Source organism: Neomonachus schauinslandi, chromosome 6 (genome assembly GCF_002201575.2).
Source record: "Neomonachus schauinslandi chromosome 6, ASM220157v2, whole genome shotgun sequence".
Lineage (NCBI taxonomy): Eukaryota > Metazoa > Chordata > Mammalia > Carnivora > Phocidae > Neomonachus > Neomonachus schauinslandi.
In genome coordinates this window covers 56193623-56336494 of record NC_058408.1, presented here as the reverse complement: position 1 = coordinate 56336494, position 142872 = coordinate 56193623, and the positions used below count along the sequence as shown (strand labels likewise).

Genomic DNA, 142872 nt, shown 5'->3' with positions numbered 1-142872 from the left:
ACATGCGCAGGTCTTTTATCAAAAGGCTTTCTGCATCTCTGGTCATACTGACAATCCTGTTGGCATATTGACAGTTCATATTGACAATCCACCCTTGTAGAGGTTCTTTGCACTTACTGTTCTGTCAAGTGGTGGCTTTGGTGCCTGCGTTGGAATCCTGTTTGTGTCACTGCTGCTTCTGTCTCGTGCCACTTAGCAGTTTTGATGTGAAGTCAGCCAAGAACAGCAGAGCGCTGCTCCTGCCGGAGCCCCTTTATAGGGACGCTCGCTTCCTGTGAGTAATTTCCAAACCCAGTAAAGAGGAATTCCCCAGCAGCATCCAAAATTTTCCCGGGAATATCCATAACACCAAAAAATTACAGTGATGTCAGAAACTCAAGTCCTCCAAGCCTTTTTATTTTACATGAATGCTATTAATATGGCACAAATGTGGGGTCTTAAATAACATAAAATTGATGTCTTTAAAAAATTTGAAAACTTTGCTCTTTAGCAGCATCTCTCCTGTAATTGTGGTAGTAACCAGAATTTCATGAACACAAGCAAATTCAGCCTTAGTTTTATTATCTGTGGGCTACCATTCTTAATTTTCTTATCTGTAGCTGTCAACAGTGGACCACCAATCTTTTGTTTTTTCTCTCTCTCGCCTACCAGTACAACCCATTTTAAGGTACACTGTCTCACAGAGGAATGAATCACAAGGTATATATTAATCCTTAAATTCTGTGGATAGTTATAGCTAAATTACTAGAAATAATATCTCCCAGGTAAATGTTTGAAATAAGGCTTTGTTTCTTAAAAATAACAAAAATGGGAAACAGACTTAGTTGTCCATGTCTGGAAAATGCTTATTCATGATTTGTTAAGTGAGAAAAAATAAAGATGAAAACTATATGTACTCATAGTTACTTGACTCCAATTTTATTTAACAGTTTTAAAATATGTATGTGTAAAGAATAACAAAACTATACCAAAATGTTAACAGTGGCTATCTCTCATGGCAAGACTTGGGGTAAGTTTTACATTCTTCATGATTATTTTCAGCATTTTCCAACTTTGGCAATGGCCCTCCATTACTTTTATAGTAAAAATAACACAGCATAAAGAATCCTGTGTCCAAATGCAACTGAAGGAGATATATATAATATCACTTATTCTGCTCTTCATTGTGACATTTCTTTGGGGTGATATCTCCAAATCTGCATCTTGTCTAATTTAAACAGTAGACACAGTAAATGGGGATCATTTTAATTTCCACAGGAAAAGTTGTTGACCCCTACAAGCACCTTCCAGAAGATGCTAATTCCAAAGCAAATTCTCTCTCTGGCTAAATTTACATTGAGAGAACTTCGGGGAGAGAACCCAATACCAGAAGGAGGTATAAGAGAAAGAAGACATGGGAGAAATTTGAGAGTAAAGATAACTTATTATTAGAGGTATGGGGGGGGATATTCCAAACCCACTCACCCTTAAAGTTATCCTGCATTCTCCTAGAATATGCCCCTGAGGTTGAGTCAGCAAATTAGGCACCTGGGGACTGGGGGCTGAGGGGCTTTCCTCAGTCTGCCTCTCATGGAGAGACGTCAGCACAGTGAGGGGTAGGAGGGGGCAACAGCGACTGTCAGGATCTGATGAGGGCACCCACTTGCTAGAGATGGAGGATGAGTTGAAGAAATTGGGTGAGAGCTGAATAGTTGGGGATGTTGAGTGTTATCTCCCCCTCCCCCAAATAAACCTATGTTCCCTGAGTAACAGGCTGACTAGAGGTGCTTCAAGGCCCCACTGAATCTCCCAGGCTCTGAAGATGTAGCTGGGTTTCAACTCCGGCTTCATATGGACTCCTTTACAGCATCCACACTGGGAGGGCTAAGGGAAGAGGAAAGACAGTGCAAACATGGGCTCACCCCAGGCGCCACTACCAGAGCTGTTTCATCTGTGAGGCGCCACACTTCCTGGCTTCTTCATCTTTTTTCCTGGAAGTCATTTGTCTTCTCCTCTCCAGCCTTTAATGGGCATTAAGGACTTTACCAACTTTCCCTTGTGTGCCCAGATCCATTCCTACCTTTATGGTGAAGAGGCATCCCCGAGGGAGTGAGAGATGGCCAGGAAAAGGATTTGGGGGTTGCCAAGACAAATGTTCCATTTTTATCCAAAGCTGTACACTACCAATAGCTAGGGACAAATAAAAGCTACAGACAGGAGACTATTGGGTTTAATGGGAGGTAGCACCAGCCATAACCACATGGGGCAAGACCAACAGTCAAGGTGTGAATTTGGCTTTGGTTCCTCACTGCTGAAGGGAACTGCAATGCATGGGCACTGACCTTCCCAAGGCTCTCAGTTGGTTCCTTTATGTCTGAGCAGTTTTGTTGGGCACTTTTTTTTTTTAAAGCCTTGATAGCTTCCCCCCACATTCTACTCTGCCAAACACCTAATGTGCTTCTGCAGAGTCTAATGTGGGGAGAAGAAATCCCAATATGATATAATTCTATTTACAGAATAAAAATCTGATATTTCTCGCACACCCAACATTGTGAAATAAAATTAACAATATCATGGTATAAAAATGGCATTTCTTGTTTCGTCAGAGCATAAGACTATTTGATGGAAAACTGGTCTGGTTCCCTCTGAATTTATTCCCCAGGAAGGCATGTTCACTCATCTGGGATTTGTAGCTATCTTAGAACACCTGGGTCAGGCAGGAGCCCTGGGCTTTGTCTGAGCTCCCACAACCAGGGAGCTTGTTTAAAATGCATGCCTTCAGGTCCAACACTTCAGAGACTCTGATTCAGTGGGCCTGGGTGGGCCCAGGAATGTACACTATCAATGAACATCTCAGGTGATTCTGAGACAGATGCCCAAACCCCACCACAGTTTGAGATAGAACAGCCCAGGGCCACCTAAGTTAGGAGAGACTATCAAGAAGACCCTATGGCTGGTGCTCAATTACAGGTACCAGAATTTCGACCAAAATGTCACTGTAGCTAATCCTGACACCTTCTCTGCTGAAAAGCTAGAGGCCCTGCTTGTAACAGTGCTGGTCCCAAACAAGGAATATTTGGGATGAGTGGATGCTCTGAGTTCTTATACATGAAAAGTAAGTGGTTTTTAACCAAAGAAAGAGAATAGCTGCTGAAGAAATGATGTGAGTATGGAGATATTCAGTTAATTTCCTACCCTCCTTCAAAAGGACCCTGTATTTCCACTAATTCCCCATTATGAACTTCCTAAACAATTCTGAGACTTACAAATTTGATGTGTTTCCTTGCTTCCTATCTGGCAGTACCTTATCTTGAAGTTTCCGGTTTCTGTTTTGGGATCTAAGAACTAACTAATGGGAATATCTTCAAAATGAGCCAACTGCGGTGAATTCCCAAAGCAGAAGAAACAAGTGCGGGCAGCCTGGTGGATTGACAGAGCTTTTCCTGAGTGTAGCCAGACTGTTTGCCGACACTGGGTAACTGGCTGCAGAAAAAATCCCTGGTTTTCAGATAAATCCCCTTGCTTGTTTTCCTTGGCCAGCGCTGCTTGTTTTGTAACACAGAGGTTTCCTAAAGGACTATTCTTAGCTTTGCTCTCAGTGCTTCGTATCAGAAAAGTTGGGGTCTGGTCACTGAATACCAAGAGATTGCTGTTTCATACTAGTTAGCTCCGTTGCGGTGTGGAGCAAGATTTTTTGTCTCTTCAAGCCCTAGATTTCCCATCCGAGAACCAAAGGTGTTTGATTAAGTCCTTGCTGCTATAATATATTATAACATACTGTGTAATAATAGGAAGACGAACCATGAGAGACTATGGACTCTGAGGAACAAACTGAGGGTTCCAGAGGGGAGGGGGGTGGGAGGATGGGTTAGCCTGGTGATGGGTATTAAAGAGGGCACATATTGCATGGAGCACTGGGTGTTATACGCAAACAATGAATCATGGAACACTACATCAAAAACTAATGTTGTAATGTATGGTGATTAACATAACATAATAAAAAAAACTATTAAAAAAATAATAGGAAAAGACACCAATTTAAATCCAACTATTCATTATTTTTCCTAGCTGTGACGTTTTTAGGTAATAATCAATAATGATATCATATATAAAGCACCTAATGGATACCAAGTGCCTTACATACATTACTTCATACACATTTCACATAATAAAAGGCAGACATTATTAATTTCATTTTGCAGAGGATGAAACATGGACCTAGAGAAGTTAAACAATGTGCCTGTGGTGTTTTTGAGTTACTAAATGGTCAGCAGGGATTCAAATCCATGTTTGTGTTCTTCTAAAGACCACATCCTTTGTGTTCATTCCATGCCTGCTCAGACAGAAACCCCAGAAGGAAATATACCTGAATTTTTGTGTGAAAAAAGTGTTAAAGCAACCTCTTTCACTTCCCATACCCCTAGCTGGCCCTGTAAATTCAGTGTCTTTGGTTGGGATCCTTTCACAGTAGACCCTAAGACAAGGATGTGGGTGAAAATCGTTTATTTGGGAGATGATCCAAGGAGCATAGTAAACGAGTGAGGAAGTAAGACAGGGAAAGGAAGGAACCTGGTAAAGTGTATGCTAATAGACAGGTTACCACTGTGGGAACAAGGCCTCAGCGGCCCGCCCCCTGCAGGGAGCTCTGGGAGATATCTAACTATAGCCTGAAGGAGGGGTGAGGGAGCTGGGGTGGACCCACCAATTCCAGTCTGTCATTTGCTGAGGGCTGACCCTGGGAGGAGGTGGTTAATTTCTGCACTTCCAAATTGATTCCTGAGGCCAGACAAAGCCCACCACAGTGAGTGGCAGGTGCTTGCAAGTGGAAATGACATGATCTGACTTCTGTATGTCGTGTTGGGACAAGATGGATGTGTTAGTTTACTACCACTGCTGTAACAAATTACTGCAAATTTGATGGCTGAAAACAACCCAAATTTATTATTTCATGGTTTCTATAGGTCAGAAGTATGGTGGATGGTTTCTCTGCTCTGGGTTTCACTTTGTCAAAATCAAAGTGTAAGTCAGTTGGGCTCTTCTTGGGAGACTCTGGGAAGAATCTACTTCCAAGGTCATTCAGATGGTTGACAGAATCCAGATTTTTATGGTTGTAGTACTGAGGTCCCTGTTTCCTTGCTGGCTATCAGCCAGGAGTCACTCTCAGTGTCTAGGGGCCACCTACATTCCCTGGCTTATGACCCCTTCACCTTCCAAACTCAGCAGTGGCTGAGTCCTTCTCTCAAATCTCTCCAACTTCTTCTGCCTCATTGCTTTTCTGGCCACCACTTCTGTGTGGATTTGAAATGGGGAAGGACAGAGGAACCAAGATTCCCAAGGCCATGCTTTTTTTGTTGAAAGTGTTTTAAAAAAGGACAGTTGTAATTTTTATTTGCATTTTATATTTTTATACATGTTGTTAGAAGTCAGCCATTTTTAAGGATCTCAGATGACCTAACCAGCCTTCAGCATGTTTTCTGTCCTACTTCTGACTCTACTTATGGTGTGACCATATTTGCTGTAATCTCAAAGGAGAAAAATAAAACTTATAAAAAAGGCAAAAACAACAACAACAAAAAATCTTATTCTGAACATTCCGTAACTTTCTTGTGTGTTTATGCTTAGCTGTACTATCAAGAGTTGGTTTGTATGAAATGGTTAACAAGGCCAAAGAGAAAAGCTTTCTTTTTCTCCCTTTTTTGATCTATGAACTTGCTGCTTATTTTTTGGCCTGTGTGATGTGTATGTGAAACAATGTTGTCTAATAATAAATTGGAGTTTTATTTTGCTGAGTTGTCCTAAAAAAGAGAGATATGGAAGGACTGATTCACTGTATGGAGTCATTTTCCAATACATGATGTTTGCTATAACCCAGTTTTACTTATTGTCCATTAGTTGCTGGTGTTCAAATTTTTACTGAAAAATGGGGGTAATTCTGGACATCATAATGATGCCTTCTCATAGAGTATTTTATTTGTTGTTGTATCCCCAGCTTCTAACTTTGCCTGGCTTTTAGTAAATGATCATAGATATTTGTTGAATTAATAAATGAATGAAGTCACTTGAAATTAAAACATTTGCTTTTGTGTCCTAATCATGCATTTCAGAACAGTTGGCATCCTAAAAAGGAAGTGTTCTTTCTACTTTAATCTTGTACAGTGTAAAGACAGAAAACCATTTGGGAAAAGCTGCCAGCCTCAATATCTCCTAGTACCAAACTGAATGCTAACTTTGAGAAGCTGAGAGGATTGATGATGCTTATGCACATACCTCTTCATGCTGAGTGCCTACCTGTAGTCAGATCACAGGAAAGCAAGGAGCACTCCTTTAGGGGGACACTTCCACACTGAAAATAATGAGGCTTAATTATTAGAAGTGTTTTTATCTCTAAAAGCAGTAGGAGATTTTTCTCAATAAGGAATCGTTCTGACCTATAGCATTTGTAAACCTTCTTTAAAATATCCTAAAATTCTGGGTGGCTCAGTTGGTTAAGTGTTCAACTCTTGATTACAGCTCAGGTCTTGATCTCAGGGTCATGAGTTCAAGCCCTATGTTGTGCTCCACACTGGGCATGGAGCCCACTTAAAAAAAAATCTTAAAATTTTACTAGAATATGTGAAACCTCCCCCAACTAATTCTGGGAAGTTATAAAGTTCATGTCAAAATGGGACAATGCTAGAACAAAAGTAGGAAACCAATCTCTTTTATGATGAGGATGTCTAGAAAGAAGAATCCTGGTCCGGACCCCTCCCACACCAAGTCAGCCATCCTGGCCCTGCCTCTGTGTGTGTACCACTGTGCCTTTTCCACAGACAAGAGCCATCTATGTATAATGCAGGAGTCAGGCGGTCAGCCTCATCCACTTCACCTTGTTTGCCAGTGGTGTAGGGGGCCAAGTTAATGTTTGTGTGGAGCAGAGCATGCAGGGTGAAGAGATGATAGATCTGACAATGAGGAGCACGCAGGCATTGTCCAGAAGGAGGACTGCGGAAGAAGATTTGGGACTAACTTTCAAAACAGAATTTCCTTGCTCTCTGGATGTTGGCTTCCTTGACCTTCGATGGTTAGAGCTTCCTTTCCTTGTTCAACAATGTTGATTTTGGAGAGAAAACAGAGCTCAAAAACCCACAGGTCATCCCCTGGGGAATGTTACAGGAATACAGAGGGCTGTTTCACAAACCAGCAAGGCCTCATCTCTGCTTCTAGTTGATAGGAAGAGAGGAAGAGATGAACAATACCTTTTTAAGAAACTCTGTTTTATCGCTTTATCTTACAGAAAGATGCCTCCAGTCAGTCTGGCTAAGGGTAATTAGCACGGGAGCGTCTTTATGATTCTAACAAGTGGAATGTTTCCCTTAATTAAGAGAGCCTTGTCTGACTTAGGGAAATGAAACACTTTCTCCGATGGGAGTTTGATAATTCCCACTGACAAAAAACGCAGAGAAATAAGGCAATTATCTGGAGTGATCAGAAATGAGTCACTTTCCTCCCTTGAGATATTCAGAAAATTGAAGCAAAAATATATTCTTTTGGGTTTTCTGTATCTAACAGATAATTGACTAATGTCTTGGCTTTGTTGAATTACTGGGAAGCAGCATGAAGTAGAAGAAAAATCTGGTCATTGTAGTCATGCAAATCAGCAAAACAAACATTTGGATAATGCCACAAACTGGCTGTGTGATTTTCAGTGAGGTATTAAATCTCTCTGAAGTTCAGGTTCATCATCTGTAAAATAATATGGTATCTAAAATGGAAATTCTTTCTACATTGTAATGCTGTGGGTTTTTTTAAAAAGTAAAAATAGATGAAATAATATGAATAAAGCACTTAGCGTGTATAGTCAGTCACTCAATAAATAGTACCACGTAAAATACTGCTAGAAATGCTAATTTTATTTTATTTTGGGAGGGAGGGGCAGAGGGAGAGAGAGAATCTCACAACCCTGAGATCATGACCTGAGCTGAAATCAAGAGTCAGACGCTTAACAAACTGAGCCACCCAGTTGCCCGTAGAAATGTTAATTTCTGGCAAATGAAGATTTGCCTGGCCTTTATACCAGGACTAAATAATTGTTAGCAAATGCCTGAATCCTAAAGTAGACTCTATCCACCTGGGCAGGTGGGAAATTTCCAGGCTAGCTTTGTGAAGCTCTTTCCTTGAGAAACAGATCCTGGATTGAATGAAGGAAAAGAAATAGGAAAGACTGCCCATGGTAAAGCAACACAGCCGTCTGAAAGTTTGGAGAGGATGGATTGAACTCTGGAAGGTGAAGTAGAAAAGACACTCGACCTTCCTGTGAAGTGGGTACCAAGGCCTACCAGAGTCCCCAGGTGTATAAATGCCACCACAGCAAAATATGTTTACAAAATATATTCCCTAGAACACTACTTTCCACAGATGTAATATATATATATATATATATCTCACAGGCAAATAAGTTTGGAAACACTGCATGATGTAGCTCCCTTCTTAAAGAGTCTTGAAGAGCATGTTAAAGGCTCTGAGAAGTCCTTCAGAATAGCAGATGTGTGTTTACATCTGTCTAACTCAATATGTTCCCAATCTACTTGATTATGGATACTTTCCCCCCTACAACACCATTCTCTGATCTACCTCTAACAGTATGAAAAAAACTCACATGGTTATTCATTATGGACATAATTTTTAATAGCAAAATATTGGGAACAATCTAAATTAAAATGCACAGCATTTACCCTTTCCCATAATCTATGTATATATAATTAAAACTCACTGAACCCTAGAGAGAATGACTTACCCACTAGCTAGGGGACATTCTACCAATGTATACTTGCCTTTCTTGTGTGCCGTATAAACCATTCAAATTCCAGTCTTAGCAAAATTATAAATTACCAAATATTGTGTCCCTTCAATACTGAAATCTGCCAATAAATTGCCTTCATAAGCCAAGGGTCCACTGTATAGACAAGTGTTTCTATAAACATTGGTTCTCCTCTAATGAAAATAATCCTGTTGATAAATATAAGGAAAACATTTTGTACAAGAATAAGATTCTCCAGCCTCCTACCTACATAAACAGAAATATAAGATGTTTTCCTATCGTTTTTTCCCATCTATCTTACAAGCTTTGGCATTGGCTTGGACACTCATTTTTCCTTTTACACATAGTCATGTAAGAGTTCAAGGCAGGAGAAACTTATTGTGAGATTTGTTTTGCTGAGTGACTGATCCCAGAAGAAATTTGGCTTTGCTTTTGCAAAGTTCATCATAATAGTGTGTGAATTTTTCAGAACTAATCATTTTTAGAACTATTTTTATTTGGTTAGATGTTCTAAGACTATGCAACAGAGCCTTCCTGCCTTAGACCAGACTAATTACAGATAAGCAGATTCTCTCAAAATGTTGCAAATGTAAAAATTCCAAGGCAAATACGATATACTCCTCAGTTTGTGCTATTTCTGGAGATTTAACAGAACCAAAGAAAGTCCCAACAAAGCAAAGAAACAATTATGGAAGGTGGGAGAAAGAAGGAGAATTGGGACCAGATGAGATCAAACTATTTGAAGAGTCGGGGGGGCGGTTCTCTTCAAAAGCTTGACAGCACACTCTTATGGTGAGACTGAGGGGAAACATCATTTTCCTATGTTGCTGGTGTGGATGGTACCACCATTATAGAGAAGAATTTGGCAATATATAGCAAAACTACACATGCATTTATTCTTTAACCAAACAATCCAACTTCTAGGAAATTGGGGTAAAGATAACTCTAACAGTATAAAAGTATATATGCACAAGTTTATACATTAGGGTATAATTTTAATAGCAAAAATACTGGGAATATTCTAAATGGACAAAATAGGAAACATAATGAATAGACAATAATACATCTTCACAATGGAGTACTGTTCAATTATGTTGTTAATTTTAAAAACTCAAGGTGCCAAGGAGTGTATAGTATGCACCTTTAGTATAGAAGAAGGGAAATATGATAAATATGTGTGCATTTGCTTATTTGCAAATAGGCACAAGAAGATTAAATCAGAAACTAACAAGATTGGTCATCTCCTTGTTGTTAGTGGGGATCAAGTGGAAGACAATGAGGCTTCTTTGAGTATGTGTCTACATATGGTTTTGACTGGGAGGCCATATTCATGTTTACATACTCAAAAATAAAAATAAACTAACAAACTCAAAGAAGAAAAAAAAAAAAAGAGCCAATCCAAATACCAGTGGAACATAGTACTCTGACTGTCCATGCTCAGTGGATATATTCTAAGGACAAAAGGAATTACAAAAATATCTTGGACTTTAGCTTGTAGGATTTTATTGGTAGTAACATTGATGCACTAATCCAGAAACTACTTTTTGTGTATTACAGGATTGAGTAAGTGAACAAATATATTGATGTTATAAGGAAATAAGATTATCACTGTGGGAGAAGAGAAATATAAATGTGGATTTGACAAATGAGAGAAAGACCCTGTGGTGAGGTATCCATATAAAGTCATTGTTTAAAAAAAATATATCTCGGGACGCCTGGGTGGCTCAGTCGGTTAAGCGTCTGCCTTCAGCTCAGGTCGTGATCCCAGGGTCCTGGGATCGAGTCCTGCATCAGGCTCCCTGCTCCACGGGGAGCCTGCTTCTCCCTCTGCCTCTGCCTCTCTCTCTCTATCTCTCATGAATAAATAAATAAAATCTAAAAATATATATATATCTATCTCCTAGTTCTATCCACTGACAGGGCCTATACTCAGCTATATCCTAGTGGAAATAAGTGCATCTATTACAACAGAACTTGATTTCTAAGTACCTTTCTCCAAATGGAACAAGGTTTCCTTGGGGAAATGATTGACTCCAGGTCTGAAGCAGGTAATGTACAAGGTGAGCCAGGAATTTCTTGCTGTGCCAGAAATAAGCAAGTGCACAAAAACTTAGGGAAACATGACAGCTTGAAGTAATCCTTACTGGTGAAATTTGAGACAATTTGAGCATTAAAAAGAATATTGAGATTAATAGATTATAATACTTTGAATAAAAAAGAATCCATAGCCCATGGAGGAAAACAGAAGGGGAAGTTCTTACTTATTGAAGAATATCAAATAATAAATAAAGAAAAAATGACAGAACTGGAAGAAAAATTGTTTTGTAAATGACAATTGTATTAATCAATACAGGCATTTTAAAGACATATGGATACACATATGAAACTTTTTGTTTTGTAAAAAGAATAAATAATACCATATGCAAAGTTTTTTTTTTTTTTTTAATGAGAAAACTTATTGGTCTATTGGTAGATCAGGTCAACCACATTTGAACCTGTTGATTAACAACCAGGCATTTATGTGCCTCTTGATGTGATATAACAGGAAGTATACACCATCATGTATGAAGTATTCTTGACTAAATAAATGAACCTGAATCTAGAACAAGCCTCTAAATCTAACCATCAGTAGAAAATACCATCCCGTATCCATTAAGGTGATAAAACTTGGTCAGTCTGACCTTAGCAAGCTTGGTGAAGATATGGAATGTTGGAAACTCTCACACCCTGCTAGTAGAAGGGCAAATTGGCTGAAACAGTTTGAATTTGACAATACTTAAGTGATGGGGGAAATCACCTTCTTTCAGGCAAGAATACTATTAATGGATGTATTATCATTGAGTAAAAATAGTTGGGGAACAAGGTATTCATACAGTCTTAAGATATCACCCTACAGGTAATTTATTAATTACCAATGAGAAAAGGTGCCCTTACAATGGAGAAATCTGACAGATACCACCTTATTCTAATGATCAAACTTAACATAACCAATAATGGATCAAACTGAATCCTGTGTCTCCTAAAATGATATGCTGGGAAGAATACAACCTCATCAATGTAGTATTCTTTCGTGTTGAGCAAGCCACCTAAGGTAAAGATCCAGCTTTGTTACTTACTCTCTGGGGTTGTTGATTTTAATTTGAGGATGTTAGATTCCTTATTTTCTTGTCAGGTCAGTAATTCATTTAAGAAGATAGTTTTCGTATTTTCTTCGGTATGTTAGCTATTTTAATTTGGAGATTCATTGTATTGCCAGAAATGGAAAACAGCAGGGTTTCTTTTGAAAATATCTAACTTTACACTTATTTGTATGTGTCACTTAGATTCATACAGGCCTTTTGCCTGGTAATGTGGAAAGGGTTATAAAAAATGTTTATACCCTTTTATTCAATAATAAGACTCTTGAGAATTTATTCTAAGGAAATAATAAAATAGTAACAAAATGTTATTAGCACAAAACAGAACAATTTGATTTGGAAACCAAATACTGGAAAGAACCTAAATGTCCATTAAGGAAATAATTTACTATGCAACCACTAAAATGTTTATTATGAAGATCGTGGTAATGTGGAAGATAATTCTGATATAAATTTTAAAAGCAGAACAAAAATTTATATGCATGCCAATTGCAACTTCTAGCAAAATATGTGCACTCAAAGATAAGATGATACACAAAAGGTAGTTGTTAGAATGAGGAAATATGGTTGATTTTGCTGTGTTGATTTTTTTCTTTAATACTTGATGCACCATTTTATTTTAAAATGCAAAAGAATTGATCACTTCAAGGGAAAAAGAGACAGGTTTGATTATTCTGTTCTTCCTTAGTGCTGGCAGTTTCCTCATGTGTAACATGAGGACATTAATTCCAGTTTTGATGAGATGATATTAAAGAATCTAGTTCAGTCACTGTCACAGGGATGATAGTTAATAAATGGTTATCAACTTTTTTTTCTCATACCCAAGCACGGTAAGGCAAGGAGGGATCAGTGCCCACCGGGAGGTCCAACGTGGAGGTGGCAGCACCAGCCCCTGGGAGAGAAAGGATCTTAGCAGACAGCCACATGAGAATTCAGGAGCTGATGTCTCCATCAGAAAGAACTATTTGCGGGGTGCCTGGGTGGCTCAGTCGTTAAACGTCTGCCTTCAGCTCAGGTCATGACCCTGGGGTCCTGGGATCAAGCCCCACATCGGGCTCCCTGCTCAGAGGGGGGCCTGCTTCTCCTTCTCCCTCTGCCTGCCTGTCTGCGGACTTGTGATCTCTCTCTCTCTCTGTCAAATAAATAAATAAAATCTTTAAAAAAAAAAAGAAAGAAAGAACTATTTGCTAATTCCTTCCCACTCAAGGTCTCCCTTTTCACTGTACTTTTCTTACCCTTCCATGAATGGAGGCAGAGGAAAGGCAGCCTGGCCTGCTCCTAGCTATTTACTGTGCTGCTTAATCTGCCTTCAGTCTTCCTTGTCCAGTCAACGGAATGTAGATCTGCATTTAAGTTCCTGTTCTGCCATTTACAATGTGACTTTGGGAAAGATCCTTGTGTTCTCTGAACGTCAGTTTCTTTGTTTGTAAAATGGGAATATTAACCCATACCCTACTTGCTTCTCAAGGGTTCATAAGGTCTACAACACAAACACAGGAAAATTGCTATTATCATTATGTTGGTAAAATTATTCTGAGAGATGATAGGACAACTGTTGGTTTAACTCCACTGGCACATTCCATGTTCAGAGAGTATGGACCTAAAAGGGTTTATCCTGAAAAATGACTTCCATCCACCAGCAATGAGTGAGAGTTCCTGTTGCTCCACATCCTCATCAGCATTTGCTATTGTCAGTTTTTGAGTATTACATTTTGACGTAATTTTTCCTAGATTTTTTTTTTTCAGAAAAGATAACAGATAACAAAGAAAAGATATATAATGACAGTGTTGTCTTTTATTAAAAGTCCATCAATTAATGAGATGCTCTGGCCACAACTGGTATTTTTAACTCTGATCCTCCTCTCCTCACCCCTCCACCACTCCCACTTCTGACATGCACAAGAAGGAAAAGAACTTTTCCTGTGTCACTAGCTTGCACTGGTTGTGCCCTTTTCAATCTGTAAATGAGCTGAAGCATGACTTTTGCTTTAATTAAATGAACTATTGCTCTTCACTGGTATCAAACTGCTTTAGTGCCATGTCTCCTGACCTGCACTGTAAGTTCTCAAAGAACAAAACCTATATGTATGCATGCTAGCATGACACTGTGGCACACATGGAAGCTTTTATGTATTGTTACATGAATTGATTCTTTCTGAATTAAAGATAACTTCCACAGTAACACTTCCACATCATTAATTCCTCACTTCACACCCAGGCCCTAATCTGTGAAAAGTGAATTGGATCAGCATGGGAGTTAGAGATAGATAATCACACACAACTACTATGGTTGTCTGAGAATCTCTTATGTCATCAGTTCCTTCCCAGCCCTCTTCTTCTTGTGGACGATGTGAGTGTGGCTCAAGAGAAAATTCAGTAGGTAAGTTTTCTCAGTGCACAACTTCTCTATCACCTCTCACAGTTCACAAGTGCAATAAGACAGAACATCCAGTGCTTTGCAAATTATCTTGTATATAGTAGGCACTAAATAAAGATTTGTTGAACAAATCTGTAATGAGTCCTTACCTTTAGACAACGTGTTAGGCAGAGTAATGGACTCCCCCTTTCCAAACACCCGAACTCTAATCCCTGAATCTTATATGTTGTATTGCATGACAAGAGGGACTTTGCTGATATGATTAAGGGTACAGACCCTGAGATTGTGAGGTTATACCAGATTACCCATGTGAGCCCAAACTAATCACATGAGACATTGAAAGCAGAAAACCTTTTCTACCTAGCTTGTAAAGAGATGAGAAAGAGGAAAAAGGAGAAGAGATTCAAAGTGAGAGAATATGTATACCCACTACTACTGGCCTTGAAGATGGAGAAAGGGCTCACAAGCCAAGGAATGTGGATAGTTTTGAGAAACTGGGAAAAGTGGTCAGCTGACAAGCAAGAAAGCAGGGACCTCAAAGAACTGAATTCTTCCAACAACTCAAAAAAGCAAGGAAATGGATCTCTCCCGGAGCCTTCAGAGAGAAATGCAGCCCTGCAACACCTTGATTCTAGCCAGGTGAGACCTGTGTCAGATTTCTGACATACAGAACTGTAAGATAATAAATTTGTGTTCTAAGCTGCTGAATTTGTGGTAACTTATTACTGCAGCAATGGAAAGCTAGTATAGAAAGAATTCAGATAGTGAACTCTTTTCCTGAAAATTTTGTAGATATCTGGGCTTATGGCTAGACAAGCTTCTCAGAAGATTAGCTGGCTCTATAGAAAACTATTATGTCCAGACCTGCAGCCTCACTTTCTTAGGCTCACTCTAAGTCCAGTCTATCCATAGGAAAGTCAAAGCTGGACCCTGAATGGCTAGGAAGAAAAATGGTTTTGGAAATGAGTTATGCTTCAAGCAGGAGGATAAGTGGTAGAAAACTGGCTTATTTTCTCAAAGGTCTTAGGCTGCAGTCACAGCAGCTTGATGGAACCTGTTCATAAGGAAGGATATAACAGTAATAATGGCTTAACTTCCAAGGACTCCAGAGTCCCTTAGCACTAGTTGAACAAAACCAGTTGGAAATGAGCTTAAATGAGGGACTTCCTGAACATATTCCCTATTGTTACAAAGCTGAGTTGGCTTCCTCATCTATAATTATGCCAAGCAGTCACACTACACCGTCTCTAGGGACATTAGTGATTTCTCTCAACATAATCAACTTCTTAATAGACATTTATACTAAGAGCAAAAGAGTCGATAGCTTTTCCACAAGGAGTGAAATTGGCTATGCAACTAGAAGGGAAGACTGGAAGAGGGTGATCTCTAGGAAGCCACTAAGTGGATTGCCAACTGACTCTGTGTTGTGTATTTCCTTATTTTACTTCTCAGCAGGACTTTATTTCAGAATATCAACTTGATTTGTATTAAGTCATGTCTCTGAGGCTTGGTCCAAGGATAATTTGTCCCTTGGACAAGGACGATCTGGTTTGGGGTCTGGAGTCATGTGGTTGACTCCAGGTAAGTGTAGCTGGTAACGGCAGTGAGTAATGACTCTCAAATTCTATTGAATGCCCCAAGTGCTGAGCAGGAATGAGCATGCTCTGGCCCATCTCACAAACCACTTGAAAATTTCCTTCAGAAATCTTAAATATAGACACTTAGTAACTATGTCACCAAAACACAATAATTATTAGTTAAACTCTTAGGTGATTATTTTAGGGACTGTTTTACAAATGGTTATAACTGACAGTGGATCCAAGCCAGCAGACTATGCTATACACGCTTGATTATCCACACTGCTAAAATAAGTTGTTTTATAAATACAATAGAATTCATTTGCAGTTTTACCCAAGCCTGAAGCTAGAGCTCTGCCAAGAATAAGTCTATGTTTTCCAATCTGCTACCATATAGAGGGATTTGAATTCACTTGGCAATTTAGACATACTTATAGGTGACCAGCTAGTCTTTTTCACTTTCTTTGCTTCAAGCATTAACTGTACATTTACCAACAAGCATTTACCAACTGTAAAATATCTGCTCTTAACTTGACAAAAATACCCCAAGTTAGGACACCTTATTGTGAACACAGGTAATCATAATTTCCGGTGGATGATGATCTGTCTTCCCTTCTGTTTGAGAGTAAAAAGATAAAATGGACCAACCCAAGTGATGGATTTAGCACAGGTATATAGGTGTGAGAGAGGAATCTAGGTGGCTCTCAGTGTTTGGTTTGGGTAGTAAAGGGTTATGTTAGTCCACACAGAAAATACAGGATTACTGGTGTGTAAGGGAAGATAATGAGCTCAAGTTTCAACAAGCTGAGTTTGAGGATATGAGACTTCCAGGTCAATTACTTAATAGGTAATTGGAGGCACAGTTCTGGAGCTTAGGAGAGAAGCATAACCTAAAGCTGATGTGACTATAAAATGGTAAAGACATTCTGGAAAATAGTTTGGCACTTTCTTAAACTAAACATGTTTACCATGCAACCCAGCAATTGAACTTTGAGCACTTATCCTAGAGAAATGAAAAAAAGATCTGTTGACACAGAAACTTGTGTACAAATGTTTGTAGAAACTTCATTCATAAAAAACTGGAAACTGCTCAAATGTCCTTTAGCAGATGAATGGAATGCTACTCAGAAATAAAAAGAAATGTAGTTATAAGCTACAATTTGATTTATACATGCAATAACATGGATGATCTCAAGGGAATTAATGCTGAGTGAAATAAAAAAATTCTCAAATGCTATATATTGATTATATTTATGAAACATTTTAAAATAACAAAATAATAAAAACAGAGAACAGATTAGTGGTTGCCTATGATTTGGGATGGAGAGTGGGATGAGTGTAGGGTATAACTATTAAGCAATAGCAAAAGAAACCCATGTGGTTGAAGAGTGCTGTCTCTTAACTGTTGTGGTGGTTACATGAGTTTACTCTTGTGACAAAACTGCATAAAACTACACACACACACACACACACATATGAAACTGGTGAAATCTGATAAAGCTGTGTGTTGTATCAATGTCAATATCCAACTTTTAAGATTGAGCTATAGTTATACAAAATCAGTTGACTTTAAGTAAAGGAAACTACCTTCAATAATGTGGATGAACCTCATCCAATCAGTTGAAGGTCTTAAGAGCAAAAACTGTTTTTTCCCAGAAAGGAAGAAATTCTGCTTCAAGACTACAGCATCAGGTTCTGCCTGAGTTTCCAGTTCACTAGAATACATCTGTTGTACTGCAAAGAAGGAAGGAGGGAAGGAGGGAAGGAAGGAAGGAAGGGAGGGGGGAAGGAAAGAGGGAGGGAGGGAGGAAGGGTGGAAGGGAGGGAGGTGAGGAGGCAATGGAGGGAGGGAGGAAGGGAGGAAGGAAGGAAGGAAGGAAGGAAATTCCTAATCTTAAGGATTTTAAGGTCTTGATTTAGAATTGATGAAGGACATTGAGACTTGTTGCATATAAAGAATATAGGGAAAGAAGTCTACAAAGGCTACCAGGAATTCAAGCACACACCTACTCTGAAGAAAAAGACTTGTGGATCATCTTTTCCCTAACCTGTTGTATCACCGCCATTGTCTTCCATCCTTCTCCAAGCCACTTGCCCAAACCTAAGCCTTCCTTTCACACCTAATGAGAGACTCCAAACTAGTTTCTTTATCTCCATTTCCTCCTCCATCCAAAACATTCTGCATTCCAAGTCAAGATACATTTTTCTTAAATTGAATTTGCAGCATATTACTTTTACAATTAAAGGTGTTTAATGTTTTCCCATTATCTATAGAAAAAAGGTTCTGACTCCTTAGCCTGGGCATCAAAGCTCTCCCTCATTAGACTCAACCCCACTGCATGGAACTAATTCCACCCAGCACTTGTCCACACACTGGCCCTGTGCCTCTTGCCTAAGTCTTCTCTGCCACTGACTGTTGCCAGAGTAGTATCCTCTACTCAACTGTATCCAGTTATTCAACTGTTACTCAGCTGGTTACTTGACCATATCCAACCTCCAATGCCATGTTCTTGTCCACTCCCTACAAAACATCCCACAACTACTTCAGCCTACAGTGATTTTTTTTTGTTAAAGATTTTATTTATTTGACAGAGAGAGAGATAACGAGAGCAGGAACACAAGCAGGGGGAGTGGGAGAGGGAGAAGCAGGCTTCCCGCAGAACAGGGAGCCCGATGCAGGGCTCGATTCCAGGACACTGGGATCATGACCAGAGCTGAAGGCAGACGCTTAAAGACTGAGCCACCCAGGTGCCCCAACCCACAGTGATTTTTACCTATTCTGCACTTCAGGACATTCTTCTGACTCTTTAATTCACATTTATTCACAGATGATCTTGTGATATCCCACGCCAACTTATTTACTTTTAATTTTCATTCAGTAATCCAACCATTCAACACATTCAACAAATATTTATTAAATGCCAAGCAGAATGAGATGATTGCCTCTAAGTATGTTACAGTCATGTTTGAGATTTTATTTGCTAATTTACAAGTAGAAAAACAATTATAATGTACTAGGTTTTGTGATAGAAGAAGTGTTAGTGCACAGAACAGGAGAAACAATCCAGTCTGAAAGTCCAAGAAAGGTAACTTGCAAGATCACAGTGAACATCTATATATGATGATACTTGGTTTTTTTTTCCTGCTTCAGTTATCTGCTCTAAAGAAAGAAAGACCTTTATAAATGACAAATTCCATTCTCAAGTTCAAGGATATTGTCCAGTTTAAATTAATCAGATGTCTGACTTTGACTTAGAAATATGCTCATGAAATTTGGTGATTAGAGAGAACAATTCCCCAACGTGATCACTTAGGAAACATGCAGCAAAGAGCTGAGGGACCCATGGGCAGAAGGGTAATGAAGTAAAAGCCGTTGATTTGCATAGGAAACACCTTGCTTAACCTAACCTTTAAAATTGTTTTTTACTATATTAGTCACTAGGACTATTTTCTGATTGCTATGGTAATAGACTCTTTAAAGTAAGTCTTCAGGGCGCCTGGCTGGCTCAGTCAGGAGAGCATGCGACTCTTGACCTCAGGGTCATGAGTTCAAGTCCCACACTGGGCGTAGAGCTTACATACAAATAAATAAATAAATAAAACAAATTTCATCAGAAATTGTCACACCATTGTCTCAGTCAAAACCAACAGCGTTTGTCTTGTTATTGACATTTATGGAAACACCCAATTCCAAGAAGACAAGGAGACCTCCGAACTTTCTAAATGTGGACTCCGAGCTTTCTGGTCTGAATGGAAGAAGTTTGGCAAAATTACCAACCATGACCACAGAGCAAATGGAGTCTCCCAGCTAAGACCTAAAAGGTAAGCGGAAATGAGGCAGGCAAAGGTGGATATAGAGGCAGAAGATCATCCAAGGACAGAGAACAATATATGCAGAGAGGTGAATAGTGACAGCACAAGTCAAAGCCAAGAAGAGTTCAGAGGGGATCTGGGTAGTGAAAGATAAGCCTGGACAGATAAGAGAGCAATGAGCATCTTGGAAGCCCTGGGTAGTAAGTACCTGACATTATCCTCCATGCAGTGGGGAACAGCTGAAAGGTCTTTCACCCATCCATTCAACAAACATAGATTGAGAGCCTTTTACGTGCAAGGCTCCATTCCAAGCACTAAGGATACAGCAGTGAATAAGACAGCTAAAGTCCCAGACCTCACAGACCTGACATTCCAGAGAGGGAAAGATAGACAATAAATAGGTAAACATATGATTGAACAAAGTGATTTCAGGCAATGATATCTCTTTGTGAAGAAAATGCAGGTTATGGACACCAACAAGGCTGAATGTCTAGTTAGGTTGGAATGGTTAGAAAAGGTCTCTTTGAGAAGGTGAGCACATTTGAGTTCAGACCGGAAGGAAACTAGGTGTGCAAAGATGTGGGGACAGAAGTTTAGAGTGAATAGTTAAGTACAAACCCCCTAAGATGGGAACAAGCATGGCCTGTTCAAGCAACGAAAAGAATGACAGTATGCCTGTAGTGTGTGTAGTAAGCAAAGAGGGGAAAAATGGGATATGCTGAGGTTGAGCAGAGCAGAATAATATAGTCCCCTATAGAGCAAAATAAGAGAAGTTATACAAATTTTTCATAGATTATATTCTAACAACATTTGAAAACTATTAGAGGTTTTCAGCTCGGGTGGGAGGTTTGATTTATATTTTATTATATTATATTTCATATTTTATAATATAACATATTATATTATATTTTAAAAAGATAATTATGTATAATTAATTATGAAGATGCAAGAATGAAATAAATTAGGGCCCATTTCAGTATCCCAGACCAGGACTGGATTAAGATTGTAGTAGAGGAAATAAATAAAAATGGCACATATTTAAAATCTCTTTTGGAGGCAGAGCTCATGCGATATGGATCATATGTGGGAGTAGGGAAAGGGGGGAAAGTAACAGTGATCCCTATGTTTGTGCCTGAGCAACTGAATGAATGTTTGCTATGAGTCAAGATAAGGAGGTTGAGAAAGAGAATAAGAATTGCAAGCTTTGTTTTGTCAAATTTATCATGAAAGGCCTTTTAGACATGCAAGTGAGGATTTTGAGAAGCTGCTTGCATATGATCAGAGCTCAGTAGAAAGGAAAGGGCCAAAGAAAATAACTTGAGAGTCATTGGCTCATGCAGGGTATTTAAAGCTGTGGGAGTAGATGAGATACTCAGAGTAGTGAAGATAAAGAGGTGATGAAGGCCTTAGAGTTCTGGGTGCATTTAGACAGTTATCAGAGCAATATGAACTGACAAAGGAGGTTGAGACTGAGCAGGCAATGAGACGGGAGAAAAACCAGGAAAGTACAGCATCATAGAAGGCAAGAGGAGAGAGGGTTTTGACAAGGCAGTCGTCAACTCCTGGGCAGTTGTATAATATAATATAAGGACAGAAAAGTACCATTGGATTGGGAAATATGAAGTGATGAGTCCATTGAGTGAAATGGTGAGACAGAAGCTCAATTGGAATAGATTAAGGAAATGATGAAAAATAAGAACATATGAACCGTAAGTAGAGACGATACAGGGGAACAAAGACATGGAGTCTTAACATATCTTCTTTGTCCATGGGAAATGTAAATGTTTTGGGATAAGGAACAGTATCTTTTTATACATCTATACTCCCAAGCATTTAGCTATGCTCATTATTCTCAGTTCTTACTGGCTGAATGACAGGATGGGTGGATGGATGGATACTTGGGATTTGCCACAAAAGAGACACTGGTAACAAAATAAATCAACATTGTAGGCAGGAGGCTTTAAGAGTTTTATTCTAACTTCCATGTCAGTAAAACATGAAAGTAAGAAACTGGAAGAAATTGGATACATTGTTTGCTTAGAATTTTAAAATGTGATCAGTATTGACATGTTTTTAGTGGAAAATCTGGTATTTCATTAATTGTGGCTAATATCTTGCAAAGTTGCTTCCTGTTCAGGATAGAAAGCTTGAAGCCCCATTTAGAAAGGTCCAAGGTTCACTGGGGTCCTTAGGATTAACCTTTTCCAAAATTCTATCAGTAACAAGAAAATTGCTAATACACTTGACTGGTCTAGATGATGGAAAAATAATTCTCAAACAAGATTTGTTTTAAAAAGACACTTTCCATAGCAATTGAACAATAGTCCTCAGTGACTAACATGGTAAGACAAAGGATGTAAGCTGTTTCCCCCAACCTCATGCCTTGCCGTACCTTATCTCTCCACCCTTTGTTCCTGAAACTGTGAACAGCCCCTGGAGAATTGCTGTATACTTAGCAAACTTACAATGGGCAGATTTATAAGCCATAACTGAGTAATAGGAAATACCCTGAACCGAAAATGAGAGTTTTTCATTTGCAAATGGGTTCCCTTTCTCAGAGAAATTACTGGGGAAAATGTCACACAAGCAAAATTAATCTTTGGAGTCCCTCTTTGTGTGTGTGTGTCTTCTCCTTCCATAGCCACCAGAGAGGTATCATTGTCCTGGGATCTCACCTACACACACACACACACACACACACACACACACACACAATGAGTTAATAAAATAATTTACATGAAAGTACTAGTGTCCTGATGTAATTATATTTTCAAAGGAATCCCAAGAAGAGAATACTGATGCAACAGCAGGCTCTCCACTCCATTTCAAATGCTTTGGACAGAGGGTTAGGAAGTATGCATGAATGGGGGTTCCTGGGTCCCCTCCAATCATACGATGTGTGCAGGCATCTCCATGCACCAGATTTTAGATCAAAGCTTGCTTGATAACCCTTCATCTATTATTTTATTACCTTCTCTGAAAAAATACCAGGGAAAACCACCCACAGTTGACTTTTGGGGGATCATGGCCCTCCGTTGACAATATTTACTTGACAAACATTTATTGAGCATGTTCTAAGTGCATCTTACTATGGACTGGAACTTAGTAAATGTTTAGCACATATTATTTCACTTAATCTTCACACACACAAAAAAACCCCATGAGGTTAGTTTTATAATCCTCATTTTACAGATGAAGAAACTGGTGCTCAGATCCAGTTAACTAGCTGGTTCAAAGTCACATGGTTACTAAGGTACAGAACTAAGAGTCAAAGCATGGTTTCAACATGAAGCTTTTTATATCTCTCTGAGCTGCTTCTCTAGGTGAGTGAGATCTGAGGTATTCCAGCAAAGAGAAGTATGACAAAGCTAATGGAAAACAAATTCTCAAGAAAAGGGAAATGTCCAAAGTAAATAGTTTTTCTATTTATCAGAATCTACTAGCTTAAAAATGTAATGGAAATAATTCCATAAGCTTTAACAATTAAAAAAATAGAAGATATATAGAAATAAATTCAATAAATTTGTAGGACTTGTGAAGAAATTAAAAAACATAAATAGGACCTTAAGAAAAAAAATTGGGTAAGTTGGGAGATGTGCCACAATACTGGATTAGAATATTTAATATTCTAAGTGTTCCAATTCTCACCAAATGAATCTATACATTTAATATACCATCAACCAATATACCAAAAGAATTGTTTACAAATTGTCAGAATGGTTGTAAAATTTACCTGGGAAAAATAAACATATATAAATAGTGAATAACATCTCACCCCACCCTACAAAAGAATAGATTTGGAAAGGAAAGTCTCGCCTGCCAGATATAAAATTACATTATAAAGTTACACTGATTAAAATCTTTTTTTTTTTTTAAGATTTTATTTATTTATTTATTGGAGACCGAGCGAGGGAGAAACAGCATGAGAGAGGAGAGGGTCAGAGGGAGAAGCAGGCTCCCCGCCAAGCCGGGAACCCGATGTGGGACTCGATCCCAGGACCCTGGGATCATGACCTGAGCCGAAGGCAGTCGCTTAACCAACTGAGCCACCCAGGTGCCCTAAAGTTACACTGATTAAAACAGTTTGATACTATTGCCAAAATAGGCCAAAATAATAAAGCAGAATAGAAAATCCAGAATAAAATCCATTTATACATAAGGAATTAAAATATGATAAACAAGATATTTCAAATCATCAATAAAAGGATAGCCCTAGGTAGGGTTAGGATAACTAACTAATCATTGGATGGGAAGGGGAAGGGTAAAATTAGATTCCTACCTCACATCCTACACTAAGATAAATTCCAGATGGATTGATTTAATTAAAAAAAAATGGAAACCACAATATGCCTGAAAAAATATTGATTATTAGTCATACAATCTTTGATGGGACACTTTTTAACATCATGACAGTTGCCATAAATGAGAAATTTTTTTGTTTTGTTTTGTGTTTTAGAGAGAGTGTACACACATGTGCACTCAAATGTTGGGGCAGGGACAGAGAGAGACAGAGAGAGAGGGAGAGAGGGAGAGAGAGAATCTTAAGTGGGCTCCATGCTGAGTGTGGAGCCCACTGAGGGGGGACTCCATCTCACAACCCTGAGATCATGACCTGAGCTGAAATCAGAAGTTGGTCGCTTAACCAACTGAGCCACCCAGGCACCCTATAAAATGAGAAGTTTTTAAAATATTGATTTTTTAAAAATGAATTTATAACAAGAATTTCCACAAACAAAATTAAAAGGCAAACAACAAATAGAAAAAAAAATTCCAGCATTTATGACCTATAGATACTTGTAATATATATATATATATATATATATATATATATATATATTTGTAAATATGTATATACATAAATATAGTTGGAAAACAATGAATAGTCCTAATGGAAAATTTACAACCAAAAAATCCAAATTATCCATATACATATGTGAAAAGTTCTGCCTCATTCTCAAGCAAAGAAATAAACACTTAAATAAAGAAATATCCTTTTTTTCCCCACAAATAGGCAAAATATGTAAGAATATTGAGCTGTATTTCTGGAAAAAAATAAAATATTTCACACACAAATTTTGGGCAGATAATTGGTACAAATTTCCTGGATGGTAATTTGTCAATATAGATCAGAAATCTTAAAAAAATTCATACACTTTGACCTAATAATTCAGTCAGCATAATTAGGAGAGTGCACAAAGGTTTATACACAAGAATATCTGTTGCGGAATTGTTTTTAATGCTGAAGATACAAATGCTTTAAAAATATGGATTGAGACTGTAAATTGTGGTGCCATCATTCAATTTATATTATAAAGCCTTTTTTTTAAATTTCCAACCCCTCTTCAAAATATAGCCTGCCCTAACAACATTCTGTAAGAATGCCCTAGCACCATGAGGAGTGTAGCAATAGAGAGTTGGTGTTTTGCAGCACTTTGCTAAAACCTGAAATGGTTTTCCATAAAGAAAATTTCTTAAGACTTTAGGATTTGGCTCAACCATTTTCAAGAACGCTACCTTCAGCTTTCCTTAACAAATCGTCCTCACACCAATACCTTCCCCAGGATGGCTTCCCTTTCTTTTTCAATTTGGCTGTTTCTACACCTCAAGGCCTTCCTCTCTGAAGCCTGCCTAACCCCCCAGACTCTAGCCTTTTCTCTGAATTCCTAGAAAATGTTTTACTCTCACTCACCATCTAGATGAAAAGGTTTTTAGTGCTTACTATCTACCCATTACAAAGTCAGGAACTATGTGTCTCACACTCTTAAATCAGACAGGGCCTGGATAGAGTTTGGCAAAGGTCGTTGATGGGTTAATCAATGTGCAGAAATATTCAGAGCCACCAGCGACCATATATTATTTCTATCCTCATCAACAATCAAAATTGAGGAAACAGCAATTTTCTAATATAGGAAAGCACAAAGCATTGAAATATGGCATAGAAAAATCTCCCCAGCTGAAGCCAACCTCCTTTTTTCATCTTGATCCGAGTTGGCAAAATGCAAAAAGATATGCAGGGCCCATGAGTGGATATGAGTAGAAGGGGTTCTTGTGAGTGGTTGTATCTTGACCAGATCACCTTCTTAGCACAAGTGGAGGCACCATACATGTATGTTTACACTAATCTTTTACCTCAGGCAAGACACACAGTGCAAGGATTCTATTAAGTGTTACCATCAAGGGTCTGTTGGCAGTTCACAGTTCACATAAGGACTTACCATTGTTATCTTACAGATGAGTCAATGGACTCTGTGTCATTGATTTCTCTTGGCCAAATCCCAAAGCTGTGTAAATCTCACTCTCTGCCTACTCTGCATCTCCACCCCTGCAGCCGATCGTGATTGCTGAAAAGCCACAAAACCTTGGTCACTGGTCTTCCTTGAAATTCATAATTATGAACTTCAAGTGGTCCCTACCCTGTCACCTACTAATCATACCATATTCCCCAAGTTCCATTCATTTGCCTATTGTCTGGGTGACTGCTCAAACCATTCCCTCTCTCCTCAGACTTCCAGGGTCTTCTTCCCTACCCTCAGTCTTAACTGATGACATTGTCTGTTATTTCACTGAAAAAAAATAGAAACCATCAGATGAAGATTTCTAGAAAGTCCCACTGCTTCATCTTCCCCTGTACCATATACTTTGCATTTCCTCTTGTTACCATGGATGGACTGTCTGTCTGTGCTTCTCAGGCCAATCCTTCCACATGGCCTTGCCCACCAGAACCATTGCTCCAACAGTTTTCTTTCTTTCCTTCTCTTCCATCAAGTCCTCCATCTCAGAGGAATCAGTCTATCATCATTCAAATATCCTACGTTTTATTCCCCCCCCCCCCCCGCAGCTTAAGAAACCTTTCTCTAAATCCCACTTCTCCTTCCGGCTGTCACTTTATATCCCTACTCCTCAAACTAGTTGTATGTGATTTCTATCCCTCGTCACTCTTCTCTTGATTTCTTTTGAACATACTCCATTTATGCTTTCATTTCAGTCACTCCACCAAAACTACTCTTATTAACATCACCATTGACCTCCACGTTGCTAAATCCAGTGGCATTCATCTTACTTGGACAATTGACAGCATTTGACACTGTCAATCTCGCCTTCCATTCATCTGTCCATTTCCAGGACATCACACTGTCCCGTCTTCCCTCTTACCTCTCTAACATACGTTTCCAGGTTCGGGCTTTTTTGCAGGCTTGGAGGTAGTATTACATTTTGCTGCATGAATGATGACAGGCAATGATCCCTTAAGACATTAAGTGGTGAGTTCCTTTATTAGGATAAAAATGATTTCCTTCCCATCACAGGGCATTTGTTTATTTCCAATGTGATTCTTCTACGTCCTTCATATTCTTGGCTCTTTCCTTTACGTCAGTTGATCTACCATGAAGGAAACTGGACAAACATTTGCATTGGTATAAACAAATATAGTTAGACTTTTGGCTTGAGTCTTTTTTTTTTTTTTTTTTGAGAGAGAGAAAGAGAGGGAGCACCAGGGCAGAGGGAAAAGCAGGCTCCGCATTGAGCCGGGAGACCGACTCTTCAACCCTGGGGTCATGACCTGAGCTGAAGGCAGACACTTAACCGATTGAACCACTAGGCACCCTTTTGGCTTGAGTCTTAACTGGCCTCATCAAAAGACAACTATGAGGGACTGAGGAGTCTCTGGGAGTAAGTTTATTAGAATTAGCACATATAGATACAAGACATATGGTTAAATTTGAATGTCAGATAAACAATAAATTCTTTCTTAGTATACATATGTCCAGTAAAATATTTGTATTTTATCTGACAATTCTACCTGGGACAGGACTAATCTATTTTCAAGAAAGAGCTTGATTTTGTAGTAAATCCTTAGGTGATGGGAAGAAGGTTTGTTTTCTAATTATGATGTTTTCCTCCTGGTTTTGTATCTGCCCAGATCTGTAATGAACTCATGAGAGAGTTCAGAGGAGGTGGAGGTGAATGCCTTGCTAAAGGAAAGAATAAAGTACATCTGAAAAAGCTTTTGCACTAATAGAATGTAATCTCCCCCCCCACAAAAAAGGGGCAGAAGGTTTTGTGTGCACTTCACATCAGAACATCTTGGAGCTGTGCCCTGTGGAAAATGTTGGTGCTTCATAAGAGATACCAGAATCAGTGGCTCCCACTGAGAGCACGGACAGTACCCACTAAGGAAAGCAGGCTCTTAAAGGAAGCAGTGGTGCCCAGTAAGAGATGGCACTTCCTGAAAGGGGCCGTGCTGCTTTATTTGATTCAGCATAAAATAACAATAAAGGGACATCATGAAGAATAGGCCAGATTTCCTTTGTTTCAACTTTGGGAATATCTCCTGAGAATTGACAGTGAAAAGAGTGCTGGGACGGTCTACACCAGGCACAACTGACTAATCTGAGAGTTAAAGACCCAGAGGTGAACAAGGCCCCGAATCACTGCATCATGTGCCTGTGTCTGTTGGCTTAAGGTGAAGGTTCATTGTTGACCACAGAATGACTTCCCTATACTCCACTGAAAATGCAACCAAGTCAAGAGAACCCCACGTAAAACATAAGATAAACAAAAAAAAAATTATTCAAACTTCCACTCATCAGCTTTTCATATATCTTAGCCTTTTGCTAACTTTAGAGCAAAATTTGACATTAGGATGGCTGTTTGAGGATTTTTATGTGCCATGGTTCAAGTTTTGTGCTTTCTTATATGAGAAGCTATGTTTTTTCAAATTTGATTTCTTGCATGTTAATGTTAATGCTGAAAGAAATAATATGTAATCTGGTGACTCAATATTTCCACAAATCAGTGAAACCATCCATCAATATTTACCAAACTCCTATTACGGATAAAACACAGCTAATACAAGAATTTAAGACATGTAGCTCTCACTTTGAAGACATTAAAATTTCACTGGGAGAGTAATAAGCATTATTATAACCAGGGGCCACCTATCCTGCTGTGCCCCAAATAGTCTTAGTTTACACCTGATGTTGTAGAAAATTTATTAAAGCTGTTTCATCCCACTCTCAAGTGCCCCAGTTTGGGTGATAAATTATATGACCATGATGATTGTAAAGCTTTTTATTTGGAGTTACAAAGACATATTATAGAGAGGTTCAGAGGAAAGAGCCAACCTAGTGGATCAAAAGGTTAGGATAGGCTCCACAGAGGGTGGGCTTAAGGTAGACCTCAAATGAGGGGTGAAATGTTAAAATCAAAGAGAAAAAAAGGAAAACAGTGTGGAGGTTCCTCAAAAAATTAAAAATAGAACTATCATACAATCTAGCAATTCCACTTCTGGGTATATATACGAAGGAAACAAAATCACTGTGTCAAAGAGATATCTGCACCCCCATATTCATTGCAGCATTATTTATAATAGCTAAGATTGGAAACAACTTAAGTGTCCATCAACAGATAAATGGAAGAAAATGTGCTGTATGCACACACACACACACACACGGATACTATGCAGCCATAAAGAAGAAAGGAAATCCTACCATTGCAACATGGTTGGACCTTGAGGGCATTATGCTAAGTGAAATGTTAGACAGGAAAAGAAAGTACTGTATGATCTCACATGTGGAATTAAAAAAAAACTCATAGAAAAAGGGATCAGATTTGTAGTTTTCAGAAGCAGGGCATAGGGATTGAGAGAATTGGATGAAGAGGGTCAAAAAGTACAAACTTCCAGTTATAAGATAAATAAGTACTGGGCATGTAATAATGTACAACATGATGACTATAGTTAATTCTGATATATGGTATATTTAAAAGTTGCTAAGAGAGTAAATCCTCAAAATTCTCATCGCAAGAAAAACTATACTTTTTTTTTCCTTTCTTTTTTTGTATCTATATGAGATGATGAATGTTAACTAAACTTGTGACAATCATTTTGCAAAGTATGTGAGTCAAGTCTGTGCTACACACCTTAAACTTATGCAGTGCTGTATGTCAATTATGTCTCATTAAAACTGAAATAAAAAATTAACGAGAGAGAGAAAGGAAGTGCAGGTGGTTCATAATGGGGTGAGTAACTTTTGATAATGAAAGATTGCTTTGGGTGGAATAGTTATAACCACGTTGTAGAGACAGGATAGAAATAGTTTTGGCTACATTAGAAGAGTCTTGAATGCAGACTAAGTGATGAGAACTATATCCTTGAGATAATAGAGATACTAAAATTTTTTAGGTAAAAGAGTTAAAAGACACTGGTCCTTTTCTCAGGCACTTAGACCTTTCTCTAGAAGTCTGTTGGAGCAGGCTGCACTTGGAATAATCAGTGGTACCAGAACAAGTCATTCTTAAAATTTCTCCTGGGAAGTCTTCCATAATGACCCCACTTTTATCCTTCTTTATGAAGACTTCATGTAGACATGGTCCTTATGGTCCGGAGGTAATGTAAATAAAGACAGAGACAGTTATGAGTGGAGTATTCAGAGATGGTACGAACCTCCTGGTGCACCTTATGCCATGGAGATAAATCAAGAATTAATTTCTTCTTATGTTTTAGATAAAAAATGAGTACAAGTGTATGGTCTAATGTTTTCTTCCTGCATGACAGTTTGGTGTCTTATATTCCCACTTCGGAGATCATGGTCTTTGAGAATGGGAAGCTATGAAAGATTTTAACGAAGGAAGAGATGAGATGAAATTGGTGTGCTATGAAAACTGTTACGTGCAGGTATGGGTTGGATAGATTAACATTGGTTGAATTCGCATTGGGTGAATTGGGGATCCTTGATTAGAGAGAGATAAACAAAGGAAACAATTAACTAAATAATGGCAGTGGCAGCACTAGAAATATTTGTTTTAGTAACAAATATGAGAAGAAAGAGGAAACAGGAATCAAGAGCAGTTTTAAATAAGACGACTGTCACAGATTCATAGGAAACTTTAACATACAAATTACATTTAAAACTCATAACTCAGTGGGGATAAACAGAACAAATATCCAGATTTGATTGAAAAGGAAACTATAAGAGCGATCCTAGTCATTTGATGAAGAGCATGCTCACAGTTAATGAGGGCATGAGTCAGGTCTAGGACTCCGGCTTGTCTGACTCCACAGATTGATTATTACGTGTGGTAAGTGAAATCCAAGGGTTTATGCTTAGAGGTCTGTTATTGGTTTAACAGATAGGAAGGGTAGCATTTTCCTTAAATCTTGGGGGTAGCTTTTTAAAAGACTGAACTCACTCTTTAAAAAATTCATTCTCAGTCATACAATTTAAAATAAAAGTACTAAACTGAAAGATTATTTTAAAAGAATGCCATTTTTTTAAAAATGCCCATAGAACATATAATTTAGATTGGTAAGATGAAGTTTCAAGGAAATTTAATTGGTGGCAAATTTTAACAGGAAAAATATTGACGTTAGAAGCTTTTATCAGTCTCTGAGCCAGCTTCACATCTAATGGGTCATGTAGCTCCATGATTTGAGCTCTGCTTCTAAGGGTACCATCCAGAGTCCAGCAGCATCAGCATCACCTGAGGCTCGTTAGAAATGGCAACTCTCCTCCTGCCCCAGCACATAGAAATGTGCTTGGCAGAGAGTAAGATATTAAGTTCACTTCCAACCCCACTCTTCTATCAATCTGATGAATATCTACTTATATTTGAGTCTGAGGTCAAGTGTTACCTCACTGGCCCAAGGGAATTTCTCCCCTCTGCTAGCTCTGTCTCAACATTGACTGCCATTTTTGCATTCTCCTGTTGCATGTGAATTGTTTGCTTGCATACGTATGTAAGGGAACTAGTAATTTCCCCTAATAAAACAAAACCCCTGGCCTTTAGGATTGGCAATGGGGGGAAAGACTCTAACTAGAGAGAGAAGGGGAGTATCCTCTTAACATTTCCCTTATGAGATGTAAACTTTTGAGAGTGCTGGAATTTTAAACCAGATGGGACAATAGGCATAACCCGGGACTGTCTCAGGCATACTGGTATGTATGGTCATTCTAGGTATAAAGCTCAGCAGTGTCATGCCATAAACCAAAACTGACTAGGATGAAATGCTACGGTCACCGCAAGGTCTTTTGGGCTGGCCTTCAATGCTTCTCACTGGCTTCTTATCTTAGTCACACAACCCTGTCCCTTGATTAGTTCCTCTCTGCCATGAGTCACTAGCAATTTCTCCTCTAGTCATTTGTTTAAAAGTTCAACTACTGTGCAAATTCCAGGCTACTCTTGACTCTCTGGTTGTCTGGTCTTTTTCCTTGGGTTCCGCCATTTTACCTTTCCCAGAACTCTTTCTGCTGCTCTAAATTTTAATTGATATAACTCCTTGTTTGTCTCACTATCATTCTTCATTTCTCTCTTCTCTTTCCTACCTTCCCTGGCTTTGTATATTTGCTTGCTTGCTCTCATGCATTTCTCTTCTTCTGAGGCTCGGGTCCAAAACTATCAGTTACCTATTGTTCTGTTTCCTGTTAGTTAATCTCATAAATTAAATTTGACGAAGTCCCTTGACTAGCAAAGGAAATGCATAAGTCACAGTAAAAGGGGTACACAAATGTCAAATATATCTGAGGATTTGTCTATTCATCACATCACTTCTATAAAGATCCAGGAGAAATGGGGTATAACTAGAAGTGTGTTCAGTTACTGCACAACACAACAGTAAACTTTTCTTACAAGTAGTATATTTCTTTAACAGAAATTTCTAAAGACACAGATTGTTTTCTCAATACGAAGTAAGTACTTGGTGAATTCTTGTTGGAATGAGAACACACTTGGGCTTTAGAGTAAGACAGAATTCTATGTGATTTGCAAGTGTTGAAGAAAATTCAACTAAAGGGGCTGGCACCTGGGAGGGGCTCAATTCTTCCTATTACTAAAATATTTCCAGGGCTTCTGGGTGGCTCAGTTGGTTAAGCATCTGCTTTCGACTCAGGTCATGATCCCAAGGTCCTGGGATGGAGCCCCACATCAGGTGCTCAGCAGGGAGCCTGCTTCTTCCTCTGCTCCTGCCCCACCCCCTGCTCATGCTCCCTTTCCTTCTCTCTCACAAAAATAAATAAATAAAATCTCTAAGAAAGAAGAAAAAAAAAGATAAAATATTTCCAAGAGACAGAAACCTTTGCGTGCATGTTTACATATCACCATTCAGGATGTCTCTTTAGATCAATCATGGGTAAAAATAATTTATATTCAGGCTCTGACATTTGGTTTTGTCACTTATTTTTAAGCAATTGAGTAAAATGTCTATATGGTAATAATGGATGATAGTAAGCTAAAATTCATAGTGACATAAAAATCTCTAATGATTTTCACTCTAAGTTTATCTCTCTTTATGCTAAACTAACAGGACTATAGGAGACAGGGAAGAAGCATTTCTGAAGTATTTTGTTGGGAGGTCACAGAATAAGCCTTTTTCCCACTGTGGAAAAATGAAAAACAGTCACAAAGTGAAGAGTGTGGTGGCTTAATGTTAAAACACAGGTTTGAACACAATTTCCTGTTAAAGGAACTAAAATTGAGAGCATTAGAAACATCTGTGCCATTCTTCCTAGAAGATGTTTTTCTGAGGTAGTTTCCTTAGAACAGGGAATCTGTTCTGGTTCTTATTGCAAAAATCCTGGAGAAACTTGAAAACAGCAATGGAAACAGGAAACAGAGTTCAATTTGTGGAAAGCTCTGAAAAGAAAAGCAAATCACTGAAAATGCAGCTCCCTCTGAAGATTCTTAAAACACAGAGGCCAGATAATAGAAAAGCTGGCATAGAGATGGGTTAATGAGAATGTGGTGTGCCACTGACCAACTGGGTGTGTTTTGAGTTTGTAGGCTTTATTCTATCTTTTCACACAAATTCTCCCCTAAAAAATGTCCCCCAAACAGTCTTTTTCATGTTATTTAAGACAAGTTTCAGAATCAAGTTCATAGAAATCCACCAGAAGTTATTTAGCCTAGACTAGCAGAGAGAGACCTAGAAGAATTTTGAGTTCTAGAGCACTGTAGACACCAATAAAGAATTTGAATGAGCCGAGACCTTTCCTGCCTCATATTTCCATGAACAGAGCAAGGCTGATAATTTTTTTATATATATCTCTTTGACGAAATAAATTTCTCAGAGTGGCTGAGTTTATTGTCAGTTCCTGAGGCATATTGACTTGTCCTTTGTAGCCTCAGATTGGGAGATGGTTGAATGAAGGATGTCTATTACACCAGGAACAGGAGTCGAACCTTGTTGGTGGTAGGGGGGCTTGTTGGAGATGACAGAGCGGGCTGAGGAAATTGCTAGAGCTACATGCGTCCTATATGGCTAGCTGGATATGGTAAGAGGTTTCCAGAATTGTGTTGCTGCTGCTGGACAGCCCAAGAACCTCTGAGACTCCTGGCAGACAATAGGAACAGGCTTCAGTGTCCCCTTGATCACTGTCACCGCAGTGTCCAGTGTCCAGGGGTTGGTCACATGGGAATACTTGCCTCTGTAGCTCTAGCCCCCAATTCAAACGTTTCCCTCGAGTTCACATGCTGTGTGATAAGATGATGAAGACCTTGTTCCATCTCACCTTGCAGGTTGGCCCCCAGCAGAGAGGCTGTAAGTCACCATCTCTTCCAGTGTCCACTCTCTGCATTTGGTGGTTGTCACATCGGTCTCTTGATGCTCCTCAGTTTATTGTCCCTTTTCCTATATCTCATCAGTTGGAAAGTTGTGGAAGTTTGTAGGACTAAACCACTGGGCTACTAAGAAGAGCTGAGGAGGCAAACAGAGCTGAAAACAGCCCTGTTCCACTTGCCCCATCATGCTCCCTAACGTGGAGCTGAACCTGCCTGAAGGACGGAGCTTCTTTTTCTTTGCACGAATGCACTGCACAGTTCAGCAGCAGCATGGCTGAGGCATTTGGGGTTCCTTGAGACTGAGTGCCTCTGATTCTACTGCAAAGGCCTAAGATATGTATTCCCGAAGGCAAGCCTTCCCGTCTTGTTTCATTCCTTCAGTGGACACCATGGAAAAGGATAGCTACAGCATCCTCTTCATCACCTTTTTGGAGATCATAAATTTATTGGCCACTTATCCTGCTCTGGGAGGGGTAAAATGTCCCACTGTCTTTAGTAATAGCTGGGTCACCAAGCTGTTTGTTATTATTATAATTTTTACATAGTTTCTTTCAAATGGGGTATTAATCCTTCTGAAAAAGCACAACTGTTGACAACCTCCTCTATAAATGATGGACCTACTTTTTTTTTTTTTTAGACTTATTCATCCAACCCAGAGAGAGAGAGAGCAGGAGTGGGGGTGGGAAGAGGCAGAAAGAGAGGGAGAGAGAAACCCAAGCAGATTCCTCACCAAGTGTGGAGCCCCAGGCAAGGTCAAGGTGGGGCGCACACAGTCCAATGCAGGGCTGACTCCACGACCCTGAGATCACTACCCTGAGATCTCGACCGCAGCGTAAACTAAGAGTCTGGTGCCCTACTGACTGCGCCACCCATGCGCCCTGATGATGGGCCTACGTTTAAAGGTTGTCTGAGTTCGCTTTGAGTTCCTTAAGAAGACAGAAATCAGAATTGTAAGAGGACACCTAGTAGTGATGAATGCATGGTGGCTTCCCCTAACCATCCTGGTTGGCTAGGAGCTCCAGCCTTGGGCCATAGTAAAGGATTCTTTTGTGACATGGCACCTTTTCCACTGGGCTGCATCCAAGTTATGATGGTGATTTTAAATGTGCACTTTTACCCAAAGAAAAGCCTTAACATCAGCAAGCATAAAGCCACCACATCACAGTATCCGAAGTTCTGGAGATTCTGGCTGAGGTGGAGGAAAAGAATGAAGTCCATGGTGTCACAGAGATTCCTCGCTATCCCTCTTTTTCAAATAGTTATTTATTAAGCACCTGAGTGAAACACCATGGAGGGTACTGAGAAGTGAAGACATATTTTCTCCTCTCAAAAAGTGCATTCTCTAGCTGAACAGCTCATCCCCTCCCCTGAAATCACTACAGCACCTGCATCCTTTAACACAGGGCAGTGTGTCCACTCCCGGTCAGTGTGGAGGCATTTCCCATCCTTTCCAGATTCAGAGCATCGGGCTGAAAGACATCCGTGAAGCAGTGGAACTGGACCTAATCATCCAGGCACATCTGAGAAATGGGCAATTTAGAGGCAGACACAGAACATATGGAACTGATATTTTAGAAGCAAATTTACAAGATGCATACTTCTTCATCCTTAAAGATCTGCAACGCCAAAGCATCCAAAAAGAGCAACTTAGAAACTGTGAGGTGAAGGGAGTGAGGGGGGTGAGGGGGGAAAACGGAGGTTGGAGCTGGGTGCGAGGTCTGGAATTCACTTGTTTCTCCAAGTTTTGAACCGGGATTTGTAACCTGTAAAGGCACAAACCCCGTTTTTAACAAAAAAGAGCAAGGCCTCCTATTTGAGCAAACAGGATGACTAAATATTATGAGAATTCTTGGAAATACTAATTTCCATTTATACAAAGGAACCATCTGGAAGCAACCATGATAAGTGCTCAGTATTAACTATTTTTCCTTAAGAAATCTGTTAGGGAGATACTATTACAAGGCTTGTTTTACAGGTGGGGAAACAATTTTAACCCAACGTATTGGACTCCAAATCTCATTGTTTTAACTTATATGCCTCTTCAAATGATTAAGGTAAACTCTTTACACAAGAAAGCTTATTATGCATCCTTCTCCTGGATTTGTCGCCATAATTTGTATCTTAAGTCTTTTTTGTTGTGGTCTTTGCAGTAATGGTACCCTAGGTACAAGTGTCCAACTACTACATGTCTTCTCTGTCGCTACACCTGTGCATTGACCTGATGAGATAAAAATTATTTATGACTTTCTTCATTATAGTTTTATATACATATATATGATATACATGATTACATATACATTAGGAATTTATATACATTATAATTTTTTAAAAGATTTTATTTATTTGAGAGAAAGAGAGAGAGAAAGCACACACGAGTTGGGGAAGGGGCAGAGGGAGATGGAAAGTCCCCACTGAGCAGGGAGCCCAACACAGGGCTTGAGGCTCCCAGGACCCTGAAATCATGACCTGAGCCAAAATCAGAGGCTTAACCAACTGAGCCACCCAGGCACCCCCAATATAATTTTTGATGATATGTGTAAGAAGTTTCTTTAACTATGACATCCATTTCATAATAATCAAAGGGTACTAAGAAATATTTGTGATGCGGGGCGCCTGGGTGGCTCAGTCGGTTAAGCATCTTCCTGCCTTCGGCTCAGGTCATGATCCCAGGGTCCTGGGATTGAGTCCCGCATCAGACTCCTTGCTCAGTGGGGAGTCTGCTTCTCCCTTTCCCTCTGCCCCTCTCCCCTGCTCGTGCTCTCTCTCTCTCTCTTGCTCTCTCTCTCGAATAAATAAAATCTTTTTTTTTTTTTAGGAAATATTTGTGATGAAAAACAGGCATTGGTAAGGTTAAGCCCACTGGGCTGGTGGAAAGAGAAAAGCTTTTAAAAAGACTTCTGTTCAGATTCTGGTTCTAGGGGAGGATGTGACTGGGATCAAATCACCCACTTCCTCAAGTCTCAACTTCTTTATCTATAAAATGCAGATAGCAATTATAACCTAATTGAGGGCCGTTATGAATATGAAGTGTTAGCCTATGTAAAGCTCTTCTGCCCAGCATACAGTAAATGCTGAAAATGTTAGCTATTATAATCTTATTAAGCGGGGATGATATATACTTCACAAGGTCCTATTAAGCAAGATGCTATATAAAAAGTGCCAACCTGATGTCCAGTAAATAGCACATTTCATTGAGTCCAAGTTGTACCATTATTTTAGGTACCTCCAAGAAAGAAAAAAAAAATACTTCCAATTATGCTATAGCTGTAGATAGGAAGGCAGATCCCAACTTCTGGTATGTCAAATGTGAACATTTTCACACTAAAATCAAAACCTTTTCCTCTCCTCTTTCCTATTTAACTAGTAAGGAGTCTATCCTCCCCAGAATTTGAGATTTTCCTTTGCTATTCTTTTTCCCTAGGGTCTCCTACTTCCTTGGCTACAAGGGGTTAACCATAAGTACTATAAGTTTTTTTTTTTTTAACACTATTCAATAACAAAAAGAGAAAAAAGGAACAAACTATTGATGCATGCAATGACGTGGATGAATCTATAGATTATGTTGACTGAAATAAAGCCAATTCCAAAGGTGACATACTATGCGGTTCTGTTTGTATGACATTCTTTATTTTTCTTTATTTTTTTAAAGGATGTTTTGAAGATTTATTTTAGAGAAAGAGCAAGAGAGGAGAGAGCGGGGTGGGAGAGGTAGGGGGGAGAGGGAGAGAGAGTCTTAAGCAGACTCTGCATGGAGCGGAACCTGACGGGGGCTTGATCTCACCACCTTGAGACCACAACCCTGAAATCATGACCTGAGCTGAAATCAAGAGTTGGATGCTTAACCGACTGTGCCACCCAAGCGCCTGTATATGACATACTTTAAATGACAAATTATAGAGATGAACAGGTCAGTAGTTTCTGGGGTTAGGAGAGGAAGGAACCAGAAAAGAAAGTGGGTGTAGCCAAAAAAAAAAAAAAAAGGACAACAGAAGGAACCTCTGTCGTGATGATACTCTTTTATATCTTGACAATATCAATGTCAATTTTCTAGTTGTGATATTGTACGATAGTTTTGCAAGATGTCAGCATTGGGAGAAAACAGGTGAAGTTTCTACAAAATCACTTTGTATTATTTTTCACATACATTTCTTACATATGAATTCATAGTTATCAAAATTAAAAAATTTAGGGGCATGTGGGTGGCTCAGTCCATTAAGCATCTGCCTTCAGCTCAGGACATGATCTCAGGGTCCTGGGATGGAGCCCACATCGGGCTCCCTGCTCAGCGGGGGAGTCTGCTTCTCTCTCTCACTCTCTCTCAAATAAGTAAATAAAATCTTTTAAAAAAAATTAAAAAGTTTAATTTTTAAAATCTGGCTTCAACACTGCGATACAGAGATCCAAAGGCCTAATTCTAAGTTCAATATATTTCAACACTTGGCTTTTGTGCTTTTTAAGGTTGTAAAAGATACTTTGCAAGTTGTCATGGTAACCACTCTTATGACAAAGACAAGAGATAACAAATGTTGGTACCTGTGTGTCAGTGAGGGTTTGTTAGGGATCCTATTGAATCTGCAGATCAGTGTGGGGAATTAACAATACTAAGTCTCCCAACCCCTGAACACTGTCTTTTCGCTTAGTTAGTTCTTGTGTAATTTCCTTAAAAGCTGTTTCATTTCTGTAAGGTCACTAGTAATACCCCCTCTTTCATTACCGATTTTAATAATCTGAGACCTCTTTTTCTTGATCAGTCTAGCTGAGGATTTGGCAAATGTGTTGATTTTTTCAAAGACCCCACTTTTGGTTTTGTTGAGTTTTTTCTGTTGTTCTTCTATTCTCTATTTCATGATCTCTGCTTTAATCTTTATTTCCTTCTTTCTGCCTCTGTTGGGTTTAGTTTGCTCGTCTTTTTCTGGTGTCTTAAGGTAAAAATTTAGGTTATCGATTGGTGATTTTTTTAGTGTTTATTTTTTTATTGGATTTTCTGGGTAACTTTTATACTATCATGATTCCCCTTTATTTCTCCCATCTCAGGGTGAATTCAGTTGCTCAGAATTCTTATTCTTATATGAGATAAATGAATATAAAAATAAAACAAAAAGCTTCTTCCTGGTTACCTAAGGTCTTCAGTTTAGTATTTAGGTTCGTACCATTTAGTGATGCATATGTATGCCCTTAGAATTAATGGCATGATCATCTGACTAGGCACTTCGTATAAACAGAAGACTGAGAAGAAATTCAAACTTGAAATAAGAAGTGTCAGGGCGCCTGGGTGGCTCAGTCAGTTAAGCGTCTGCCTTCGGCTCAGGTCATGATCCCAGGGTCCTGGGATGAGCCCCACCATCGGGCTTCCTGCTGAGCAGGGAGCCTGCTTCTCCCTCTCCCTCTGCCGCTCCCCGTTTGTGCGCTCTCTGTCAAATAAATAAATAAAATCTTAAAAAAAAAAAATCGTAAAAGAAAGAAATAGAAAGTGTCGTTTCCCTGAGAAAAAATTTATTTAATGTCAAAGGTGGTAGAAAGGCCAAATAGAATAAAGGTAGAGAGCAGAAAACGTTCCCACAAAATAATCTCCTAGATCTCATCAAGTGCTCAGAATACTATTTATCTAGCTCCCCTAGCAAGTACGTGTTATTAATATAGCTGGGATATTATTTGGATAAACAAACAAACATCATAATTAAAAAAATAATAATAGCAAAGCAGAAATCAAACATTCAAAAGTTTTTGGTTATTCTTTTTATTTCACTTAGGACACTCAGTGGACAATAACTCAGTTACTTAAAAGCCATTTCAATTAGGAATCTCTTTAGTCCTTCATCAATTATTTCGAGTGTTCTAGTCTCAAATACGTTCCTTTCTTCCACAAACTTTTGAAAGAGATGAATACCTCCACCTACACCAAAATAATGTGCTTTGCTGGCTAAGAGCACCCGTCCATTCTTATCTAGCAATCTAAGGAATGTCTGGTGCAAAGTATCGTAATAATCTGGATTGTAAATGGTTTCTGAGGTGAGAATGAGATCATATTTTTCAAAGAACTTTTCACTACTTAGTACAAGCTTACAAAACTCAGACCACTCCCCTGAAAAGAACCGGCATTTACATAATTCTTGTGTTATTTTTGATTTCCTGCATCTTTTCACATCGGGTTCATTTACGTCATTTCCTTCACCTTCCAAAGTTGAGTTAGCCACTACATTAGGTAAGGTTACTTCATCAATCACCATACTGTTATAATCCTGAAAATGAATTTCTTTGGCCCCTCCCTTGAATGCAACTATCCCCAGCAACCCTGATCCACAGCCAAGATCCAACACTTTTTTCCCAGCAAATTTCACGTTGGCCTTTGTGAAATAAGCCAGCAGGTCAAAGGTACATTCCCAGATTTTTAAGCCTCCTTCATAAACACCAGTAATCAGATCAGAGTGAGAAGAAACGCTTTGTGAAACTATATTTTCTCCAGGGAAGTTCTCTTTCAACAAGATGGTTTTCACTATTGATACATTAACATGTTGGGGACCTGATAATGTTTCTATGACTTTGTTTTCTAACACTTTCTTTAAATCTTTAGGCATAGGATGCTCTTTGGCAACACTCATGCAGGGATGTTTTTCATGTGGCTCCAAGTTATTTGAGCTATTTGCTGCACTGAGTGAGCGGTCGGTGTCTTGCGAGGCAGCTGCATTTCCCACTGGCTTATGTTCCGACAAATGATCCTGAGGCCAGTCAAACTGTTCTGTAGAACATTTTCTGTCCCTATGTTTACCTTTTTTACTTTCTGAGAGTGAAGGCCCTTTGGAGGAATCTAGGGCCGAAGCTCCATCTCCAAGCGGTGTTGATTCATTTTCCAGATGGTTTTCTATAGAAAAATTAAATTGAAAAGTCATCCTCTCATTAAAGGCACACAATCCTTAAATTCAAAGGAAGATTCTTCAACTTCTGGATAGAACTGATGACACACGTAAACCTACTTCAATTATTCAGTTAGTTTTGTTGAGGATTAATTTTTCTTTACAATATTTAGAGATGTTTCCAAATGACTTCTTAGAGGTCTTCGCTCTTCTTTCAAATTAGCTCTGGAGAAAAAAAAGAAAATTGTTATTAAAAAGTAAAATGAGGGGTACCTGGCTGGTTCAGTTGCTACAGCATGCGACTCTTGATCTTGGAGTCCCGAGTTCAAGCCCCACATTGAGCATAGAGCTTACTTAAAAATAAATAAATGAAATAAAAAAATTTTTTTAAAAAGGTAAAATGATATATTTCACTAAAATGTAACATTAAATAGCACCCCTCTCCCCTTCCGCTATACAGCTGCTTTTTCTGTAAAAGCTGTGAAGGGAGAGGGATAGAAAGAGAAACATATACACACACCCTTCAGGGTTCAAGAAATGGAGAAGAGAATAAACTGTAAAAACAAACAAAAGGACAACAGAACAACTCAAAAAAACATAAAGTTCAAAATTGCCAGGCAGGAAAAGACAAGCCTGACTTAAGTCTTTCACCTATCATGATCTTGCCCAAACATACCTACCTCCTAAAACTGCCAGAATCTCTTCACTTCAGTCTGTTACTGTAACAGGCCTTCAAGACTTTATTTTGGTAAATGACAATCCCTTTAAAAACAAGCACGGGTATGGTGTGCGTAATTCATCCAAATGACCTTAGCTACAAACATTTAGCAAAGACCAGCAGCCCCAAGGGTATGGGAGTAGGAGAATTTTGGAGTAATTAGTAAAGATTAATTTGGTTTTAGAGAAACAAAATAAGGGCACTGACTGGAGAGTCCCCTAGAAAGTAGAAGCAACTTCACCAAAACTCTTCACAATATTTATCGTGTTAGATAACTTTATATACCATTTGCTTCAATTTGCACAACTCTGGCAGGCGCGGTCTTTATTTCCATTACACGAGACGTACAAAGTCGGGTCGCATAGTGAAGTGGGTAGAAAGGTGCCTGTTTCTATCTACCCAACCGCGCCCTGGGCCTTGGATTCATTTCTGGCTGCAAGTCCCAGGTCAACCGTGACCCCAGATGCTCAATCTCAAAGCCCCATGGAACAGACGGTAGCATATCTAGGGTCTTCCGCCTTCACCTCCCCAAAGCGCCTCACTGCAACCGTTTCCAGCGATCCAGACCTGAGAATGCTCGCAGCCCGGGAAGGTCCCAGCGCCCGGCGCTGAGAAACCACGCGCCACCCCGGACCGTCGGAATGGAAAGCGCGCACCTGTGAGTCGAGTCCTCCGCGGGCCAGACAAGCCCGGCTCCCTTCCCAGCCGCGCGCGGCTCGAGCTCACGAGGAACGCAGTCCGCTTCCTCTCTATGGTACTGGTGCCGGCGGAGAGCTCGCAAGGCCTGCCGGGAGGGCGGGAGTTTCCGGTCTTGGCGGTGGCGGGACTGGTTTGAAGCTGCACTGGTTGGCGAAACATGTCTCAGGAAAGCGCGGCCCCGGCGAGCGCTGTTCCTCTGGAAGAATTAAGTAGCTGGCCGGAGGAGCTGTGCCGCCGGGAACTGCCGTCTGTCCTGCCCCGGCTCCTTATATCCTTCATTGTCACCTCCCCCCACAGAGGGCCGTGGGGCAGGTCTCCCAACTTTTCTCCGGGCTCGTCACACTCGCCGCCGGACCGTGTAGTGTTCCTGAGGCCTAAACCCTCTCCTTTCCTCGCTGATGGGCGGGATGAGTAAGCGAGGGAGACGAGGGCGACCGGGGACCATGGCTGCCCAGACCGAAGGCATGCCTCCCTTTGGCACTGGAAGGGTTCGCACTGGTGTTCCGCCCTGATTTTGGCAGTGGATGTGGCATTTTCTTCCATTCCTTTGTGCCTTTGAGTTTTTCTGTACTCGTCACGTGCAATTAAGTGTAAATACCTTTGCTTGGGATAGCGGGGAGGCAAGCGCTCAGACCTGATCTGTGAGGTGAGCTCTGACTCCTAATAGCTGGATGAGGTAAAGAGATGTACTCTGAGCTCTTAACCTCTAGGACGGATGCTGAGTATGGATACCTTTCTCAGTATTACGGGAATTAAAGGACGTAGGTCTGCCATGGTGCCAAGTATGTAAAAGATGTCCAGTAAATAATAATGTTCTTCCTCTTCTCGGACCTCTTTCCATTGTTGTTGGTTACAAGGAGTTGCTTCCTTTTGTAATTGGCTGTCACCTGCTGAGTTTGAGTTACTTAATGCCTCCGTTGTCCAAGTGCATACTGTTTTTCTTGTTGTAAATGTGCCTGGAACCCAGCCCTCCATGTTAAAAGGTAATTATTTCTTTAACACCTTTGAGCTCACCTTCAACATAAAGCCACACTTAAAAGAAAAAAATGACCTTCACTTTAGAGAGTCTCAAATAATTTTTTACATCTAAAGGCAAATATACATATTACCGTTATGTAGAAGTTTCTTGCATAGGCATTGGCAAAATCCCACTTAGGTTCCAAAGGCTTTTCTTAGTCATTGTGCAGATTCGGAATCGCTGTCCTCAAGGATTTTGATTTGGAAAACCCATAGCATCCTTACTCCAAAACCTTTACTGGGCACATAATACATACCAGGCAGGGTGTTAGGCTTTGGGGGAACAAAGGTAAGGAACATGGTTCCTCTTTTCCCCCCTCAAGCTTATGGGGAGCTTCAGTAATTGAAAGTCAACATTCCCACTTGGTTTTGCATCTCAGACTTAACATTCAAAAGAAACTAAAGCTGTTCTTCCCCCAGTTTTCAACACTTTTCAACAGATGAAAGATAAGTTTTTAATAAATTATAGTCACATCACCCAAGCATTATTTTTATATTTTGCCTTTTACATACTCTTTTCCAGTCTTTACCTGCATGTCTACATAATCATAAATTAGGTTTAATTTTGGAAGGGGCTAGAATTTTTTTGACCTTTGCTGAAATTTTTCTGTAAGACAAATTCAACCCTATTGAGCTAAATAAAATGAGTTAATGACTATACCTCATTTTGATTGCTGCTGTAAAATTAATATATGCAAAGTAATGTCAGAAGAAGAATCAATTCTTGTATTACTGTGATGGAGTTACAGTTTGTTCATTTTTCTTGCTGACACATTCTTTAATACTTATTTTACAATAAGAAATTTTTTTTTTTTACAATAAGAAATTTCTAACAATTCTTGGTATACAACTGTACAGTTTATAATGTGATTACTGCTAACTTTTGTAATGGACGTAGGATAATTTATTGTCACATTTATAAGTGTCTGCTATGTGCAGAAGAATTTCAGTCTGATAAGCTTCATAAGAGGCACACAACGTGAAAAGAAGATAGAAAGTGTTGAGTGACTTAATACAGGTGCAAATAAAATACTGGAGAGGTTCGAAGGAGGAAGAAATTTCTTTCCTGTTTTAGAAACCAGAAATCCATGGATTATTATAGTACTGTTCCTCTGTCAAAAGAATGTCAACTACACATAGTTTGAAAAGACAATTTTATCCCTGCTCAATTTTGAAAGTATTTCCTTGGAGTATTTTCATTATATTATAGTTTGTTTACCTAAGAACATTAAATTTTTAAAAGTAAAATTAAGCCAGTAATTTGAGTTTAATTTCAGTTTCTTACTGATCATTGCCTAAACTTTAAGAAGGCTGCTTTTTAGATTTATTCTGAGCAGTGAATATCCTATTACTGTAATACTGGTGTCTTCCTTAATTTTTTTACTCTATGTATCAGCATTCTGACAACTGGATTGAGCATATTCGTAAGTAAAATTATCTTAATTGTTTGATTTACTTTGATGTCATTAAGGTCTGAGTCTACATATATCGATACATTTCATATTCCCTTCAAGTGTATTCTAGTAGTGTTACAGCCTCTGTAAATTTCAGTTACTTAAAATGACCAAATTCCTTCAAGTTGTAGTACTTAAAGTTTTAAATTCTATTTTGGATGGATACCAGAACTATTGATAATGTCCATATAAGCGCATTGAAATTTTAAATGTTTGTTGTTAAACTGGTTAGACTCATATAAAACATAATTTGCAGTCTACTTTCAGGTTGACTTTCTCATCTTCTGTCTGTTCTTTAATCTTACTTGGCTTATTTATTTACTTATTTAGTTAGGAGAAGAGATGAATTAAGACTAGACTACACAATTTACTCATATTTTGAGTTCCTTATTCTATTTACATTTCCATGGTTGTGGATATTTATAATTTTCTATCTGTTGCCTGTTGGGTCTAATTTTTTTAAGTAATAATTTTTTTAATCCTGAGTATATATATTTCTACAGTGAATACTTAAACATATTCACTGTAGAAAATTTGAAACGTGCAGAAAATCAGAAAAGATAATGAAACATCCGTTAATCTGAAATGGTTAAGCTTTTGGTATAGAACATTCTCATCTCGATTCTATACATTCGTGCCAGGCTATCTATTATTCTTTGTATATACATGTTTATATATATTAAGATTGGGATTATACTATTTTGGAAGCTTGGTCATTTAACCTTAAAGTATTGTGTGAATATTTTTTCATGGTTTTAAATGATCTCGAATAATAATTTTAATGAAAGCAAATCCTATTCAGTAGATGTACCCACATCCTTTAAGTGGTCTTCAAAGGCTGGACATACAGATTTTTTTTGTTTTTGTTTTCTTGTTATTATTTCAGGTACTTAATAGTTTCTCTACATAGGGGAGCCTGGGTGGCTCAGGTTAAGTGTCTGCCTTTGGCTCAGGTCACGATCTCAGGGTCCTGGGATCGAGTCCTGTGTCGGGCTCCCTGCTCAGTGGGGAGTCTGCTTCTCCCTTTTCCTCCCCCTCTCCTCCCCTCGTGTGTGTGTGTGTCTCTCTCTCTAAAAATTTTTATTTTTTTATTTATTTTTTATTTTTTTTAAAGATTTTATTTATTTGACAGAGAGAGACACAGTGAGAGAGGGAACACAAGCAGGGGGAGTGGGAGAGGGAGAAACAGGCTTTCCTGCAGAGCAGAGAGCCTGATTTGGGGCTCGATCCCAGGACCCTGGGATCATGACCTGAGCCGAAGGCAGGTGCTTAACGACTGAGCCACCCAGGCACCTCTCAAATAAATAAATTTTTAAAAATATTTTTATTTATTTATTTGTCAGAGAGAGAGAGAGCGCACAAGCAGGGGGAGTGGCAGGCAGAGGGAGAAGCAGGCTCCCTGCTGAGCAAGGAGACCAATGTGGGACTTGATTCCAGAACCCTAGGATCATGACTTGGGCTGAAGGCAGCCGCTTAACCGACTGCGCCACCCAGGCGTCCCAATAAAATCTTTTAATAAACATAGTTTTTTTACATAGAAAATGGCATTTTGAAATTGTACAAAGCTTCAGATTGGTAGTACTTACATATTCTTGCATTTGGGGAAGGGGCAGTGATCTTTGTTGGCTGACATGACTTAATATTCTTATAAAATATGTTACTATTTTGCTTTATAGAAATTCTGAAAATTATTGTGGAGATGTTTTTACCTCATATGAACCACCTGACGCTGGAAGAGACTTTCTTCTCACAAGTGCTGCCAAAGGTATAGTCCTATTATCATCTTAATCAGTCTACATGTTATAAAGGCTATTTAAATCTAGCCTCAGTTTTAGATCATTTATTAACTGTGGCTCCTTTTTTCCTAATGTATCAGACATATTTGAAATACAAATAATTTAGTAAGAAATAGATCTCATGTGAGAACATGATGGTGTTAGTGTCATCATTAGGTGGTTAAAAACTATTATAATTTTAAGTAGTATAGATCCTTTACTAATTGAATTTACATTATTTGTAGCTAATTTTAAGTACTTCTGTATTTTAAAGCAATTCAGTGAATATCTGGGATGAGTGAGGAAGTTAGCTAAGATCTTCTCTGTAGAGTTTATAATAATTGTTAAATTTCATTGTTTAGAAAAATTGAGCCAATTTTTTAAAAAGATTTATTTATTTATTTTAGAGAGAGAGTGCAGGAGCGAGTGTGGGGGAGGGGCACAGGGAGAGAGAGAGAGAGAGAGAGAATCCCAAGCAGACTCCCTGCTGAGTGCAGAGACCTATGCAGTGCTTGATCTCACAACCCTGAGACCATGACCTGAGCCAAAACCAGGACTTGGACACTCAACTGACTGAGACATCTAGGCACCCCTGGAGCCAAATTTTATTAAAGAAGACTTAGAATAAAAAAAAAGGCTGGAATGTTGGTAAAATCAAATAACCAAGAGAAAACATTAAGTTCACCAACTACATTATCTTTTACTCTACGTAGTTCCTATTACCTTTTAGATATATATGGTATACTTTTTCTCTGAAAAGCACAGGCATTTTTTTTTTTAATTGAAGGAATTAAAGGTATTTTGTGCAAAAAATGAAACATTTTTTAATGGTTTTTAAGTTTAGCTTTGAAGCAGATAATCATCAAAATTCCTGTTACTCATATTCATTTGATTGTTCTCTATCTAAAAGTATCTTAGAATTTGTTCTTGACCACCAGAAAAAGATCCAGCTGTTATATAGATTAAAATAAGGATGTTGAGTATTAGCTTGCCTTTGGGAAGCAATATCCTCTTTAATTACATTGCGTTGTTATTCTTGCAGTGTTTAGGCCATTTAAATTGTTTAAAAAAATCTGAGTATTTAGATCTTAGGGTAGCTAACTTCACAGACAAAAAAACTTAGTTCTAAGGTCACATAGAGTACCTCTAACCCAGGAAATGGTATTTTGAGTTGATCAAAAAGGGGAACTGTTTAGAATGCAAGTAAATAGGTGATTCAGCACAAATTCATCATCACTCCCAGAAAATACCCTTATAAATACCTATATGAATATTGATTGGTTAAGACCATCAACTTTTATTGTGTAGAGTAGCACCTACCTTTGTTACAGCACCAAAAAATGAACTTCGAGCGATTTTTTACATGGATGTTATTAAATAGAGTCAAACCACAGAAATGGAAAAGAAATCAATTTCAACCTGAAGCTTTTAAAAGATTGTGTTATATGACTACTTTATATATATAAAAACATATATATTGTTTACATTATTATGTGCAGTTGTTAAGCTAGATAATATCCCATGGTTATTACTAGAAAAAAATTGTCTGATTTTTTTTTTTTCTTTAAAGATATGTCTTCCCTTTCTAGTGTTTTCTGTTACTCCTCTTTATAACATGCTTGCTTTTCACAGACTGTGAAATTATTTGATGACATGATGTACGAGTTAACCAGTCAAGCCAGAGGACTATCAAGCCATAATTTAGAAATCCAGACCACTCTAAGGAATATTTTACAAGTATGTCAAATTTAGTAGAAAGGGTATAGGGGAAGAGCTTAAACAGTGTAAGAATTTTTATACTGATATTAATTAGCTATATATCCTTTATGTAGTGACCCAATGCTGGAATTAAATTTATAGAATTAAAGATATGAATGCAAAAAAATAAATTTTGTGTTTTTTTATACAGTTTAATGCTGAGTAAACACCAAACTTATATAAGACAAGTGATCAAGATATCTTGCCCTACCTATAATTTCAAAGCTTATATGTAGAACACCTGCTATATGCTTTGATGTGTGGGTTAGGATTCTGAGTTTTTTTTTTTAAACCAAATGGCTAGCCAGTTGTTCCAATATTTGTAGTTCTGATAGACTAAAGTTCAATGAAGAAGGAATAGAGTGTCCATTTTGTTCACTGCTGTATCCCTGGTACCCAGCATGTCTGATACCTTTCTATGTTTGTGAACAAAAACATACTGTGAATGAAACTTCTCTCCTTATTTCCAGACAATGGTTCAGCTCTTAGCAGCTCTTACAGGATGTGTTCAGCATATCTGTGTCACACAGGAATCCATCATTCTAGAAAACATTCATAGTCTTCCCTCCTCAGTCCTACATGTAATCAAAAGTACATTTGTACATTGTAAGGTAAGTAATGAGTCTAAGTATACTTTAAATGGCCTGAAATCCACAGGCAAAAAGGATGAGGAAAATAGTGTTTGCACATAAGATTTTACATATTAGCCTGTATTACTGGAGTAAAGTAGAATGAAGAACCATGTACAGGCATACTTTGGTGTTTTTTTTGTTTTTTTGTTTTTTGTTTTTTGTTTTAATATTTATATGACAGAGTGAGACACAGCGAGAGAGGGAGTAGGAGCCGGGGGAGTGGGAGAGGGAGAAGCAGGCTTCCCACAGAGCAGGGAGCCTGACACGGGGCTCGATCCCAGGGCCCTGGGGAGGGTCATTAAGGTGCTTAAAGTTAGGCAGACGCTTAACGACTGAGCCACCCAGGTGCCCCCAGGCATACTTTGTTTTATTGCACTTCGCAGATATTGTGTTTTTTACAAATTGTAGGCTCGTGGCAGCCCTGTGTCCAGCAAGTCTGTTGGTGCCATTTTTCTAACAACATTTGCTTGTTTCATGTCTCTTTGTCACAGTCTTGTAATTTTGGCAATATTTCAAACGTTTTCATTATTATGTTTGTTATAGTGATCTGTGGATCAGTGATTATGATTTGCTGAAAGCTCAGATGATGCTTAGCATTTTTTAGCAATAAATATTTTTTGTTAACATATATACATTTTTTCCCCAACATAATGCTATTGCACACTTAACAGATTACAGTGTAATATAAACATAACTTTTATATGCACTGGGAAACCAAAAACTTTAACTCGTTTTATTGCAGTAGTCTGGAATTGAACCTGAGATATTTCTGAGGTGTGCCTGTATGTAAATATTTGTTTCAAAATAAGTGGTTATAAGGAACTGATTAAAATGGGCTTTTGCGGTTTTTTGTTGTTTGTTTTTCTTTTCTATAAAGAAAGAAGAGTCACAGGAATCCTGAAATTGTTCTGTCATGGTATTGGTGGATCAGATGAATTCCTTAATGATTAGGTGCCTATAAAAGGACACCAGCCCTTTTGTAGTCCATCTCTACATTCCTGAGGCAGCTTTAAACCATAAAAGCTGGCCTAGGATTTGTGGGTCACAGGGAGTTTTGGTACTGGTATTCACTGGGTGAATAAAATCACTGGTTTAACTAATGCTTCTCTTTGGTGATAGGGTGCTAAAAGTCATGTACCTGACCAAACCTTATGTATCTCCCTTTTAGTTCTATATTTGCAAGTCTCGGAAGTCAGAGATCATGCTTTATACATGCCTGCATCTCTTGAAGTACACTATATATAATGGATGGTCACTAAACATTTGTTTAATGAGTAAATATGTGATTCAGTAGAAAGCACTGAAGTTATGAGCTTTGATGGAATGAGTTAAAGTAAATTTGGCTCTTGATCTTTCTGATGTGCTATTTCTCTCATTTTTATTTGTGATCAGGATAGTGAATCTGTCTATTCTGGGCATTTACACCTAGTTTCAGACCTTCTCCAGGCTCTTTTCAAGGAGGCCTATTCTCTTCAAAAGCAGCTAATGGAACTACTGGATATGGTTTGCATGGACCCTTTAGTAGATGAAAATGATGATATTTTGAATATGGTAATAGGTAAGTGAGAAAACTTCCTATTTAGTATGTGACATATGTTGACTAAACTGTATATCCATTAAATTATTGAACCCAACATTGTTTCTAACGCTTCATGGTATTTTACTCACTCATTATGTATAAAATAATTTAAATCCTACCTGATAAATTTTTAATCTTCTAAATTTTAGAATTTATAAAATTGATATGTGATGCCTTAACATAGATTTGTACATTCAGTTAAAGTTCACCATACATGATTTTTCCACAGTGATTAACAAAAAAGTCATGCAACTTTATACCTTCTAAAGTAGTCCAGATTCTGAGGCAGTAGCTTTCAGAGTTTTTAAACCATAATTCAGTAAGAAACGAAGTTTGCATTTCTTTCCAGAGCACATATAGTTGCATATGTATATGTTCATGAACGTGTATGTATTTATTTATTATGTAATATATACATTTATTTATTATATGTAAAATAATACCTGTTTTATATGTAATGTACTCCGTTATATTGTTTCATTTTTAAAGAATTGCTGATTGCTACTTCATAATTTTATCACTCACCAATGCATTATAACCCAGAGTTTGAAAAACAGTAATGTATAAGGACAAAAATTTCATTTATAGTTTCTGTATAAAGAGTTAAGTTTGCTTTGTGCAGTATATCAGGTACTTCTTGCTCTGTAAAAACCACCCCAAAATCTATCAGGTTAAAACACCTACTTCTTTATTTATTCATGATTCTGTGAGTCAGCAGTTTAGGCTGGGCTCAGCTGGGACAGCTTTCTCTGCTCCCCATGGTACAACTGCTTGTTCACTCGTGTTTTTGCAGTCAGTGACCTCATCACGTCTGGCTGTTGGCAGAGGCAGAAGCACTGAGCTGGCCACGTGTGGCACATCATCCAGGAGGCTAGCGGGGCTCGGTCACCTGATGACGGCCTCAGGGTCATCATCAGGAGAGGACAAGCCCCAGTGTGCAAGCACTTTTTTTTTTTTTTTAAGATTTTATTTATTTATTTGACAGAGAGAGAGACAGCGAGAGAGGGAACACAAGCAGGGGGGAGTGGGAGAAGGAGAAGCAGGCTCCCCGCAAAGTGGGGAGCCTGATGTGAGATTCAATCCCAGGACCCTGGGATCATGACCTGAGCCGAAGGCAGTCGCTTAAGCGACTGAGCCACCCAGGCACCCTGTGCAAGCACTTTTTAAGTCTTTGCTGGCCTTATAGTTATTATTATCCTGTTGACCAAAGCAAATCATATAACTAAGCCCCAGATCAGTGTGGAAGGGAACTGCCCAGGAGTGTGGACACAGAAAGGGAGGTCATTGGCCATTTTTACAAATAAAATGAAAGAGTAGAAGCCTTTCATAAATACTGTGCCAATTTGCTTTAATTCTTCCTTGTTTGGTATTGTTTTCCTTTGCCGCTTATTTTGTCGTTTTGGATTAGAATATCTATAGAATATTTCAATTGTAATAGGGTACAACTTTTATTCTACTGAACATTTTAGTTTACTTAGATCATTTAGTTTTATTTAGGTAGGTATAAACATCAAAAATTAATTTTCTGTAATTTGTAAAAACCATAAATCAAAAGTATGACACTTATTTTTTTTTTTTTTAAAGATTTATTTTACTTATTTGAGAGAGTGAGAATGAGAGAGAGTACATGAGAGGGGGGAGGGTCAGAGGGAGAAGCAGGCTCCTCGCTGAGCAGGGAGCCTGATGCGGGACTCGATCCCGGGACTCCAGGATCATGACCTGAGCCGAAGGCAGTTGCTTAACCAACTGAGCCACCCAGGCGCCCAGTATGACACTTATTTTTAAAAATTATTTTGAAAAGTTTTTTTCTAACTGCATTACCTATTTTAATAAATGTCAGAATTGATCAGTAGATAGTTTTAAATATAGGAGAAACTCACCCCATATGACATTTGAATGTCCTAAGAGTTCTGTTATCTTTTTTTGTAGTTATTCATTCATTGTTGGATATCTGCTCTGTTATTTCCAGTATGGACCATGCGTTTCATGCCAATACTTGGAAATTTATAATTAAGTAAGTTTTTTTCCTTTGCTTTTTTACTTTTTGTAATATAGTTTCCATATCCAAAAATCTAAATTATTCATGTTTTTTAGATTGCATTTAAAACATTTTGTATGGGTGTGTATAAATGTTTCCTCACACTGCTGTCTGATTAATCTAGATATTGTACATGTAGCTCCCAAACCAAATTGGACTTCTTTGCTGCTTCTAAAATTTAAAAAAGAAGCTCTACTTTGTTACTAATACTTTTTTTTTCTTTTTCAAGATATTTAAATTCAGGTCAGTTAACATACAGTGTATTATTCATTTCAGGGGTAGAATTTAGTGATTCATCACTTGCATGATGCCCAGTGCTCGTAACAAGTGCCCTCCTTAATGCCCATCACCCATTTAGCCCATTCCCTACCCACCTCGCCTCCAGCAGCCCTCAGTTTGTTCCCTAGAATTAGTCTCTTATGGTTTGCCTCCCACTAGTACTTTTGAAATAATGGGCCATGGGCCTTAACCACTTGCCTACTACTACTGTTATTTAACCCATCAGGTGTTTATTTCCAGGCTTAGAGAAATTAATAGTTATAATTAGAGCTGAGTATAATCCCTTTATTATATGCCTTTGAGTTGTTCAAGTTTAATTCCATTTATAAAGTAATTTTAGCTAGAGCATTATGAAAGTTTGCCAGGGAGAGTGCCCATAGTGCTCATCAGATTCCTGGGGGTGGGAAGAGGTAGATTTGAGATGTAAAAATGGCTAAGAACCTCTACTTTATATACATGCATAAAAATTAAAGGTCAGTGTAATATTTTTAGGTCTTAGGTGCTTTTCTTGCATCACCAGGAGATCATTAACTTGTCAACAAGTAATAGTGCAGTGGTTAAAAGTGTTAACCCAGAGCCATTCTGCATGTGCTTGAATCCATTTTGAAATCATTTACTCTTCCTGAACACTTGGGAAATTTGGTTATTTTCTCTGAACCTTAATTTGCTTATCCAAAAATGGGAGTAATTAAAATGGCACTTTCTAGGTGGGTTTATTTTATTTTTTTTAAAAGATTTTATTTATTTGAGAGAGAGAGAGAGCACAAGCAGGGGGAAGGGGCAGAGAGAGAGGGAGAAGCAGATTCCCCGCTGAGCAGGGAGCCCAATGCAGGACTCAATCCCAGGACCCCGAGATCATGACCTGAGCCAAAGGCAGACTCTTAACCAACTGAGCCAACCACATGTCTCTTGGTGGCTTTATAGTGAGAATTAATTGAGTTCATTGATATGAAATGCTAAGAACTCTGCATGGCATGTGAGTGCCCAGTGAATTACCACATCACCATCATTACCATTGAATGTGTTCTGTTCTTGTCCTCTTCCAATTCATTTGCTAGTCAGTGTTCAGTCTGATCTTTTGAAAATGTCAATTAGAGCATGTCACTCTACTGCTTAAAATCCATCCCATTTTACTAAGAGTTACAACCTAATCCTCTCTGGCCTCTGCCTTCTTCACCAGCCCATCTCTGCTGCTCTCTCCCTGCTCTTAGTTCCTCAGACTCTCCTATCCCAGGGCCTTCTCACCACTCTTTCCCTCTGCCTGGGATGCCCCTCTCCATATTCTACACCTTGCTGACTCCTGCTTATCTTTCAGTTCTCAGCTTAAGTGTTACATCCTCATGATAGTGTTCTTTGATATTCTTACCCTGAGAGTAAGTTATTTTAGATCTCTCTGCTGTAGCATCCTGGAGTTTTCTAGCTTAGCATTTATTACAACTGTAATTAATTATTCTTAAAATTATTTAATATTCTCTCTTGTACTAGACCAGAAGTTCCATGCAGACAAAGCAGAGAGTGACTTCTTTCACTTCTCCATCTCTAGGGCCTAGCAGAATACCTGGAACGTTAGTAAGAGTTCAATTAATATTTTATAAGGAGAAGTAAAAAGTTAGTCACTTAATAAGCTAACATGACAGCTTCAGAGGTGACACCAGCATGTCTTAATTATGTCATGTCTAATATATATGATGCATTGTGATTTTTACATGTTACTTCAAGTCATATTTTTATGGTCCTGTGTTACTTGATGTGTTACTTGTGATTGTATTCTTTTTATTCATTTAGGCAGAGCCTTAAGCACCAGTCGGTTATAAAGAGTCAGCTGAAACACAGAGATATAATCACCAGCTTGTGTGAAGACATTCTTTTTTCCTTCCATTCTTGTTTACAGTTAGCTGAGCAGATGACACAGTCAGATGCACAGGTAAAGTATGGTCTAATAGCACATTGAACAGTAGCTCTTTATGCATTTAGCAGTTACTAAATCTCATTTGAATCTGTGGATCAGTTTACCTAAACTGTTGTTTTTTCAATCTAAGATTATTTACAGCCCATAATTACTTTTCACCTCAAACATTGCATTAGACTCCTACCTGCTCTTATTCCCTCTAGAAACTAGCTGTCTCCTGCCCACCCCCCTTTTTATGTAAGGGGGCATGTTTATGAAGCATTCTCCTCAGAATCCTTTCATTCTTTTCTACCCTAGGTCAAAAATCTAACTCCTTAGTCCTTTATTTATCTAAGGTTGTCTGATATAGCCACAGTTGGCCTGTTCTTCACCAATCTGTTGCAACCTGTAGTGATGGTATATGTAACTGTGTGTATGTATGAGTGTTCTCAAATTGATGCGCACTTACTTTACATTTATTTTGATTTCAAAAAGTTACAGTGTTGAATTGGCATCCCATTTATGAAACGTATTATAAAAATTTATAACAAGTTTATTGGGAATTAATAGTTTATTTCTCTATAACAATTTTATACATAGTGCCTTTTGTTCTCAGACTAGCCCTTTAAGTTTTATTTAACTCATAATGGCCCTAAATTATAGCATTAATAGTACTCAGGACCTAAGAGTTGCATGTAGTAATTTCAGTGGAAAATGAATGAAATATTTCTCCTGTAAAGTAACAGTAACCTCCCTTCCCATTGTGAACTTGCTAGCGGCTACAGGCAATTCCTTTGTATCTGGGCTCTTCCCCACCCAGCAGCTGGTGGGTGGATGTGTAAGGGTTCCTCCCTTTCCTAAAGACTGGTTGCAACTCCTGGGGCAGAGCTGATCTGGAAGGACTGATCCATGGGGAGGATGGAAATTTGAAAAGCAGTTCTGAAGTGGGTAAAAAGGAACTGAGGAGTAGCTTTAGGAAGGGGCTAACCTTTTCCTTCTTGTTTCTCTTCTTTTTCTCTTATCTGTTCTCCCCTTACATCCTTTCTCTTCCCCTTTTCTTTTCCACCCCCACTTCCTTCCATCGGTCTCCTTGCAGTCTCCTCACCCTCCTGGAAGAAGGAGGCATTTGGTTGAGTATCTTGTGTCCTGGCAGGAAGGTTGTTCCTTCTCCACTTCAATCCTATACATCTGTATCCTCAATCCTAACTTCCTCTTTTCCCAGTTTCCTTCTTGCTTAACTTGAGCCCACAGACTCTCCAGGGAGTGCTGGGAGAGGAAGATTAGAAGAGATTCGGACGGGAGGCACATGGGGCGAGCCCAAGGAACAGAATAGTACAAGAGAAAGAAGTCCTGAGGGTGCCTGACCAGGGTGGCTATTTGTACACAAAGTTCAGTTTATATAAACCGCTTGTATGCAGAAATCAAAGAATTTACATTATAAACTTTCCTAACTGTTTCATGTTTTTCCCTGTGAAAATTTGGAACTGGTAAAGTGACTAGCACTACTCACAGTCTGTTGCCTAAAATGGAGCTTTGAGATGGTCTGTTTGGTTTCTCCTTTCTGAACTCTAAATTCTGAGTCACAGCGCCCTCTGCTGTTCACTATTGATATTTATTGAGGAATCAAACCATTTTTTTAAAATTCTTCCAAGCAAAGTTTTCTCACTTTGTTTTCAAAAACATCAAAATAAAACCACCAGATTTAATAGCTGATATGCTAAGTATGAAAGCATACAGATGTATCAGTCCCTGTATTAGGTTCCTAGGGCTGCCATAAGAAATTACCACAAACCAAGTGCCTTAAAACAACAGAATTTATTCTCCCGCAGTTTAGAGGAGAGAAATCTGAAATGTCTCAGGAGGACCATGTTCTTTTAAAGCTGTAGGGTAGAGTCTGCTCCATGCCATTCTGTTAGTTTCTGGTGTCCCTGGCATCCCTTAGCTTACAGCTGGAGAACTCCATTCTCTGCTTCCATCATCATGTGCTTTTCTCTCCCTGCATCTTCCCATCATCTTCTTATAAGGACACCAGTTGTACTGAAGTGAGGGTATACCCTACTCCAGTGTAGCTGCTACCTAAATAATTATATCTGTGATGACCCTATTTCCAAATAAAGTTACATTCTGAGGTACCGGGGATTAAGACTGTAACATATCTTTTTGGGAGATACAATTCAACCTTTAGCAGCTCTGAGATTGACATTTATTCTCTGTTAAGTTTTAAAACTGGTTTCAAAAAGAGAATATTGTATTGGGTTTTTTAACATACAGTTTTTTAACCACCAATGATTTAGTTTTTCTATAAAGATAGGGAAATTTGGGGTGCCTGGGTGATCAGTCGGTTAAACGTCTGCCTTCGGCTCAGGTCATGATCCCAGGGTCCTGGGATCGAGCCCCACATTGGGCTCCCTGCTCAGTGGGAAGCCTGCTTCTCCCTCTCCCACTCCTGCTTGTATTCCTTCTCTCGCTGTCTCTCTCTCTCTCAGATAAATAAATAAAATCTTAAAAAAAAAAGGGGAATTTATTTGTAGGGCAATTAATATAAATTTCCACTGTAATTGCTACCTTTGTTCATATAATGCTTGTAGAAATTGATATTTAGAAAATAAACATACTTTTCTACATAAATATATAGCTTATTATAAATATATAAATATAAAATTTTTAAAAAGATTTATTTATTTGAGAGAGAGAGAGAGCACGTGCACAGAGAGGGAGAGGGAGAAGCAGGCTCCCTGGTTAGCAGAGAGCCCAATGTGGGGCTCAATCCCAGGACCCCCAGATCATGACCCAAGCCAAAGGCAGACGCTTAACCGACTAAACCACCCAGGTGCCCCTACATACTTTCTGTTTTAAATTATTCAGTATATCAAGATGGGATTATAAATTATACACTTGATTTTTGAAAATGTCAAAATAAAAGCTCTAGATTTAATCAGTATGCTTAGTAATGAAGTAAAACTAGATCCTTCAACCAAACCTTGTGCAATTTTCCTTTGAATGAGCCATTATGAATGAGCCATTCATTTAATAAGCATTTCCAGAGTTCTTATTCTGTGTAAGTAAAATTTTCTGCCCTCAACCATTTACAGTCTAGGCTGGGAGAAAAATAAACAGGTAGTTAGAGAATGGTGTGATCTTTGGAGAACTGGATGTTGGCTAATGGGAGTAAAGGTAGGAATCCAATCATGAAGTCAGGGAAGATTTCTTGTGATATGACATTTAAGCCTAAGATTTCTTATTGAGTATATTATACGGTCAGTGTAGATTCATCTTTAATCTCTGTACTTTTAAGCTTCTACAGCACTCTATAAGAAAATTCATGTTTATTATTATCAGAGAAGGTGAATTTTCATCTAAACTATTTCTGGTGAGGAAATTAACTGTTTCCAAATATTGTTAGTAAAGGTCAAAATGGTCATATTTAATTAATGGATCATCCAGTTCTGTTTTGATTGGTTTATTTAAGATTTTGCTATATTGGAAAGAAATCATAGTCAGTTAACATTAAAGCTAAGATATGTTATTTCATATGAAATTATTCTCCTAATTAAAGACAGTAAGGTATCTATTTGACTTAATTTTATGGTACTGATTTAAGCTTTTTGGATTATGGTGTGTATTAGCATATTGGAGTGACAAAACAACCCACATTTATTGAGTTTAGGTGCCTAAGTGTCAGACACTTTAAACCTCACAATAAACTGTAGTATAAGCCACACATTGCAGTCTTACAGAGAGGTTTAATAACTTTCCCAAGGTATGTAGTAGTTGTAGTAGGGCCGGGATTTCAATCCAGGTAGGATGACTCCACTCTCTACCTCCCCTGCATACACACAACCACTGTTCTATCAGTTTACAAATGTAATACATACTCACAAAACCCTCACACATTACAGAAATATTTAACATGGAAAGTGAAATCCTACTTTTATTTTCTAGAGAGAGCCACGGGTCAAGTTTTGACTTATTTTTGTGGGGTTAGGAAGCAAATATTAACACAACACACACTTTTATTTATTTATTTTTTTAAAGATTTTATTTATTTTTTTGACAGAGATAGAGAGCACAAGTAGGCAGAGAGGCAGGCAGAGGAAAAGGGAGAAGCAGGCTCCCCGCTGAGCAGGGAGCCTGACGTGGTGCTCGATCCCAGGACCCTGGGATCATGACTTGAGCCGAAGGTAGCCGCTTAACTGACTGAGCCACCCAGGCACCCCTCACAACACACACTTTTAAATAATAATAGGATTATATACATACTGTTTTGCAGCTTGATTTTTTACTGAATTATCTTAGGGCTTTCTGTGTCTGTGAAGATAAATCTACCCAATTCTTTTTAATAGTTCTGTTGTGATTACAGTTTATGAAAATACCTTGAATTTGTTGACAAATATTTCGTTCATTTCAGTTTTCACTATATAGAAATGTTGCACTGCATTTCTGTGCTAGCTAGTATTTCTATAGGATATATTTCCATAAGTGGAACTGCTACTGGATCAAGGGGATTCAACACTTTAGTTTTTAATAATAATGCAAGGAGTATATTATCTTCTGCTCCCAGGAATGGTAAAAAAAAGTGCCTGTTACCCCACTTCTTCAGCTACTTTGGGATATGACCAGTTTTTTTTCATACTTGCTAATTAAAAAGCCCTCCCCCCTTTTCCCTCAAAAGATACGTAATTAGGTAATAATTTGAATTTTTTCAATATTAGTTTATTGACAGTTTGTATTTTCTGTGAACTGCCTTCTCATACCTTTTCCCTGTTTTCTTTCATATCTCATTCTTGTATTGATTTGAGACTTTTTCTTTTGACCATCTCTTGGTCTCCATATAGCAAAGAGCAATAAGGTATTTAAATTTCTTTAACTTTCAGATCAACCAGGAATGATCACCTACCTCTTTTGCTGTATAACTTAAAATTTCTTTAGAGTTTAATTTTTTGAAAAATCTCTGTCATTTAGTGTTTGTGTTGCTTGTAACGACAATTCAGAGAAGAATTATGTTTGCTTGGAAAATGTGTATACTCTGTTTATTAAGAGATCTTTTTAGAAAGTATTGTCTCATTTACAAGTTTAGCTGATTTCATATTCTTATTTATTATGCTTTCTTCTTTCCTTTTTTGGAACAGGATAATGCTGACTATAGATTATTTCAGAAAACACTCAAATTGTGTCGTTTCTTTGCCAACTCTCTTTTGCACTATACCAAGGTAAGGCTTATTTTTTATAATTTGTAAATGTGAAATCCACAATAAGTTATAAATTGTCCTGCTTTTGTCATTACTGCCAAAAACAATCTTCTGAAGGTATTTTGTCAGGAATATATTTTATAGGTTTCTTTTTTAAATATTAAATGTTGAGCATTTAATGGTAGCAACTTAAATATTTAAGTCGCTACCATCATCATGTTATTATCTTTTTTTTTAAAGATTTTATTTATTTATTTGACAGAGAGAGACACAGCGAGAGAAGGAACACAAGCAGGGGGAGTGGGAAAGGGAGAAGCAGGCTTCCCGCGGAGCAGGGAGCCTGATATGGGGCTCGATCCCAGGACCCTGGGATCATGACCTGAGCCGAAGGCAGATGCTTAACGACTGAGCCCACCCAGGCGCCCCAACATCATGTTATTATTTTTATGAAATTCTCTGGAAAAATTATTTCTTTAAGTATAAATAATTTTATTTTATAAATATAAATATAAATAAAATTACCTCTATAAGCACAAGTCAATTTTCAGACGATAATTCAGTTTGACTTTGAATACTGTTTATAAATTACTTCTACCATATCTTTAAATTTTTTAATTATTATAGTTGAAATGTTCAAAGGTTTAAAATTGTATACTAATTTTAAGAAGACTTGCATACTGGGGAGTCATCAGGATAGCAGTGATAATTGAAGAAATATGAATAGAGTAGATAAGTTATCAAGGCAGATAATTTGGAGAGAAGAGCAGAGAATGCTTATAACAGCCAAAGAAATATCATTAGTAATACATATTGGTGACTAAAAAAAAACTCTGTCCCAGTTGAATTTGTCTTTAACCTTGTCTTCCTCCCTTTGGAGGAAAAGATAAGGATCTCCAATGACTTTATTATAGTCAAAATTCCGTGGCAGGCACACTGACTACGGACACATTGCTAGCCTATTCGGGTGCTCCCGAACTGGTCCTGCTGGGCAGCCGCCACTTATGTAGTTGGCCCGTTGGTGGGAGGGTCCTGGCACCAATGGCACTTGATGGGGAGTTACCATACCCATACCCATTTGTTTGGCGTGTAGGAGGCAAAATTATGCCTAATTATGCCATTTTTAATCAGTCCTTTTCTATCAGAGGAATCTTTGATTTTTTAAAAGTTAATCATCAGCTTTTTTCTATATCCTATGATACAATAAGAACTGTTTATTTTACTTCCTAAGAGATAGCCTAGCCATGATGGAGCAGTCACAGCAGTACTCGAATCCTAGCCTTACTGGTTTTTTGCTATGTGACTTGATCAAGTTACTTGATTCTTTAGCTTTCTATTCTGTGAAATGGGGATAATAATATGTCATAAGATTTTTGAGAGGACTAAAATGAAATAAAGTGATATACCTAAGGTCATTTGCTACATGTCTACGGGAGTACTTAGTAGGTACTCAGTACGTGATAGCTGCTAATTGTGGTTGTGGTGATAGTTTTAGTGGCAAATTAGGTGCTTAGCCTTATCCTCCTTTTTATTCTCATGCAAGAACCTTCTTTTTTTTTTTTTTAACGTGGCATATCCAGGATTTTATTTTATTTCACATGCCTTTGTGGGAGGATATGGGTTAGAAAAGCATAGTGCATACAAAGAATGAATAGAGTTGTTTTATTTTAGGAATTTCTTCCTTTACTCTCTGATTCTTGCTGTACATTGCACCAGCTTTATCTTCAGATTCACAGGTAAGAAGAATGCCATTATTATTAAAATGTAACAGTGCCATTTGAACCATGCAAAGGTTAAGTGTATGCCATTTAAAATAAAACACGAGAGTAATTTTTTTACTGTCTTAGTAAATTTTTATCTGCTTAAAATAATTGAAGATGGAAGCTTTTAAAGAGTAGATTCCATATGAGTTTTACTTATCTTTGTATTCTTAACTAGTATCTTATACCTGAGTGATGAATAATTGGTATGGTGATAAATACCAAAGGCCAAAAAAAAAAAAAAAAAAAGGTTATATATAAATAAATATATTTTTTTTTATCTTTGTAACTTTTTATTTTACTTATATGAGATTTAAGTCGAGTAGTAGTTAACTCCATCTCAGAAAAAAAAAAGTGAATTACAGAAAAGTGTCCTAATTTAGATAGGGGCTAGTGATATGTGAAATTGACAGTTAACTTCCAAGGAGCCCTCAATTGACACTAAAATACTCTGTCTTCTCATTTGTCCCGCATTCCTCTCTAGTCTCCTAGACAACTTTTTCCATACCTCTCCCTCCTTCAACTTCCCACATCTCTTAACACCTCCTCCCCATGCCCCATTGTCAATTCATGTCCTCACTGTGTATGTCACTGAGAAAAATGGAAGCATGACTTCCTCCACACGTTGACTGTTCTGTGTCTTGGTCCATGTGTTCCCTGTTCCCGTGAATGAGCTCTCTGTGCACCTGCCTGAGGCCGGCCTCTCCATGGGTGCATTGGTTCATCTGCCCTCAGGTGCTTAGGGACCTTTTTCTAGCAGTCATTCCCTTTCCCTCTTTCATCACTAATCTTCCCTCCCTACGGGGGTCTTTCTCGTTAGTATACCAGCATGCTATTACCTTTCCCATCATAAGAATACAAAACAAAACCTCTCAGTTCCATATCCTCCTCCAAATGCCGTCCCACTCCTCTGCCTCTGTTTACAACAAAACTCCTAGGAGTTGTCTGTTTTACCACTGTCCGTACTTTTTTTTCTTGAGACCATTCTAATCAGGCTTTCCATTCCACCACTTCACCAAAACAGCTCTTGTCAAGGTCATCAGTAACATCCACATTGCTGTATCCAGTGGTTGGTTTTCAGCCTCATCTTATGTAACCTGTCTGCCAGCACTTGATCCTTCCTCTTGAACTCCTTCTTCCATTGGCTTCTAGGATACCTCTCCCTCTTACTCTCTTCTAACCTCACTGGCTGCTTCTCCTTAGCAGGTTCCTTGTCTCCCCAGCTGAAGTTGGGTGTGCCTCAGTGGCTAGTCCTCAGGCCTCATTGATCTCTCTTTCTGGTCATTTTGTCTCACGATGTTAAATTCGTCTCCCCCTTTAATGTCTAATTCTGCCAGTCAGGGCGTCTACACTGACATTCACCCAGACCAAACTCTTGATTCCCACCCATTCCATCTCCACCTCCCCCACAAAATCTGCTTCCCTAGTAGCATCCTCATTTCAGTTTAAATGGTAACTCTAGGCACCTGGGTGGCTTGGTTAAGCATCTGACTCTTGGTTTCGGCTCAGGTCATGATCTCAGGATTGTGAGATCGAACCCCACATTGGGCTCCGTGCTCAGTGGGGAGTCTCCTTGAGATTCTCTCTCCCTCTCCCTCTTCCCCCCCAAATAAATAAATGGCAGCTCCATTCTTCAGATTGATCAGGCCAAAAACCTTACCATCATCTCTGATGTATTTTCCTTGTTCTTGTATCCACATGTCATCCATTAGCAAATCATCAGTATCACCTCCAGTATAAATAGACATATTCAGTGTGTGTTTGGTATGTATGCATACCCAACACAGCCAGTTCTCACCACCAGAACTGCTCACATCTGATGCTGTCCACTACTGTGTTCTTGCCTGGGTTTCCACAGAGAGCATCCTACCCACTGTCTGCCTCCTCCCTTGCCTTCCTCTAGTCTATTGGCCATACGGTAGTCAAAGTGAGTGATAAGACATCAATGAGATCATGGAACTTCTCTGTACAAACCCACAAATGATTCAGTATTCAAACAATTCAGTAGAATTTCTTGTCCACCTTAACCTTGTTTTATTTTTTTCTCCATGGCACTTATTAACATCTCTTATGTTAAGGTCTTACTTGCTTACTTGTTTGCTAACTGCCCCCCTCCATTAGCATGTGAACTTTATAAAGGCAGTGACCTTGTACATTCTGTTTACGACTTTATTACCTGCTCCTGGAACAGTGCATGGCACGTAGACACAGGCATTTAATAAACACTTGTCAACCTAAATTAAAAATACACCATTTGATTGAAAAACTAGTATTTGCTTTGATGCTTAGTAGCTGTAGTTCAAGTCTATCGAGTCTATACCTGTATCTTATTTATATAAATCTTTTACCTTACTTATAACTTAATTCTTACAGCAACTCTGAATAAACATCACAAATGAAGAATCAAGGAGGTCAAAGGAATGAACCAAAGTCACGCAACTAATAACTGACAGACTGTTGCTTTTTCCGTCACACTACAAAGGCCTCAAGTGTTTCTCTTAAGTGCATCCCTTTAAATGCTGTTATCCCTTGCTAGACAGGCTTTTCTCAGGTATCCTCAAGTTAAATAACAAATTAAATATCCTCAATTAAAATAACATGGCAAAAAGTACCGAATACACACATCTTACTTACTTCACATAGGTTTGACTAAAGTTTCATTTCAACTCTATTTACTGAGACATCTTCCATGAAGAAGTCTTTGCATTTTCCTTCAGGACTAGTATACAGTTTAATTCTTGCAAAGCCCTTGTTTCTGAGCATTAATTCATAGTAAATTCAGCATTATGCTTTATTTTAAAACAACTTCTAATAGAAGCGACTGAGCCAGAATTTATCAGAAATATCTTTCTATATATAATGTTTTTACTTGTTATTTAGATATTCATATTTTCATGGTCTTTTTTTTTTTTTTAAGATTATTCATTTTTATTTTAGAGAGCGAGAAAGCAGGTAGAGGGGCAGAGGGAGAGAGAGAAAATCTCCAGCAGACTCTCTCTTGAGTATGGAGCCCAACATGGGATTTGATCCCAGGACCCTTGAGATCATGACCTGAGCCGAAATCAAGAGTCGGACACTTAACCAACTGAGCCACCCAGGTGGCGCCCCTTCATGGTCTTTTTTTAAGTATACTGCTGTCAAAATGGTATTAAAATGCATCAAAACAATACCAAAGATTTCTCTAAGATTATAAACTTTTAATTTTGTGGAATTATAGTCATGTTATTTAGTTTGGAGGCCTTCATATAATGTGGTATCAATTTAGTACTTAGAATTTTGTTTTATAAAATACATGCTATGTATTTTTTACATATTTTCACTTTTGGAAGAACATCAGTCTACCTAAAATTAGAAGATACCTGTTAATGGATGAATTTTTTCCCCTCCCTTTCCAGCAAGTTTCCTCCAAGTCTATATGCTGCCAGGATCTCTAAAGCACAACAGGAGGAAATAGCAGGCACTTTCCTAGTTACACTGGATCCACTCATCAGTCAGCTTCTCACATTCCAACCTTTCGTGCAAGTGGTTTTGGATGGTAAATTAGGTAAGCTTCAATACAGATTTAATTTTAAATCATCTAATAATTATGACTTGTTAAGACAGGGTTATTTCCCTTACTTAATTATCCTTTTTAAAGATTTTATTTAAAATTCTTTCTGTTTTTCTTTAAATGAAAAAATACATTCCAAGAAAACAGTTATGTCTCTGACTTCTTTACACATCACAATCAGATTTCTGTTGAAAGTATGGAGAGTATATTTTTACCAAGTTGTAACGTAATGAATATGTTTTTGTTACCTGTAAGAGCTGCCATGTGAACTACAGTTCCCACAGTGTCTTCTGCTGGTTGTCATCATGGATAAGCTGCCGTCTCAGCCTGAGGATGTGCAGGCCCTGTGGTGCACAGAGAGCTGGCTCTCAGAAGCTACAACCAGGTAGCGAACGTGGTGGTGTTTCTACCCAGTCGTCCTACAGATGGTTTAGAATGCCCTGTCATTTGGAATGATCTTGAAATTTAAGTTTTTGGTTACATCAGATATTAATAATAATTCCTGTATAGACCTCATATTTATTGTTACTTTATAAATACAGATAAAAATTATATAAATCTATAACAAATGCTGAAAATATTTTAATTTTGTTCAGTGTTTTAGAAGCTTTTGCCTAAGACTTCGTGTTATAAATGTTGAGTGTAATAGGGTAGATGTATTTACTAACATTTCAAGATGAGCTCTGATAAATAGAATGCTGGATTCTGTAAGTTTTCTCCTGGGAAATTTCACTCGTATTCATTCTCCTCACCACTACCAGTCTGCAGCATCTTACTGTATGCGTGATTGCTGGGGTGTAGCATTCACCCTTTCCTTGAGCGCCTTCTGTGTGCGGTAGCAGGTCATCTCCTGGAGCCCAGCTCCTGCCCCTCCCTGCTCAGACATGCAAGCCCGACGCTGGCTGGCCCAGCTCTGCGCTCCAAGTCTGTCCCTCTGCCACCGCTGTCCAGTGTTGCTCCTCGTCCTGTCACTCATGTGCTCGTTTTCTGCACACACGCCTTGCTTTGGTCAGACTGGCTGTTCACACCTGCCTTCTCCTCATGCTTTGTCATCTTTGCTTGTTTATATTTTGCCGATTTCTAATTTGTTATTTAAATCCTCTATGAAGATTTCTTAAACGATTTCAATCTTAAAGTGACCCCTCTCTGTCTTACACCTATTTTCTATTTTCCTTTTTTTTTTTTAAAAAGATTTTATTTATTTATTTGAGAGAGAGAATGAGATAGAGACAGAGAGAGCATGAGATGGGGGAGCATCAGAGGGAGAAGCAGACTTCCTGCTGAGCAGGGAGCCCGATGCGGGACTCGATCCCGGGACTCCAGGATCATGACCTGAGCTGAAGGCAGTCGCTTAACCAACTGAGCCACTCAGGCGCCCTATTTTCTATTTTCTATATAATACCTAATGTATATTTAAATTTCATGTTCCTTGATGAATTTTGTCTTTGACTGTGTAGTTCAGTACTATGATAAACACTTGGTAAATGATTAAAAAAGGTACAGGAAAATTCTCCTTTAAGGAATTTCTCTAACAGTGACTATATTTTATTTTTATGGTTACATATTCACACATATTGGAAACTGTCGTTGATATATACCTCTTGAGACATTTTGCTTTGGGAAAATAACCCTCCATATGCCATATTATTATTATACCTTCTAAATGTTAAATGTGAAGAATGTTGGGTTCAGTGTTCTCCATTTCCCTGCAGGGTATCTCTATTCAAAGCCGTTTTCTGCAGTTTTGAGCAGTGTGCTGGTGAACTCTCTCTGCCTATTCATTTACAAGGAGTAAAGAGTAAAGGGCAAGTGGAAATTGCTGTCACCTTGTATCAGCATGTTTGTGTTCATCTATGTACTTTTATCGCCTCCTTTCATCCCTCATTGTTCCCTGAGCTGGTAAGTTTGTTACCTGCTGGGCTAAACTGAGGTTACCCCTATGCTTTCTTTTCATTGAAATTTTGATTTATATACAGAAGAAAGAATAGTTAATGTGTATTCTTTGTGAATGTCATTCTCTCAATTTGCACATTTTATCTTTTAATTCAGTTATGTCTTAGGAAATGGTAATCCTAGAGTCTTGCAGTACTCAGATGTAATGGCTAGCTAAAACATTTGAGAAAGCATTTTGGATGGCAAGATATGGAAAGATAGAGTGAAAAGAGGAAAAGTGTTAGGATTTTACCTGATTCAATTTCATAAAGAGGAGAAGTAAATAGTAGATTGTAGCACCAAATCTCCTATAGATCTTAGGCATAATGTTGATTTTTTTTAATGGAATTAAAGTAGAAAAGATGTTGAGAAAATTGTAGGGAAAAAATTCTTAGAATTTACATAAGGATCAATATCCTTTAAGATATTTTACAGTGGTTAATATCTTTGTGGATCCTAATGATTGAGCTACCACATTTAAAATCACTTGAATCTCCATAGCCCAGCACAATGCTTAATATATAGTAGGTGCTCAGTAAATGTGGAGAGAATGGTGTTACAGGCTCTTTCAGATACTCTTTCAGAAAGTTGAGCCTTCCCACTGAGGATCTGTTGTTATTTGGATTTTGATGGTGTTTTGTTTTATTTTGAGAAATGTAATAATAATAATGTATCATGAACTTTCTGTTTTTCATTAGGATGTTGCTCTGTTGAATGCTGTGCTTAGTGCTAATATGATCACCTCTTTGTTAGCTATGGATGCATGGTGCTTCCTTTCCCGGTACAATGTACTTTTTTTGGTTTTTGGTTTTGGATTGATTTATAGTAGTAACTGATAGTAAATGATGTTATACTTGTAAGTTTATAGAAAAATTCTGTCTTGATAATCCTTTAGTAGCTCCCCAAAATGGTGTGATTTGATATCATAGCACTAAATCGGGAACCAGCCTCCCTCTTTCTTTCTACGGTTCAAGTTAGGTAGTTTTGTATATTGTGGTATTCCTTGGCCATGGAGAAATTACAGCTTAGAATATTCAGTGCTTTTTGGAAGCTCATCTCCTTGCTTTTCTGAACAGTTGTAAAAATTATTTCAGAAAGATAATCTTCTTTTATATCACAGATATGGGACTGCTGAACTCTGTGCGCACCATGTCACCGTAGTGGCTCATCTGGTGAGTACAATTACAAGGTCTAAAACACTCACTTTCCAAGCAGTTCCTTTAGGGATATGATAATCTTGAAGAATGTGAATGTCAAAAGGAGAGATAGTAGGTAGCTAAATTCTTTCCACATTTTCTTTGCTGTGTCTTAATGCTGATGCTGTTGAGAAAGATGTGCTAGAAACTGTCAAACTGGGGAAATTGTTTCTTATTGTTGAACTCTTACAGATTTCTGTTAATTGTTCTAGATAAGAAAGACTAGGTTAATGGAGAGTAAATTTAAGATTGAATGCATAGTAGAAAATAAGAGAGTTGTAATATTGATTACTGGGTTGTTTTTTCTTTCTTTCTCTGTTTAAAGTGACTTAGACAAGCTGCCTCTTGATTTTGTTTTCTCAGAATGATTTGAGAGGGACTAAATGTGACAGTGATTGATGCCTTTGGGGAAAGAAGTCATGCTTATGAATGGCTACAAAGAGAAAATGACTTAGTGATGATTTATTTTAATCTTTTCAATGTTGACCTTTCTTTGCTTTTAAATTCTGAGATGTTTGGTATATTCCATACGATATGGTCATGTTGTTTTCGGTTTTTTGTCCCTGGCTTTTGATAAAGATCTCATGGGGGTCCATGTGTCTTTCGTTTCTGAGTAGCTATTATGTCATACATTTCTTAGTTTGCTGTTTAAAGACGTTATAGACTAAAGCCAGGGAAGTGCGTAATAACTTCACAGCCGGCACGTAGTCTCCATGGCTAATCGTTTAGAGCACGTACCCACTTCTGAATCCTTAACATGCTTGCACAAGACAGATCCAAAGTAATTTTTATGTTAGATTATCTTCTTCAAATAAAAGCATTCATTTAATTAAGTAAAAGCTCTCCTCGTGTATTATGATAGGAATTGATCTCCAGAAAATTGAGCTTATTAAATCTTTAATGGAACTAATATCTAAAGTTATATCCACTTCTGCAATATTGTACTTAGATCTTAAAAAAATTCCATGAATTGTCTTTGAGTAGGAAGATTAACATATCAAGTTACCATCCAAATGGTAATTAAAAATAGAAATTCCAGAGGGTTGTTTATAAATACAATGTCAAAATTGCTTTCTCATTATAAAAGTAATCTAAGTTAATGAAAGAAAAATTAAAGAAAAGCTCTAAATTAAAAAATCTAAATTACTTATAATCTTATGTCTCAGAAAGAGCTGCTGTTTATTTTAGCATATAAAAGCTTATAAAAGCCATGATTTTAAATCAGTCTCTCCTCTCCTGTCTTTTCTCAGATAAAATCTTGCCCCGGAGAATGTTATCAGCTCACCAACCTATCAATACTATTGAGGCGACTCTTCTTCTTCGTGGCCCCGCCCCAACAGGCAAGGATATCATCTTAGTCACTGTCTTTGAACAGCTGCTGAGAAATGGATTCAGACTCTTTGAAGGCTTCCCACTGCCCCATTTTTTAAATGTTGATATGATCTGAGCATAAATTTTTGACTTACTGATAGCTTTGCTTATTGCTTTTAGATAGGTTTAGATTTTGATGTTGTTAAAGAAAAACCAGAGCCATATAGTAGTTAAAGTGATAAAAGTGGGTTTTATTCTGGGGATTGTTGCTGTAGGGGAAAAGAGGCCTCAGTGTAGAACTGGGCTCAAGTCTGAATATAGCATAGCCTAGTAGGGACTTGTCACAATGAAGGTGCAAGGTGTAGGTCAGTGGATGAAAATTACTAAGAGGAAAATGTCAGGGGTAAGGAGGTGGTTCTTGCTAAACTGACAAGTAAGATTCTTGCTGAACACAGACCAAGGTGATCAAATACCAAGACAGAGGGGTACTTTCTAGATTGATTCAGCAAGCAGAATTCTTGCTAAAACTGGATGATGCAGGCCCAAGGATGGACACAATCCCATGCAGAACACTAGTTGGGAAGAGGCCTTGGAAGAAGAGCCTGACTAAAGTTTGGTCATTGGAGAGTCTTTGTCACTCTCTTTGCTGCAAGTTACAGTCATTGTCTTCCTGAACTATATCTCTCCCCTTGTTTCTCATACCTTTAAGATACTTGACACGAGAAGGTTCTATATGCCCTGCCCCTTTTAACTTATTTTGAAGAGCTAGAATGTTATTTATGTATGCCCTTAATGATGTCTCTTACTTTTTACAGTAAATAAGTTGAACTTTTTGGGGAAAATTGAAAGTATGATGAGCCTTATTAGTTGTTTGCTATTGTGAGGAAAACAAGCTTTGCCCTGATAAAGGAGACTCTCTGGTCACAGAAAACTCTGTAGCCCAGTGTAGCCCTTGCGTTGGTTACTTGGCAGCTGCTTTAGGAGCTTTTTAAAAAATACAGGTTCCTGGACCTTTACCTGTGAGTAGAGTAGCTATGGCATGGTGGCTGGCAGAGGGGCCCAGTCATTTTCCTTTGGTCTTATTGTTGTTAAATTCCTACATGATTCTGACACGGATGCAAGCTTGGGAACCACTAGGTTAGTGAAGGGGGTTTGAATCCTCTGGTTTGAATCCTGTCATACTGTGACGTCAGAAAAGTTTCTGAACCTGTTTCCCTGTCTACAGAGTGACAGACGTGTGTTAACTATTTTGAAAACTTTTGTAAGGACTTAGAGGTAATATATGCAAAATACGTAGCATAGAGCCATGCTTAGAAGGGTGGTCAGTAAATATTGGGAGCTCTTTCTTTCTTTTATTTTTATTTATTTGAGAGCAAGTGTGCAGAGGGGGAGGAGGGGCAGAGAGAGAGAGAGAATCTCAAGCAGGCTCCATGCCCAGTGCAGACTCTGACACGGGGCTCAATCTCACAACCCTGAGATCATGTCCTGAGCTGAAATCAAGAGTCAGTCGATTAACCGACTGAGCCACCCAGGAGCCCCGGGAGTTATTTCTGAAGAGACTGCCTCAAGTCCATGTCTGCTTTTCTGCTCGAGAGAGGTTGGCCAGGCACCTGAGGAACCATGCCAGCCTCCCAGCCCTCTTCCTTGCAAGTGGTTACAATGCTGAAAGCACACCAGACCAACCTACTAGCCCTCTAGAAAATACGTAAGGGTTGCTGTTCTCCCCTCCAAAACTCCAGAAGAGTTGTCTACTCCGTGTCCCTTCAAATTTTAGCACCTTTTATTCTCCTCTCAAAGCTCTTGCCCCTGGTTCCTGGTACACTGTCCTTCATAGAGGCCCTGTTAACTTAGAGGCCCTTCCTAAAGAAGTGGGATTGGGAGGGAAAGTATCTTTTAACCTCAGTTTTCTTATTTATTAAATGAAAATAAAATTATCCTTTTCCCAGTGTTGTAAAATTTTAACTTTTAGAATAATACAACTCAGAATGAATGACCTCTAAGTGAGATCTAGAAACTTTGTTATAAATAAACTCTAGTTTATGTTTAGGGATCTCTTAGATACTCCTCAATTTTCTGAGTTTTTCCAAATAATTGAGGCTATCAGATATGTAAGTTATAGATTTTTGAGGGGTGTCCTTTAATTTTTTCCTTCAGTTAATCAAATACTGATTTCCTGGTCAAGTTACTGTGCTAAAATTTAAAGGGATGTACCTAAATTTGAATTCTTGTCTGGGAGTCCTTGGGAGTTAGTTTATCCTAAAACTGAGATACTAACCTTCCCTAGACGGCAGGGCTGAGACCTGGGGAGACCTGGAATGTAAGCTGCTCAAAGGGAGCACTGCACAAGTGTTCATTCTTCTGCTAGGCTCTGCTCTTTCTCCTTTTTCCTGAAGACATGATCCCTCCTCTTGAAGGGAGGGAACGGACCTTTGTTGAGACAATAGTATGGACTGGGCTGTGTTCTAGGCACTTCAGTTCTTGGAGTTCCTTTGTCAGCCTTGTGGGATACGTGGCTTATGTTCATCTACAGATGAAGAAACAGCAGCTTACGGCAGTAAAAGAGTCTCCAAACTCACAGTGATAATGGCTATGCTGGGATCCAAGCCAGATCTTTCTTAGTCCAGAAGCTGCACTTCCCACTGCCCCAGTGTTGCCTTCAGCTGCTTTGGGGGCCTCCTCTGTTTGAGGGGTATTGGCTCTGCCTCCTTATCCCTTTGAACCGTATGAAAGCTGCTTTTCTTCTTTAGATGTGTAAAGCTCGCTCATTCATTTTTAATAGCGTTTTGTTGTTTAAAATAAAAAACTTGGAAACCACTGTACTATATCATGATACCAGAAAGAACATATTGTAGTAGAAATTATAAATTTATAAACGTGCTCATAGTGAAAGGTGGTACATAATGAGCACCCAGACTGGCGCAAATCAGGTCATGTTGGGTGTTCATAGCTTAGAAGATTGTTTCTGGGGAGGTGCAGGGTGGAAAGAGGTAGGAACAGAGGAAGCTGTTGGAGATAGAGGCATTTGTGATGCAGGCTATAGGTTGGGGGGAGGTGGAGGGGAGGCTGGGGCAGGAGTGTGGGGAGAGAGCATGGGCTGGGGCAAAGGAGAGGCAAGTGGCAAAGCTGGAAATAATTATTCGTTTGCACACAAGATGGTATCTTTTTAAAAAGGGAAATAAAAACCCAGATTTTTGTATCTGTGATGCAGCATTAATATAAATGAAAATAGTTAATCCCAGTACAGTGATGTTTTACTTTACCAAAGTGTGGTAATAATTTGGGGGAAATGCCAGGGAATAGGGAGATTAAAATGTGTTTCTGTTTCAATATAGAGAGTTATTAATATCCTATTATTTCTTTAGTGTGTAACTATTGGTAATACTTCTGTTTTTAGAAACGAAAGTATAGGGTTACCTAAGAGGAAAGGATTTAATATACCTGGTTTAAGTACACTGATAGTTGTGCTACCATTTTTATGTAAAGTAAAAAGTACTATAATTATTTGCATTTTAAGCCCACTGTTGTATTTTTCCTCTCTTCTTAATTTAAAAGAGAGAAGTCCTAATTCTCTGCAGATTATTCACTTATAATTCACTCCTTATGAACTGTTACTAGCACTGGCCGTTTTAAATATTTAAAATTGTGTTGAGACCAGGGTTTTCAAACTCAGAATAGTAAATAGATCACTCTTTCTACATAACAAATTTGTCAACGCCTACCCTTTTATGTTGTCCAGGGCGTAATTATTTATAATTTCTATTTTGGAGAAGGAACTAGTTCATTCACTCATTGGATTTTATTATAAAGAAGGGTTATGTTCAACTGATGTTTATCAATTGGCACAATTCTCTTGGCTTTCCTGAAGCAGTTTGGTTTCCTGAATAAAGCTGCTTATTATAATAGACACATAGCTCATCAAGGGATCCATTTTTCTGGCTCTAACAGCTATTCCAGTAGATAGCCACACAATTTCTCCCTTGTTCTGACAGCTAAATATTTTCTGCTAACAAAATTCGAATATAAATATAGTATATAAAACATAGGAAGGTTTCTTTGTCAAATTTAATACAGTGGGTTTTTTCTTAACATACGAATTTTTTATTCATCAAGCAGATTTGGGATATTGTAATTTGAATTCTTCTACTTCTTAAAAATTACATTACTACCTAAATTATACGTAATTCAGTAATTAAGTACACTATTATTTTTTTCTGTTTTTCCACTGGAAACTAACATTTTAACTGGTTCTTTTTTTTTTTTTAGAACTTTTGTGTTCTGTTTTTAGTCTGTCTGCTGATGCCTCATTTTAACAAAACAGTGCTGTTTTTCTGTTAACTTGGCAAAGGCTTTGAATTATTTCAGTAGTAGAATGGATTTGCCAGCCACACTGTTCTGGGCTGGTGGCTTAGATTTGTGACACCAATTCTGTGTGTTGTCCGAGAGCAGAGCCAGCTAGCCCTGTGGAAAATCGAACCGATGACCTTTGCTTTTTTCTTTAGGTCCTCTGTTCTAGTCAGCTGAGATAACAGCCGCCAGGGTGAGCCGAATGAGTCTTTTGGCATATTTTGGAATATTACTTTGGACTTAACTGAACAAGGTCACAAGCACACTAGTTCTTAGGAAAATAATAAGAGCAGGATAAAATAGCTGATTGACTAATAATGAAATGCATTATTTTTAACATTTCTCAGTGTCTTCATATCACGTTCCACTTAAACTGTGTTTTTCATTTTGCAAATAAATGCAACAACAGCAAAAATAATGATGCATGTTCCTTTGAGTTACCTTGGTCTGGTACTTGTGATATTATTACTCAGTTAAAATCTTTTTAAAAATATAAAACATGGAAGCGAATACTTAGCTTTTGTGCATCCATTCATCAGATTGTCTTCTGTTACTCTTACTTCTTCAATTTATTTCAGGTGGAATTTATCCAGAAATTTTCCCCAAAAGCAGCAGAAAATCTGCCTCTGTGGCAGTATATTTCCCTCCAGGCATTACCCGCCGAGCTCAGGAAACACGCTGCACGTGAGGTCACCAGAGTTGGGATTGCACGGTGTCAGGAATGGCTAAGCAGTAGTCGGACTTTGGGAGAACTTGAATCTCTGGTAAAATAAGAGTTTTAATGGATTTGATTCATTTAGCAGCTATTTACTGAGCACTGCTCAAGGTACTAGTGATGGGCCATTGATAAGATGGATACGGTCTCTGCCCTCAGGTTAGAAACTAGCAGGATTTTCAGATTTCTACAGTGTAAAGGGGTCTGTGAGAAACTTACTATTATCTTGACTTATGTAAATTAAATTATATTGGGTGCAGGGAGACCGTAGTTCAAGACATACTATACCAAGATGAAACCCATTATGAAATATTTTATTTGTAGTATTTTTGCTGACACATCATTAGATTAGGCAGACATGATTTTTTTTTTTAAAGATTTTATTTATTTGACACAGTGGGGGCAGAGAGCAAGCACAAGCAGGGGAAACAGCAGGCAGAGGGAGAAGCAGGCTCCCCCTGAGCAAGGAACCCTATGTGGGACTCGATCCCAGTACCCTGGGATCATGACCTGAGCCAAAGGCTTCCTTGCTTAACCAACTGAGCCACCTAGCACTCCAGACATGATTCTTCTATTCGATATGTATATTCTTCTATTTGACAAAACACAACCCACATTTTACACACATCTATTCTGAGCCTTTCTGTAGCTTTCCATTTAGAATACTCCCTCTTAAAATAATGAAATATAAAAGAAATTCATCTGTGAGAAGTAAAAAATACATGGTTTTTAAAAACTGACTGAAAAAATTGTAGTACATGTGGTTGAATTTTCCAGTTTAGTTTCATTTCCTCCTTTGTTGGTTCATTCATTCATTCATCCAACAAACATGTTTTGAGTGCTCTTATGTGCCAAGCGCTGTTCCAGGCAAAAATTCCTGTTCTCATGAGTTTGCATTGTAGCTCAGCTGTGGATGGTAAAATAAGTAATAAATACATATGTAAGTATGTTGTATCAGTTTGTGGTAAGTGGAGAAAAACAGGGATGGGGACAGGGCATTCAAAGTGTTAGGGGCCTATTTGCAATTTTAAATTAGAAGGTCAGGGTTTTCTCAAGGCTTATTTTCTCCACACTGAGTATAAATGTTCTGATACTGTTACATAATGGCGCCTGATGATAATTATCAAGATAATTTAAAACATATACATATGCCCAAAGGAAATACAAGTTTTTATGTGCATTTATTTTGAGAAAACTATTATACCACCTAGTTAGGAGTAGGTTAAATTGTTCAGGTTTTACATTTATTGTGCACTAATTTTTGTAGTTGAAGATAAATCTTTTGTATTAGGTAAAATAATGCACCTATTTTCTAAAATTGAATATATCTTTGCCCTGACCAAAACTTTAGTTCCAGCAGGTCATTTTACATGCTTATTTGTAAGAGGAAATGGGTAAATCTTAAATAAAAAGCTGTATGGTAATCATTGAAACTTAAGTGTTGTTGTTGAAGTATAATGGATTAATCAGGCATTGTTACTAATCGTTACATTCCCACATGGCCTTCACTTTACTCCCACTTTCCCCCAACCACCCCCACTCCTGGCCAGAGAGACATTCGATATGTAAAGGAGAGTGAATCTAGAAAAGGTGGTTTTTAGTTTCAAATTCTAGATAAGTGTACTTCTCAAATTTTTATTTGCTTATTGAATGCAGTGTTGCTGAGGAATTTTAAAGACCGATTATAAAACAACAGCAAAATAAAAATCTAATAATGTTAAAAGATTGCTAGGTGCATAATGTGAAAAACAATAGAATTTTTAGTTGATGAACATTATAAATTAGCTTGATCATACAGTCTGTATCAAACCTATTTATTAAAATGCAATGCTGTTTCCATTTTAATACTAAATTTTAACCTAAAAGGAAAAAATATTTAGAAAATGAAGCAAATGTTTCTGTGTATAAGGAAAATTAGTTCTAATAAAATAATTTGTATTAAAGTAGCTGAAAAAGATGGCTTTGGGTCTCAGAATATAAATCCGACATGGGTTTTTATGAAGAGTTATAAGTAACTCCTAACCTCTGGGGCCTCAGCTCCTTTCGATTGGGATCTAACCTGAGACTCTTCCGTCTCTCTCCCCCTTTAGAACACGCTGCTCTCTGCTTTGCTCGCTGTATGTAATTGTGCCAGTGAAGCTCTGGATATTGTACAGCAAACTGCGATTATGGAAATTGGGAGTCAGCTTTGGGCTTTGTTAAACACTAAACTGGTAAGGAAAGCAACTGAAGAACAAATAAAACATTGAAAAAAGAGAATAGTACCGAAATTTCCCCTGTAGAGGAAAATGTATGTAATTTCTTCAGGGGCTTGGTAGAACTTGCGGTTAGAACTTAAAATACCTATTTGTACTCTTCCAGCCAGTTCTCTTTGAGTGTGATAGAACCAGAACCTAGTAGAGTGACAGTGATAGTTCAATTAACTATTTTCATGACCATTTGGACCCTATTTAAAAAAACCAAACTTCTTCCCCTATGGTTTCTCTCCTCTTTTGGGCTAGTGTGGCCTGTTTCTGGGATTCCGCGATCTTCCATACAATCCTTTGGGCCGTGGAGAGTGACTCGGCTTAAAGGTGGCAGGGGCACATGAGTGGCTCTGGCTGGTTCACGTTCCTCTTCCCCAGCAAAGGCAGAAGACCAGATGATGATCGGGCTAGAATTAGGATGATATGTGTCCCACAGATTATTGTAGTTTACAAATTACATTTAGTTTAAAAATTTAAATATGACATTTGTTTTCTTTGACTAAGTAGTGCCAGCCACTGGAAGCTGAAGGCAACATTCACACTTTTGGTAAATCATAGAGATGGTATGTAGAGTTAAATTTCCCTTCTGTAGTACTGTGACTTCAGTGAGTGCTTTCCCCCAGTCCTCACGAATCATTCAGTAAGTATTCATTGAGGATTCTCTGCTGGTGATGTAGCTTATAATATGATAGAAACAACAGTTATGGGGAAGAGAAATGGAATTTTAAGAACACTAAGGCACAAGTTTTTCAGTGGCAAACAAAAGTGATTAGATCTCCATCCGATTAAATTTCCTTGTCATGTGATCTTGAGCAAATTATTTAACCTCTCTGCCCCTTTTTCTTAATTATTAGTAAAGTGAGTGAAGATCTACTTCATAAAGTTATAAGGTGTATGTGAGGTAATATAAAGCATTTAGCATATTGCCTGGTATATAATAAATGCTCACTAAAAGGTTGCTATTTTCATGTAATTGAAAATTTTCACCAAAATTATTTTGTGTTTCTTATTTAAGGTAACAGGCCAACCTTACGTTCAGCAGACACTTAGTCTTTTACTTCCACTGTTGGGATTTTTCGTTCAAACTCTAGATCCTCATCTGATAAGTCAGGTAAGAACAATAAGCAAGTTAATACTTGGCTGAGGAAATTGTTGAACTAACATGACTTAAAATAGCTTTCTACAAACAGTCCTTTTTAATGATTTGTTGCTCAATTTGCTTGTTACCCCTTTCCTGTTGAATTAAACTTAAATGTCACAGATTTGCTTGTCTTAGGGAGGTCTCCTCATCTCTTTCGCTCTTCCCGTAGAGTATAACCGGTTAGTATACAGGGCTGTCGATTCAGCCTGTAGCTGTCCTTCCTCTCTCCCTGATACTGAATAGTCAAAACCTTTTTTTCAACTGCTCCAGAACATCCCTGAGGTTAGGAGTCGTAGTTCATGTGTGAACCCCTCCTTCAAAACAGTTTCAAAGGCATTCCAGCAGCTGTTGGGAGTATGGAATATAACTGATGTGGACTTAAGGATAATCCTCATTGTTTCTTTGAGGAAATAAAATTATTTAGAAGTAAGAGGACTACTGAGTTTTCTGTCTGGCCCCCAGCTTGCATGGCTGGGACAGGCGGAACAGAGGTCACTGTTGGGGGGATGCTTTTGATGTTGCCTAGTTATGGCTTGCTTTTGGAGGTTCTAAGCTGGTAGAGTAAAAGGCAAAAGGAAAAGGAAAAGGCACTTCTTTGAAGTGATTGAGAGGCTTTGGAATTAGTCCATACTGGGCAGAACTGACCCCACAAAGCTAGAGCTGGCCTAAGTTTAAAGGCACGGTTAGAAATGAACAGTTATGAGGTAAAACTAGTTCCTATTTAGGAAGATGATGGAAGAAATAACACCCTGTCATAGGAGCTATATGCCGGAAAGTGAGACTACTAACGCTTTGTTTTAGTAGCTTGGTTAGTGGTTGTGTACAGTAAGAACTTAGCATTAACAAATACTTTTTAATTAGGTATATTTTAAAATTACTATATGTGTAACATGAATTACTAAATTATAGAGAATGAGAATGCAGTAAAATAATTGATTCAAACTTTATGGATTCTGACAGTTCTAGTAATCTTTTTTGAGAAATTAAATATGGATAATTTTGATAGAATTGTGCCTACCTTTAAAAAACCCCAAATAACTAAAGTTCTAAAATTTCAACATAAGTAAAATTTTAACTTAGGCATTGCTTCTTTTATAGACAACTTTCTGTGTTCCTTTTTTTTTTTTCAAAGATTTTATTTATTTGTCAGAGAGAGCACAAGCAGAGGGAGTGGGAGAGGGAGAAGCAGGGTTCCCGTGGAGCAGGGAGCCCGATGCGGGGCTCGATCCCAGGACCCTGGGATCATGACCTGAGCCGAAGGCAGACGCTTAACGACTGAGCCACCCAGGCGTCCCTGTGTTCCTTTAAATCAGGGGTTCGCAAACTCTGACTTCCTGGCTAGATTCTGCCCTTCTGTTTATAGGACAAGAGCTAAGGAGGATTTTTACATTTCAAAGGTTTGTAAAATAAAAATTAAAAAATAAAAAAGCAATATGCAGTAGGGAACATATTACCTACAAAGCCTAAAATTAAAATATTGACTGTCTGGCCCTTCATAGACACTTTGCCAATCCCTGCTTTAAATAATGAACTTCCCTCACTAGAATTTAAAATACAAAACAATTTTTAAGGATTTGAAAGAAGAGCACTGGTATATAGTTTCTCAGGAACACATTTTTTTTTTTTTTCTTTACAGCAGTTGGTAGGATGAACTCTGTAATAACTGAGTCAGTCATTTGATCATTTTATTCAAATTCCACGTGTGAAGATTAGGCTTTGTAGAGTGTTGGTCTGTTCTGGGTTTTGTTGTGTTTCCCCTCCCCACATACCCATCCGAATCTTACTTATTATGTCTCAACGGAATATTTGTTTTCATTTGTAACTATTCTTTGATCTTTGCCACTTTAGGTAGTAACTTTGCAGACCTCACTGCTCAAGTTAGAGCCTCCTGACCATGTTTGTTTGGCAGTGCTTGATTTTGTATCTTCTCTAGGAAAATTTTTTATACCTCAAGCTTTCCAGGTAATACTCTTAATTCTTTTGTTCCCGTGTTAACAAAATCCGTGTAAGAATTACTGACTAAAATTTTCAGGCTTTTAATTTCTGGAATTCTGTGGATTGTTGACAGTGAAAGTTGGGGGAAAATGTATTTTGTGAAGAAGAGATGGTGACTTTGTCAAAATAGAACTCATTTTAAGTTTTTTTTTTTTTTTTTTTTTTTAAGAAAAATATATTTGACATACAAATAATTTAGAGTTGGCTATAGTCTGAGAGTCTCCTTCCAGTTGGGCTTTAGCACACAAAGTCCCTGAGGAAGAAAACATTTATGTCTTCTAGGAAAGAGTATATAATGAGGAAACTTATCAAAGTTGTTCTCTTGGTTTTATATCCATGAAAGGGAGCTGTTTATTTTTAAGACAGTATTTTTGAAAGTGTTGCAAAGTATATATAATTAACAAATGGATATTTACTTATAAAACTGACTGTACAGGCTTGGCAATACACTTCTGAATTTTCAGACACACCTTACAGTGAAAGATCATCCTCCTAAATTGAATTTTGCCTTTCTTATTACTGTGGTCAAATCCAGCAATTCTAGATAGTTGACGTTTTTCTTTTTCACCTCCATGGGAGAGACTATAAAAAGCTCACTGAGGGACGCCTGAGTGGCGCAGTTGGTTAAGTGTCTGACTCTTGGTTTTGTCTCTGGTTTGTGCTCAGCGAGGAGTCTGCTGGACTTTCCCTCTCCCTCTCAAATAAATAAATAAATACATCTTTAAAAAAAAAAAAAAAGCTCATCAATGAGAACCTTTTCACGTAACTGGAACAAAACCGTGATGGATGTTATCTCAGTAGATATTAGAAACTTTGAAATAAAAAACAACTGGCTAGTTTCTAAAGGGCTATTATTTATTTAAAGTTAAATGATATCATCCTGTTTGTTTTTGTGAAAGAAATGGAGAGGTTGACAGTTTTTCAACTCTGGACAAAAGTACCCAGAGATACTTGCATTTGAGCTGTCTTCTTTTTAGCATAAAATAAATTCCAGAGTACTGTTTCATTCATGCATAACTATGGACCCTGATGGGCCCAGAACCTGTGGAGCAAATTACATATTCCCAGGAGTGAAGTTAAGGCCTGAACAGTTTGGTGGATTCATCAGCATGTAAGAGGCCTCTAAAGCCAGGAGATGGACTTATTTATTCAAGAAAAAATTGCTGAGTTTTTGCTATGTGTCAGGTGCTGTTTTAATCACTGGGGATTCATTAATGAACCAAACTAATCAATCCCCACTCTCAGCCTCTGGAAGGCAACGAATAAAGGCATGATATAGCATGTTAGTGTGAGAGCTGTAGAGAGAAATAGGGGGAGAGTGTGCTTGTGGGGGTGCAGTTTGAAACGGGATATGGGCAGTGGCATCCTCACCAAGGTGATCTGTGAGTAAAATCCTGAAGCTGAGGGAGGCAGCCAGACAGGTATCCCACACGCAGGGTAAGTAGTGAGATGAGAGGGCATCTGATCCACTGAGGGCGCCGGCAGAGGCCACACTCAAACAGTGGGGCTTTGCCGGCCATCTTAAGGACTTTTGAGTTTTACTCTAATGAAGTGAGAAGCTATTGGAAGCATTTAAGCAAAGGAGTGACATGCTCTAACATGTATTAATATGTGCTCACTGGGACAGAATTAGGGAAACTTGACAACATTAAGAATAGAATACTGAGGTTTTCCTCTATTTAATAAGGTTTGGTTCTCTTTTTAGGACAAAATTCTGCCCAGCCTGTCTTCTATTTTTGCCTCACTACTAGCTGACAGGAATTGGATAGTAGAACAACATACCTTGGAGGCGTTTACTCAGTTCGCCGAGGTAATTATAAGACCAACCTATCACAGTGATCGCCAAAAAGTATTATTTCAGATTTTCCAAAACATTCCAAAAACATTTATTGAGCTTTTGATCTTAGTCATTAAAATTTTCCACTGGAGGAGATACTACCAACGATCTCTTTTGCAGCATCTAACAATGGAGCATAGAGAAATGAAGGTACTTTCCTAAGGTCCTAGGAGAGTAGGAACAACCAGAACCAGGCATTCAGACCAGGTCTATTCACTTGGACACTGTCTTCCAGACAGTATTTTTGAGTGTGAAATGAATAATGCATTTCATCTCTGTCATTTAGGAGTTAGGTTGATGAACACAGGGACATGTGAGCTCAGGACCACGGAGAAGGGGAGCCTCCTGTGGGATGCTCCTTTTCTCTTGCCTGGAGCTGTGCAGTCACGCCTTTGGTCATAGGGGCCCACAGACATTAGGATGACCGGGCAGAAGTAACGAAAGCCGCCAGCTCTGTGCTCGTGCAGAATGCTGCATGGTCCCGAGGCTCCCCAAAGGAACTAAGGAGCTGATGGTCTTTTGAGTATTCTCTGACACTGTTTTCTTTTAAAATGCATTTATGATTAAGGTAGCTCTTAAAACTTTTGGAGTTGTCTTTGCAAGTTGTTGAGATACATTAAAATTGGTCTCATTTATCTATCTTTTATTAATAGGGAACAAACCATGAAGAGATAGTTCCACAATGTCTCCGTTCTGAAGATACGAAGAACAAAGTTGTATCCTTTCTGGAGAAGGTATTTATTTCTATAGATCAAAATAGCGGCATCACAGATTTTGTCATTGTTTTTTTAAATTGTAGGATTGTAACCAAGTCAAGTATCTTCTTAGCTTAAATTTTTCGTAGTGCTCAGCACCGAGGTGACGCACATTGAACAACTGGGCCCGTATGACGAGGCACCGCAGTGGGGCAGTTGGAGTCCCTCTGCCCACAGTGTGGATTCTGGTAGTGCTGCTCATTTCTATAGTTAGAACCAAACTGTTCCATCATTTGGCTCCCATGTTTGTGCACACCTTGCAACTTATATAGGGGTAGTTTTAGGATATAAGGGCTAATTGCAGCACTAGTAGAACAGTTAAACCACAAATTTAGAAAACCAAGAGAAAGTGAATTATGCTTAACTACTTATTTTTTTTATACTACACCCATTATTAAACTGCGCTATGTATATACATGTATATGTTACACAGAAGCTGGATTAAGTATGTGTGTGTAACATGTTTTGCCAGTTTCTTACCCTAGACAATGAAGGTTCGCAGACTATCATTTTTCTCCTGGAAAAATGACAGTTCAACTTATCTGTAGGGAAGGAGAACACTGTACAGTAATTTTATCCAAATTACACGAAGAGGATGCATTTATAGATGAGTCCAATTTCCAAAATTTGCCTAGCTCACAGACTAAGCCAGAATAGTTTAACACTGGGTGCTTAAAACACAACACATGCACACACATGCACACATGCACGTGCATGGTCTTTTTTTTTTAAGTGGGGGGTAGGGAGGAGCAGAGGGAGAGAGAGAACCTTAAGCAGACTCCACGCCCAGTGCAGAGCCAAATGCTGTGCTCTACCTCATGACCCTGGGATCTGACCTGAGCCGAAATCAAGAGTTGGACGCTTAACCGGCTGAGCCACCCAAGAGCCCCTGGTCTTCTAATTTTCTGATTACATTGTTTGCCATCTATTAGAGAATGTTTGGTGTTTACTTGATTTTTCATGATCCGTGGCAGACTGGGTTTGTAGATGAAACTGCAGCTGCCAGAGTGGAACGTGTGAAACAGGAAAAAGGCATTCTCCGGGAACACTTGGCTAAAGTTGCTGTAGAAGAAGCAAAGTGGTCATCTCTACAGGTATGGACTGCATTTTGGTATGGGTCAAGCTTTTAGGAGAAATTCTCCTCTTCTTACTGATAAAAGTGAAAAAACTAGTATGGTTCCTGGCCTCATACTGACTGTCAAAATATAATCAAATAGATCTAGACATGTAAAATTCTCCTGTTCTCCTCTTTTAAAAATCGCATTTCTTCTTCCTGAAAGGTTATCAACACATAGAACAGAGGTGGGACTACAAAAATACAAGTTTTAAACATGATACTGACTGTACTCTTTCACTATGACTTTCAATTGTTTATAGTAACTTTTAGGAAAGTTACATATCTGTATCAGTGAAGCTATAAATGTGGTTTCTGAACCACCGAAGAAAATGAATGAAATCACCTTCCAAAATGTTTCGGTTGATCCCTTGCTTCATTCATCAAACCAGCCTAAATGACTTCTGCCAATGTCTAGAAATCACATCTACCTATTAAAAGGCAGAAATCTGATACCACCAAGGATACTCAAAATATTGTTTTGAGCACTGATAGTGTATTTATTTATTTATTTTATTGTGTTATGTTAGTTACCATACAATACATCATTGGTTTTTGATGTGGTGATCCACGATCCATTGTTTTCGTATAACACCCAGTGCTCCATGCAGTACGTGCCCTCCTTAATACCCATCACCGGGCTAACCAATCCCCCCTCCCCTCTAAAACCCTGTTTGTTTCTCAGAGTCCATAGTCTCTCATGGTTCATCTCTCCCTCCAATTCCCCACCCCCACACGTTTTTCCCTTCCTTCTCCTAATGTCCTCCATGCTATTCCTTATGTTCCACAAATAAGTGAAACCATATGATAATTGACTTTCTCTGCTGGACTTATTTCACTTAGCATAATCTCCTCCAGTCCCATCCATGTTGATGTAAAAGATGGGTATTCATCCTTTCTGATGGCTGAGTAATATTCCATTGTATATATGGACCACATCTTCTTTATCCATTCATCTGTTGAAGGGCATCTCGGCTCTTTCCACAGTTTGGCTATTGCGGACATTGCCGCTATGAACATTGGGGTGCATATGGCCCTTCTTTTCATTACATCTGTGTCTTTGGGGTAAATACCCAGTAGTGCAATTGCTGGGTCATCGGGTAGCTCTATTTTTAATTTTTTGAGGCACCTCCACACTGTTTACCAAAGTGGTTGTACCAACTTGCATTCCCACCAACAGTGTAAGAGGGTTCCCCTTTCTCCACAACCTCTCCAACATTTGTTGTTTCTTTCCCCGTCCATTTTTGCCATTCTAACTGGTGTAAGGTGGTATCTCAGTGTGGTTTTGATTTGGATTTCCCTGATGGCCGATGATGATGAACATTTTTTCATGTGTCTGTTAGCCATTTGTATGTCTTCTTCAGAGAAGTGTCTTTTCATATCTTCTGCCCACTTTTTGACTTGATTATTTGTGTTTTGGTGTTGAGTTTGAGAAGTTCTTTATAGATCTTGGATACCAGCCCTTTATCTGTAGTGTCATTTGCAAATATCTTCTCCCATTCTGTGGGTTGCCTCTTTGTTTTGTTGACTGTTTCCTTTGCTGTGCAGAAGCTTTTTATCTTGATGAAGTCCCAAAAGTTCATTTTTGCTTTTGGAGATGTATCTTGAAAGAAGTTGCTGTGGCCGATGTCAAAGAGGTTACTGCCTATGTTCTCCTCTAGGATTCTGATGGATTCCTGTCTCACATTGAGGTCTTTCATCCACTTTGAGTTTATCTTTGTGAATGGTGTTAGAGAATGGTCGAGTTTCATTCTTCTGCATGTGGCTGTCCCAATTTTCCCAGCACCATTTATTGAAGAGACTGTCTTTTTTCCACTGCATGTTTTTTCCTGCTTTGTCAAAGATTATTTGACCATAGAGTTGAGGGTCCGTATCTGGGTTCTCTATTCTGTTCCATTGGTCTATATGTCTGTTTTTGTGCCAGTACCATGCTGTCTTGGTGATCACAGCTTCGTAATATAGCTTGAAATCAGGCAATGTGATGCCCCCAGCTTTGTTTTTCTTTTTCAACATTTCCTTGGCGATTCGGGGTCTTTTCTGATTCCATACAAATTTTAGGATTGTTTGTTCCAGCACTTTGAAAACTGTCATTGGAATTTTGATTGGGATGGCACTGAAGGTATAGATTGCTCTGGGTAGCATAGACATTTTAACAATGTTTATTCTTCCGATTCATGAGCATGGAATATTTTTCCATCTTTTTGTGTCTTCAATTTCTTTTATGAGTGTTTCATAGTTCCTAGAGTATAGATCCTTTACCTCTTTGGTTAGGTTTATTCCGAGGTATCTTATGGTTTTTGGTGCTATTGTAAATGGAATCATTTCTCTAATTTCTCTTTCTACAGTTGCGTTGTTAGTGTATAAGAAAGCAACTGATTTCTGTGCATTGATTTTGTATCCTGCCACATACTGAAATGCTATATGAGTTCTAGTAATTTGGGGGTGGGGTCTTTTGGGTTTTCCACATAAAGTATCATGTTGTCTGCGAAAAGAGAGAGTTTGACTTCTTCTTTGCCAATTTGAATACCTTTTATTTCTTTTTGTTGTCTGATTGCTGTTGCTAGGACTTCTAGTACTGTGTTGAACAATAGTGGCAAGAGTGGGCATCCTTGATGTGTTCCTGATCTTAAGGGAAAGGCTCTCAGCTTTTCCCCATTGAGGATGATATTCGCTGTGGGTTTTTCATAGATGGATTTTATGAACTTGAGGAATGTTCCCTCTATCCCTATACTCTGAAGAGTTTTAATCAGGAAAGGATGTTGTATTTTGTCAAATGCTTTTTGTGCATCAATTGAGAGGACCATATGGTTCTTCTTCCTCCTCTTATTAATGTGTTCTGTCACACTGATTGATTTGCGAATGTTGAACTACCCTTGCATCCCGGGGATAAATCCCACTTGGTTGTGGTGGATGATCCTTTTAATGTATTGTTGGATCCTATTAGCTAGGATTTTGTTGAGGATTTTGGAATCCATGTTCATCAGGGATATCGGTCTGAAATTCTCCTTTTTGATGGGGTCTTTGCCTGGTTTGGGGATTAAGGTAATGCTGGCCTCATAGAATGAGTTTGGAAGTTTTCCTTCTGTTTCTATTTTTTGAAACAGCTTCAGTAGAATAGGTATTATTTCTTCTTTGAATGTTTGGTAGAATTCCCCAGGGAATCCATCAGGCCCTGGACTCTTGTTTTTTGGGAGGTTTTTTGATCACTGCTTCAATCTCGTTACTGGTTATTGGCCTATTCAGGTTGTCAGTTTCTTCCTGTTTCAGTCTTGGCAGCTTATAGGTTTCCAGGAAGGCCTCCATTTCATCCAGATTGCTCAGTTTATTGGCATATAGTTGTTGATAATAATTTCTAATAATTATTTCTATTTCCTTGGTGTGTTAGTCGTGATCTCTCCCCTTTCATTCATAATTTTATTAATTTGGGTCCTTTCTCTTTTCTTTTGGATAAGTCTGGCCAGTGGTTTATCGATCTTATTAATTCTTTCCAAGAACCAACTTCTAGTTTTGTTGATCTGATCTGTGTTTCTGGTTTCTAATTCATTGATTTCTGCTCTAATTTTAATTATTTCTCTTCTAATGCGTGGCTTAGGCATCATTTGTTGCTTTTTCTCTAGTTCTTTAAGGTGTAGAGTTAGTTGGTGAATTCGGGATTTTTCTATTTTTTGAGTGAGGCTTGGATGGCTATGTATTTCCCCCTTAGGACCGCCTTTGCAGTATCCCATAGGTTTTGGACTGATGTGTTTTCATTCTCATTGGTTTCCATGAATTGTTTAAGTTCTTTGATTTCCTGTTTGACCCAAACATTCTTGAGCAGAGTGGTCTTTAGCTTCCAAGTATTTGAATTTCTGCCAATTTTTTTCTTGTGGTTGAGTTCCAGTTTTAAAGCATTATGGTCTGAGGATATGCAGGGAATAATCTCAATCTTTTGGTATCGGTGGAGACCTGATTTGTGACCCAGTATGTGGTCTGTTCTGGAGAAAGTTCCATGTGCACTCGACAAGAATGAGTATTCTGTTGTTTTAGGGTGGAATGTTCTGTGTATATCTATGAGGTCCATCTGGTCCAATGTATCATTCAGAGCTCTTGTTTCCTTGTTGATTTTCTGCTTAGATGATCTGTCCATTGCTGAGAGTGGAGTATTGAGGTCTCCTATGATTAACGTATTGTTATCAATATGACTATTTTGGTTAACAGTTGGCTTATGTAGATGGCTGCTCCCATGTTGGGGGCATAGATATTTACAATTGTTAGATCTTCTTGTTGGATAGTCCCTTTAAGAATGATATAGTGTCCTTCTGTGTCTCTAATTAGACTTTAGTTTAAAATCTAATTTGTCTGATATAAGAATTGCTACCCCAGCTCTCTTTTGAGGTCCGCTGGCATGGAAGAGGGATCTCCATCCCTTCACTTTCAGTCTGGATGTATCTTTAGGTTCAAAATGAGTCTTTTGTAGACAGCATATGGATGGGTCCTGTCTTTTTATCCAATCTGCAACCCTGTGCCATTTTATGGGAGCATTTAGGCCATTCACGTTGAGAGTGAGTGATTATTGAAAGATACGAATTAATTGTCATCATGTTGCCTGTGAAGACCTTGTTTTTACAGATTGTCCCTGTAAATATGTTGTATATCACCTTTGGGGGCTTTCTCCTTTTATAGAACTTAATATTTAAGTTCTTAATATTTAATATTTCTGGCAGGGCTGGTTTAGTGGTCACATATTCTTTCAGTTTCTGCCAGTTGTGGAAGCTCTGCATCTCTCCATCCATTCTAAATGACAACCTTGCCGGATAAAGTATTCTTGGCTGCATGTTCTTCTCATTTAGTGCCCTGAATATGTCTTGCCAGTCCTTTCTGGCTTGCTAGGTCTCTGTGGATAGGTCTGACGTTATTCTGATGTTCCTCCTTCTGTATGTAAGGAATCTCTTCCCCCTAACTGCTCTTAAGATGGTTTCCTCGGTTCTAAGATTTGCAAGTTTTACTATTAGATGCCGGGGTGTTGGCCTGTTTTCCTTGATCTTGGGAGGGGTCCTCTCTGCCTCTAGGACTTGAATGTTTGTTTCATTTCCCAGATTAGGGAAGTTCTCACCTATCATTTGCTCAGATACATCTTTTAGTCCTCTCTCTCTCTCCACTCCCTCTGGGATACCAGTTATTCTGACATTGGAACGCTTCATGGTGACACTTCTTTCTCTGATTCTATTTTCATGGATTCTGAGTTGTTTTTCCCTGGCCTCCTCTTTTCCCTTTTTATCGGTTATATTGTCTTCCAGGTCGCTTATTCGCTCTTCTGCCTCAGTTACCCTAGCTGTTAGATTATCTAGATTGGATTGGATCTCATTGATAGCATTTTTAAGTTCTGCCAATTCACCTTTCATTTCTGCCCTTAGAGACTCTATGTTGCCATTAATTGATTTCTCCATTCTAGCCATTGTCTTCACAATTGCTAGCCTGAATTCCATCTCCAACATCTTGGTTATATCTGCATCCATTTGTAAATCTGCAGTGTAAGTCATAATCTCTGAGTCTTTTCTATTTTGGGGGCTCCTCCTCCTAGTCATTCTGTTGATGGGTGTTTGAGGGAATGTATAGAGTCCAAATTATTGACCAGAACCCAAGCAAGATGCACCTGTTTTCTTGGGACCTTAGGGCTGGCCTCTTGTTTTCCCAGCCTGTCTTCTGGGGGAGGGGCCTGCCGTGCTGTTACTCAGGCAACCCTGTTTGGGTGGAGTTGCCCTGCCCCCCTGTGGAAGGGGATGGGCTCAGTGGGAATAAGTCTTTGGGGCTTTTGTTCTCTGGCGCCTTTCCCTGGCGGCTTTCCATGTCTCTTCCGCGAGTCAGAGCAGAAGAGACCGTTTCCAACCCTCTGCCTCAGAGCAGAGAGACCTCATCTGTTCTTCAGTGAGCTCTCCAGGCCACACCATCTCCGTTTCTGTCCGTGCTGCTATAAACTGCAGCGTCCTGGGTTGTGCGCCCCTCCGCAGCGCTCCCAGTCCTGCCTCCAGGTTGGGGCACGTCTCTGCCCTTTGTGCTTCTAAAACCGCCAGCTGCTCCCAGTTTGCGTGTGCGCGACCCCGCCGCTCCAGGGGACTGCCCTAAAGTCCTTTCCTCGCTTCTACCGGTCTGCGAGTCTGTGCCCCGTCCCCAGTGTGCAAGGCTGTCGCTCACCGACGGTGTAGGATCCCCACAGCCAGGCACCCTCCCGCTGCCATTTATCCTCTGATATCTGCCCACGGAATCAGGGCTCCCTGCTTCATACCTCAAAACCAACTGCCTGCGATATTCTGCTTGTAGAGGTCCAGATCTTCTTACATCTCAGGCTGGTTTCGTGGGTGCTCAGAGTGGTCTGGTAGATATCCAGCTCAATTCCGGGGACCAGTTGAAATAGGGTCCCCTAGTCCTCCGCCATCTTTCCCCCCTCCTCTGATAGTGTATTTAGAATAGCAATCCCTAAGAGGAACAATATTCTGTTGAGTTTTATTTACAACTCTTATATAAAGAAAGTTTATGTTAATAACTTGTTTTCAAGACATATTTAACTTAATAGATTTCAGGCCTAAAAGTTACATAGCATTGCTGTAAATAAGCCCTCAAGAATTTATGACCTTCCTTAGGAAGACTGTGATTACAAAAGACGTCCTGGTCCCGATCCCCACCCCAGTGCAGTGATGTTAGAAAGCCTGACAATTTATTGAATTGGGTTGAAAAGCATCTGAAAGACCACAGCACTTAACGTTAAAAAGTAAACTGGAACCATTTAGAAAACGCATACCTGGGGCTTTTTTGTCAGGACAAGATATTTCCAAAGAATACTCTGGAAATTGCTGGACAAGGCAGCATTCCTCTTAGTTTCCTTGGACCCTAATGGTAGTAGCACCCTGAATCGCTGTGACAAACCAGAAATGCCTTCACATATTTTTCTAGGTGATACAGGGGTGGTCGTTCCCTCCTGCCCTTGTGAGCCATTGACAAAATAAAATTTGCACATAAAATTTTACAGTTTTAGAAATACCAAAAGAAAGTTTTTGATCATCTTGGGAATGGGTATCATGGCATTACTTACCCCGTGTTTTTCTCATTTGCCAGCCTTATGCAAAAAGACCACGTCAGGAGTTCCCCTTGGAAGAAGAGTACAGGTCAGCACTGCAAGCAGCATCAGGGGCCTTGGAGGCAATTGAGTCCTTACTCCAAAAGTCTCCTGCTCCAGACTGGCTTCTACTGAAAATGGAGATGCTCCAAGAAAGGATTGATGAGCTGAAACGACATGTACTCTAGGGTGGCCCTTGAATGGACTAGACTGTGTTACCACTAGACTGAACGGGGTGTGATTTTTACCATCCTATACGATACTTTGTAAATGAATATATTGATGTAACTATGCGTTTTCTAACACATATAAAACAACTTTTGTAAAGTTGAATCTAGTGAAAATAGTCTTTATTGGATGTTTAGAGAACAGGTGGTGGGGGAGATTTCTCGTGAAGAACTTTGGTACATGTAATACATGTGGAACAGTCAGGGACTGCCCAGGTACCCATAGGGCCACAGACAGTACAACTGTAAACAAATAAATAAGCTGCCTAAGGAAACCTTAGCAATTTAAAATTATTTATATACTTTACAGCTAAAATTTTTTCCGTAGTTGTATTTCATAATAAAGCTTACTCTTCTGTTAAAGAAATGGCACAAAATTAAGCTAATCGGCTTGAATTTTTGTATTTATTTTCTTCTGGAATTGTCCTGGAAAAAAGCAGTAAATTCAACCTTTCCATAGCTACTTGCTCTTCACGGAAACTGGCCTGTCAGACGCACACGAGCTCCTCCTCCGCAAAACCAGCGCTGGGGCTCTTCGCTGCCGGGGCACCAGCCAGCACTCAGGGGCTCGAGCTTCAGTTGGCACAGATGGGAAAAACAGATGCTTCTGGGTTTTCTTGTCTGCAGAGCCCACTTTGAGGTATTAGTTTGATTTTTTTTTTTTTTTAAAGAAATCCTTTTCCCTAAAGTTATACCCGTTGTCACCAGTTATTATCTTCCCAGTTCAGCTCCCCTTCGTCTCCCCAGCCTTCAGACTCTCCCTGCAGCAAGATAAAGCAAACCAAGGGCAGGCTGCTGAGACAAATCATTTCTGAATTTAAAGAGGCCTAACACTTGCCTTTTGATGCTGGAAGAGATCTCCTCGCGCTAGGTAAAATAACTTACTGCAACAGGAAGCTGAAGAGGAGGAGGATTACTTTGGTTCCAGATTTACAAGACCAAAACACTGGAAAATAACTTTCCAAGGACCATATAAATACAATAAAATCTATCTGATGATACCCTATTCTTGGTTTAACCCCTTTTTAAGTAAAAAGGTTATAATAGTAACTAGCGGCCCATTAAACACCTAAGTCTAAGCATTGCTACTTCTTTCTGGGGAAGGAAAGACAGCATTTATAGAAACTGATCATATTCATTTTGTGCTTCACCCATCACCGTAAGCAAATGTGTGCGTTCGTCTCTTCCCTCACCAGGAAAACAGCAAGTCTGTTATCAACGAGACCTTGCAACCGGTTATGTACAAGGGCACCCTTTAAACTAGTAGCACGATTTACTAAGCCTCACCTCAGTCATCTCTGCTGCAGCAAATTTTGAGGAAAACTGCATCACTGGTGAGACGTCATCCTTGTCAGAAACCATCATTTCTGTCCTCAGTTCAGGCAAAATAAGAATAGCAGCTGAAGGCTTAATTTCTGGAATCATATCAGCAAACCAGTCCAACTCTGGATCTTGTACTGGCTTCTTTTTTACTTGAATGGTAAACTCCTCTCCTAAACCAAGTTCTGATGGATCCTTAAGGCGCCTTTCTTGGGATGACACTTTTGGTGGCTTGGTTTGGTCTGGGTCATCCCCACTTTGTGCAAGATTGGTCTTTTGGGGTAGACTCAATTTCAAAGGCTTGGACTCTTCAGTGAGTGAAACCAAAGTAGAAATAGCCTCCTGTTCCCCTGAGGTACCCCGGCTGACAGCTGAGACTCCACCTCTTGCACTTATTTCAGTATCTAAGCTGCTGGATTCAAAGTCATCCCACACCACCTCCTCCGCGTTCACGTTAGTGAGTGGGGATGTGGAGGCATCGTAGGCTTCTGTGGGACAAATCTGGATGCTGACAGCTTTGTTTTCAGGCTCCTCAGGCTCACTCCAGTCAGGCCACTCCTCAGACTTTTTAGAACTTGGTGGGAAGTTCTCACTATCTCCCAAGGTATTTTTCACATCTGAGAGTCCATTCATGGGAAATTTAATAGGCTGAGGAAATTGATCACCTGTGGGGATATATACAAAAATTACTCTCATGAAGTGTTAAGAGCAAGCAAAAGGAAAAGGGTAACACAGGTTATTAAACTGTACCTACAAAAGAGATATCCCAGCAGAACAGAACAAAGATGTGATATAAGTTATTCAAATACTTTAACTGGAGCATACAGTCCTTCACTAAATATTCAAGCATATTGTTTATTGGCATAATTATCTATAAACAAATATAGAAATGTTCTAAGCCAGGCAGTGTTAACCCCAAGAAGTGTTGTGTGCTCAAATAAGTTTGTCTTAACCCAATATACCCTAATTTTACTTTTTAAATTTTATTTATTTTTAGAGGATCTCAAGCAGGCTCCATGCCCAGCACAGAGCCCGACACAGGGTTTGATCCCTTCACCTGAGCCCAAATCAAGAGTGAGATGCTTAACTGACTGAGCCACCCAGGTGCCCCTAACATACCCTCATTTTAAACAGATTTCCTTAAATGTAGTCACGGCTCTGCAATTTTGTGCAATGTGTCAGGACTCTGCTACTAACATTTCCCCAAACTTACTTAAACCACACAATTCTCTTTTTCATGGCATACCTACTGCCATCTAAGAGAACTATCATCCTCTGATACAATTTGGAAAATGCTACACTAAAGCATCAGAAGTACCAAAGTAATGTCAGCCAGCTCTCCTCACCAGTTATGAAAAAATGGAAGGTCTATGCCCTGTCCAGGAAAAGCAGAGGAGACCCAGCTGACTATAGAGTTGTAAGTGATAACAGAAGTCAGCCTCAATACTCCCAAAGTGCCCTTAATTTTCAGAATTTAAAACTTAGTACTCAGGAAAACATTCATCTAAACAGTGGAAAAGCTACATAAATTGAGTATTTCTACCTGTCTGTAAAAGAGTATTGTAGCAATCTTGCTGTATGTGCTTCTTGCTGACGGGCATGCTGCCAGAAAAGAAACATTTAGGGAATGTGCCAGAGGAGGGCTTCTCCACGACTGGCGCCATCTGAGTCTGCTGGCTACAGACGACATGTGGGGGAAAATCTGCAGATAAACAAAAACTCCCCAAAATAAAAGGGATAGTAAATTGCTTCTTGCTCTATCAGGGTAGGTGAGCAACAGTTAAGGGAAATGGGTCTATTTAACACAGTTAAAAGGTAAGTTGCAGGGAGAGAGCATCTTCAGATATCTGAAGAAACACACCTGTTACGCAGTGGACTGCCGGTCCTCAAGGTGTTTCAGGGCAGGTGAGTGTCTACATGATGTTAAGGGACTCGAAAGGATTCAAGCATTAGCTGAGGAGTTGATTAGATATAACCTTTAGGATACCTACTTACAAAAGTTAATGGCTTTGAACATTTTGGCAATTTAAAATCATAATTGATTCTACTTTTAAGAATACAAAGTCTAAGAGTACAAGCACACCAATGTGAATGTACTTAATGCCACAAACTGTACAGTTAAAAATTGATAAATTTTATGTTATAGCAGATGTTTAACTCCCAGCTGGGGGGGAAATTGTTTCAAAAAAAAAAAAAAAATGTTGTCTTTAATGGTTTACCAGAAAGCTTATACTCAACAGTGGGCTTTGGTCAAAAACATTCCAGCAAAATTTTTGGCTTAATCCTTCCTCTGCCTGGGGTACATCATCACAGGGAGGCCTTGCCTGCCCTCCAAGGCCTGACCTCTGCAAGCCCTGTACCCTCTTGCTTGCTCTGCCACCATCCTCCCTGCCAAGGGCCTACCGATGTCTCTTATCCAGTGTCCCCTTCTCCAATGCTCTTCCACGCAGACTTATTTTCCTGAAGTACCCTTTTCATAAGCCTTAGTATTATCCCATATTAAGTCTGACCATATAGGTAAACTGCAGAAGAACAGAAGGAGAAAAAAAAAGTCCAAGGGTACCCTCCTGTATACGTGCCCCCTCCCCAGCATTCTCCCACGTCCCTCAGAAGAAGGGCCACTCTTAACTGGAAACTGGGAAGTGCAGGCTGCCGCCAGGGCTCAACAGCCATCTTGGATGAAGAGCTTAACTAATTTGGGAAGTCAGTGGGATTAGACCTTATTCTGTCTTATAAAGTCTTCAGGAACATCTATTTTAATAAAAATTCATTTGGTACTCCTGCTTTGGTGTCTTTTGGTTTCTTACTAAGATTACAGGTCAACAGTATATAAAATGTCCAGAGCTAGGAAACTGCATCCAATAAATACAACAGGTATGAGGAGTGGGGTTCTTGCTAATTCAACATGCAAAGCTGCCCTCAGAGATGGACTCCCCAGTCTTATCTCAAAACTACACATACCACTACTACCATCCCCCCCCCAAATTCCTCTGGTATGAAATATAAATACATCTCTCATTTGCTGTTTGGTGTACTCTGCTATGAGAAAAACCAGTCACACACAGACTTCGTTCACTCAGTGTAGTATGAACATAGCCTGGTCGGAGAGGGGGCACAGCTTCTTCTTCACCCTCTTCAAGCTCCTGACTGACACTGACTTCATCAGCACCAAGAAGAGTTGGACTCATCAAAACTTCAGGAAGCCAGTGTTGCTTTAAAGACTCTCCTGGGATCAAAATTAGGGAAAAGTCTGATAGTTCTTTTCTACTGTGACTGTTTCTGTGCTATCGAATTCATCGTCCATGAGAACTGAATCCAAGATCTGCATTTCCTAACAAGGTCACCATCCCAGTCAGGGTTAAACCAAGGACCAAGGAAGCAATGACTCTGATATAAAATTCTTATTCTTGACTTTTACAGCCTACAAAGACCAGAAATCACTGCTCCATCCCATGTAACATCCAATGAGAACAGACCAGAAATAAGGATTTCTTGAAGTACTTAAAAATCAACAGCTTTTTACCTAAAAGGCCATCAACATCAGAAAAACTTAAACGGCTAGTGTTACAAGTTGCTACAAACTTTTTAGAACGTGCCAGACGGTATCTATTAAAATTTTAAATATATACCCTTTGACCCGGTAGGTCTACTTCTGGGATTTTATCCTCTAGCAATAAAAGCCAAACTACATAAAGATACAGGTACATAGAAGACCTCTACCGCAGCAATGTAACATCAAGAAATGAAAGCAATATCCACCAATAGGGATACCACTAATGAATTCAATGAAATATTAGGCAGCTGTCAAAAAAGGTGTTGTTTCTATGTATTGACCTGGAGACCAGTTCCTGATAAGCCACTACACAAAAAAATTAAGTTGCAGAATTGCACATAGTATTTTCTCATTGTTTTGTTAAAAAATCCTATATATGGGCATGTGTGTATAAAGATACATCTGTGTGTCTTTGTGGGGAAGAAAAAGGGAAGAAAAGATTGCCACTAAACTATTAAAACTGGTTACCTTACACACCCAGAAGGAACTGGGAGAGGGAAATTACTCTTTACCATTCTCTGTATCATTTGACTGAAGACAACCCACCTGCATTATTGTATAATGTCAAAAATCTAATTAAACATTTAAAATAAAAAGCTATACTTTTTAATCATTTTTACCTTCTGGGGAAAGGTCGACCGTTTTCGTAAAACTTGGGGCAGTGCGTTTGAAGATCTTGGTTCTTTCTCCTCCCACAACCACCTCTGGTCCAAGCAAAGACACCAGCACTGCTAGGCTGTGAAGAGTAATTGCCACAATGGAATCGCTGGTATCACGTAAGCCCAGTAACACCTAGGAGCAAATCAGGTAGTAAGTGTACACAGCCATGCTGCCTGTCTTCTTTCCCCATAAACAAGCGGCTGGGCTGCGATCAGACTGCTTGCTCAGATGACTTTGTTTCTTACATAGGTGTCCAAGGTCAGTAGCTCTCCACCTGTCTGTGGTCAAGAACCAGTATTTTCCCCTCCCAATCAATCACGGTCTGATACATTGTTGAAGATACAGTAACAAAAATAAATACATTGGAAATAACAAAATTACTGTTAAACTGCTATAAAAGGTTCTAGACTTGTCCATGATGCTGGTCTGCTCCTGCCCCAGGACCAAAGGCAGCTGAGCACTCTGGAGACCTCAGCTCTTTTAAGCTGACAGCATCCAGTATTCCGAGGAGACCTCCCAGCAACTACTAACCGGGCCTGACCCAGCTTAGTGTCGGATCAGCTGAGACAGGGTGGTTCAGGATGCTATGGCTGTAGAGGACTCTCCAAATTCTTGGAGAATCTAAATACTCCAATCGAAAGACTGAGTGACAAGAGCCTATACCTGTGGCAGAGGGGCTGACCGCTGGCCCTACCCAGCAGCTTCCGGCCTCTCAACAGTGCAGGGACCGCACTGTCCAGTGTGCTCACAGCAGGCAAAGTGGGTCACCAGAGCTGACTGGGCTAAAGGCAGACATGGCTCAGCTACGACAGTAGGGTACACACAGCCCACACAGGAGACACCCCTGGAGCGCCTGCGACCGATGACCTGGTAGGGAATGCACTTCAGGGCACCACAGGACCTCTTCCACACAAGGCCACTACCTTCAAGATGCAGCTGACTACGCTAATATGTAGAAAGAGAGAGAAAATGAAGAAACAAAGGATTATGTCCCAAATGAAAGAACAAAGTCAAAACCAAAGAGCTAAATGAAATGGAGATAAGCAAAATGCCTTATTTGAAGTAATGGTCATAAAGATACTCACTGGACTTGAGAAAAGAATGGATGAATGCAGAATTTCAACAAAGAGGTAGAAAATATAAAAAAGAATCAGAGATGAAGAATTCAGTAAATAAAAAATATACTAATGGAAATATCAGCTGATTAGTGAATGCAGAACAGATCAGTGACCTGGATGACAGGCTAATGGAAAGCACCCAAACTGAACAGCAAGAAGAAAAAAAAATAATAAAAAATGAGAATAGGTTAAAGGAATTCAGTGACATCATCAAGCACAGTAACACTGGCATTACATGAATCCCACAGGAGAGGAGAAAAGGAAGCAGAAAACCTCTTTGAAGAAATAATAGCTGAAGATATCCTTAATGTGGGGAAGGAAACAGACATCCAGGTCCAAGAAGCAAAGAGGCCCTCTAACAAGATTAACCTAAGAAGATCCATGCCTAGACACATTATAATTAAAATGACAAAAAGTAATGATCAAGAGAGAATTTTAAAAGCAACAAGAAAAAAGCAGTTACAGACAAGTAAAATCCCATAAGGCTATGAGCTTATTTTTCAGCAGAAACTCTGCAGGCCAGGGGGAATGGCATGATAATCAAAATACTGAAAGGAAAAAACCTGCCACCAAGAATACTCTACCCAGCAAGGTTATCTTTCAGAATAGGAGGAGAGACAGAGTTTCCCAGACAAAAGTTAAAGGAGTTCATCACTACTAAACTGGCCTTTTACATTTCCTACTAAAGGAAATGTTAAAAGGAGTTATTTGAGTGGAAAGAAAAGGACATAATCCATAGTAAGAAAATTATGAAAGGGGGGCGCCTGGGTGGCTCAGTTGGTTAAGCGGCTGCCTTCGGATCAGGTCATGATCCTGGGGTCCTGGAATCGACCCCCACGTCCGGCTCCCTGCTCAGCGGAGAGCCTGCTTCTCCCTCTCCCTCTGCCTGCCACTCTGCCTACTTGTGCTCTCTACCTCTCTGTCAAATAAATAAATAAAATCTTAAAAAAAAAAAGAAAAAAGAAAATTATGAAAGGAAAAAATTTCACAGGTAAAAGCAAATATATAGTAAAAGCAGTAGATTAACCACTTTTAAGCCAATGTGGAGGTTAAGACACAAAAGAAGTAAAATCAAATATGATCTACAAAAATCAGTCAAGGAACACACAAAAAAAGATGTAAAATATGACCTCATATACATAAAAGGGGAGTAAAAATTAAGTTCAAACTTAACATTCTAAAGAAAGCACTGAAGTGACCATCAACTTAGCATAGGCTGCTATGCACATAAGATTTTATATGTGAACCTAATGGTAACCACAAATCAAACACCTGTAATAGATACAGAAAAAGTAAAAGAGAAAGGAATCCAAGCACAACACTAGAAAACCATCAAACCACAACAGGAGAGAGCAAGAGAAGAAAGGAACAGAGAAGAACTATAAAAACAACCAGAAAATAATTTTAAAAATGGCCATGAGTACATATCTATCAATAATTACTTTAAATGTGAATGGACTAAATGCTCTCATCAAAAGGGGCAGGGTGACTGAATAGATAAAAAAACAAGACCCCACAATATGCTGCCTACAAGAGACTCACTCAGACCTAGAGACATATACTAACTGAAAGGGAAGGGACTAAAAAAGATATTCAATGCACCTTGAAGTGAAGAAAAGCTGAGGAGGCAATACTTTGTATCAGACAAAGCAGACTTTAAAACAAAGACTGCAGCAGGAGACAAAGAAGAACACTACATAATGATAAAGGGATCAATCCAACAAGAGGATATACTAATTAATAAATACCTATGTACCCACCACAGGAGTGCCCACATACACAGAGAACTATTAACAGACCTAGAGAAACTGACAGTAACAGTAATCGTAGGTGACTTCAACACCCCACCTACATCAATGGATAAATCAGACATAAAATCAACAAGGAAACAAGGGCTTTGAATGACACATTAGACTAGATGGACCTAACAGATACACACAGAACACTCCATCCAAACACAGAAAACACATTCTTTTCAGGTGCACATGGAACATTTTCCAGGACAGATCACATGTTAGGCCACAAAACAAGTCTCAATACATTTAGAAGACTGAAACCATATCAAAGCATCTTTTCCAACCACAATGGTATAAAACTAGAAATCAATTATAAGAAAAAAACTGGGAAATTCACAACTACATAGAGATTAAACATGCTACTGAACAACCCATGGGTCAAAGAAGAAATCAAAGGAGAAAAAAAAAAACCTTATGAGATAAATGAAATTGGAAAAACAACACACCAAAATTTATGGGATGCAGCAAGAGCAGTTCTAAGAGGGGAATTCGCTGTGATAAATGCCTACCTCAAGAAACAAAAAAATCTCAAACATTAACTTTATACCTCAAAGAACTAGAAAAAGAATAAATGAAAAAACAAACGAAATAGAAACTAAAAAACAAAAGAGAAAATTCAAAACCAAGAGCTGGTTCTTTGAAAAGATAAACAAAATTGACAAACCTTACATAAACACATCAAGAAAAAAGGAGGACGTAAATAAAATCAGAAATGAATGGTACAATCGATACCACTGAAATACAAAGGATAGAGACTACTATGAATAATTACATGCCAACAAATTAGAAAAATAGAAGAAATGGATAAATTCCTAGAAACATACAACCTACTAAGACTGAATCATAAAGGAACAGAAAATCTGAACAGGCTGATTATTAGTAAGGAGACCGAATAATCCAAAAACTCCCAACAAACAAAAGTCCAGGATCAGATGGTTTCACAAGTGAATTATAACTAAACATTCAAAGAAGAAATAATACCAAACACTAATTTGACCCATGCTTACTGCAATGTTATTTACAATAGCCAAGACAGGGAAACAACCTAAGTGTCCATCAAGAGACAAATGGTAAGAAAGATGCAGCATATATAAATACTACTCAGCCATAACAAAAGATGAGATATGCCATTTGCGACAACATGGATGGACCTAAAGGGGATTACGCTAAGTGAAATAAGTCAGACTAAGAAAGCCAAACACCATGTGATTTCACATGAGTGAACTGATTCCACTCATGAACTGACTTCATGAGTGGAATCTAAAAAACAAAACAGGGATGCCTGGGTGGCTCAGTCGGCTAAGCATCTGCCTTCGGCTCAGATCATGATCTCAAGGTCCTGGGATCCAGCCCACGTTGGGCTCCCTGCTCAGTGGGGAGCCTGCTTCTCCCTCTCCCTGCTGCTCCCCCTGCTTGAACTCTTTCTAATAAATAAATAAAATCTTTAAAAAAAAATAAAAAAATAAAAAACACACAAATGAATAAGCAAACAAAAAGCAGAATCAGACCTGTAAATACAGAGAACAAACTGATGGTTGCCAGAGGGGAGGGCGAACAAGGTTGGGCACAAGGGGGGAAGGGCCGTGGGAGGCTCAGGCTTCCAGTTACAGCCTGAGTAAGTCATGGAAATAACAGGCGCTGCATGCAGAGTATAGTCAATGATATTGTCAAAGTGATGTATCTGGACAAATGAGCTATCACCTCATACCTATGAGAATGGCTTTTATCAAAAAGACAAGAAGTAACAAGTGCCGGTGAGGATGTGGGAAGAGGGAGCCCTGGTGCAGCCACTGTGGAAACAACATGGAGGTTCCTCAAGAAGTTAAAAAAAAAAAAAAAAAAAAAAAAAAAAAGGAAAAGAACTACCATAAGATCCAGCAATTCCACTTCTGGGATTTTATCCAAAGAAAACATAAACACTAACTTATACTTAATTTACACTTAACACCCCCCCCCACCATGTTCCCTGCAGCTTTATTTACAACAGTTGAGATATGGACACCCAAGTATCCATCAATGGACGAAGGAATAACGAAAATGTGATTTTATACACACATACATACAGGAGTATCACTGAGCCATATAAAAAACAAAATCTTGCCATTTGCAACAACATGGATAGACTTTGAGAGCATTTTGCTGAGTGAAATAAGTGAGAGAAAGACAAATACCATATGATCTCACTTATATGTGGAATGTAAAAAGAACAAAACAGGGGCACCTAGCTGGCTCAATCAGTGGAGCGTGCGACTTTTGATCTCAGGGTTGTGGGTTCAAGCCCTATGTTGGGTGTGGAGATTACTTAATTAAAATTTTAAAATCTTTTTAAAAAAAAGATTGTATTTATTCATTTGAGAGTGAGCGAGCATGAGCTGAGGGAGGGGGCGCAGTGGGCAGAGGGAGAAGTAGACTCCCAGCTAAGCAGGGAGCCCCAACGCAGGGCTCAATATCAGGACTTGAGCTGAAGGCAGACGCTTAACCATCTGAGCCACCCAGGCGCCCCCCCAAATTTAAAAATCTTTAAAAATAAAAATAAAATAGCAGAACAACAACAAAACAAGCTCATAGAGAGAACACATTGGTGGTGCCAGAGATAGGAAGGAGGATAGTGAGGAGGGGCCAAAATGGGTGAAGGGGTCAAAAGGTACAAATTTTCAGTTATAAAATAAATAAGTCAGGGGTCCCTGGGTGGCAGAGTCGGTTAAGTGTCTGACTATTGGTTTCGGCTCAGGTCATGATCTCAGGGTTGTGAGATCTAGCTCCGTGTCAGGCTCCACGCTCAGCAGAGTCCGCTAAAGCCAATCTCTCCCTTTGCCCCTCCCCGTGTTCACTCTCTCTCTCAAGTAAATAAATAAATCTTAAAAAAAAAAAAGTCATGGGCATGTAATATACAGCATAGTGACTATCACTAATATTACTGTATTGCATAAAGTTGCTAAGAACATAAATCTTAAAAGTTCTCATCAAAGAAAAAGGAATTTAGTAAACTATGTATGGTGACAAATGCTAACAAGTCTTACTGTGGTGATCATTTCACAATATGTACGAATACTGAATCATGTGGTACACCTGGAACTAATAGGTTATATGTAAATTATATCTCAATTAAAAGACCGCTTTACATGTTCATTCTCCTTATCTGTATGCACGTCATTGCAGGACCATAAACACAGTTCAGAGACAGGCGGTGTCTACTGAGCACACTTAGAACCACTTGTCTACGTCCCTCACACTTACATCCCTAGCCCCTGCCCCTCTTCCCAGCTTTACACATGCAAAAGGATAGGACTTGGAAAACTGTCTTTGTATCTGATGCACATAACACCTGCCCAAACTGAGCCAACTATGATCTCTTTCCAGCATTAATTGGAATGTGGAGAAACTGGTTACCTCTGTGGCTTGCTATAATTATGGACAATAAACTTGGAAGCTATGGGGACAACCATGTTTGGCCATGTGTACATCAAACAATGAAAGCTAGTCTTCGGAAAGTCAAAAGTGGGACAGATCAAAAGAGAAAGGAAAGGAATGAAGAGCATGTGGCTGAGTCCCAGCTGCACTTGATTTCCATGTAAGGCAGTTCTGACATCCTTTTATTAAAGTCTTTTTTTTTTGCTTTAGCTCATTTAAGTGGGCTTCAGTTACTTGCAACCAAAAGAAACTGAACTACGACAGTCACATGCAGGTCTCAGGAGAAGCTTTGCTCTGAACCGGCAAAGACCTGTGTGAGGAAGATGGTGTGCAAAGCACCTGCACCGGCCAGATAGATAGAGGGCCAGGGTAACCGGCCTCCCCAGTGGTGGGAGCATGGCATCATGGGTACCAGGAATCCTGGGTTCTGGTGCCAGCTCCTCTAGGAATTCTCATTATGACTTGACTCATCATTTAATTTTTCTGGTCTAGTTACCTCATTTATCTAAGATCAAGATTTCCAACAAGACTCAATAAGATAATTATCAGGTCCGATACTAACAAATCAGGCACTTTCTCAAAACAAAGCTGTACAAATAAACTAAAGTGTGTTTCTTCTGAAAATGATTAGAATTCCAACCACTAAGGTAATTATAAAATAACAAACCACCCAAGCCACAAATCCAAGAGTCATCCTCAAACCTTGCCTCTCTCATGAGAAGCTGAGTCCTATCCTACCCTTCTACCCTTTTTATGTCCCTCTCCCATAACCACTGTCCCCACATCCTCCCCAGACTTTGCCTTCTCTTAGCTGGACTGTTCTAATAGCTTCCTACCTGATCTCCCTTTCTAGAGTCCATCTTCCACACTGCTACCAAAGTGAACTTTGTAGCACATAAATATTGGCCCAGTGGGGTGCCTAGTGGCTCAGTCGGTCGAGCATCTGACTCTTGGTTTTGGCTCAGGTCGTGATCTTGCAGTTGTGGGATCGAGCCCCAAGTCAGGTTCCACGCTCAGTGTGGAGTTTGCTTCAGATTCTCTCTCCCTGCCCGTCCCCACTTGCGCCCGCACTCTCTCTCTCTCTCTCAAACAGAATATTTTTTTAAAAAATTGGCCAAGTTATTCCCCTACAGAGGAGAGCCTTCGTTGTCTTTCACACACTGCTGACTCAATCTTTGGGCTCAGCTCAGTGTCAATTCGGAGACCTACGAGAACTCCATTTCAGAGGGAGAGTGCTCCGTCCCTCTTCGACATTTTCAGACACAACTACATCAGGGTAACAGTAACACAACGTGCTATCTTGTGGTTGCTTGGCCCTAAAGCCAGCCCCTCCGCTCTGTGGTCCCCCTAGTACCCATGTGCTCGTGTAAAGCAGCACCTAACGAACCTGGGCTGACTTGCACGACTCACTCGAACCAAGAGACTGGAACAGAAGTGACACTGTCCATTCCTAATCTGTGCCTCAGAAAGGCCGCTCTGGCACTTCCCATAGCCCTGGGCAGCCGGGTATGAAGTCCACCTACACTGTTAGAGATAGGACAAAGGGGAACAGAGGCCCTGACACGTCCTGAGACTACATGGAAAGAGAGGCCTGGCTAAACCTAGCCTTTCAGCCATCCCCTCCAAGGTGCCAGGGGACTGCTCGTCAGCTGACATCATGTGCAATGAAAGAATCCCCAAATTGAGCCCGTCAATCCAAAGAATTGTGAGACAAAAATGACTGTTGATTTCAGGCACTAAGTTTTGGGGTGGTCTGTGACACAGCAACAGATAACAAACACCTATCTTTCCCACCTCCTAGCTCCTTGAAAGCAAGGTGTTATATACCTCTATGGCCCCAGGACCCAAGCATAAGACGTGGCATAAAACCAGGTCTTACGAATAATTTGCAAATCAATTAATCTCATAGGCAAACAAATTATTTGAAAGTTACTACATGGCTGACAAAATCTTTTAAAACCTTCTACTGAGTTGAATACTGTCTCCTAAATATTCACATCCACCCAAAATGTAACCTTAAAATGAAGTTGCACTAGGTTAGAGTGGGTCCTAAATCCAATGACTTGTGTCTTTTTAAAAAGGCCAAGTGAAGACACAGAGGGGAAAAGGCCACATGACAACAGAGGCAGATTGGCATGACCCACAGTTACAAGCCAAGTCAAGGACTGCCGGGAGCTCCCAGGAAGGGGGAAGAAAGCAAGGATGGCTTCTCCCCCAGAGGTTTCAGAGGAAGCACGGTCCCACGGACACCGTTATTTCAGACTTCCGGCCTCCAGAACCCGGAGAGAACAGATTTCTATTGTTTTCAGCCAGGCGGTTTGTGGTAATTTGTTCTATGAGTCCCAGCAAACCAGTATAAAGCTGGATCCCCCGCGTGGGGGAATCATTACACAGTTCCCCAGCGGCTAAGAAATAGTCTGGAAACCACGAGTCCGAATCATCTCATGCTCCCCAGTTATAATTTATTTTATGGTATTTAATTGTGGACACTTAACAGTTTCTGTCACAAAACATCCACAAAGGATTCCTGTTCCTTTTCCCCAAAGAATTAGCAAACAGAATTAGTTTTCCCAGGTTAAGACCAAATATGTTAGTTCAGTTGATTTGCCTGTGTGAGGGGAATGGAAATGCAATCTGAATTCCAGCCCTTTGTGTGCCAGTAGCTTTGAAACCCAACTGCTGCTCAGAGCCTCCGAAGCGAGGATCTTCCTGCTCCAAACCCTCGGCTTCCTTTCAGCCCCCACGTTAGCCGTGCCCGCTCTCCCCAGCCCTCCTCGCCGGCCATCTCTGACCTGCGGCAAGATGATTTTCTTCAGCTGCTCCTGAGTGAAGTGCTCCACATAGGCCTCCAGGTGAGACAGCAGCACCAGCCGCACGTGCTCCTCGTGCACCTCAAACAGCTGCAGCAGCACAGGGATCACCCGCGACTGGAACAGGGCCGGCGACAGCAGGCAAGGGCTGTCTCCCCGCGCGCTGTCTACCCCAGATCAGAGGTAGTTACAGATGAAAAGGCAAACTGTCATTTCCATGAAAGGAGCACAAAGGGTAATTCATAAACTGAGCCCACAGCTTGACACATAGTCTAAGTACTCTTCTAAATTCTTATGCCCCGGGCGCCTGGGTGGCTCAGTCGGTTAAGCGTCTGCCTTCGGCTCAGGTCATGATCCCAGGGTCCTGGGATCGAGTCCCACATCGGGCTCCCTGCTCGGCGGGAAGCCTGCTTCTCCCTCTCCCTCTCCCACTCCCCCTGCTTGTGTTCCCTCTCTCGCTGTGTCTCTCTCTGTCAAATAAATAAAATCTTTAAAAAAAAAAAAAAAAAAAAAAATCCTTTAAAAAAAAAAAAAAAAAAAATTCTTATGCCCCAAACCAAAGGAAACCTTTTTGGTTGACCCCAATTACTCAAGGCTCAATTATCTTAAATACACTGGAACTTGCAGAAATATTTTTGAAATACTCTACCAGACTTAATCAGCAACAAAGAAAGCTTATATTTTAATAGACTCCTGAATCAGTAACTCTGTATATGTTTCTGTTTAGTCAATGAGGAATTTCATACACTAGATTAGATCAATACTGCTGCTTCAATTTTATCTGCTAAACCAGGAGGTGGTAAGTGGTCACAATGGGACTTGAAGCTGGGTGGTCCTCTCTTCCTGCTAGTTATGGCGGTGGTTATCAGAGACACCCACCATAATCATTTGGGGACCCTTACAAATATATATCGATAGCGTCCTGCCCTGGCTCTGTCCCGCTACCAGAGGATGAGGCATGCAGGCAAAATTTGTAAAAAACTCCCCAGGTGATTCAGAAGCACCCCCTCTAAGATCTACCGAGTAAGAGAATGACGGAGCTATAAAGAAAAATTCAGGGACTGGACAGTGTGCTGCGTGCCTGAAGCTAACGTAACGCTGTGTCAACTATAAGTCGATGAAAAAAAACAAGTCGGGGAATGACAAAGAATATAAGGAAATTCTATGTTGTAAAATAGTTACCTATAATGCTGCTTTGCTGGATCAAGATCTTCAAAGAAAAGAAGTTCTGAAGGCAGAATTCCACCTAACACGAGATTCTACAGACTGTTAATGCTGTCCTGTCTAGCCTGAGGTGTTACCATCTGCAGTGCTTATAAAGTTAGAGTATCAGAATAACAACCTCATTTCACATTCAGAAAAAAACAGAAGTTCTAAGTAGGAAAGTGATCTCCATGCTTTTCAATCTTTCCATTGAAAATACAAAATAAATGGGATGCTCTTGGGAAGTCAGAAAGCACAGGCCTAACTGCAAATGCAAGTCCTGTGAAGATGGATGCCTTATCCTAAAACTCCATCATGTGCATCTCCTATTCTAGTCCTACCTGTGTGTGTGTGTGTGTGTGTGTGTATTTTTCAATATGCTACCCTTCTACAGTAAATCTGACTCTCCAGGAGATGCTCCTTATTTACCCAGTGGGCTCTGGTACCCAGGTCTGAGTCAAAATGATCACCTGAGGGGCCAATAATTGTTTTTAGAGACATATCTAACTACACCAGGCAGTAATCTCACTCGGCTCAAATAAGGACTAATAATGCCCAAACTCCTTAATGACCAATAATCCTTTGAAAAAAATTCACCTTTTTTGGGGCCAAGCAGATGAGGAAGAAAACTCTTAACCGCTACCGGCTCTGCAAACACCAACTGATTAAGCAGAAGAGGCACCAACCGTGAGGCTATTAACTCCTCTGACAAGCAGCTGACTCTGTCCAGCAGGAATCTGAGGGCACAGAAGAAGAGCCTGGGAACCTGGTTGTGACACTGTATCCGCTTCCTTGTACACTTCAGACACACACAGCCCTCTCCGACTTCTGTCACAGTGAGGCACTGTGGAATGTGGCCAGGGAAGGTGAACAGGTGGTTCCAAGGTTTTTAGGAAAAATGCAGCGGGTGTGAGACCAGGCTGCCAGCACACAGACAAGCTCCGATCTGAGTTATGAAAGGTTTCAACAAATTGCCCCTTATTTGCAGCACCAGTGTCCTCCTTTTCCCCAGTAAGCCAGAAGCTTCCTAGTCAGTTAAAAGGACTTTCTTCAAATTTAAAAAAATGTAGGATATAAGATTATCTAGAGTTCCCACAGTAAAAAAATAGAGGCTTTTGTTACTAAACTTCCTAAAATAACATATGTAAGAGCATTCTGTTAAGAATACACAGATGGGGGCACCTGGGTGGCTCAGCTGTTACGCGTCTGCCTTTGGCTCGGGTCGCGATCCCAGGGTCCTGGGATAGAGCCCCGCATCGGGCTCCCTGCTCGGCGGGAAGCCTGCTTCTCCCTCTCCCACTCCCCCCGCTTGTGTTCCCTTTCTCGCTGTGTCTCTGTCAAATAAATAAATAAAATCTTTAAAAAAAAAAAAAGAATACACAGATATTTGGGACCCCTGGATGGCTCAGTCGGATAAGCAGCTGACTCTTGATTTCGGCTCAGGTCATGATTTTGGGGTCATGAGACAGATCCCCATGTCAGGCTCTGCATTGCGGGGCGGGGGTCTGCTTCGGATTCTCTCCCTTTCCCTCTGCCCCAACCCCTGCTCTCTGTCTCTCTCTCCAAAAAAAAAAAAGACCCCGGTGTTAGAAGTAACAGTGGTAACCTCCCCCTACACGGTCGCCTTAGCAGGCCGTCCTGCCTCCTACTGCCTGAGCAAACAGGCCACCGTGACCTAACGGGTCTACGTCCCCGCCTCCTCCCCAGGTCCCCGGGACGCGGGGCCTCCTCGTACTTCCCACTGCGCCCAGCCACTGTCACCCCACAGCCCGACCTCTTCCGGGGCCACAGCTCTCTTCCCCAAGCCCTGCTCCCTCAGCCTACACCCCTGCTCACATCTCTTGCGTCCTAAACACGTCCTTACCATCTCCACTCCCTTCTTCGGCTATTCTCTGTTCTCTCTTCTCCAAACTTCTCAGGAGGTTTTACCCAGTCCACTTTCTCACCTTTTGTTCACTTCTGAGCTCACTGCGGCCTGGCTCCCTCCGCTCCAACGGCTCCTCCTCAGATGAGGGCGCCGCTGCTCCCCACAACTCCTCAGTGAACAGTAAACATCCAATAAGCTTGGCCCGAGAAAGTAAATGTCTGACTCATCTCTCCAGAACACCTGAAGTGATTACACAGACTTAATCCAAGTTACTGAATTTTAAGCCCTTCACTTTGTGAACTTACTTGAAAAATTCAGTTTTTTCCTCTTCACTCTTCAATGTTAAACTTTTCAAGAAATTCACAACTTCTAGAAAATCATTCCTAAATGCCAAAGAGAAAAAAAAATATGCAGGACAAAAGATTAGAGAAGGCATGTTAAATACTGAAGCCATAAGCACAGACCACACTATGCTAATATTCAAGGAAACATTCTCCCGTGCCGCTTAGAAGCCTCTATTATAACTAAGTAGCTCATGAGACAAATGCTATGAACCAGCCGGAGAAACCAGCATTTTAAGAACAGCAGAGATCTGTGAAGAGGATACATGCTTCAACGCACACGGTGTGTAAACAAACACCCACAAACCCGGTGGTTTGAGCGATCAAGAGTCGTCTGAGTTTTTGTTGCAACAGGATGTGGTGAAATGAACTGTCCTGGGAGCAGTGGTATTGGGGTGACCAAGCACTGCAAACAGTCGTTGAAATCTCCAGTCTGCTCTAGTGAAGTAAGAACTCTGAGAGGGTTGGAGAAAGAGGCATCTCTCGTGCCAGTCACTGGAATCTTCCCATTGCTCCTGCCCGAAGCCGTGAGGCCATTTTCTCAGCCAGGCAGCGGGGAGGGGGAGGGGCTGTGGGTTCCCCGCAGGGCCTGTGAGGCTGCACACTGCTCAGCTCCAAGGGAACGCTGCTCCCGTGCTCCCGGGCTCCCGTCCTACAGGACGAGGCTGCTGGGCCATCCGCACACAGCCCCCCGAGTCTCCACATCTTACATCGACACCCCTTTCTTTCCCTCTGGCTTAGCAGCAGAGAAAAAACACAAATGTCTTAACTGACGTCTAATCAAGTTGTCTCACAGGTAACCATCAGAGTTCAGGAAGAGGTAGCTGGTGTGGGCTTTGGCTTTCTCTCCCATCTCTGCTTAAAGTACAATTCTTACTAAAGAACTCTTACCACACCGTGATGAGATAATCTACTTGCTGTAAAGGGTTGTTCTTTGTAGAGATCTTATATCAAGGTAAATAAAATACTGGTACAAATTATCCAAAAGGACACAGAAATGCCTTGGTTAGAAGAATCTTGTAATGGGCAAGGTTTTGAACAGTTTCTTTGAAATGTAAATGACAAATAAAATCCTAATAGCTATGGTAAAACTACCTCTCTGCCCTGTTTAATAATATGGCCCCTTGTCCTACCCTAGAGGTAATTCACCCCCTCCAAGGAGAACGTTAGCTTTCCCTCCACTCTGGTTTTTCTCAGCTCTCCAACCGCAAACAAGTAAGGGTCTTTAGTTTCAAAATGGACATAAGATCAATTGTGCTAATAAAAGTTGCGACTGTGAAATTAACCTTTGGGTCCTGGAAATGAAAAGGTGGAGGACACATAATTAAAACTGACCTTGAAGAGAGGTTCAAAAACATCTCTGAATCCAGCGACAGTATTACCATTCTATCGTGCCCTCCCTTTAGACTTCTGTGCTTCTCTTCCATCATGTATTACTAAACCAAGAAGACAATCTTCTGCCTGAAGAAAAATGAGCTCCTTTCCCCCCAACAAGAAAAATTTTCAACAATGACAAATTCTTATCAAGAACACGATGGCAGTAGAGAGTTTCTCAATTCCTTGACAACTGCAAACCGCTAGCCAACCCAAGTCCTAAGGGGACCTGGCTGTAACTTCTAAACTCAAGCCTTCACCAGAGTTAAAGATTTCTCAAACTTCCTGTAGTAAGAACCCAAGGCAGCCCAGTTTTGCCCTCTGTTTTCCCATGTGGACGTGATTTAAACCTCTCCTGACAGTGAACGGCAACCACAGGAGGGACTGCGTGACCAGGGCCCCCAAACCCCACGGCTGGAACTCCAGGTCCGAGAGCAGGCCAGCCGCAGGGAAACAGCCAGCCAAGGCCGCCAGATGCCCTCACCTGAAGAAGTCATGGGACAGTAAGGTGCAGAGCGCTGGCCGACATTTTGGAATGGGATTCAGCAAGGTTGAGTGCAAGGTCTGTTGAAAGCTGGAGAGAACATCCGCTGAAACTGAAATCCAGAGCTACAGTTAGTTTCCAATGCCTTCTCCCTCTTTCCAGGACCTCTATAGCTGGAGACTGACGAGAGCAAAAACCAACCTGTAAAAGCCCAAACAAACAAAGCCCTGGCTGTTGCTAAGCAGAAGCCACACTCCAAGGCAGGTGCAGAAAACTCACCTGCTCACACAGCCAACCCCCCCACCCCCCGGGGCTGCCCTGAGGAGCCGCCTCACGTCCAGGCCGGCTGTCCGGGTTAGCTCAGCTCAGGCCTAAAGACGGCTGAATAGGTGGCAGGTCTGTGGGCCTCTCCCACCAGGGTTCCTCATCCATAGAACGAAAAGTTATCAGAATGACTGTATTTTCTAATCTCCCAAGGATGGTATATAATTGCCACCATTCCAGACACAGTTGGGTAGTAAGTTCATCCCCACAAGGGCGGCCTTAGGGCCTTAAGGGTGTAATTCTCAAGTATTTTTAGGCTGAGACAATTTAGAGCCAGCAGCTGAATGATGCTTGTAACTTCAGAACGCTGCAGACACCTGGTGAAAGAAACTGCATTAGAGCTGCACGAAGCCTGGGCCCAGTGCGATCCCGGGCAGCAAGGGGCCTCACGGGGCAGGCACCCCTGGCCAGGTGGCAGGCGGGCACCTGAAGGCCGGCGGTGGCTGGAGCAGAGTGAAGCAGGCTCCAGGCGCGCCTCTGGAGAGCTCAAAAGAGAAGAAAACAATGTGCTCAGTAGCCTGGGCTCTCCGGGGCAACAAAAGAAAAGGCAATAAGTACATTATATTAAGAAGAAAAATATCAAAAGGACTTGGAAAGAATAAAGACAAAGAAATGCTAAGCTTGATTTAGATTAATAAAGAATGTTGAATCCTCCTCTTTCCTTCAGATGGTTCCACATCAATCAGTTAACAGTGTTCATTTACGTGGCTGACTAAGGAACAGAGGCTTCAGACCACAAGAACCAATCCCAGTAAGTATCACGAGAGTAACCTGGGATACTTAAGAGTCAGAGCTGAAGGTGGTTCCTACTTAAAATGCTTTTAATAAAGAAATCAGAGCTTCTTTCCTCACTGCTGTTAAGATCTGCCCTAGACAAGTTATTTGGTAAGCAACAGATTCCTTATTGTGATCAAAGACTGCGGTCCTTTGAATCCACACAGAACAGGCTGCGAATGACCTTCCTACTTATTCTGTGGATGCAGTAGTACAACTCCAACTCACCCTGTTCACTTAAGATTGTGAGCAAACTTTCCACCAATGTCCCAAACGCAAAGGCGTCCCGGGCATGTCCGTGTGATTCAGGCAGGGCTGTGAATTCTGGAGACTGAAAGCAGGAAAGATCATTAAACCTAGAGAATCTGCCTTATAAACCATCTAAGTTTTCTCTGAAGCACTCTCCCATGTTTGCATTTATGAGACTCCAAGCTAACCTCACAGTACCATCCATTCGCTTACAGACTTCTACACTATGAGTGAATGGAATTTATCAAAGATTTAAAAATATCAAACAAGGGCAAAAAGAAAACAAAAGGCCTATATAGGATATATGTCTGTGGCTTTCAAAAATATTTTTGACTGCAACCAGATTTTTAAAATGTTTATTATTATGATTACTGTTAGTGGGGGTAATATACACACATATGCATAAAGACCCATGTAACAGAAACAAAAGTTTCATAAAACAATACTTAGCCTTACTACCTACAGCACTTAATGATATTTTCTATTTTACTCCTTTTTCTCAAAATGCTTGTCAGAACCTCTAACAACTTGATTTAAAACCACAAATCCGTCTGAAAAACACTAATATATACACACAGTGCTGATTTGGATCAACAGGATTTACTTCAAGTCTTAGGTCTAGACTCAAGTTTGTAGTTGGGTTTGTATTTCCTGTAAAGCACATTAAATATGTCTTTGGGGATCGCAGTCTGTTTCCAGAAGTTATAAAAACAAATTTAGAGGGAGCAACTTCTTTCGTATTTACTGGTAAATACAATTTTCACCAGCAGCTGGTGGTGAAGGCAAGAAACAAAACAGAATAGACAGGTTCATCGACCTACCAGGGAAATTTGTGGATGGAACCTTTGTCACTCAAGATTATTAATGCCAATCATCACTCTTCTAGGTCTCGTGGCGTCCTAACCAATAACCGACAGACCGATGAATGGCTTCGGGGAAGCAAAGGAAGGGCTGGAGTGTTGCGTCCCCAGCTCTTCGGGCTTCCAACAAAATACAAAGACCGTGAAATGGGTCTGAAGCACCAACCCTGTCTTTACACGGTATCCTAGGTGTCCGTACCACCAAAAATGTAAGCGGACTGTCAGGGAAAAGGCTCCCTGCTGTGGTGATAAGATTAATCTGAGAAGCTGTCCGGCCAAAGGCATTCTGAGGCGTCCGCAGCTTGGCCAAGAAAGAGGGGGCAGACGAAAGGTTCTTTTAAGTTGCACACTCAGTTACACAAAGAAGCCTTCGTTACAGCTGAAGCATGTCATCTTACCATCTCTTCAGGAGGGATAGATGCTGGGTCTCTGACTGACTGAATACTCCTCAGAAACTAGACAGAGAAATAAATTAAGGAAAATAATTCATACACAGGTCTGGTGAACCAATCTCTTACAGCAAGTTACAGAAGCAACCAGCAATGGAAACAGCAGCATGAAGCCTTCACACCAATGCCACATGTTAAATACGCACATGGGAAATCTTGCTCATTAAAAAATGTGAATACAGTACCTGGCACAGCAGGAGGCTCAGTGGAAAAGACAGGTTAGTTCCCTGCCTCTCCCCTTCAGCCGGGTAGGGCGCCCTCTGCTGTTCAGAGGCATCTCTGCGTCTCACTTCCTTCCACTAGTAATTAGGAATACGTCTTTCTCATCCTGCCTAATTATTAACAAATAAAAGGCTTTTCTAGAATAGAACAAATCTATCATTAATCTTCCGACTGAATCAAGTCAGTCTTAAGGCTCACTGCCACGTGAGATACCAAAGTTGAGGACCTTATTAGCTACAGAGATGACATCCACAGATCAAGGACATTCATTCACTGATTCAAAGATTATTTTTCAAGAGCTTCTATGTCCCAAACACCACTTACGGCACGAGAAATACAAAAGGAATATGGTAAATTCCCTGCCCCCAGCTGGTGCTCACAACCTAGAACGTAAACTAAGAATTTCAGTGATGTGCTGAGTGCCATGGCAGCACAGAAGGAGGGATGAATTTCGTTGGGTAGGGAATACCCTGGGGAGGGCTTCACAAAGAAACTTAGCTAGATCTGAGACTTCAGCTCATCTTCCACTCTTTGGAGAGCCCGGGGAAGCGAGGCATCCCAGCAACAGAACAGCACACAAGGGAAGAAGAGGGTGCGGGAGAACCACCCTGCGAGAACTCGGGGAGACCAGAGTGCAGCTCAGTAACTGGAAGTGGTACGTGACGCTGAAGGGAGGCTGGGGAAGAGCTTGCGGAGGGCCTTCCACGCCATGGTAAAGAATTTGGAACACTGGTCGCAGGATGAATTACGTGCTGTTATACTAATTAGATGTAAGGTGAATTCTGAGAAGAAAGGGATCGACTAGGGCAGAAATATTACCAGAGGAGCATCTCTGTGGTGGAAGTAGCATTTGAACTGGGCAAGAGCCCAGGAAGGTGCACACTTAACATGGCCCACGTGTGGAAGCCCCACAAGAGAACAGGGGAAACCAGACAGAGCCAGCAGGTCGCGAGCCGCCACTTCAGTAGGGCTGCCGGGATGGGACTGGTTTTGTTTTGTTCTGTTTTTCAGAAAGAGCAAGTCTAGTGGCAACATGCAAAATGGTGAAAACCAGAAACAAAACAGAAGAGGAAGGTTCATCAACCTAGGAGGGAAATTTGTAGATCTTGGTCAGACAAAACCAGCTCGGGGTACAACACAGCCCACTGGGAGGAGTTAAGCTGCACGGGTCCTAACTCCAGCTGTCAGGACACAGTGTATGACTTTGGACAACATGACGGTTGTTAATGAACGTTTCTTCAGTACCTGATGCATTCCAGGCACTACTCTAGGGAGAGATGTAAAGATACATATAAGAGACTCTCACACCCTCACGAAGTCAAACACTGGTAAAAAAATAGACACACAAAGGTAATTTCAATATTAAACATTAAGTGGTGCGATTAAGTACAGGGTAGTAGAGGAGCAGAAGGCAGGAACATTTAATTAAAAATTTGACCGAGCCAGGTTACCTCTCAGTCTCAAGTTCCTCAGCTACCAAATGAGGAGACAAGAAGAAATGAAGGCTGGGGCCCCTCTGAAGAATAAACTCCTACCGTTCTGCGAATATGAGCACTGACAAAAAAGTCTAGTCTCCAAATCTAAGATCACTCTAACACTGAAGGAAAATACCCAGGTAAAACCACATACCAAAATGCTATCAAAAATTCTGCATGACACAGGGGGCCCATCCCCTGGCTTACCTCGGGCGTGGCCTGAGGAACTTTACAGACGGTTTCCATTCCTCCGAGCTTCCAGTGCCCATCTTCACTCACAAACACAGATGATAAGCAGACATTGTTGTGTGTTAGGTGTCCCTGGAAAAAAGAACAGGAGGAGGCTGCCACTAGAAATTTTGAAGCAGGAGTTTTAAAAAACTAAATACTGAACACCAAAAAGAGATATGGCAAGTCATCCCACTCGTGGCATGATAAATGGAAGTACAACTTTAAGGAATGACAGACTGAATAAGCCTGCTTAAGCATTATGAGGTTGGAGAACAGGGAAGTGCAATGAAAGGGCTTTTCCTTGGCTGCACATCCCCGCTTCCATGGGTATCAGGAGAACCGAGGGTTCCTTAAGTGTGAGGTTACAAGTCTTTATAGCCTACATCGTTTGCTTCCATCCTTTAAAAGATAAAGTTTACCTTTGCTCCCATAGGTTATTGTATTACTTTTCTCCTCTAAATTCTTCCTCACCTACATTCTATCACGAACCCAGATCCACTTCACCTGAAATCTTGTCAGTAGGCATTTAAAAATCCTGCCCAGAGAAGAGGAAAATGGAATAAGGACCACCAGAAATAGCCCACAGACCACAGAAGTGCCAAAATTTAAAACTATAAAAAATAATACAGTCAAATAAATGAGAAGAAAGAAGAAAATGAGAACAGGATTGAAGTGTGTTTTTTTTCCTGAACCAGAAATCATTTCAGTAGACAAGTGCATTTTAAATATTCTACTCACTAGATCAAGTATGTACAAATTTTTTTTTTTTAAAGATTTTATTTATTTATTTGAGAGAGACAGAATGAGAGACAGAGCACGAGAGGGAAGAGGGCAGAGGGGGAAGCAGACCCCCCGCTGAGCAGGGAGCCCGATGTGGGACTCGATCCCGGGACTCCAGGATCATGACCTGAGCCGGAGGCAGTCGCTTAACCAACTGAGCCACCCAGGCGCCCAATTTTTTTTTTAAAGATTTTATTTATTTATTCATGAGAGACAGAAAGAGAGAGAGAGAGAGAAGCAGGCTCCCAAGGAGCAGGGAGCCCGATGTGGGACTCGATCCCAGGACCCTGGGATCATAACCTGAGCCGAAGGCAGATGCTTAACCATCTGAGCCACCCAGGTGCCCCAAGTATGTACAAATTTTGATAGGAAACACTCCAATATATATATATAGTATATATATATATATTCTAAAGGAAGGTTCAGAATAGTATGTATGGTATTTTTACATTTGAGAAAAAACAAAGGAGAATAAGCACAGGGACACTGGTTTATATGCACACCGACCATCTCTGGACTAATACGCTGATCACCATGGTTGCTTCTGGAGAGAGGTGGGGTGCTGGATTCAGGGTGCGGGGGCTTACTCTTCCCTACATGCACTCTCACACTAGTCAAACTTTCTACCATGTGCGTGTACTTTCTCCAACAAGGAAAATAGTCCTCCATGTGAAGCACTAATTCTTCTTTGTATGAATCTTAGACATACTTTTAAGAGACAATAAATCCAAAGTGATATTTGGAATCGGTCTCCCATTAATAGAAAAAGTTAAAAAAAAACAAACAAAAACATACACTGAGATGAGTCAAATGCAAGTGTTTCTAACTTGTGACCAGTAATTTTTAATCTTGGAGGGCTGCCAAAGGCCTTAGTACTCCATTAAGAAATAGCTCAATAATACTGTCAAAAAACAGGCCAGAAGTAAACATAGGCACTCTACCCTTACCCCTTAAGAGCAAACCTAACCACAGTGTTAACGAGGCTGTCTCTTGGGACGCCTGGGTGGCTCAGTTGGTGAAGCGTCTGCCTTTGGCTCAGGTCGTGACCCTGGGGTTCCAGGATCCAGCCCCGCATGGAGCTTCCTGCTGCTCTCTCTCTCACTGCTCCTCCCCCTCTCACTGCTCCTCCCCCTACTAGTGCTTGCTCTCTCTCCCTCAAATAAATAAATAACCTTAAAAAAAAAAAAAAAAAAGGCTGTCCCTCAGTAGCACCACCCACTCAAATGAGAAGGGGTGTGTAAAGCTCTGCCTTTTTCTAAGAAATGGTCATTTCTTCCTTCAAAATCTAAAATGTAACAAAACTGGGACCAAATAGGAACTCTGGTCCACAGCAACATCAGTGTTAAGGCTTTATCTTTGTCTTAAGAACAGTAATACCAGCTGCAGGTATTTTTAAGTAAAGACTCCCCCAAACTAGAGGGAGACAATAGTAAACTGAAATAAAGTTCTATAAAAAACTGACCAGGGTTGGAGAAGCCCTTGCCCATTCCACAAACCACCTGTCTGGAGCCCTTCTGGTGCCTTCCAAGGTGCTTGTTTTCCTCCGGAAGACTCAAGTAAGAATAGCAACTTATGATTTCTGTACCTCCCATACCTTAAAAGCACTACCACACACATCAACCCTCCGGTCTGTAGCAAGGCCTGTGAGGCAGACAGTGTCCGGGTTACTTACTCGGTCATGAAGGAAGATGAGAGCCAGCAGTATGTCGTAGATCCCGGCACAGACCTCTGCGGAAGACAGCGTTTCTAAAGCCACTTCCAGAGGCTGCACTCGCTCAGTGACTAGATGAATCCCAGCTGCCTCCACAGTGCAAGATAAAAATCTTAGCAAGCAAGGGTGACGAAGTGTCTTCAAATGCTTTAAAAATACAAATGGAAGGGTTGGTAGAGTTAATGACTCAGAACCAGACTAACATATTGCAGTCAGAGTCTGAACATGTATACTTGCATTCAGGGTCCCTCCCAGCTCCTCACCTACCCCCCTAAACTTCAAATAAGGCACAGGAAAATCTACGACCTGTTCTGACTTCATTCACTTTACCAACATTTAAATAAATCTACAGAGACTTCCGGTTCCCTTACGACAGTGTAAGCCCCTAGGAGCCCAGGCCTCCCAATGATTACTGCCATACACTCTGAACAAAGTACCAAAAACAATGACCCGAGAACTTGGCAAAGTAAAAAAAGCACGCAGATTATGCAGCGGAGTCAAAGTTAGGAGAAGAGAGAGCAGTGGGAGTACGTGTTCTGATGTCAGGTTGGCCCTTCTCACAGTTGTGAACTGAAGGCAGGCCCCGCTCGCAGAGCAGGGTAGCAAAGATGGCTAAAACTCTGACAGAGACCTTGCCATCCTTCTGGCCAGAAGAAGGACAGAAAGGAGCCAAGACAAGCCTGAGTATGAGGATTTCCCAGAGGGGAAAGAACTGGAGAAGGAGATGCTCTGGTTATCTGTATACCCACACAGGTCTCAGACTAACTCCTGAACCAAGGAGGCATGGACAAAACAGACCCAAACCAGCGGAACAAACTTTTGAGAAATGAACTGAGGTTTGAACTACCACACTCAGGAAGGAAGGGTGGGAGGAGAGTAGTTAGAAAACTTGAAGCCTGAACCAAAGGGGATCAACCGCCTGCTAAATCAAAAACATCAAGAATCTCCAGAAGATTTTAATAGAAACAAGAGTCTATGCAACGTGACATTCAAAATGTCCAGGATGCAATCCAAAATAGTTTTACTCAACAAAGAACCATAAAAAAGTGAAAAGACAACCAACAAATATCAATCCCAAGATTGACAAGATATTAGAATTATTAGAAAAAATTTAAAGCAGCTTAACCATTATATTATAACCATTCTTCCCTAGGGGTAAAGGAAAACAGGAAATAAATAGAAAGAAGCTCTCAGCAGAGAAAGAAATGTTATTTAAAATAAGTGGAAGTCTTAGGAAGGAAAAATAAAATATTAGAAACTAATTCAATGAATGGACTCAATAACAGAATGCAGATGGTAGAGGCAAGCGTCAGTGAACCTGGCTATGTTAACCAATCTGAAGAACAAAGAGAAAAAGTTCTTTATTTTTTTTAAGTGATCATAGCATCAAGAAACTGTGTGACAATAACAAAAGGTCTAACATATATAACTGGAGTCCCAAGAAAGAGAAGAAAAGAACCGGGACATAAAAAATGTAATGGCTGAGAACTTTCCAAATTCAGCCAAATACTTAAGTTTACAGATTTAAGAAGTTCAATGAACACCAAACAGGACAAATCAAAGAAAACTACATCTATACACATTATCATCAAACTGGAGAAAATCAGATAAATAAAAAATCTCAGAGGCAGCTGGAGAAAAAAACCATATTATGTGGAGGGGAATGACAATCTGAATGATGCAAATTTCTCATCAGACAATACAGAGGCCAAAAGACAAAGGGGAGCACCTTTAAAGCACTGGCAGAAAAAACAGTATCAGCCCTGAATTATGTAGCAAAAATATCCTACAGGAAAAAAAAAAAGTAAAAAAAAGCATTTTTGATCATGGAAAACAGAAAAGTTTTATTGCCAGAAGACCTGTTCTATAAAAAACGCTAAAGGAAGCTCTTCAAGCTGAAGAGGAAATGATACCAAAGGGAAATGTGGATCTCCAGAGCATTAGAAATGGCAAATATCAGGATCGATTCGAAGGCTACATTTTTACTTCTTATTTAAAAGATATATGACTATTTAGAGCAGACACCACAACACTGCTGAGTGAGGTTTATAATGTGTGTGATGTACAGGTGACCCTGAACAACACAGGTTTTGTTTTTTTTTTAGATTTTTATTTATTTATTTATTTGAGAGAGAGAGAATGAGAGATAGAGAGCATGAGGGGGGGAGCATCAGAGGGAGAAGCAGACTCCCTGCCGAGCAGGGAGCCCGATGCGGGACTCGATCCCGGGACTCCAGGATCATGACCTGAGCCGAAGGCAGTCGCTTAACCAACTGAGCCACCCAGGCGCCCCACAACACAGGTTTAAACTGTGTATCTACTTCTATGCAGATTTTTTTCAATAAACACTGCACAGTGCTGTAAAGGATTTTCCTCATGACTTTCTTAATAACATTTTCTTTACCCTACCTTACTGTAAAAATACAGTATATAATACGTATCACATTAGATGTGTTAATTGACTGTTTATCTTATCAACAAGTCTTCCAGGCAACAGTAGGTTATTAGTAGTTAAGTTTTGGGGGAGTCAAAACTTATACACAAATTTCCAATTGTGTGGGGAATCAGAACCCTTAACCCCAGTGTTGGTCAAGGGTTAACCGTGTATCTGTGTGTGTAGACAGTTGATATGTATGTAACAAAAGGACAGTAGGGCTGGGGCTGGAGACATCTATCTGATTCCAAGGTTTCTACGTTTTATGTGACTGGTACAATACTAAACACAGATAGATGATTAAGAGCTAGTTATTAAACTGAAATCCTTAGTGCAACCATTAAAAAGTATAAAGAAATGTAGCTGAAAAATCAAGGTAAAATGAAATACTAAGAGCTATTTAAATAAACCAAAAAAAGAGAAGGGGAACAGAAGAACAAAATTCAAAAGGGAGCAAATAGAAAACAAATAACAAATAATAAAAGTCAACAACACTAATAATTACATGAAATGTTAATGATCTAAACATTCCAATTAAGAAAAGAGGAAGACCACAATATGCTGCCTATGAGACTGACTTTAAATATAAAGACAGAGATAGGTAAATGGATAGAAACTGAATGGACAGAATAGGATATACCATTAAGACAGTAAGCATAAGAAGGCTAGAGTGAATATATTCTTATCAGAGAAAATATACTTCAAGACAGAGTACTGCAAGAGATTAAATGGGACATTTCTTAAAGAATAAAAGGACAATTCATTAAAAAGACATCACAACTATGAAGTGGAAGATCCTAACAGCAGAGCCTCAAAATATGCATGGAGCAAAAATGAAAGGGAGAAACAATTCCACGACTCCAGGATCACAGGTGGAGATTTTAAAACTCCTCTTTCAGCAATCAACAGAACTAGCAACAGCAAACAAACAAAAAATAAATGAAAGCACAGGAAACCTAATCAAACTACATTTGGAAAACACTAGACCCAGTGACTGCAGAACACACACTCTTCACAGGAGAAAGAATCCCAGAGAGTCTACGCTGGGCCATAAAGTCATTTTAAATGGATGAGTACCTTAGATGTCTTTTGTTGATCTTGTTTTCTTACATTTACCTCTTTATCAAGCACTTAATCTCCTTAAAAATGTTTCATCATCTTTACAACTGTTACCATTTTATTAATCTAGAAAAGTTAGCATTAAACGTTTTTGTTCACACGCCTCACACCAGTAGAAACATTAGATAAGTAGAGCTCATATATGTATCTATAATACACATTTTTCATTTACATATATAAATTAAATACAAATACCATAAGACCCCCATAAAATAGAACGTGCCGAAAGAAAAGATTAAAAGTGAATTTAAACAGACATTCTTGATTTTCTCCCCCAAAACTGCAATGAATCATGTTGCACAATCCCGAGGTTATGGATGTTCCACTTTAGAAATCCCTAACATACAGTATTTTCCCCATACATACCTCTTCTCATCGTCCTGTTCTCTAACCAGACACAGAGTATACAAAGATGGATGACAAACACATGACAATGTTGTGTCTATGAAAGGTTAAATCTGCGGGGTTTCTTTCCTACCCTGCTTGGTTTTGTGACAGCCCTATCAGATGCAGACTTTCCAATTAGACTGACAGTCCACAATTCCCAACCCAGGTAGTAATAACTGTATCATTTATTTACAACAAAATTTAAAATGCCAGAATGATGGTTCTCCTTACAAATCACCCAATTTTTCTAAAAGAAATTACATGGCCTTAAATCTCTGGGGTCTGTCCTGCACAATCCACTGGACACTGCGGAAGCCTTGTAAATCAATCATCAAACTGGGAGACCAATGAAGATTTCACTTGGAGAAAAATCCTCAATATAACATCAGGTTTCATTTTCACAAATAAGCACTCAGTATGGAACATTCCAAAATACCTTCTTGGAAGAATATGAGATCGTACAAGAGCACTGATACAAGTTTTCTATCAGTCGCTTCAAACTTGTCTATTAGGTAAAACTATAGGAGAATCTTCTGAGGAGATGGATTTGTTTAGTTTCTTTTCTTAAAATAATCTCAAACTTTGACAACTCTAGGAATAGCTTCAATAGGATTTTTTGTTTGTTCTTAAGAAGAAAGCTGTTACCCTCCCCTGGGTTACTCTAATAAAAAATAATTAAGAAAATTCTTTAGCAATTCTGAACTATTAATTTGTGCATATGCCTTTAAAATAATCCATACTTACGCATATAAATACAGCAAAGACCCAGAGGAGCCAGGAGTTGTGCTAGTGAGCTGGTTGAATGACTAGAGTTAAGTGGAGAGAACTTCTTGCAAGTATCTTTTGAGCTATGGTTTCTGAGTAAAATTATGCAGCCTCTTTCATATTTTTGCATTTTAAGAATCATTTTAAATAATTTGCAAAACAAAAATCAAATACTTTTTAACTTTTCACTTTTGCCTGCTCAGGAAAAAAAATATTCATTCAGCTTTTATTTCTTAGGGTTCTAATTATTTTCCTTGGGTTTTATGTGCCTTCTTTTATTCCTCTAATACTCAGGGCAGACTAGTAAATCAGGAGAAACACTACCTGGTTGAGTACTGGCATAAAAATACAGAGTTGTAAATTTCACCCCATTAAAAAATGAAATAATAAATTTCATTTAGCTTATTTTTTTAACCCTACATTCCCAGCAGAATTCTTGGTCCACAGTGACTTGTTTGTTTAATGAAGAAGAAAGGAAGGAATAACTCATTGCATGATTCTGAAAAAGGCACTTAACTTAGCAGCAATAACCTCATTTGTTACTCCTCTTCAGCATGCACAATATTTTGCATAAATTATGCATACAGATTCACAGGAAAATTAGCGTGACAAGATACACCTGCTAAGTTTAACGAGGAGATTTTCTCACTAACATCAACCAAAGAGATAAATGACTCTTGTTCTGGTGGAGAAGGGGGACTTTGTGGAAGGAGTGCCTTGAAAGTATCATCTGTTCTAGGGACGCCTGGGTGGCTCAGTCAGTTAAGCTCCTGCTTTCAGCTCAGGTCATGATCCCAGAGTCCTGGGATCGAGCCCTGCGTCGGGCTCCCTGCTCCGTGGGAAGCCTGCTTCTCCCTCTCCCACTCCCCCTGCTTGTGGTCCCTCTGTCAAATAAATAAATAAAATCTTCAGGAAAAAAAATGAGTAGCACTGGATAATCTGTCCATATTTGTACTTATCCATGCCCACACAGATGTTAAGTGTGAAAGTCAAGTCTTGAATATAAACTCTAGTTTTCAGGAATGGGTTATGACTCAGCTATAGCAGAGTAATTCAAGCCTTAGGGGCTTAGCTTTTCATTACTATTCTACCTCGGTTTGCTCTTTCACTTTGAGAACTACACAACATACTCATTATTTAGCTCAAATTCACTTGCAAGTTTTTAGACAGGAAGCAAGCCATAATTTCACTCTGTTGAAGAAATATGACAAAATAATCAAGATGCCTAAACTAAGAGCAAGAATTTTCAGGGAGAAATATTCTTCCTTCTTCTCTTAAGATGCAAACCTGAGACAACGATGGAAGTACATTGTCTCTAAATGCCAACACCTAGAGGTTATATGAGAAACAAGGAATAAAATGCAGGAGGGGAAAGGAATAAAGGATCCTGTGTTGGAAAGCCCGCATTAGAGGTGCTGATGAAATATCCAGGCTGAGATTTCCACAGGCAAGTGAGAATGTGGATCTGGAGCTCAGAGAAGAGGTTTCGGCAGATATTTCACTTGGGGCAGAAGGCCAGACGGTTGTAAGCACTAGAGGGAAAGGAGGAGAAAATGAAGTCTGAAAACTTGTGGGGGCTGGGAAGGGGCCTGCGCCATCTGGAGGTGGCCCAACATACCTGAGGGATGGGGGAGGGGGTACTTCTGAAGTTCTGAGTGGATAATGCTCAGGAGACTTATAAGAGAACCAGATTTTGATTATACGGGAAGGAATTATTTTTTTTTTTAAAGCTGACAATATAGGGAAGTTGATTTACTGGAATAAGGGTTGTAAATAGCACAGAAAAGGCCTCAGGAGGAGAGGAACAAAAAGAACACGTCAACAGAAGGAAGAGCGGTAGAGCACTCCACAAGTGATTAATGCAAGCAGTCATCTCTTCTCTGCTCATCACCACACAATGTGCATTCTCAAAAATGCTGATTGGCCCTTCCAGAAAGCAGCTGAATCCATCATGAAGAAGAGCATCCTTCTCCCAAGGCAGGTGCACAGCATCCACATTCGTATTCCTGCAGTCAGGGTGGCTGCCTTGGTAGCATGAAGACAGTCAGGAATCAGCCTGTGAGTCTGTCCTTCCCTTGAGGCCCTAACGAAGCACTCAGATGATAGCAAACCACAGTAACCAAGTTCTGATTTAGGAGTTATCATTCCTTATTGACTATTCATTAGAAATGAGTCATAACCACCAGGGAGAAAACTTACTATTATAGCTAATGAATTCAAGATAAAATGAGAAGATCTGATGGACTCGAAGAATTTCTAATGCTGTTTTGTGGCCAAAGGTTATGCCTGCGTTTCATCTTATTCCAGAGGTCACAGGGCACTGTGACTGTTGTTTTTTATTTGTAACACTACAGGAAGAGCACATTTACAACCTAACAATATTTGCAAGGAAAACATTGTATATCCTCTTGAAGTGGTCATTAAAACTATCAGAGGGAGGACTAGGGAGCCTCAACTCTAGAGAAAGTGAGGTGCGCTAACTATACTGTTTTAATATTTCAGGTATCTAGGAAAATCAAGGTCCTAAAACCTGATGAAACGTGATATATTTTTTCAAGTACTGTGATCTAACTCAAAACTCCGTATCGTTTTGTTGCCATTTCAAATTCCTCAGATTCATGTATCAGGTATCCAAAGCCACAAGATGGCCTGCAGAACATAGGAGACAAGTAAGAACTACTGGAAAAGACTCAGCCATGGTTTAGAAGAGTAGGTACTAAGGGGGGAAAAAATGTTCCTTCTCAAGCTCTGAAATTCCTCCCGCCCAGAAGTCCTCAAACATTGACAGATCTTTTTTTCCTTTAAGAACTTTATGATCTGGGGGCGCCTGGGTGGCCCAGTTGGTTAAGCATCTGACTCTTGATCACAGCTCAGGTCTTGATCTCAGGGTCGTGAGATCAAGCCTTGTGCTGGGCTCCATGCTGGGCGCAGAGCCTACTTAAAAAACAAAACAAAAAAACTTTATGATCTGGGTTTTTCAAACTTTCTTGGTACATACACCATAAAGAGTAATATAATATTAAAAAATCTTATGGTCTTACAAAAAAAACTAAGAAAGATGATAAATCTCTAGTATTTCACTAGTAATAATCATCCTAATCACTCTAATTCTTTTACTTAAAAAAAACGTGCAATCTCATTAAATGAAAATAGCTGGAAGTATGTCAGATATGAATTGCATATAAGAATATGACAGAGAAGCAAAACATTTTATCTTTTGCAAAATCACAATAAAAAGTATTAATAGTACCTGGACGGGATGGAAAAGACAAAAACATGGTCTTACCAAAAAGCAAAATTACTTAGCAACGAAATAGCCAGCTATCTTTTTTACCACAATTAACAGAAAATGCATCCCAAGGGGAACATTTTCTTAGGCACCATAACTGTTAACTTCATGCCTGATAAAATAACATCAAATAATGAACTGATGTGATCAATAAAATGCTGAAATTGTATTACTAATAGAGATACATACTAAAACCCTTTATAATCATTAAAAAAGGTAAAAGCCATTTAAAAAGACCTATGAAATAGATATCCCTGTCTCCTACTTATTGCTAGCACGAAGGGACTCACGGTAATACAGATCATAACTCTAACAAAACAAAGCTCTAGGTCCATCTGAAAATAGCGTGCCAGCCGTTAACACTGAACAGCCACAACTCTGCGTCCCCTGAAGAACCTTCCCGAAGATAATCTGAATGGCTCAATATCCAAGGAAATACCAACTAATACCAACTAATGCCTGTTTTCTCTAATTCAAAATGACACTTAGGATTGCTCTATTGAATTATATTCCAAGGTACAATCATGTTTCTGATAAGAGGCTGGGGTCCCCTGACAGTGCCCTTCCAGGAGCAGTGGCCAGAAGGTGCAAGCTGGGAGGACCTCTTCCCTGAAGAGGAAACTGAAGCCTCTAGAAGTGAATGATCTGACTAAGGCCCCTCAGCAAGAACTAGAGCCCAGGGCCAACGTTCTTTCTGGGGTGTCCAGCCCAACACTCCAGCTCAACAATCTTTCTGGGGACTCACAGTACCTCGGGAAAAGAAAAAACAGTAGTCACAGTTTCTAAAATATTTTATTTCTAGGTCCATCATCAATATACTAATGGTGAGCACAGCATACCGCACAGAGAAGTCGAATCACTATGTTGTACACCTGAAACTAATGTAACATTGTGTGTCAACTACATTCAAATTTAAAAACTAAAATACAAAAATTAAAAAGTTAAAAATTAAAATAAATAAAAGAATAGATCTTACAAATTAAAAAATATACTTCCCAGAATGTCAATACTCAGAGGTTTTTGCTAAGCTAGAGTAACTTCCTTTACCTCATATTAGCCATAGAAAATTACCTTCTGAACTTCTCACTAAAAAAAAAAATGATGATAAAAGTTACCACACCGAGTTTTATGAAGCCTTTTGGCTATATCTGTGGTATCTGACTGTGTCACGCAAATTGGGAGATTATCCCATGAAGTAAGGACAACTATGTTCTTAAAGGATATGAATAGAAACAGTATTCCTTATGATCTTCCTCCTTTGACCTTTAGTAATTTCAATTTCGTATTTTTTAATAGAAAACGAGAGGGTAGAAAGCTCTATGAAGCCGTCACCCATCACCGTACCTTGGCAGCTTTGTTAACTTTGTCTTCGTTTTCCCTCTTATACACGAAGACGGAAGCACATCTGCCATCTTGCAGAACAGCGGGGTAAACGGCAAGCCCAGAGGGTAAGGTGAAAGGTGGCTCCTTCAGCGCATAGCTCTTCAGAGCACTGCTCTCTGATCCCATCCCTTATGCAGTGAGGTGGTGCTGCAGCTCCTCCACAAAGCCAAGCAAGCAGAGCTGAAAGGAATCAGAAAACACCGTCCAACATGAGTCTCTGTCTGCAACACGTGCTGGAGATCCCAGGGACCCAGACCTGGCCACTCAAACCCACTTGTTTCTCCAACCCTCATCAACTAGGCCATTTGGCAATAAAAATGGCAAATGCTCAGCCAGTTGGCAGCCATGCTTGTCAAGGAACCACCAACAGCTCTAGAGAAAATGCACTTAAACGCCCCCCTCCCCTCCCACGGAGACCCTTCCAGAGTGCCAGAGCAATCAAAACCAGGGTAAGATCATCTATGCTCCCTAACCTACGCACATACCCTGCCTCACAGGAAAGGGTTACAAAATCTGATAATTCATCAGTGAGAAAACTTCTGTATAATAATACATAGAACAATAGCTTAAAATTATAAAAAGAACATTACAACCTAGAGAGTATTTCTAACAATGAGGAAAAACATGCTAACAAGTGCAGAGCTCATACAGGCCAAGCAAAGTAGTGCGAACACCAGCAGAACAAGAGGAAAGGAAAAAGACAACTCACTGAACACAAAGGGCAGTGACCATAACAAAGAGTACACCCTCACTGCTCCTCACGCTCACGCTAAGTACAAAGGGGACAGTGCAAAACTGTATCATCCCAAATGCTAAAAAACCCACACATGCATAAAATTCTAGAAAATGCAAACTACCCTACAACGACAGAGAATAGATCAGTGGTTGCCTGGGGTGGGGTCCCAGGTAGAGGGACCAGGGAAGAGGAGAGGGTTGCGGAGGGACGTAAGGAAACTTTGGGGGGAACAGTCATTATCTTGATTATGGTAAAGGGTGACTATAAATACCAAAACTTACAAAATCGTACACTTTAAAGTATGTTCGGTTTATTATGTATCAATTACACCTCAATAACTCTGTTTCAAAAAGAAATGTTATAGATCTATGTCTCCATCTATGCAAGCATCTACATAGATACATACAGATACATACACAGAAAGCCTTGAAAAAACATGCTCAAGTATTAATAGAGGTTTGCGGTAGGTGTCAGATCACGGGCAATTCCCAGGCAGACAGACAGACACGTGCCTGCACCTCCCCAGTCTATTACAATAAAAACATATCTTTCTCTGCAAGGGGGATACAAATTCCCATGGTTATGGCAGGACTGCGGACGTGGCGTCCGTAGAATAGCACAGGGCTGCCCACCGAGGGTGGCAAGCACCTAAGGAGGACACGCAGCCTCCCAGGTTCCAAACAGCGCTGCCAGACCATGCCATTTACCATAAGGATCCAAGAGCCTGAAGATTTACGTGGAAATTTCCCTATTTTTCAATGTTGGGTCAAATGTTTTTAAACCTGTAGAGGCCAAACTATGTATGTTTACAAAATGTGTTCTGGCTTTACCATAGCGTAAAAAAATAAAACTTAAAGAGGGTTCTTAACTAACTGGCAATGTAGCAAGAAGTTGCTAGTTCTAAATAACACGGCCAAACATTCTACAAAGAGCTTTAAAATTTTCAGTTAAACAAATCCCATCCTTTAAATAAATATACACCCAACAATCATACACAGACCCACTACTGAGATTTTTTTTCCACTTTAGTGAAGTTCCACACAACACTCTGTGTTACCAAAGTATGAAAGTATGTGCTCAAGACACATACTTAACATAGAATTCCAAGTGCCTACAGACCCACATACATCACTGTATAAGGAACACAAACGTACAAGCGCTAAAGCTATCTAAAATTGAAATTATTCAAAATCCAAGAATACTTCTGAGGATAAGAACTAAGTCGTCTTTGTAACAAACCCACTGAGCTGCTACCTACTCTACAATTTATCTTAAGAACAGTAGGAGGAAAAAAACAGTATTAAAAATGCCACGTATCTCAACTATATGTCCCAGTCTCTATTAGGACTACAAATAAATAAAATTAGTGTTAATGTAGGCTCACGGGGAAAAGCAACTACTGTTAAGTCCCCCGTTCTGGAGATGGTGTGGTGCCTGCCCTACTGTGACAATCCCCCCGCTGAACTGTGAGGGTCACGGTCAGTACTTGGGTCTTGCTCCTCTCCTCTAGGGCACAGTTAATGGGTCAGGCGCCTTCCTTGGGCCAAAGGCCAGTCAATGCACATATGAGCCATCCCTAGGACCCATGGCCTGGATGAAGAGCTAATGGCCAGATCCTTGCCTGCCTCAGGAATCTGAATGAACGAGATACTCCATTAGCTGAAGGTAAAAGGATGCCATGAGGTAGAGTCAGGGCTATGGTGAGCCAAAGCCACCAAGAAGCAGAAGCTTGGCAAGCAGAGGAAGGCAGCTGACAGCAGAAGGAAAAGCCAAGGCTGGGAGCAGCTTAGTCAGATTTATAGGGGCACATTACTACCCTCCATCTTGAGGCTTTGGGACGCAAAGCTGCAAATCCATTTCCTCCCTGCTTCGTTGACACCCCTACAATCAGGGGGAGCCAGAGGTCCACCGAGGTAGCTCGAAAGGGTCAATGTTCTTTGAAACCAACTGCCATTTCAGCAGCAGAAAAATCTACTCTATAACTCCCGCGTCTGTAAAACCAGTCAGACTAGAGGAATTAGTCAGAGAAGGGTTACTTTGAAAAGTGTGTATCTGAGGCTAGTCTAACTTCGTTCTCTCTTTGCCACAAAATACAGCTCTCCAAAATCAACACATAAGGAACTGCAAGAAAATGAAAATCCTCTTGGCAGAATATCATGGTGTTTGTTTAATTTTAATATTAGTCCCCAAAGGAGATAAGATGGTCACCAGGATTGAGGAGTGATGCTCTGGCGGAATGAATGGAAGTCAGCAGAGGTAGAGCAATGGACATTTACTTAGTCACTTTTTTTTTTTTTAAGATTTTATTTTTTTTGACACAGAGAGAGCACACACAAGCACACAAGCAGGGGGCGTGGCAGAGGGAGAGGGAGAAGCAGCCCCCCCCCCACACACACACAGACCGAAGCAGGGAGCCCAATATGGGCTCCATGCAGGGCTCATCCCAGGGTCCTGGGATCATGACCTGAGCTGAAGGCAGACGCTTAACTGACTGAGCCACCCAGGCGCCCAACTCAGTCATTTCTAAATAGCAAAATACATCCTTGTGGGAACACTGGGCTTTTCAACATCTAGAGTTACGAAAGCTTTACGAGGTTCAAACCAGTAATTTTTCTTAGCAGTGTATATTTTGGGCTTAAGACACTAAGAAATACAACTTAAAAAAAGAAAGAAATGACTCCCTTTCTTGAGAGAAAGAATGCCATTTTACTGTTTTGAAAGCACGATTAACCTTGACAGAAGTCTACCAGTACCAGGAGTGCAATGCTCTCAGAGTAGTGGGGATTACAGCCTACGTCCACTGCAAACTTTATTAGGTGACAATAAAAAGATGTGTTGACTGCTTTGAAATAAAAAAGTCACAAGAAAAAAATTCACAAAAACACAGAAAAGGATAGTCTAATATTGTGATCTCAGTATGGTTATTTTGTAGAATTTACCATCCCCACTCTCTATAATAAAAATGCTGGGTAGGCAGTTTCTGACTTGAATAGGCATCAAGGTCTTCTCTTTAAAAACTGCTTCACCTATCTTCGTCCATCCTTTTGCTTACTTGGGCAGCACATCACATTTCTGGGCCACCTGTGGATTATGCAAGCGCTTGTCTAGGTCACCGGGCAACTCACACACTCAACTAAGAAATCCATGTCATCTGGGGAACTCTCTCTTCTTCCTCAAAATTTAATCTAGATGATCTTTGTTCTAGCAGTCTCTGCTTGGAGGTTCCAAAGACAATGGCTTGCACTGTGATTTCTAAGGACACCCTATACTGATTGATATTTTGTTACCTGGTGATAACGTTACCTTGGCCCTTTACTTTGATCTGTTTCAAGTATATATTCCCTGTATTGAACTCAGTCCAGCACTGCTAGCTGACCAGCAATACATAGTGAAGCCTTTATGGACCAAAAGAACTAAGTATGATTTCAGCTAGGATTTGAGATGTTACGTGGATATGCACACAGGTCCTTAACTACAGCGAACGGTGATTCCGGAATTCAGGACCCGACTCAGTATTCACATGGTTTCCTAAACACACTCTTCCAAGAAATGTTTCATCTTTATTCTAAATAAAAACCACTATGCAAGCACAGAGCCAGCTCGGCCTCCGGGGGCCCGGCACTCGTCCTGGAGCAAGAACGCCGGCGGCTTCCCGGGGCGGGTGCGCCCCCCGGTTCCCACCAGGGCGGCAGCGCCGCCCGGCTCCGTCTCGCCGCGCACACTCGCCCGACCCGCGGCGGGGAGGGCGGCCCGGGGGCCAACGGGGTCCCACCGCGACCGCCGGGGGTGGGCGGGGGCGGCGCTCCCGCCCGCTGGCCCCTCACCTTCCACACCTGCCCGCGAGGCCCGGCTCCGCGGCTTCCTTCGCTAGCTCCGGCGGCCAGCAACGCGCCGGGCGCGGGTCGCCCGCCAAGCGCAGATCCGAAGGGCGCCCCGTAACAAGCAGGGGAAGACTGAGCGGAGGCGGAGGGCACAGCACAACTGGCAGCGGCGCCGCGCCCAGCGCGGATCCGCGAGCGGGGCGCGCGCCCACCGCCTCCGCTCCCGGCCCGGCCCCTCCCCCGCGGCCCGGTCCCGCACTGACGAAGGAAGCGGCGCAAGGCTCCCTGTTACCTGCGGGAGGGCGGCGGGGAGGCGGCCGAGGGTCTTGGCTCCGGTCCCCTCTTCGCCCCCTGTTGACACCAACCACCCTCGCCTACCCTGTGAGGCTGTAGCTACTACACCCACAATCTTCGGGGGGTATGCTCCCTCCGACACCATAGAGATGGGTCCGGAAACCGGACAGAACGCCAGCCTCCAGCCCTCAGACGCCACCACTGAGGTGAACGAACCCGAAACCGAGATAGAGCGGCCGCATAGGTGACTCTCAGGCCGAAGCCATCTTGCGTGTGGGTGCGGGGGGCCGGTCGCGGCTTGACTCCCTGCTCCCAGCGGCCTGGTCTGTCTGTGAAGCTGTTTCCTTTCTTGGCGTTTCAGTTGAACTCGCAAGTTTGTTTTGATTTCAATTTTTAGGCCTTTAGACGCGCAGTTCTAATTTGATATCCGCCCGAACCTAAAATGGCCGCTGTCACCTCTAACAAATAGTAAAGGGGCGGGGCGCAGAAGAGAAGTATGGAAATTGGCCTGGACCTTTAGGAGAGTGACGTAGCTCACCCCCGCGGCCGCGATTGGTTGCGCTGCGTGGGCCGAAGTCGTGCAGAACGCCGCCCGAAGCTGGCGGAGGTGGAGGTGGTTCCGGCTTAAGCCATTGAGACGGGAAGTTTGAAGTCACGCTTAATTGAGCGAAGAGTAAATTGGGACTGATCATATTAATAGTACTTATTAGTAATATTAATGGTTTCTACTTAATAGGATGTTGTGAGAATAAAGCGAATATACCTAATAGTTTTGAAACGACTTGACTCAAAGTAAACTGAGTTTTCCCTGTTCTCATCGCTACTACTTAATGCTCTACAACCTCACTGTTGACGGCTGACCTAAATAATTTGATCATCCCAAACTTTTAGGTTCTTTCTGGTAGCTGAAAGGTTTCTGGTAGCTGAAAAGGTTTAAGATGGATAAGCATCCCACAATTTCTTCATGCGGTTAAGTGAAAATAGGCCAAATTTTGCTCCTTATTCAGAAATGTATTGAACAAATGTTTATTAGGAAGCCGACATACGGTATTTAATCCGCTGGATAAGCTTGACAAAGGCTGAGCGCTCTGTTCTGGGTCAGGACTGTCCTATAGAAATTGAATTCAAGCCACATTATGTAACTTTAAATTTTTAGTAGCCACATTAAAAACAGTAAAAGAAAAAAAAAATGAGGTAAAGTTAATTTTAACACATTTAAACACAATCTATCCAGAAGATTGTCATTTAAACATGCATTCAATATGAAAAATTGTTGAGATATTTTACACTTTGGTACTGTCTTCAAATCTGATAATGTATTTTTTTTACAATTTGGACTAACCATATTTTAATGCTCTGTAGTCACTTGTGGGTAGAATACAGTTCTGGGCAGAGTGACCACCACCTTGCACTAGAAAGTTGAGAACCAGAAGAACAGTGCTCCAGAGGCAGGATTCTGTTATCAGTGTAGTCAGTATCTGGCAACCAGAAATCTTCCAGACCAGTGGTAGAGCCAGCACCATTAGGGACGCAGCCTCAAACGGCATCTCCAAAGGCTGAGGACACCTTGAATTTTCAGACCCCATTTATTCAGATGTGGAGAGTATTTTCTAAAACATTTTAAACAATTCATCTATCTTGAATTCTTTTGGAAGTCCATTTGTAGTATTCATCATGATAATTAATAAGCTGTTATTTTTGCCAATAAATACCCGTTTCTGACACTCATTATGATAATTAACAAAACATCCGGTGTCATCAGAAATCCAAATGGCTAAAGTATTTGTAGTTCCATCTCTGGAATGTAGCCTTTCTAGTATGATTCAAGCTAGCTACCTCTGGAGTGTGGATTCCTGATTACCAGAATGCTAGCTGCTTCTAGGGCATAGCTTCAACCAATTAACCCACACAGAACATTATACTGTCAATGCTGAAATAATTTAAAGTTGACAACAGACATCATGATATCCATGTTGTACGGAATATTGGCCTGTTTTGTAAACTCTAAACACTATACAAATGTTGCTGAACATAAACCTCATGTTACATATTTACAAACATATTAAATTATTAAATTAAATTATTATTAAATATTCCACAAATATTTAACATACACCTTTCCTGTGTCAGGTACTGTGCTGACCACTAAGAAAAGAAGGAAGAAGAAGACACAATCATTGCAAAAAAGTGGGCTCAAGGGGCCCAAATAAAACATTTTTTTTTTCTTTTTAAGTGATAGAGGATGTGTGAGTAGCTTAATGCTAGAAATGTTATCTTAGTTTTGCAAAGTACCCTGCCCCACCACCAACAACCTACAAGTTTCAAGCCACTGTTATCTGAAACTGGACATGAGTTAAATGACTACACTTTCCTGATTCCTCTAAGGCTTTCCTGACATTTGCTTCTTGTTTACTTACTCAATACAGCAAATACTTTATAAATGTTCCTGGTGTACTGGCCTCTGCTCTGCAGACTGGAAACATCAGCAACAAAGCAAGATTAATTCCCTGTTCTCACAGGCCTCAAATTTTAGGGGGCTGATGGGTAAGGGGAGAAATAGACACTAAGCATATAAATGAACAAAGGTAAGTTTGTATAATGGTAAGTTCTATTAAAAAGTAAAACAAGGTGTTGAGGAGGAGCAATTCTACTCTGCCCTTCAAGATTCTTCTAGCTGTACTAAGAATTAAGTTGACATGAGAAAATCAAACAAGTTTAATAACATGTATATCTCCTGTACACATGCGAAAGACTCAGGAAAACTAAGTAACTCACCAAATGACCAAAACCATCACCTTAAATACTATCTCCAGCTAAAGACAGAAGGAGTGGAGGCATTTTTGGAAGGGGGGCATTTTTGGAAGGTTACCAAGAAAAGCCCAGTAAACAAGGATAAGGTTTAAATCCATTCCTTTTCCACTGATAACAGTTTCTAGAGATGTAGGGTCATCCCTCTTTTGTGAATGGAAATTTCCCTTCTACATGTAAATATCTCTTACAAAAGAGTAACTTCTACTCAGTTTTCAGAACTCCTCCTGGGTCTGCAGTTTCTTAAAAATAATCAGTTTAGAATAATCAAATATGCCAAAGAGGCATATCTTGGAGTTTAATTCACTTAAGCCAGACATCAACAGCATGTCACACATGAGGAAACTGATGTACAGAGAGGTTATGATAGAGTAGGCAGTTAGCTAGATATGCTCAGGGAATAGGACATTCCAACCATTTTTCTAAAAGATTTTATTTATTTATATATTTGAGAGAGAGAGAGCAGGAGCACAAGCGGGGGCGGGGGGAGACAGAGAGTGAAGCAGACTCCCCACTGAGCAGGGAGCCCAATGCGGGGCTTGATCCTAGGACCCTGGGATCATGACCTGAGCTGAAGGCAGATGTTTAATGGACTGAGTCACCCAGGTGCCCCGAGACTTTCCAACCATTAAAAAGACAAAAATCCAAGAAACTGCCAACCACCACCAGGTCCAGGGCACAAAGAACTGGAAAAGACCCCTGGAGGATATGCATGCATTCTTCCCTATAACCAGCAGCCCTACAGTAACCTATAGCTTCATTATAATACCTTTACATTGCAGTTTTGACCCCTCCTAGGGAGGATGGCTGCCATGACAGTTCTGACAAGGGCCATATAGGGCCAAAACTCCCCCTCTCAACAACTAGGAGGAGTCCCTTAGATGATTGGAAGCACCCTTGGTTGGAGACCACCCTAGCTATGGAGACCACCCATAAGCCATGCCAGGATAAAAAGAAAAGACACCCAGAACCTCAGTATGGTTGCCATCTTGAGAGTGTACCTGCACTTTTGGATTTTATAATAAACTCTTGCTTACTTGAGAGTTTGGCTCTGAATTCTTTCTTGGCTGAACTCAATAACCAAAGTCAGCACGGAGGCCAGGAAGGAACCCACCACTAATAGTTAAGTCGAACCAAGTCACACAGCTAGTAATGTCATAAAATAGTTTGCCTATAGATTTCATATTCTTAACCATGGTAGCATACTGCCACCCTAATGTTTTAGTGAGCAAAAAGGTAGGGAGAAGACAGGAGAGGAAAGGGAGTTACTTTAGATAGATGGACCTCCAAAGAGAGCATCACTGAAAAGGTGATTAACTTGTGACTCTGATATTTGCCTGAGAGACTTCATTCTTCCTTTTTAAAAAATTATATTTGAATGGCTTCTTTCTCCTCTACTATAGGTTCCACAAGGAAAAGAATCTCTGCTTTGTTCATTGTTTGATCCTAGGTGCCTAGAAAAATGCCTAGCACAGGAGCTCAACAGTATTGATAAATGAATTGTTACAAAAGAAAACCACAGGCCCAAAATGGTGTCACTTTGGTTGAGTCCCCAAACCAGGCCTTTACCTAATCTAGCTGCAGTTTCAACCTTCCCCAGTAAAGTAGCCTTAAGGAGTTAGTCAGAAATTCTCTGATGGGTGCCAATGAGTCTGCCACATGGACCCTCCATCCCTCACGGGAAGATGAGATCATCTGCATGATAAGCTCCCCCTGCCCACCCCGGGCACCTGGGTGGCTCAGTCGGTTAAGCATCTGCCCTGGGATTGAGCCCTGCATTGGGCTCCCTGCTCAGTGGAGAGCCTGCTTCTCCCTCTCCCTCTGCCTGCCACTCTGCCTACTTTTGCTCTCTCTTTAGCTCTCTGTCAAATTAATAAATAAAATCTTAAAAAAAAGGCCCCCCCTCCCCCACCATTCTCCCTAAAGGAAAGTGCCCTTGCCTGGAACTATCCTTTTTTTTTTTTTTATTTTTTAGTAATAACTTTCTTGCCCCACCCTCCTTCCTATAAAAACCACTTTATACAACTGCTCAGAGCTCCTCTCTACTTGCTAAATGGGATGCTACTCCATTCTTGAATCCTTTAACAAAGCCAGTTAGGTCTCCAAATTTACTTGGTTGAAATTTGTTTTTTGACAGAATGAATAGAAGTATTGAAAGATATGCACACAGTCCCTGTGTGGCATAGGGACAGAGGATTACTTCTTTTGCATTATGTACCTGCATATAGTTTTATGTGTTACCATGAGCATATGTTACTTCTGTAATTCTGAAGTTAATTTAATAGAGGAATTAGGAGCTGAAATGTAAACTTGGATTGGAAGCTCTTGCAGTCTTACATGTATAAAATAGTGCTCATGATTCTTCCTTATGTGGTAACAATGTTGGGGGCGGGGCACGTAATAGCAGCTGCAGAGCATTTGATAGGAATGACTAAAGGATCCAGCATGTGCACATTTCCTGATGAGGTTAGATGACAGTTGAGTTAATGTCACACACTCAAGCCAGGAAATAGTGACATGTGATTCTCTGTTACTTTCTCAGGTATCTTTCAAAGCTGCACTTCTAGCTCAGGATAAGTTAAACATTATTCACCCTGTTTCCCTAAAAATAAAAGTCCCTGTTCCTCGCCACTCCCACGTGTCTTCCGGAATGACCCACAGGTTACCTGAGTTACTCCCCCTGCTCCCTGCACTCACCCCAGTTTGTGTTCTAAATCGAGGAAGCAGCAGCTACTTGGAGTAACTCAGTGTTCCTGGGGCAAAGGGATTCCATAAAGAGACTGTCCCATGGTCAGCAGACATTTTAAAAACAAGTGCACAAACAGAGCCCAGAGATTTCAGAGCTCCTCCTACAAGCTTTTGCCCTCACTTTTGGCACCAAAGGTTTTAAAAATTATTTTCCCTTTTTCTCACAACATCTATTTTCTTCACCGATCCTCTTGATTCTTTCATTTATTTCTTTTTTGCACTGTATGGGGTAAATAGAGTCCAGGGACATTGTCAGGGGTAAAGGCCACACTGGTGTGTACAACCAAGTGGACAGGACAGATGCTTGTGTCCCAAGGCACCAGGAGGGCACCTGCTGCTTCCTGCTTGTTTGGTAAGAGGCGGGAGCAGAAGAGGAAAGGTTTATGCGCCTTCCTTACTTTCTCTGAGAAACAGGAAAGCAAGAAAGACCTAATGGAATCAGAGAGGTGCTGAATCAGAGTAGCCCTACACAAAGTATGTAAACAGGGCATTTTAATAACAGGAAATCAGAACCAAGGAAGGGCACTTACGCATTATATGAAAATGTGATCACACTAAGAGAGTTTGGGGAGAGAACAACTAAAACAGAGGAAGATGCCATCAGATGAACTCTCACAACAAAGACAGGGCTGGGGAATAAGACTTCATCAGGTTTCGGAGCAGGGCTCAATGCATTGGAACTCTTCTGCTCCCCAATGGCTAGAGTGATGAATGGATAGACAAGATGTGGCATATCCATACAATGGGACATTATTCAGACATATACAAAGTACTGACACATGCTACCGCCTGGAGGAACCATAGAACATTATGCTATGTAAAAGAAGCCGGACACAAAAGGCCACATATTGTATGATTCCATTTTGATGAAATGTCCAGGCCAGGTAAATCCACAGAGACAGAAAGCAGATGAATGGTTGCCAGGGCCTGAGGGTAGAGGGGAAATGGGATTGCCAATTGGTATGGAGTTTCTTTTTGGGGTGGTGAAAATGTTCTGGAATTAGATAGTTGTGGTGTTTGCACAACCTCGTGAATATACTAAAAAACACTGAATTGTACATTTTTGAATGGTGACTTTACAGTGAATTATTTCTCAATAAAAAAACCCATGTAATGTGTGTGAGCAGCCACACCTGTGTACATGAGGGAGCATGGATATCATTTTCATCAAGTCAATGTGCAACAGTTGTAACAAAGGAGAACTCTACATCAATAGCAGGTGCCTTGTGTAATATTCTGTTACTGTAACCGAAGTAACAGGAGTTCCCACCTTGGTGAGTTGCAGATAGAAACCACATTAGGTGAAGTTGTTGCACAAAGTAAATTTATGTGCAGCAAATAGAGAGATCATGGGAATGGCTTCCGAAGCTGTGACTCCCAGAGCAAGGGTGGATGGGCTCCTTTTATTTAGGGTTAGGATGAATATTCAGATAGGGAAACCTTGTCATGGGATGTAGAGGTGGGCATAAAGTCACATGTGTGCCTTAAGGAGACATGCCTATACACACATTTTATGTTATGTGAATGAGGCTTGCGTTCCTCCTTGGGTGGAGATTTTAGTATTATATTGAGGGTAAAGGTAGTTGTCAGTCATTCTAGAAGTCACTCCATGGCCCATCTGTGCAGTGGGCATCAGAGGTTATACTCAAACTGGTCTGGGTGGTCTGGACCAGCTGGAGGCCTTGTCAGGGCAGTCACTATCCCTGGAGGGGCAGTTTCAGTTTCCATTTGCCTGAGTTAGGAGGTCAGCTGGAAAGAAGTGCTTAAGGAAAAGTGTGGGACAAAGGTTGGTGAGTACAAGCAGGTGGGCAGTAAAGGTCAGGTCTTGGAGTCTAGCTGGTGACATTATTAAAAATCAAGTGTCAGAAAAATGGAAAATCAATTGGGAATAGTCATAAAGACAGCATTAGAAATACTCAGAAATGAAACAAGTAGCTAGACTCAACTAATTTCAATGAGAAATGGTTGATAAGCTTGGCCTCCCTTTCCAAAATATTCCATTGGATTTCTGGACTCTGCAGATACCTTGAGCTCCCCAAGCTTGTATGGGTCTCCTTTTCAAGATCACTGAATTAAAACTGATACCTTCATACCCAGCATTGGAAATAAATGAGCTCTGAAAGTTAAGCTAATTGAAAAGCAATGAACGCTTCCTTAACTTGCCCTCCTGGGGCCTAGGCCTTGATGGGCAGCTCCATGTCCCACCTGGTGCAAGCTGTAATATTTGTGCTCTGTGGGGTTCGACTTCACAGTGATGCACTAGCCCAGTGCTCATTACACAGCAGACTTGAGACACTGGTAAATTGTAGGCAAGAGAGAAAAAAAGCTGACTCATAAGAGATATTAATTCTGCTTTTAAGTAGCAGTTACCATCCTCCAGATTCCAGAATCACTTACTTTAGTTCCCCAAACTACCGACTTAGCAAGATTAGAAGTCTTGGAAGAGAAAAGGAGTGGAGGAGGTGATGTTCACATTAAACATTTCTTTTCATGGTTAATTAACTGCAGGGTTTCTATATTGAGTGGTCATGAGGATCAAGTAAAAGTATTTTTTTTTTTTTGACACTGCAAAGTCTTGTATATTAGACCTCTGGTAATCAAAATATTTCTAAATGCCTTGAGAAATCATGATTTGTAGTAACTGATAATTTTGCTAAGAGATGAATTTAAATTATTCACACTTCAGAGTGGTACATTGTTTTCCATTATTCTTCATTTAGGTAATAACTCTCATGAAATCATCATCTCTGTGTCTACAGAAGATATTTATGATGGTGATAGATGTGAGGAGAAAGTAAGGAGGTTTGAGGAAGGCATAGTACTTGTGATTTGGAGGATTTCTATAGGCCTTTGGATATATCCTTCTCTGGCAGAATTTATATTGGTTATCAATTGCCACGTCACAGACCATCACAAACTTAGTAGCTTAAAAAACATGACATATTTTTGCGCATAAATTTGCAGGGGTTGGGCAGGGCAGTTCATCTTGGCTCATGTGGCCTCAGCTGGGGTGGCTCGAGAGCTGGGGGCTGGAATCTTCGGGAGGTTTATTCACCTCTAGCAGTTGACTGGTTGGTTGTCTCCTGGGTCCTCAGCTCTGGCCACATACTGCAGCCCCTACAACATGGCCTCTCCATGTTGCTTGGCCTTCTCACATCATGGCAGCTGATTTTAAGAATGAGCATTCCAAGAGAACAAGGCAGAATTGAAAGGGCTTTCTTTGACTTAGCCTTAAGTCTTTATGACTTCTGCTTAACTCTATTGGTTGAAACAGTTTAAAAAAAAAAAAAGTCCACCCAGGTTCAAGAGGAAGGGACATAGATTCCATTGCTAACTGGAGGAGTATCAATATTACTTTCTAAGATGAGCATGTGAGGTGGAATATGTGGGGGTGGCCATCTTTTGAAAATACAACTTGCCACATCAGCCCAAAACTCAGAACTTAAAACAACAGCACTTTATTATTTCTCACAAGAAGTCAACTTTCTGTGATTGACCGGGTGGTCCTTCTTCTGGTCTTCCTTGAACTCATTGAGAAGACTGCGTTTTGGTGACATGTCAGCTCAAGGAGGAGGTGTGCCCTAATAAGACAGCTGAGGTGGCTGGGCTTCTCTTCCAAGTTCTCCACAGCATGTCAGTCTCAGGGAGCAAACCACAAGGGCAAAGGCAGAAGTGGCAAGTCTTCTTCAGGTGTGGGCCCTAGACTCATACATCATTTCTGCCACATTCTGTTGGTCAAAGCAAAGTATTATGTGAACCCAAATTTAAGACATGATTAAACAGTCTATCTGATGATGTGAAGAGCTGAAGAGTATCATGACCACCTTTTTCAATCAATACATATCGCCTTCTGGCCACAATTATTAACATTCTGTTCACATGCAAAATATGCTCACTTCCTACCCCAAAAGTCTCATATCATTATGTCATTAGGCTCTGGCTTGAAGTGCAAGATATCATCATAAGATCATATTCAGGTGGGGATGAGGCTTTTTGGGTGTGGTTTTCAGGTTCTCCTCTAGTACGGTTCCCCTTGATTCAGAGACTTGTGAACTGCAAGAAGTTACCTGCCACCTTCCCTTGTCCACTCCCACCCAACACCCAATGGTTAGGACAGGGACGGATAATCACCAAGGATACTCTCATTCCAAACGGGGAGGAAGTTATTGGTTCATCACAAATCTGAAATCCTGCCAGGCACACATGCAACCTGTAAAGTTACCCTTACTCTGGGGCCAGGGAATGTTCGTTAGTTAGGGCCATTTATTGTTAAAAGTCTGAGGACAGTCTGTTTCTTGGAAGGCATTTTATCTCTTTTCAGGATTCTTATGGAATTTTTAATTCATTTTTCTCAAGAATTTTTCTAGATTATGTCAAGATAGATGTCAAACTCATTTTTAAAAATGATTACTATATTGTAGGGAAAAATCCATTTTAGCTCAGAGATGTTTTCTTCTATTTTGGCTATTGGTCCTGTACCTTTTAATTCTTTAAAATTTTATTTATTGGGCGCCTGGGTGGCTCAGTTGGTTAAGCGACTGCCTTCGGCTCAGGTCATGATCCCGGGGTCCTGGGATCGAGTCCCACATTGGGCTCCCGGCTCAGCGGGGAGTCTGCTTCTCCCTCTGACCCTCTCCTCTCTCATGCTGTTTCTCTCTCGCTCGCTCTCTAATAAATAAATAAATAAAATCTTTAAAAAAAATAAATAAAATTTTATTTATTTATTTATTTATTTATTTATTTATTTATTTATTTATTT

General features: G+C 40.0%; 3 protein-coding genes across 5 annotated transcripts; 1 reads left to right on the top strand and 2 right to left on the bottom strand.

The window, feature by feature from the left end:
* Positions 1-39951: 39951 nt before the first annotated feature.
* METTL18 (methyltransferase like 18) lies at positions 39952-41176 on the bottom strand. Its single transcript, XM_021682646.2, has one exon. The coding sequence runs from the start codon at positions 41115-41117 to the stop codon at positions 40005-40007; it is 1113 nt and encodes a 370-aa protein (XP_021538321.1). The 5' UTR covers positions 41118-41176; the 3' UTR covers positions 39952-40004.
* Positions 41177-42654: 1478 nt separating this feature from the next.
* C6H1orf112 (chromosome 6 C1orf112 homolog) lies at positions 42655-91388 on the top strand. Of its 2 annotated transcripts, XM_021682822.2 has the most exons (24): positions 42655-42766; positions 44900-44939; positions 46646-46734; positions 48377-48481; positions 48973-49113; positions 50527-50692; positions 52643-52727; positions 54816-54954; positions 60048-60128; positions 61776-61840; positions 65260-65408; positions 65670-65799; positions 67127-67313; positions 68045-68127; positions 68467-68518; positions 69793-69882; positions 74776-74961; positions 77003-77125; positions 78174-78269; positions 80148-80261; positions 82000-82104; positions 82785-82865; positions 83861-83980; positions 91090-91388. In XM_021682822.2, exons 1-24 carry the CDS (start codon positions 42656-42658, stop codon positions 91276-91278), a joined length of 2727 nt encoding a protein of 908 aa, XP_021538497.2. In that variant the 5' UTR covers position 42655; the 3' UTR covers positions 91279-91388. The 2 variants fall into 2 exon arrangements, with proteins under 2 accessions (XP_021538497.2, XP_044771891.1); XM_044915956.1 differs by lacking the exons at positions 52643-52727; positions 54816-54954; positions 60048-60128; ... (13 more) ...; positions 83861-83980; positions 91090-91388 and having other exon boundaries at positions 50564-50620.
* Positions 91389-91706: 318 nt separating this feature from the next.
* SCYL3 (SCY1 like pseudokinase 3) lies at positions 91707-132993 on the bottom strand. Of its 2 annotated transcripts, XM_021682825.2 has the most exons (14): positions 132556-132993; positions 127668-127886; positions 118291-118476; positions 115815-115928; positions 113860-113916; positions 112581-112683; positions 111255-111366; positions 109361-109438; positions 107786-107925; positions 105968-106152; positions 96811-96982; positions 94181-94339; positions 92605-93302; positions 91707-92078 (listed from the first exon to the last, which is right to left on the bottom strand). In XM_021682825.2, the coding sequence occupies exons 2-14, from the start codon at positions 127830-127832 to the stop codon at positions 92019-92021; spliced, it is 2229 nt and encodes a 742-aa protein (XP_021538500.1). In that variant the 5' UTR covers positions 127833-127886; positions 132556-132993; the 3' UTR covers positions 91707-92018. The 2 variants fall into 2 exon arrangements, with proteins under 2 accessions (XP_021538500.1, XP_021538498.1); XM_021682823.2 differs by lacking the exon at positions 94181-94339.
* Positions 132994-142872: the final 9879 nt, after the last annotated feature.

Coding starts and splice junctions, on each gene's coding strand:
- METTL18 (XM_021682646.2), bottom strand. CDS start 41,117: ATGACTTTTCAATTTAATTTTTCTATAGAAAACCATCTGGAAAATGAA.
- C6H1orf112 (XM_021682822.2), top strand. CDS start 42,656: ATGTCTCAGGAAAGCGCGGCCCCGGCGAGCGCTGTTCCTCTGGAAGAA. Junction 60,129..61,775: donor CTCTTTTGCACTATACCAAG/GTAAGGCTTATT, acceptor GTTTTATTTTAG/GAATTTCTTCCTTTACTCTC. Junction 77,126..78,173: donor CTTTGTTAAACACTAAACTG/GTAAGGAAAGCA, acceptor TTCTTATTTAAG/GTAACAGGCCAACCTTACGT.
- SCYL3 (XM_021682825.2), bottom strand. CDS start 127,832: ATGGGATCAGAGAGCAGTGCTCTGAAGAGCTATGCGCTGAAGGAGCCA. Junction 118,477..127,667: donor AAGTTAACAAAGCTGCCAAG/GTACGGTGATGG, acceptor GTATTTTTAAAG/CATTTGAAGACACTTCGTCA. Junction 115,929..118,290: donor TCATCTTCCTTCATGACCGA/GTAAGTAACCCG, acceptor TCTTTTTTCCAG/GGACACCTAACACACAACAA.